General features: G+C 43.4%; 1 non-coding gene across 1 annotated transcript; it reads right to left on the minus strand.

Annotated features, from left to right (window-relative positions):
- Positions 1-133108: 133108 nt before the first annotated feature.
- Positions 133109-133192, minus strand: Trnap-ugg (transfer RNA proline (anticodon UGG)). The gene has a single exon. It is a non-coding gene; the product is annotated as a tRNA-Pro (tRNA).
- Between the last annotated feature and the right edge of the window lie 10987 nt (positions 133193-144179).

The following is a 144179-nucleotide window of genomic DNA, read 5'->3' on the forward strand; positions in this document are numbered from 1 at the left end:
TTTCAGTTTATGTGACAAACTCCTATGTTTTCATCACTTTTTTGGGAGTGATTATTTTTGGGAGTGGGAGTGATAACTTTGCGAAAATGAAGAAATTAAAATTTTCATTCAAGGTAAGAACTGAACCGAGGACCTCTCGTTCCGGAGCGGCTAACGCTAACCACGGGACCACGGCGCTCCTCATCTCACGTTAGCCTTAATGTTGCCTATCATACGGATGGACTACTCAGTTTGTATATTTCGCTTATTTTTTCATAGTTCCACACAACTTCTTCCTGTTTTCTCGACTGATCTGTGTTCCGTTTTTCAAGGCCTATCCACTATGCCAACTTATAACTAAATCTGAGGGGGGTGCGATGGGGAGGTTCCCTTGTGAGTAAGGAGAAGCGAGGGCAGCACGCTAAGTTACGCTGCAATATACTGCGGGAGTAATAACAAAAAGCTACCACCGAGGGTAAAAAACGTCCTCCTGCCGGATATAAATAGTGGAGCGCAGGCAGCAACAGACAGACGCCATTAGGAAGCAGCTGGGGTCTGAGGACGGACGTGGTCCGTGTCCGAATGTTCAATCATCGTAGGTAACGATTCCAGAAGTCTGTTCCAGCTCGCAGGAGTCATCCGTTCACCGCCAGATGTCAACTTCAGCTCTGGGGGTCGGCCCGAGTCCGGTCGGCACCATGGCTGACTAACGACAGCGAGAACTTGCAGCAGGACCGGCCGCGGTCTTGGTCACAGGCGCCGTCGGGGACTGACGGCCGGACTCCACGGCGTCCCGGCCCCACAGCGTGTGGTCCGTCCAGGACGGGACCTCGCGGACATCGCGACTGACGGCTTCCCAGCCGCCGGTTCGGCAGCCGTCGGCAGCTGACCTCACGGCGACGGGTTCATCCTGGCTTCAGCGGAGCACTGGTGGCCTGAGGCTCCCGAGTGCGATCAGCATTGTCAGAGAATCTACACAGCAGCAGGCAGGCAGAGGGATCCGCAGGGCTGGCCAGCGACGACAACGGAAAAATTGTACAGAAAGTTCAATAAATAACTGTAAAACACCACGCTGTCTCAGTCTTTGGCGCAGCCACTGTATCTGCTGCTAACAAGTGGTGCAGAAGTCGTAACAAGTAGCGTGTAACGCCGGAAATGCATATCCTCCTATTTCCATCTATTGTACCATAATTTTTTCCTTATTCTGTCACCTGAAGATATAACATTTCTGTGTCTTTATATATTGTAATTGTTTTAATATTTATATATATATATATATATATATATATATATATATATATATATATATATATATATATGTGTATATATATATATATATATATATATATATATGCATTTATGTCGATGTATAATTGGTTTGTTTTGTAAATATTATTTGTATTTTACGCTGGGTCTTGCCTAGGGAAAACTATGCTATCGAACGAATACATCGATAGGTCGTGTGGAGAACCAAAGTGTTTAGGATCTTTGGTATAGTGTTAACTCTGCCACGTGGAGCGCGGGCAGCGAGGGAGAGTCTGGTTGGAGTAATGCGATTGAGCAGGTGTGTTGTGTGACGCTCCCGCAAGTTGCCGGCCTTTCGGGGTTTGGCAGCATGTAATTGCGATCGACTGGCTATGGTAGTTTCTAGCACGGTGTCGCGGACGGGAGGCATTAGCTGGCACACATCAAGAGCCCGTTTCGGCTGGAGACCGTGTCGAGAAGAAGGCGCGCCAACATCCAGCTTCTGCAACAGCGACGGCCGACAATGAGTGACTGTCGCCACCTCCTCGATCGACGGCTTTAAACCTTCAATCAACCAACAAGGAAGACTGGAAGCACGTAAAGTTTCAGAACTGTATGGCAGACCTCAGCTTTTAAAATTGTTGCATCACAAAATTACAGCAACTTAGCATGAACCTTTGTTGCTCATTGTCCCAATTGCATTGCCAAGCAGGGTTCCTTCCTTTTCCGAAATGAACCCGAGTGTCGTTGAAATTCAAACGCCAGCATTAAAATAATATAATTCAATTTCACTGCTTTAATTTCAAAGTTCAGTTAAAGTATTTATAGCTGGCTACAATAGATTACACGAGCACAAATTAAGAGTGCGAGTTTTGTTAGCATATTTTAGCTTACCTGTGACTGCAGCTCAGCTTGGTACATACTAAATTTTACTATTGTTAATTGTTCAGAATCATTTAATTCAAGTTCGAAATTAAATCTCTTATTTCTAAATTGCGTAGATCCAAGACTAACCGTATTTTACTGAATTTCGATGTGCTTCAGAAAGAAAGCTCACTATTAACTTCAGTCACTAAATTAACTTTCAATTTTCTGGTTTTATTAATTCTTTTGCTAAATTAAGTCAGAGTGTAGCGAAATTTATTAATTCTGACAAACTTTCAGTTTTCACACTACACGTGTCAACCTTCAGTTGCCATGCTTCTAGTGCTAATTATATGTGTAATAACCTTTCTTTTTCAGTTACTATAGTAATTGTCCTTAGCACTGGCGACCGTAATTTCCCCCAAATCTCAAATATCTAATTACCGCTAGTTAATTGTTAACGTAACGGCCGCACATTTACTTTCTTTATTAACTTTACCCCTTTTCAAAATTAATTTCTACCAGTTTCATTTGCATTTTTCCTTTCATTTAGATGTAACCCTTTCCTCCCCCTTTACCGACAGATTAACTTCGGTGACGATTGCTTTCCCAAATTTCCATTAGGTACACGCGGTTTAATTTTTCACTGTCATTAAGGTCGATAAGTGAGGGGGAGATTACAAGCGAACGGCCGTAACACATAAGATTTTTCATATGAATCTCAATCTCGCATATGCCTTTCCTACTACTTGCTTTACGTGGCCATTCCATGGAAGGTTTCTCCAGAAAGATACTCCTAGATAGAGTACGGTAGTTACTGTTTCCAGCAGTTTGTTATCTACAGTGCAGTTGTACATTAGTGGATTTCTTTCGTTATACATATTCCAATTATCTTCGTTGAGGGTCAACTGCTAGAACCTGCACCTTTCATCAATTATCTGCATGTCATTCTGAGATTGTATACTGCTTTCTGCGGTTGCTACTTCCTTACAGACAAACACATTATGCCCAAACACACTTACAGAGCTTCCGATGCTTTCTAATAGATGATTTATACAGATAGTAAACAGTAATGGAAATCAAATCTTATGAGGAACTGCATCCTTAGCCATGCATCTCTTAGACTCATTTCTTATTTTGTCTGCCTACATTACTTCTTCCTGCGTGCACTGTAGTAAATACGAGTAGCGCATTTTTGTAGGTAATCTGTCATCCCACATCCTCTGTACATGACTGTTAATCGGGAACTGGAAAACTAATATACTGTAACATAAATTTGTTGTATGGAAGCTGCAGTGCTATCTTTGTACTGGTGAATTTACGATGTTATCCGACTTGACAAGCTACTTAACATTTGTTAGTTAAAATGTACCTAAACGTTCCGCGCTGCCCTGCTCGATAACGGAAGTTTTATATTATTATTATTATTTCTTTACTTTCTCAGACGTTAAGTCTGGTTGAGAATGGAAAGTGACGCAGACCTTGATCAAGCGTCACTTCCTATTAACTGTACGGTATGTGTTGTATTGCATTTAGGAACTTTCGGGTAATTGAACATGTATCAATAATTACGGATTTCTGTAGTTGTATATATGTGTTTGGATGTAGCTGTATTGCATTGATGTACTGGTGGATATTGTGTGGTATGACTCTTGTAGTTGATACTATCATTGGTATGATGTCAACTTTATCCTGATGCCACATGTCTTTGACTTCCTCAGCCAGTTGGATGTATTTTTCAATTTTTTCTCCTGTTTTCTTTTGTATATTTGTTGTATTGGGTATGGATATTTCGATTAGTTGTGTTAATTTCTTCTTTTTATTGGTGAGTATGATGTCAGGTTTGTTATGTGGCGTTGTTTTATCTGCTATAATGGTTCTGTTCCGGTATAATTTGTATTCATCATTCTCCAGTACATTTTGTGGTGCATACTTGTATGTAGGAACTTGTTGTTTTAAAAGTTTATGTTGTAAGGCAAGCTGTTGATGTATTATTTTTGCGACATTGTCATGTCTTCTGGGGTATTCTGTATTTGCTAGTATTGTACATCCGCTTGTGATGTGATCTACTGTTTCTATTTGTTGTTTACAAAGTCTGCATTTATCTGTTGTGGTATTGGGATCTTTAATAATATGCTTGCTGTAATACCTGGTGTTTATTGTTTGATCCTGTATTGCAATCATGAATCCTTCTGTCTCACTGTATATATTGCCTTTTCTTAGCCATGTGTTGGATGCGTCTTGATCGATGTGTGGCTGTGCTAGATGATACGGGTGCTTGCCATGAAGTGTTTTCTTTTTCCAATTTACTTTCTTCGTATCTGTTGATGTTATGTGGTCTAAAGGGTTGTAGAGGTGGTTATGAAATTGTAGTGGTGTAGCCGATGTATTTATATGAGTGATTGCTTTGTGTATTTTGCTAGTTTCTGCTCGTTCTATAAAGAATTTTCTTAAATTGTCTACCTGTCCATAATGTAGGTTTTTTATATCGATAAATCCCCTTCCTCCTTCCTTTCTGCTTAATGTGAATCTTTCTGTTGCTGAATGTATGTGATGTATTCTATATTTATGGCATTGTGATCGTGTAAGTGTATTGAGTGCTTCTAGGTCAGTGTTACTCCATTTCACTACTCCAAATGAGTAGGTCAATATTGGTATGGCATAAGTATTTATAGCTTTGGTCTTGTTTCTTGCTGTCAATTCTGTTTTCAGTATTTTTGTTAGTCTTTGTCTATATTTTTCTTTTAGTTCTTCTTTAATATTTGTATTATCTATTCCTATTTTTTGTCTGTATCCTAGATATTTATAGGCATCCGTTTTTTCCATCGCTTCTATGCAGTCACTGTGGTTATCCAATATGTAATCTTCTTGTTTAGTGTGTTTTCCCTTGACTATGCTATTTTTCTCACATTTGTCTGTTCCAAAAGCCATACTTATATCATTGCTGAATACTTCTGTTATCTTTAGTAATTGGTTGAGTTGTTGATTTGTTGCTGCCAGTAGTTTTAGATCATCCATGTATAGCAAATGTGTCATTTTGTGTGGGTATGTTCCAGTAATATTGTATCCATAATTTGTATTATTTAGCATGTTGGATAGTGGGTTCAGAGCAAGGCAGAACCAGAAAGGACTTAATGAGTCTCCTTGGTATATTCCACGCTTAATCTGTATTGGCTGTGATGTGATATTATTTGAATTTGTTTGGATATTAAGTGTGGTTTTCCAATTTTTCATTACTATGTTTAGGAACTGTATCAATTTAGGATCTACTTTGTTTATTTCCAATATTTGTAGTAACCATGAGTGGGGTACACTATCAAAAGCTTTTTGGTAATCAATGTATGCGTAGTGTAGCGACCTTTGTTTAGTTTTAGCTTGATATGTCAACTCTGCATCTATTATCAGTTGCTCTTTACATCCTCATGCTCCTTTGCAACAGCCTTTTTGTTCTTCATTTATAATTTTGTTCTGTGTTGTATGTGTCATTAATTTCTGTTTAATGATTGAAGTTAATATTTTGTATATTGTTGGTAGGCATGTTATGGGGCGATATTTAGCTGGGTTCGCTGTGTCTGCTTGATCTTTAGGTTTCAGATAAGTTATTCCATGTGTAAGTGTATCAGGGAATGTGTATGGGTCTGCAATGTAACTGTTAAATAATTTAGTTAGATGTGAATGTGTTGAGGTGAACTTCTTTAACCAGAAATTTGCTATTTTATCATTTCCAGCGGCTTTCCAATTGTGAGTAGAATTAATTGCTTGGGTGACTTCATGTTGCAAAATTATCACTTCAGGCATTTGTGGTATCAACTTGTATGTGTCTGTTTCTGCTTGTATCCACCGTGCATGCCTGTTATGTTGTACCGGGTTAGACCATATGTTGCTCCAGAAGTGTTCCATGTCTGTTATGTTTGGTGGATTGTTTATTTTAATGTGTGTGTTATCTATTGTCTGGTAAAATTTCTTTTGGTTTGTGTTGAATGTTTGGTTTTGTTTCCTTCTATTTTCACTTTTTTTGTATCTTCTGAGTCGTTTGGCTAATGCTTGCAATTTCTGCTTCTTTTCGTCTAATTGCTCTGTCGCTTCTTGTTGTGAGATTTTACCTAACCTTTTTCGTTTTTTTCCGAGATTTCATTTCTTATAAATTGTGTTAGCTGTCCGATGTCTTTTCTCAGTTTTTCTATTCTGATCTGTAGCCTGTGTTGCCATGCTGGTTTTGTGGGTTTCTTCTGTGTGTTGGTTGGTTCTGATCTCTGTCTAGTGTGTATATTTAGTGTAGTGAGTGCTCCTATATAAACCAGTAGTTGTAACTCTTCCATAGTTGTGTTTTCATTTATTTTGTTGTGTATGATTGTGTTGATAGTTTTTATTGTTGTTTCGACTTGTGGGTTATTTGGTGGTCTATGCAAGAATGGTCTTATGTCTATATTTGTGTCTTTGTATTCTATATATGTCAGCTGAAATTTTTCTTCTATATCTAACATGTGTGTCACTTCGTGTTCTATTTGTGCTTGTTCTGGTGGCTGTCTTAAGATTTCGTTTTCCTCTGATTGTTTAATTGGTGCGTGTTGTTCTTTGTTTGTTTGCTCTGGGATGTTTGAGTCCATTACTGTATTTTCTTCTTCTTCTGATTGCACATTATTTTGTTCCAGTATTTGTTGTATTTGTTGTTTGATGTTTTCTAATTCTGACTGGGGTATCCTGTTATTTTTGATTATTACACGGATCTGATCAGCTAGTCGTTGTTCTGTTAAAAAATTTTAATTCTGGGTATCTGGTAATAAATGTTGTGTATACTTGTGATCTGTATTCAGTTGTGTTGGTTCCTAGGTTTGTTGCTTGGTAATAACAGAACATGAGGTGTCAGTTAACTTCATCTGACCATCTCATCCTCTGTCTTTGTTTTCCTTCTAGGGTGGTTGCAGGAAGCATATCCTGCAAAACACCTCTATTTGGATTTAAATCATTTTCCAGTTGGCTAGCAGTGTCGTTACCATTGTGGGCGGGCATAGGGTTCAAGCGTCGTCCCCGACCATGACGGCGCTTGTCCGAGGCTTCTTTAGTTCTGTCCTGAACCAACTAATCACACTAAAGGGGGGTTAGCCCTATTAGTGGTTTGTTCTTTTCGTCGCCTTTTACGACTGGCAGAACATACCGGAGGCCTATTCTTTTCCCGGGCCTCCACAGGTATTATTATTATTATTATTATTATGTGCGTATGGACCGGTCGGATGACGCATTACATTTATGATTCACCTTTCTAATATCCATTATAGCTTTTATTCTTACTTCCTTTCTTCTGACCACATGGACCCTGATCTTTTAGGGACTTCATTTTCTGGGTTTACTAGCCATCTATTTATCTTTTGACGGTACGTCCGATGTTCCCAACTGTGACTTTTCCGAGTCATATTTGACTTCTTCTATCTGTGGAATGCTCTTCAGTTTTTCAATGTATCACAAAATCTTGTGAGTTAGCCTTGAATATGGGAGTCTATGAGTCCATAGAATTTCAGCCTTCGTTTCCTGATATTTTCTGTTGCTTTGCGCGACTTGAGTCTGTACCCCTATTCTGCTTAAGTGGTGCCAGCATTTTCGTCATGATCTTTCTGTCGTCCTTCAAGATGTTCTCCAGATCGCCTTTTCTATTAACTACCAAAGTTTTGGTCACGTACAGCACTTCAGGTTTAATCACTGTAGTATAATGATTGATATTTGTATAAATGGACATACATTTATTGTTGTAGATTTCACGCGTTCTCCCGCATGCTCGTTTGAGCTTTTGTAACCGAACTTTCTGTGCTTCCTTTTCCAACATTGTTGCTTCTATGGTCTCACCGAAATACACTACTGGGCATTAAAATTGCTACACAACGTAGATGACGTGCTACAGACGCGAAATTTAACCGACAGGAAGAAGATGCTGTGATATGCAAATGATTACCTTTTCAGAGCATTCACACAAGGTTGGCGCCGGTGGCGACAGCTACAGCGTCTGACATGAGGAAAGTTTCCAATCGATTTCTCATACACAAACGGCAGTTGACCGGCGTTGCCTGGTGAAACGTTGTTGTTGTGATGCCTCGTGTAAGGAGGAGAAATGCGTACCATCACGTTTCCGACTTTGACAAAGGTCGGATTGTAGCCTATCGCGATTGTGGTTTATCGTATCGCGACATTGCTACTCGCGTTGGTCGAGATCCAATGACTGTTAGCAGAATATGGAATCGGTGGGTTTAGGAGTGTAATACGAAATCCCATTCTGGATCGCAAACCGCCTCGTATCACTAGCAGTCGAGATGACAGGCATCTTATCCGCATGGCAATAACGGATCGTGCCGCCACGTCTCGATCCCTGAGTCAACAGATATGGACATTTGCAAGACAACAACCATCTGCACGAACAGTTCGACGACGTTTGCAGCAGTATGGACTATCAGCTCCGAGACCATGGCTGCGGTTACCCTTGACGCTGCATCACAGACAGGAGCTCTTGCGATGGTGTACTCAACGACTAGCCTGAGTGCACGAATGGCAAAACGTCATTTTTTTTGATGAATCCAGGTTCTGTTTACAGCATCATGAAGGTCGCATCCGTGTTTGGCGATATCGCGATGAACTCATATTTGAAGCGTGTATTCGCCATGGGTATGGCCTATCACACGGCGTGACGGTATGGGGTGCCATTGGTTACACGTCTCGGTCACCTCTTGTTCGCATTGACGGCACTTTGAACAGTGGACGTTACATTTCAGATGTGTTACGGCCCGTGGCTCTGCCCTTTATTCGATCCCTGCGAAACCCTACATTTCAGCAGGATAATGCACGACCGCATGTTGCAGGTCTGTACGGGCCTTTCTGGATACAGAAAATGTTCGACTGCTGCCTGGCCAGCAAATTCTCCAGATCTCTCACCAACTGAAAACGTCTGGTCAATGGTGGCCGAGCAACTGGCTCGTCACAATATGCCAGTCACTACTCTTGATGAACTGTGGTATCGTGTTGAAGCTGCATGGGCAGCTGTACCTGTACACGCCATCCACGCTCTGTTTGACTCTATGCCCAGGCGTATTAAGGCCGTTATTACGGCCAGAGGTTCTGGGTACTGATTTCTCAGAATCTGTGGACCCAAATTGCGTGAAAATGTAATCACATGTCAGTTCTAGTGTAATATATTTGTCCAACGAATACCCGTTTATCATCTGCATTTCTTCTCGGTGTAGCAATATTAATGGCCAGTAGTGTATGTGTACATAATCGTGTTTAAGCGAATAGCACATTCGGAAATTAGTAAAGAGTGAGAAGGCTTGAGGCTAGCGAGAGTTCCTAGATGACTGCGTTTATACAGCAAAAGGCCATTCCAACGCATTTTGCATTTAATTTTAGCATGTTACTCGCCTGTTTCGCGAGAGGTATTGTAAGTAGGCTGTTTAGGTTTTTATGTTGGTAACGTCACGTAGCCCTCTGTATGAAAATCACTGGCTGTGCTGTGTGCAGTCTATGGCTGGCTGGCAATGTTGGAATATTTGCTATTGTAGTTTTGGGCAGTTGGCTGTGAACAGCGCATAGCGGTGCGCAGTTTGAGGTAAGCCGCCAGCAGTGGTGGATGTGTGGAAAGAGATGACAGAATTTTGAGAGCGGATGATCTGGACGTGAGTCCATCAGAAAGAGAAAATTTGTAAAACTGTATATCATGAACTGATATACTTGGAATATTATTAAGGTATATATATATATATATATATATATATATATATATATATTATATGTATAATACATTGTTTGTCCTACCCCATGAACCATGGACCTTGCCGTTGATGGGGAGGCTTGCGTGCCTCAGCGATACAGATGGCCGTACCGTAGGTGCAACCACAACGGAGGGGTATCTGTTGAGAGACCAGACAAACGTGTGCTTCCTGAAGAGGGGCAGCAGCCTTTTCAGTAGTTGCAGGGGAACAGTCTGGATGATTGACTGATTGACTGATCTGGCCTTGCAACACTAACCAAACCGGCCTTACTGTGCTGGTACTGCGAACGGCTGAAAGCAAGGGGAAACTACAGCTGCAATTTTTCCCGAGGGCATGCAGCTTTACTGTATGATTAAATGATGATGGCGTCCTCTTGGGTAAAATAATTTCGGAGGTAAAATAGTCCCCCTACTCAAGGGGACGTCGTTGTCAGGAGAAAGGAAACTGGCGTTCTACGGATCGGAGCGTGGAATGTCAGATCCCTTAATCGGGCAGGTAGGTTAGAAAATTTAAAAAGGGAAATGGATAGGTTGAAGTTATATATAGTGGGAATTAGTGAAGTTCGGTTGCAGAAGGAACAAGACTTTTGGTCAGGTGAATACAGGGCTATAAATACAAACTCAAATAGGGGTAATGCAGGAGTAGGTTTAATAATGAATAAGAAAATAGGAGTGCGGGTTAGCTACTACAAACAGCATAGTGAACGCATTATTGTGGCCAAGATTGACACGAAGCCCATGCCTACTATAGTAGTAAAAGTTTATATGCCAACTAGCTCTGCAGATGATGAAGAAATTGATGAAATGTAAGATGAGATAAAAGAAATTATTCAGGTAGTGACGGGAGACGAAAATTTAATAGTCATGGGTGACTGGAATTCGAGGGTAGGAAAAAGGAGAGAAGGAAACATAGTGGGTGAATAGGGATTGGGGGAGAGAAATGAAAGAGGAAGCTGTCTGGTAGAAGTTTGCACAGAGCATAACTTAATCATAGCTAACACTTGGTTCAAGAATCATAAAAGAAGGTTGTATACATGGAAGAATACTGGAGATACTAGAAGGTATCAGATAGATTATATACTGGTAAGACAGAGATTTAGGAACCAGGTTTTAAATTGTAAGACATTTCCAGGGGCAGATGTCGACTCTGACCACATTCTATTGGTTATGAACTGCAGATTGAAACTGAAGAAACTGCAAAAAGGTGGGAATTTAAGGAGTTGGGACCTGGATAAACTGAAAGAACCAGAGGTTGTAGAGAGTTTCAGGGAGAGCATAAGGGAACAATTGACAGGAATGGGGGAAAGAAATACAGTAGAAGAAGAATGGGTAGCTTCGAGGGATGAAGTAGTGAAGGCAGCAGAGGATCAAGTAGGTTAAAAGACGAGGGCTAGTAGAAATCCTTGGGTAACAGAAGAAATATTGAATTTAATTGATGAAAGGGGAAAATATAAAAACACAGTAAATGAAGCAGGCAAAAGGGAATACAATCGTCTCAAAAGTGAGATCGACAGGAAGTGCAAAATGGCTAAGCAGGGATAGCTAGAGGACAAATTTGAGGATGTAGAGGCTTACCTGACTAGCTGTAAGATAGATACCGTCTACAGGAAAATTAAAGAGACCTTTGGAGAAAAGAGAGCCACTTGTATGAATATCAAGAGCTTAGATGGAAACCCAGTTCTAAGCAAAGAAGGGAAAGCAGGAAGGTGGAAGGATTATATAGAGGGTCTATATAAGGGCGATGTACTTGAGGACAATATTAGGGAAATGGAAGAGGATGTAGATGAAGATGAAATGGGAAATACGATACTGCGTGAAGAGTTTGACAGAGCACTGAAAGACCTGAGTCGAAACAAGGCCCCGGGAGAAGACAACATTCCATTGGAACTACTGACGGTCTTGGGAGAGCCAGTCCTGACAAACCTCTACCATCTGGGAGCGAAAGGATATTTACAATTTGTACAGAAACCAGATGGCAGTTATAAGATTCGAGGAGCATGAAAGGGAAGCAGCGGTTGGGAAGCGAGTGAGACAGGGTTGTAGCCTGTCCCCGATGTTATTCAATCTGTATATTGAGCAAGCAGTAAAGGAAACAAAAGAAAAATTCGGAGTAGGTATTAAAGTCCATGGAGAAGAAAAAAAAAACGTTGAGGTTCGCCGATGATCTTGTAATTCTGTCAGAGACAGCAGAGGACTTGGAAGAGCAGTTGAACGGAATAGACGGTGTCTTGAAAGGAGGATATAAGATGAACATCAACAAAAGCACAATGAGGATAATGTAATGTATTCGAATTAAGTCGGGTGATGCTGAGGGAGAAAGATTAGGAAATGAGACACTTAAAGTAGTAAAGGAGTTTTGCTATTTGGGGAGGAAAATAACTAATGATGGTCGAAGTAGAGAGGATATAAATTGTAGACTGGCAATTGCAAGGAAAGCGTTTCTGAAGAAGAGAAATTTGTTAACATCGAGTATAGATTTGAGTGTCGTGAAGTCGTTTCTGAAAGTATTTGTATGGAGTGTAGCCATGTATGGAAGTGAAACATGGACGATAAATTGTTTGGACGAGAAGAGAATAGAAGCTTTCGAAATGTGGTGCTACAGAAGAATGATGAAGACTAGGTAGGTAGATCACATAGCTAATGAGGAGGTATTGAATAGAATTGGGGAGTAGTTTGTGGCACAACTTGACAAGAAGAAGGGACTGGTTGGTAGGACGTGTTCTGAGGCATCAAGGGATCACAAATTTAGAATTGGAGGGCAGTGTGGACGGTAAAAATCGTAGAGGGAGACCAAGAGATGAATACTCTTAGCAGATTAAGAAGGAAGTAGGTGCAGTATGTACTGGGAGATGAAGAAGCTTGCACAGGATAGAGTAGCATGGAAAGCTGCATCAAACGAGTCTCAGGACTGAAGACAACAACAAGAACAACAACATTTTCTGTTCTCTATCAAAATCTTTCATTTGCTAACTATGCTTATCATTAGTTAGTGCCTTCAGTAGTTAGAATCCTTTATTTAGCTGGCAGTATTGGCGCACGCTGTATTGCAGTAGTTCGAGTAACGAAGATTTTTGTGTGTTAAGTGATTCATGACAAGTATACGTTATTGTTAGTGAGGGCCATTCTTTTGTGGGGATTATTGAAAGTCAGATTGCGTTGCGCAAAAAATATTGTGTGTCAGTTTAGTGTTGATCAGAATACGTAAAGAGAGAAATGACTGAGTACGTCCAGTTTTGCTCAGCTGTTTGAAAATCAAATAACGTGAGAAGTTAACCAGTACAGTAATTGATAAATTTTTCTAAGGGGAGGTTTCAGTATCAACGTGAAATTTCGCAAGCGTTACGTCACTGTCATGACAAGCTCGCCTAGCGGGTAGAGCGCTTGATTCAGCCCCGGATGATAGCAGGAATTTTTCTTCGCTCAAGTCTCTGCGGAACGGTCCCTCGTCCACTTAGCCTGCTGTCAAACGTTAAAAGCCTCTTCTGCTGCAGCGAAGAAAGTCTTCAGTCCACCTGCAGTACAGCCAATACTCCAGTCACGCGAAAGCGCCACAACTTAACATTTGCTCTATTTTATGTCACTGTACTCGTGTTATAACGTGCTGTTAAAAAGTACATCATTCTATTAAAAAATGCTTCCCTCAATATCTCGGTTGACGCAACAGTTAATGTGTAACTATGAAGATATATTAAGGGGAGCCTTGTTTTTAATGTCTGTCGTGTCCACGCAAAAGTTGTTTTAAATAGTAAATATCTCAGTGATTTCGTGAACAGCATAGTTTTTCTGGTCTTAGAGACATATTTGATCCAATAAAAAGGCGCGTTTCGCTTCGTTAATATAACTTTATATTTGAAGCACTTTTCGAATGACCAAGAAGAGAAGTGTGTGATGTGGGAAAGACTGCTTACATAATCCAGTGTTTTCCTTCATTTGGAAAGAAGACACTGATCTTCCTGAAAATTCTGAATACATATTTTGCTAAGTCTGGACAGTTTACAATATTTCCTTTTCACAATCTACAACCAGAGCGATCTTCGAGTTGTACTGACAGCAAATCGTAAGCCAAATCACAGAAATAAAACCACTACAGTAAAACTAGCCATCGCAACTGTAATTCATGTATATAAGTGAAAATATCGCTTAAACTATTCCACTTACCAATCAGACGTGATTCCTTTACACTTTAGATATAATCACGACGACTTGTACAGTTGTAAATGTTGCACGTTGCCGTTTCTTTTTCGGAACATTTCCACCGGAAGCTAATGTTAGAGCTTCTAACATGGCTGCCGTTGGCTTCAAGTTTGAGACGTCATGGCAATTCCCCTTACTATACCTCCATCAGTATAACCATTATAAAAAGTGGAATATCCCTGTGCATATTATCCCTTTCCGATAACTTAGTTTCGATGCCTTGAACCGTTCACAAAGTGAAAGGTGGTGCGATGTTTAGGTAATACACATACACGCTTTATGTAATGAATATAATGAAATATTAAATTTGGAAATTCTCGTTACAAACTGCTACGACTTGTAGAGGGGAATGAGTACGTAATATTCTGAATAGGAACCCATGTCCGGAATCAGATGTTTAACTCATCCAGTTCTGCTTGAACTTAATTAAATGTGATGCAGTACAACTGTTAATTAACAATTCGACAGGAAACATAACGAATGATTTATTTATCACTTAAGCACATTTGTTTGTATTAGCACTTGTAAGACGTCGTGGTCTCCTGACCTTCATTGCTTCTGTAGTGGACTGACAAGGCAGCCAGTCCACAGTGACGGGTAGCCGAAAGGGCACACGTACACACACGCCGACTGGCGCGAAGTCTGGAACAGGATACGTGATGAATGTGATAAAGAAAAGAATGTAGCTACTAGAATACTTAACTTTTATATCGTCCTTTGGTATACAGCATTCTTGATGATACAAGTGAGACTCTTTAGATTCATGAAGTAACTAATGGCGCCTTGCTAGGTCGTAGCCATGGACTTAGCTGAAGGCTATTCTAACTGTCTCTCGGCAAATGAGAGAAAGGCTTCGTCAGTGTAGTCGCTAGCAAAGTCGTCGTATAACTGGGGCGAGTGCTAGTACGTCTCTCGAGACCTGCCTTGTGGTGGCGCTCGGTCTGCGATCCTGACAGTGGCGACACGCGGGTCCGACATGTACTAATGGACCGCGGCCGATTTAAGCTACCACCTAGCAAGTGTGGTGTCTGGCGGTGACACCACAGCTTCCGCCCTCACAATCATATTCCGCACAGCAAGACGCTTCATTCGAACCCAAACTCGATAAGATAAAGTCAATGTTGTATGAATTCATGTAAACGATATGCAAATAACTAATAAATAGCATGTGCGCAACGTGGTTGAAATACTCGAGGCTGGCGTACACACATACATTCCAGACACGACGGTCACAGGAACATTTAGTTCGAGAGGGTCAACCGCACGCCAGGAGGCCGGTCCCAACCCATCTACGTCGGCCGGTGGACGCCCGTGGAGTGGACAGCGTTCGCCCGACGGAAAGGGGGAACGACCCCGTGTTCGGCTTAAAAGCAAATTCCGCTACATTGTGTGGTAGCGGCCAGCCTACGCATTCTTTACACATAGCACGCAGTTTCAGAGATTTTCGCAGGGAGACAGAAAACGCCAAACGCCGATACTACAGATTTCTGGATTGGTCGCCTTAAACGAAACGTCGTTCTCCCGATTTAGAAGAGCAATGCTGATTGGCAGACCATATTTCTGACGCCTTGAGCTGAAGGAATAATGGAAGAGAGCGAAAGTTATACCCCTTCACGTCTGGTGTGGAGAGGCGCCGTTCTGTTGCCGCTCTTGGAACGAGGAACAAGTCTCTCCTCAGTACTTCACTGGGAGAGCACCTCTGTCGAGAGCGAATCGAAGTGCGACTCTCTATATTGAGTCCTTGCAATTTGCGATTAAGCGTTGTTCACTGTGTTGGCCGATGCACTTATTCTGCGGTGTGAACGCACAGAGTTACAGTTAAACGCCTGCGAGCGAATTTTTGAGGGCATTGCGGTGGACTGGTTATCTGACCGGTGTACCACGCCAATAGTTAGACTAGGGGCGAATAGGAATCCTTGACTTCATCAAGGCGTAGAGAGAGTTTGATTGGCGAAGGTCAATCCAGATAGAACGAGAGTTATCTTATTTGTCAGCAGCGAGCGGCGCAGACAGCAGTCATCGCAGCTTACGGTATTGTGCGCTACAGCTATTGCGAGCCCCATTTTTCCTCCACAGCAGTACACTTCACTGCATTTCACACTCGACAGTCTCGACTGTACCTAGCAACATTCTAAAGGATAATTATTCAAGTTGAGTAGGCGCACCTCTCAGCCATTCTGCCAAGTCAACAACAATCTTAAACTTTGTATAGTAATTTCATTAGCGAATACTATCCTTGAGAGGTAACTTTACATTACGAAAAGAACCAGGATATAACTTATCAATTCATAACTAAAAGTGCCATTGTGATTTCTCATAATTTTTGCAAAATAAATAATAACTTTCGTTAATTTCATGTTTTTCTTATACTAACTAGCACTACTCCAGTACCCAAGTATCCCACTAGTTACGTAAGAAATTTTGTGAATTTTTGTGTCATTTCCTTACAGCGAACGACTCCAGAAGATGTTTATTGCTGACAGTTTTTCAGGCATTTCTCTTTAGAACGTTAGGAGCGTCTGTCTGACGTCTGTAGTAGTGTGGGGCGGTGTAAATTGCATCTTGCAGGAGCCACAGGTAAAGGGTACATCTCAGATTTATCCATTGCGCAGAATAACAACATCTCAGATCAATCCTACGCTCACAACTTAAAGCACATGTAATTAGAGCCGGGCGAGGTCGATATGTTGCCATTATATTTTGGCTGAAAAATATTACGTTCTGTACTTCTACATCTACATCTACATCCATACTCCGCAAGCCACCTGACGGTGTGTGGCGGAGGGTACCTTGAGTACCTCTATCGGTTCTCCCTTCTATTCCAGTCTCGTATTGTTCGTGGAAAGAAGGATTGTCGGTATGCTTCTGTGTGGGCTCTAATCTCTCTGATTTTATCCTCATGGTCTCTTCGCGAGATATACGTAGGAGGGAGCAATATACTGCTTGACTCTTCGGTGAAGGTATGTTCTCGAAATTTTAACAAAACCCCGTACCGAGCTACTGAGCGACTCCCATGCAGTGTCTTCCACTGGAGTTTATCTATCATCTCAGTAACGCTTTCGCGATTACTAAATGATCCTGTAACGAAGCGGCTGCTCTCCTTTGGATCTTCTCTATCTCTTCTATCAACCCTATCTAGTATGGATCCCACACTGCTGAGCAGTATTCAAGCAGTGGGCGAACGAGCGTAGTGTAACCTACTTCCTTTGTTTTCGGATTTCATTTCCTTAGGGTTCTTCCAATGAATCTCAGTCAGGCATCTACTTTACCGACGATCAACTTTATATGATAATTCCATTTTAAATCACTCCTAATGCATACTCCCAGATAATTTATGGAATTAACTGCTTCCATTTGCTGACCTGCTATATTGTAGCTAAATGATATGGGATCTTTCTTTCTATGTATTCGCAGCACATTACACTTGTCTACATTGAGATTCAATTGCCCTTCCCTGCACCATGCGTCAATTCGCTGCAGGCCCTCCTGCATTTCAGTACAATTTTGCGTTGTTACAACCTCTCGATACACCACAGCATCATCTGCAAAAGGCCTCAGTGAATTTCCGATGTCATCCACAAGGTCATTTACATATATTGTGAATAGCAACGGTCCTACGACACTCCCCTGCGGCACACCTGAAATCACTCTTACTTCGGAAGACTTCTCTCCATTGAGAATGACATGCTGCGTTCTGTTATCTAGGAACTCTTCAACCCAATCACACAATTGGTCTGATAGTCCATATACTCTTACTTTGTTCTTTAAACGACTGTGGCGAACTGTATTGAACGCCTTGCGGAAGTCAAGAAACACGGCATCTACCTGTGAACCCGTGTCTATGGCCCTCTGAGTCTCGTGGACGAATAGCGCGAGCTGGATTTCACACGACCGTCTTTTTCGAAACCCATGCTGATTCCTACAGAGTAGATTTCTAGTCTCCAGAGAAGTCATTATACTCGAACATAATACGTGTTCCAAAATTCTACAACTGATCGACGTTAGAGATATAGGTCTATAGTTCTGCACATCTGTTCGACGTCCCTGCAAGAAGGGGGCCAAGTTCTTTCGCGTACTCTGTGTAAAATCGAACTGGTATCCCATCAGGTCCCGAAGTAGAAGTGGATGAGCTAGACTTTTGAATAGAAACCCTCGTAGAAGGGAACGTTTAGTTTCCTGACTTGGGGTCCTACTATAATGTTCTTTATTCACTCTCCTCTACAGGTCCTAGAAATTTGTAACAAAAATTTCTGAACACGCTGTATTTAAGAATGTGGTTACCTCAATAATGTTCTAAAATATTTTTAGATGAAAATACTGCTCAGTGAGGCGGATTGTCCTCTCGAGTTTGGCTGTACATTTGCTTAAGCCTAAAACATACCTTTGTATTTGCTGCTGACTCAGAGGTATTTCCATAGGAACGATATGAAATACCGACTTCAGTTATCGAACACAGTTGTCGACCCGTCAGTCTAGCAAAAGACACAAAGTTGTAAAACGAGTAATGGGAGCCCCAGACGTTTAAAATTCTGTTTGCCATACACGGAAAAGCTTTTAAAAGAGTGCTTACGGATTCGTTCGCGAAGTGTCCCTTTAAACCCCCTCCACAAAAGTTGAGTCTATTAAAACTTTTGTCCTGAAACGGCACTCTAAAAATGTACGGCTTCGATCGCTGTGTTAGGCGGTGTAACAGCAGTTTTGCGAGGCTTTATTCTCCGCACGAGGACCCTGCAAAGGCTGCCACGCGCCCTTGTACCGCAGCCACCAGCCCCGACACAAAAGAACGCTCGACTTGTACTGCGCCGTTGTTGCTCGCTTTTCAGACGTTGCTTCTGGGTTATTGAATATGCACTGGGTTCTGGGTTGTGTCTTAAAACGTCCGCGCTAGCTTCGCTGTTGCTAGAGAGATCTACAAAAGACCAGTATTCTTTTCCGTAGGTTTACATGAGAAATGTACCATTTGTTGTAGTCCACTTCAGAATCAAATATTGCTGACTTAAATATTTTTGGAAATTCATTTTGTTCAGCTCCAAGGGACAACTGGAAACTACTCATTGAACCTATCAATGCGTACCCTGCAATTAAAATCGCAACTCTATGACTATGGCCCGCATCAAATGTCAAACTGCTATGAACCGTACTCCACCACTTTTGACATTTTCCCGGCGTAATGAGCATTTCACGAGGTATCGTAATCAGAGCCGGGCGAGGTCGATATGTTGCCGTGATACTTAGGCTGAAAAACATTCAGCCAACTTCTGGTGAGTTTTCCACTGGTGTCTGCTGGTGCAAGTCAGTACGTTTATTCCAGACTGTCAGGGATGCTCATGCGGATAATGTATCGCTGAATGACCGCTGAATGACCGCTGAATGACCGCCCCCGCCCCCGCCCCCGCCCTTTGTCGAATACTGCTGCATCTGCGACTCGTGGGTGCATGGGTAACGGTGATATTACATGCACGTTCTCTGTCAAATGATGGGCTTTGGAGCTAAAATTCAGTGATCAAAATAGTTAAATTAATCCTTGTTAGACGTGTCATTATGTGTAAAATTTTGTCTGCAGATATTAATCACTGGGTCCCGTGTCCTGTCGAGTTCAAGGTTCCATCACGATTAATTAGATCTCCCGCCAATCGTATTTCCATAGATTCATTAATAACTGAGTCCCAGAGAGATCTCGTCCTGACAAAGGTCTCAGTGCATCCTGAGGAAATACAGCGCTGGTCTATGGCTGACTGTAGGCTATATACGAGTCCCTAGAAGATGTCATTCTGGATTTCGGCGAGTTGGAGCTTGGAATGTTACCACTTGCGCGAGTAGCTGGATTAGAGAAATTAAAAAGGAAAATGGATAGTTAAAGTCGGTGGGATTTAGAGAAGTGCAATAGCAGTAAGAACTGAATTTCTTGTCAGGACGGTACAGAGTTCTAAATACAAACTCCAATGTGGGTCAGGTACTATGAACAACACACTGAACCGCCTGCCATAACCAACCAAGGCACACAGCCAGTATCAACAACAGAGTACAAGCTTATTTGTGTAATAGCACAGCTGACATTGAAAGAATGTAACTGTATGCTCTGTAGAGGAAATTATACACTACTGGCCATTAAAATTGCTACACCAAGAAGAAATGCAAATGATAAACGGGTATTCATTGGACAAATATATTATACTAGAACTGACATGCGATTATATTTACACGCAATTTGGGTGTATAGATATCAGTAGCCAGAACAAACACCTCTCGCCGTTTTAACGGCCTTGATACGCCTGGGCATTTAAACCAACAGAGCTTGGATGGCGTGTCCAGGTACAGCTGCCCACGCAGCCTCAACACGATACCACAGTTCATCAAGAGTAGTAATTGGCGTATTGTGAGGAGCCAGTTGCTCGGCCACCATTGACCAGACGTTTTCAATTGGTGACAGATCTGGAGAAAGTGCTGCCCAGGGCAGCAGTCTAACATTTCCTGTACCCAAAAAGGCCCCTAATGGACCTGCAACATACGTTCGTGCATTATCCTGCTGAAATGTTCGGTTTCGGAGGGATCGAATGAAGGGTAGAGCCACGGGTCGTAACACATCCGAAATGTAACGTTCATTGTTCAAAGTGCCGTCAATGCGAATAAGAGGTGACCGAGACGTGCAACCAATGGCACCGCATACCATCACCCCGGGTGATACGCCTGTATGGCGATGACGAATACATGCTTCCAATGTGTGTTCACCGCTACGTCGCCAAACACGGATGCGACCATCATGATGCTGTAAACAGAACCTGGATTCATCCGAAAAATTGTCGTTTTGCCATTCGTGCACCCAGGTTCGTCGTTGAGTACACCATCGCAGGCGCTCCTGTCTGTGATGCAGCGTCGAGGGTAACCGCAGCAATGGTCTCCGAGCTGACAGTCCATCCTGCTGCAAACGTCGTCGAACTGTTCGTGCAGATGGTTGTTGTCTTGCAAACGTCCCCATCTGTTGACTCAGGGATCGAGACGTGGCCACACGATCCGTTACAGCCATGCGGATATGATGCCTGTCATCTCGACTGCTAGTGATACGAGGCCGTTGGGATCCAGCACAGCATTCCGTATTACCCTCCTGAACACACCGATTCCATATTCTGCCAACAGTCATTGGATCTCGACCAACGCGAGCAGCAATGTCGCGATACGATAAACCGCAATCGCGATAGGCTACAATCCGACCTTTATCAAAGTTGGAAACGCGATGGTACTCATTTCTGCTCCTTACACGAGGCATCGCCGGCCAACTGCCGTTTGTGTATGAGAAATCGGTTGGAAACTTTCCTCATGTCAGCACGATGTAGGTGTCGCCACCGGCGCCAACCTTGTGTGAATGCTCTGAAAAGCTAATCATTTGCATATCACAGCATCTTCTTCCTGTCGGTTAAATTTCGCGTCTGTAGCACGTCATCTTCATGGTGTAGCAATTTTAATGGCTAGTAGTGTACATATCGTCACCGGGAATGAAAATTTTATTTTTGTTGGGAGACTGGAATTCAACAGTAGGAAAAGGGAGAGAAGGAAAAGTAATAGGACACTTAGTGAGGAAAGGAATGAAAGAGGAATCCACCTTATGGAACCCGTCAGAGAGCATAGTGTATTAAGAATTTTGAACAAAAAATGTAGACGTGGAATTGACCTTGAGACTTCGGAAGGGTTAAATAATCTGGATTCTGGCGTAACCACAATTGCCGGAACGAAGATGCAGTACGCAGCACCAGACAAGGCGGTGAGTAAACATCGGCCAATGGTGCGCGGAACTGGACCGCACCATGCCGAGAGCGACACCTGGAAGAATAAACGTAAATTCCGCTCCTGCTAGCCTCAGCTGCTCAGATCGGCCCCAGTCTGCAACGGTATTAGTGGTTCAAATGGTTCAAATGGCTCTGAGCACTATGGGGCTTAACGTCTGAGGTCATCAGTCTCCTAGAACTTAGAACTACTTAAACCTAACTAACCTAAGGACATCACACACATCCATGCCCGAGGCAGGATTCGAACCTGCGACCGTAGCGGTCGCGCGGCTCCAGACCTTATCGCCTAGAACCGCTCGGCCACACCGGCCGGCCGGGATTAGTGCTACGCTATCAGATTGGCGTGATCCGTATCAAGTGCTTACTTGGACTTCGTATATAGCGAGAAGTTTACTGTTTTCAGGTCGTTAGCGACATTTGCTGTTTCCAAAGTTAAGTATTGTCCATTGCTTTATAGAAATAAAACTACTAATGTTTGTTTGAATTGTTGTATAGCATTCTGAGAACGCTGCATCCCTTAGGCACCCTATTAGCGACGAGTGAGCAAGATCCCACAAGCTGATATAGTGATAAAACAGAAATGTCAAAATCAGAATTTAAACTGAAACTATTTCCAGAGTCAGATGTCAACACTGTCAGTAACTTAAGGGCTATCAACTTCGAATTAAAACTGAATAAATTGCAGAAAAGTGGGAGATAAGTGTGAGGGACCTTGATTAATCGAAAGAACCCCCTTGCTGTTGAGATTTTAAAACACGTCACTGGGCATTGCTTGACAGAAATACAGGAAAGGAATACATTGGATGAGGAAATCGTAGCTTTAATGTAGCAAGTAGTGAAGGCAGTAGAGCCTGAAATAAGCAAAACGACAAGGGCCAGCCTACATGCTGCCAACGTTGTTGTGAGTCCTTGCACATCCTCCATACAATCTTGATCTCTCCGCAAGCGATTTCCACATTTTTGATGCCTTGAAGAAGGACAATGGTGGCCTCTATTTGGTTTGGACGAACAGATGGGCACTTGTGGACAGTCATGATGACGTAAGTAACTATAAATACAGTATGTTCCATGAAAGTACTGACCGCCTTGTCTCACAGCGCGATAAGTATATTAACAGCTTCGGTGATTCCTTTTGAAATAATTAACAGTTTATTTACTTTCTTCCAGAATGTCTCGTTTTCATTTGACTGCCCCTTGTAATAATGAACACCCAACAAAATAAGATGCATGCTTGCACAAATTAATTACTAATCTAGATGAAAATGAATTAGATTATGGTGTGACAGATCCAATGTTATGAATAATTTAAAGTATTAATTGCAGTATAGAGCCACCATGTTGTCTTAAGAAGTTCAAAATGTTAAGTGTGGATCACATTATATCTTTAAGGAAGAAGTTATTCGAAGCTGAGAGGCGAAGCTTGAATAACAGTGACTCCATCGACAGACCCTCTGAGGTTTTATTGATACTCGTAATTGACCCAATGAATGCTACCCACAAGTATGTAATAGTGTAAAAACTTATTTTGCAACGAAATATAATAAATCACACTACTGTACCCCATATCTGAAAGAACTCAGAAACGAACTTTTTGTGTTGCACACCACTTCAAAAGCCGGCGGTCTTGTTATGATGCAGATATATAGGGCAGCAAAAATATATAGAACGTAAGTGCAAGTAGAAAAGAGGGTAGTCAATGATGTTTTCATTGAAACGTCCCTCAAAGTATTAAATGAAGCCCACATGGTACAGAGAATCAAGCAAGTGACTCCAGTCTCACATGAGGAGCTAAATAGCTTCATCATAAACTGTGCAAATCATGGGAAATCTGCTACCTTAGAAATAGATGAAAATTATTCTGAAGGTACTTCGCACAACATAGGCCTACCTGATTTCCGACTCATTGCCTTCAAGAAGACTCTGGTTAGTTGCGAGATTGTGTGCCGCATTGTAAGAAACTAAGTAACGTACACAGTGAAGATGTCTATGCCTTCTCCAATTACATCCTAAGTTTTATAACTGATATCACAGTATCTCACTCGTCTTAGCTTATCAACTGCATGTTTCAACTCCAAAAATTCCTTAAGTCTTGAAATCTTTAACTGTTGTCCCAATTTATAAGAAGGGAGACAATAACAGTGATCTACCCATCTAATCTTCAGCTTTCTTCTGTAGCACCATATTTCCAAGGCTTGTATTCGCTTCTCGTCTAAACCGTTTATCGTCAGTATTTCACTTTCATACATGTTTCAGACAAATGCCCACAGAAAAGACTTTCTAACACTTACATCGACATTCGACATTAAAAGATCTTTCTTCTTCAGAAACCCTTTTCTAACCACTGCTAGTCTACATTTTATACCCTCTCTACTTTGGCCATCTCAGTTATTTCCGTGCCCGAACAACAAAAATTCATCTACTGTTTTAAGTGTCTCGATTCCTAATCCAATTCCTTCAGCAGCACCTGATTTAATTCGGATACATTTCCTTATCCCCGGTTTGCTTTTGTTGGTATTCATCTTATATCCTCCTTTCAAGACAGTGTCCATTCCGTTCAACAGCTCTTCTAAGTCTTTTGCTGTCTCTGACAGAACTACAATTTTATTTATTCTCCCTGAACTTTAAATTCCCACTCCAAATTTTTGTTGGGTTTCCTTTACTGTTTGCTCAGTGTACAGGCTGAATAATATAGGCAATAGACTGCAGCCCTGTCTCTTTTCAATCACTACTTCCTTCTCATGCCCCTCGACCCTTGTAACTGCCGTCTGCTTTCTGTAAAAGTTGTAAATAGCTACCGTATTGTAGCCCCACTGACTTCATAATTTCAATAATAGTTCTAATCAACAATGTCAAAAGCTTTCGCTAAGTCTTTACGTGTGACTATTTTGCAAACATGACTTATTCAACTAATACTTCGGTAGATCATACAATGTAGGCTTTTCACGGTCGTTATTGTCTTCATTTAAAACTTCTGTGCTGATAAACCGTGGTCGATGCATAAAACTCTCCCCTGACGTTTTGTCTCCGACTGCGGGAGATATCCTTCGAGGTAAGGCAGTTCGTCGCTTTACCTCAGAGGATGTCCCCCGCAATCGGAGTCGAAACGTCAGGGGAGAGCTTCATACATCGACCATCAACCACGACTTATCAGCCCGGAAGTTTTAAGAGAAGATTAATATTTCGGTAGTTTTCACTCTATCAGCAACTGCTTTCTTGGGAATTGGGATTATTACATTTTTCTTGAAGCCTTAGGGTTTTTGCCGGTCTCATACATCTTACACATCGGCTGGAAGACTTGGCCGGCTCTACCAAGGTCATCAATAGTTAGGACGGAATATCGTGTTTTCCCTGGGACTTGTTCGACTTTGAGTTATGTGATGACATTATAATTCTGTAACAGACGGCAAAGGAGTCGGGGGAGCTACACTCCTGGAAATGGAAAAAAGAACACATTGACACCGGTGTGTCAGACCCACCATACTTGCTCCGGACACTGCGAGAGGGCTGTACAAGCAATGATCACACGCACGGCACAGCGGACACACCAGGACCCGCGGTATTGGCCGTCGAATAGCGCTAGCTGCGCAGCATTTGTGCACCGCCGCCGTCAGTGTCAGCCAGTTTGCCGTGGCATACGGAGCTCCATCGCAGTCTTTAACACTGGTAGCATGCCGCGACAGCGTGGACGTGAACCGTATGTGCAGTTGACGGACTTTGAGCGAGGGCGTATAGTGGGCATGCGGGAGGCCGGGTGGACGTACCGCCGAATTGCTCAACACGTGGGGCGTGAGGTCTCCACAGTACATCGATGTTGTCGCCAGTGGTCGGCGGAAGGTACACGTGCCCGTCGACCTGGGACCGGACCGCACGCCGCACGGATGCACGCCAAGACCGTAGGATCCTATGCAGTGCCGTAGGGGACCGCACCGCCACTTCCCAGCAAATTAGGGACACTGTTGCTCCTGGGGTATCGGCGAGGACCATTCGCAACCGTCTCCATGAAGCTGGGCTACGGTCCCGCACACCGTTAGGCCGTCTTCCGCTCACGCCCCAACATCGTGCAGCCCGCCTCCAGTGGTGTCGCGACAGGCGTGAATGGAGGGACGAATGGAGACGTGTCGTCTTCAGCGATGAGAGTCGCTTCTGCCTTGGTGCCAATGATGGTCGTATGCGTGTTTGGCGCCGTGCAGGTGAGCGCCACAATCAGGACTGCATACGACCGAGGCACACAGGGCCAACACCCGGCATCATGGTGTGGGGAGCGATCTCCTACACTGGCCGTACACCACTGGTGATCGTCGAGGGGACACTGAATAGTGCACGGTACATCCAAACCGTCATCGAACCCATCGTTCTACCATTCCTAGACCGGCAAGGGAACTTGCTGTTCCAACAGGACAATGCACGTCCGCATGTATCCCGTGCCACCCAACTTGCTCTAGAAGGTGTAAGTCAACTACCCTGGCCAGCAAGATCTCCGGATCTGTCCCCCATTGAGCATGTTTGGGACTGGATGAAGCGTCGTCTCACGCGGTCTGCACGTCCAGCACGAACGCTGGTCCAACTGAGGCGCCAGGTTGAAATGGCATGGCAAGCCGTTCCACAGAACTACATCCAGCATCTCTACGATCGTCTCCATGGGAGAATAGCAGCCTGCATTGCTGCGAAAGGTGGATATACACTGTACTAGTGCCGACATTGTGCATGCTCTGTTGCCTGTGTCTATGTGCCTGTGGTTCTGTCAGTGTGATCATGTGATGTATCTGACCCCAGGAATGTGTCAATAAAGTTTCCCCTTCCTGGGACAATGAATTCACGGTGTTCTTATTTCAATTTCCAGGAGTGTATTTAATGGAGTGGATAGAGTATTTAAAATGGATTATAATATCAACAGAAATAAAAAAAAGATAACGGAATGTTGTCCAATAACTGCAGACTATGTTGAAGAAATAAAATTAGGGAAGACTTTATAAGTGTGTCGTCATAAACTTAATGTGTCGATTTTAATTTAAAATATGAGTGTAATGGTAACTTTTAATGCAAAATCTTACTATCGCATACATATTAGAACAATTATTATGTCCACAATCAGTCGTTGATGAATAACAAGGGAATTCGATAAGTGTAAGTCCAAAAAAGCAAGTGAAGACACGAATAATTACAGAACCATTATTTTAACATGTTCAAACATGTGTTCAGTTAGGTAATGAACGGAAGTATCGCGGGTAAAAACTGCAGGTGGAGACAGAGACTTGATTACACTAAGCAGATTGAAGTGGTTGTAGGTTGCAGTGGTTATGCAGAGATGAAGAGTCTGGCACCGGCTAGAGTAGTATGGAGAGCTGCTTCACACTATTCGTCGGAATGAAGACCTTAATAATACAAATGAGGGAATTTCAATGTATTTGTCTGGAAACAGTTTATAAAACTGATTCACGAGCTTGGTATGAAACTACCGATCACTGAGACCCAAGCAAAAGGCAAACGACAGCAATTCGCGTAAAAGCTCAATAGGGGAAAGAAGGGTAAAGCGGCCAGGTTGAGAAGAGTGGTCACTGCCTATTTGATGTCTACAGCATTGCTGCTTCCTACCGAGAAATGGTGAAACTATCTGTAATCGACACCGCTAATGTTGTCGGTGACGCTGACAAAGGAAACTTTCCCCATTATCTTTCTGTGAAAACATTTAGGCTTTTCAATCCTTTGATGTAAGGTGAGTCACTAATATTACTTCAGTTGCTTCATTTTTATGTAGAGCAATAGATTTTTGCGATGTCACGGTTCACGAAATGTCATTTGGCTTTCAAACATAAGTCACGATCATTTCCTTCAGTTGTATTGTTTCGCGCGAGAGCCAACGATACACACATGGTCAAGGTGGTAACTTTTCCCGACATGTATCCACTATCCCCGACAGTTAAATGTCAACCTCTTTGTCCGATTGAGAGTTATCTAATTCCGTATTTTATGCATAGTACAACAATTGAAGTGATAACACTAGAAATCGTTTTATTTGCAAAACTAATATCCGTTATACTGCTCTTCTTCAAGCGTTTGGAAACTGGAAATCTGTGGTCCCTAAGCTTACGCACTAGTTAAACTAACTTACGCTAAGGACAACATACACAACAATGCCAGAGGGAGGACTGGAACCTACGTTAGAGGGGGTTGGGGCGGACCGTGACAAGACGCCTTAGACCGAGCGGCTGCAACAGTTTGCAAGAGCTTCGAGGAAAATACATCTTGTAAACAGAGCAACAAATATGGGACCCTGCTGCGATGCTAAAGGTAACTGAAGCACTAAAGAATGGAAAAATGTCTTTTTCTGCAGCAGAAAAACAGTTTAATATTCCAGGTAATGCGCTAAAACGAACATTTGTAGGGAAAAGTAGAGGTGCAGTTGCCAGTAAAATGTTTACTGGCAGCTTAAGGGCAGTGTTCAGTGGAGAACAAGAGCAAGAAACCCTTGTTTACATTTATGAAATAGAAATGCAATTTTATCGAATTACAGTGAATGACCTGCAGCGATTAGCACTCCAGTTGGCAGAGCAGAACAAAATACCTCATAGTTTCAACAAGGAGTCTGAAATGGCTGGAAAAGATTGGATGGATAAGATGTCAGAGCTGTAAAAGCCGCGCTTATGAACTGTGCGCTGGATCTGATCAGGACTATCACAACCTCTCGAGCGAATTTTGTAATTGACTGAATATTGTCTCTGAGCGGATAAACAGTGAATGAATTTCACTGAAACCCATAATTAATCGTTTATTTCTCTATATTAATCGTCAGGGATTGTTGACCTTCTTGTGCCAACAATGTACTGTTCAAATGGTTCAAATGTCTCTGAGCACTATGGGACTTAACTTCTGAGGTCATAAGTCCCCTAGAACTTAGAACTACTTAAACCGAACTAACCTAAGGACATCACACACATCCATGCCCGAGACAGGATTCGAACCTGCGACCGTAGCGGTCGCGCGGTTCCAGACTGTAGCGCCTAGAACCACTCGGCCACCAATGTACTATAACACGCTTCTTTCTTATTTGTATTACTGCTCTCCTAGTAATAACCAGTGATGAAATAAAAACCATAAGACTACACATATTTTAAAACTAAACAATCCCATTGTTTCATGAAAATTCTATTTCATTTAGAGTGGCCACTTTACACCCCCTTCTACTACATAAAAATATAAGAAATTACAAAACCTTGAGAGAGGAACTGTAATAATGTTCAATATTTTTAACAAAATAGAAAAAAGTGATACGAAGAGAAAAATTAACTGTCGTCTGTCTTTATTATACCCTTGTTCATACCCTTAAATGAGACAGATTTGGATAGGATGTTTCTAAAAGTCCAAAAATCCACGCAGGTTAGCAGGTTAGCTACAAGAAAAACGAAGATATGTTTTATTGTCAAACTGTTGACGAGTCTACAATTTTTTTTTTTTTTTTGCGTTAGTGTTGAACATCACAGAGCACACTACAATAAGTTTCTAATTTCACATTAAACATTTTGTGTATTATGGATGTATTGGCAAAAGGTCAAATATATGCGTATTATTCGCAACGTATTTAAGGTTTTACCTTTTTAAAAACATGTATTGGCACTAGAGAGATGGAAAACTTATTATTTGAATATTTTTATCATAGTGCAGCCGAATCAGCAACTGTAAAATGTAATTACATTAAATTTCAGCCTCCAGTTGCATAAGCAAAGAATCTTTACCTAGGTTTCGGCTATAATAATGTAGCCTTCTTCAGAAATATCACAATATAAAATTAAATTAACACGTGCCAAATATTAGCCTTGTCAAACTTAAAATGTTAGTACTACAGTACATAGTCATATGACTGCGTCACTTCTACTAATGTGTTGTCGTTAGGTCACACCAACGGGCCAAACAGTTGGGCCACGGGGGCTGAATCGTACTGTAGTACTAACATTTTAAGTTTGGCAAAGCCAATACCTGGCATGTGTTAATTTAATTTTATATTGTGACATTTCTGAAGAGTGCTACATTAATATAGCCGGAACCTAGGTAAAGTATCTTTGATTATGCAACTGGAGGCTGAAAATTAAACACATATTATATATATATATATATATATATATATATATATATATATATATATATATATATATATATATATATATATATATGTATTGAGTACACAACTAACGTATATTATTACAGTTGGGATGTATGTCGCATTTAATAACATTTTAGCTAGGACGCTAATATCTTCTGCAGGTCATGCTGTAAATATTTATAGTACGGTGATGGTATGGGGTGGATCTCATCATCGTCTTGACGTGTTCCATTCTGCTGCGCTTGACTGGAACACTTCTGTTGTACATTAGATATCAATGTCCTGTTCTTGGCCAACACAGTTCGAAATCGTGGCCCATAATTTCCAGCAATCGAAACAAAGATAGTCGCAATATGTGGATTGTTTGACTCGTATCTGAACTCTGAGTAACTAGCAGGAGTGAATGCTTCGTTTGGTTGATGTTCCACATCTATTTCGGGAGATTATATGAAGATTCTGTCTTTCCGTTAGTAATTCCGTCATCAGCCATTTCTAAAATTTCCTCCATATTCATGATGTAGACTGTAAAGTTGTTGTTCAACACTATTTACGATGATTACCTAGGAGGTCCCTCCTCAAGGGAAAAAGGCCTTTAAGATGTAAGTGAATGTCATGTTGGCTTCCTGTGTCACTCAAAAATACAACTACCCATGGAAAAGCACAAACCCAAATGTAACGCTTTTACCTAAAAAATATGGGAAATTTCAGATGCATTTCCTTCTCTGCGCATATATATATTCTCGTCGTCGTATACGATGCTCATATTGAACAAACTGCGTTAAAGGCGGTTAATATTAAAATGAACACTATACTTTTCACACATGCTAGACGTTTTCTGTCCATATCCCGTCACTAATCTCTTACACGTGGGAACCATTCCTTATCTTTTTCTTGCATTCACAGCAGCAGATTTGAATGTGGTAGCCAAAATTGGAACTACCTTTTTTCTGACATAAACCGATTCCGCTTTAACGCAGTAGTAAATCTACCTAGTTTCGCCACCAATACGATAATTATAGGCCACAAAGCTACTGTCAGTAGCTCCAGCTTAATTACAACCACCGGGTATTTGCCTTGTCACGGAGTCGATAGCTGAATGCTGGCGTTGGTTTCTTTTTCTCAGAGGAATGGATCATCTTTAACAGTACAGTACACCCTCTCTGTGTGGAATACCACTGACATTTTGTTTTTATTTCTTACGAATAGTCATTTAACTTGACTTGGAACCTCACGGCAGCAATTGCCCCTCCTACCCCTGTCAAATGGTTCTGACAGTTGGATTTCAACGGATGATATCGCGAACGAAACCGCCATGGTAGAGTAAATCAGAAATTCTGCTACGAAGGTACAGTAAATTACAGGTTTTACTATTTTTAAACATTTAACATAAATCCTTACACATTGCACTATATTTACCCTTGCTGAACTACAAATCGTGTCCCGAGAAACATTACTCTCACTTCTTGCCGTGTTATTTAATTCTCCTTCTCAAAGCTAAGCGAGAAAAACTAGAATGTCATAAGAGAAAAAAAAAACTTTCTAATTACATGTAGGTGGTGCTTGAAGGACAAATAGTTTTTTTCGTGAATGTTCCACCAGCCTAACGATAATCATTTATTGATTCAGTCTCGTCATATTAAAGTACATTTAACTGCTTATTTCTGAATAAGGCTCTGGTTAACTTGAACATAAAAGATTCGCCGCAAAAGAGTAACAGAATATCAGTGATACTGGTAAGGAAAGCATCTGAACTGCAAGAAACATATTTTCGTCACACGACCGTTACGTGAGTCTGAATGTGCTGGCGAGTGTGTTTTTTCTGCAGGACTCTGTAAACGTGCTCTAGATGTCACTGCAGACAACACTATAGAGACAAATGCTATGCAGCTATCTTAACTACAAAAGCAAGTGAGGACTTTCAGTAAAATGCTTAGAGCAATATGGATGAGAACGAAACGCACAGTGGAGAAATGCAACTTGTTTACACGTCATACCTACATCTTCCATAATATCAGTGTTTAACCCCAAGTCAATCACACTTTTGCAGTTGTCCGCAGGTTCTCCATTATCGGTAGACGGTCTGCCACGGTTAACATTGCACTGGTCTACATACTTCCGGAGATAATTAAGTCTAATAAGGGAACCTCCCCATCGCACCCCCCTCAGATTTAGTTATAAGTTGGCACAGTGGATAGGCCTTGAGAAAGTGAACACAGATCAATCGGGAAAACAGGAAGAAGTTGTGTGGAACTATGAAAAAAATAAGCAAAATATACAAACTGAGTAGTCCATGCGCAAGATAGGCAACATCAAGGATATTCTGAGTTCAATAACGCCGTGGTCCCGTGGTTAGCGTGAGCAGCTGCCGAACGAAAGGTCCTTGGTTCAAGTCCTCCCTCGAGTGAAAATTTTTACTTTCTTTATTTTCGCAGAGTTATGATTTGTCTGTTCGTTGATTGACGTCTCTGTTCAGTGTAATAAGTTTAGTGTCCGTGTTTTGCGACCGCACCGCAAAACCGTGCCATTAGTAGACGAAAGGACGTGCCTGTCCAATGGGAACCGAACACATTTGATCGCCAGGTCATAGGTCAACCGATTCCTCCACAGGAAAACACGTCTGGTATATTCTATACGACACTGGTGACGGCATGTGCGTCACATGACAGGAATATGTTGTCGACCCACCTAACTTGTACACTTGGCGATTGGGTGAAAAGATTCTTCTACCTTGCCCGATTTAGGTTTTCTTGTGGATGTCATAATCACTCCCAAAAAAGTGATGAAAACATAAGAGTTTGTCACATAAACTGCAACAAATGAATGCAACAGTTTCACAGTCGCACAGTTTTCCCTGTGCTCTCTCAAAACATATGTTTTTAACGTTTTCCAATTTTTCCGTGTGTAGACTGTCAAATCCTGGATATGTCCAAGCAAATCTGAACATGTCGTGGAATTTTGGAGAGCGAAGTTGATTATGTGTGAGTACCTGAACTTTGATAATTGTCTGAAAATAAAAAATTAAACTCTTCACGCGAGGGAAGACTTGAACCAAGGACCTTTCGTTCCGCAGCTGCTCACGCTAACCACGGGACCACGGCGCTATTGAGCTCAGATTATCCTTGATGTTGCTTATCTTGTGCATGAACTACTCAGTTTGTATATTTTGCTTATTTTTTTCATAGTTCCACACAACTTCTTCCTGTTTTCTCGATTGATCTGTGTTCAATTTTTCAAGGCCTATCCACTGTGCCAACTTATAACTAAATCTGAGGGGGTGCGATGGGGAGGTTCCCTTGTAAGTGATAGAATGCATTTTCATGGTAAAGAATCTGCTTGCATTTGACTGAGTGTTCCGCGAACGTATTTTAAGGGATTTTTTAAAATACTCTTTGCAGATATTTTATATTATCTGAAGAAATACACGTCCATTGTTTATGCATACTTTTAGTTCTTGGCGGAATGATTTTTAAACACGTTTTGCTCCAGAGGCTTCAAGTAGCACTTTTTCAACTTATGTGCACACCAGGAGTCGCAAAGTACTTGTGACTCTGTTGTCAAATGTGGTTTCAAAATTGACAGAGAAAATATCTTCGGATGTTCTTTCATTGTCTTGCCATTCACACTTCTATTTACGAAGACCTTTGGGGGGTACCGTTTCTCTATTTCCCTTGACACACGACGTCCAAACTTTCCATTTGGTTCTTGGAAGCGTACGATGAGTCTCTCTGCCAGTCGTCCATCCACTGATGCAGAAACATTGATTGTGTACCTCTGCATCGCAATGTTAACTGATTGCATGGTCGATACAGTAGTTTTCTCCCCTTCCATGAACAGCGTTCTTTCGGAAGGGAGCTCATAATTGTACTGATGCTGACCGTCGTTCGAAACCGAACCCGTTTCAAACTTTTCTGTCTTGATATGCGTATTTACCTCAGCAACAAATGTTTCAGGTTTTCGAATCATCTCTTCTTCGTCGTTTTTATCCGTATCTTTTCGTGTTTGGAGTTTAGTGATGCTGTCCTAAGCTCCTTTCCAATTATTAATAAATCCCAGTGATGCTGTAAATTTTGTGTCCCCAAGATTTCTAGTTACATGCAATGCCTACCGTCGTAAATGCCAATAATGAACGGAAGAACACATTATCGCACTTCACTTAACTTCGCCATTATGACACTGAACTGCAGCGTATGATTTACTTTGGGAAATGTATTGCCTGCTCTTGCATTTGCCGCATAGTCCAGTACGCTTTTAATATTGCTATTAGCATCCAGTTTAGGGTATCTCTTCAGAAGCTTAACATATGCATTGAAATATCTGACGTAATAATCATCATATATGCTGTATGTGCGCTGTTACCAAACACCGTGATGGCATTGTCTACTGTAAATTTCTTGTCAGGAGGAGGTTAGAACTCATTTCTACTGCTTACATTACCTCTTCTCGAACCTGCCGCATCACTACCGCTTGCAGTGGCATGTTTGTCATTATCATCTCTAGTGTCATACACGGTCCTGTCACATTAGTGTGACCAATGCCTGCCTCAGGCGTCAACGTGCAAATGCCAGTCACAGACGGCACTGCAGCGCTTTATATGACGGCCAAAAGAGCATGATCATTGACTTTCTGTCCAAGAGTAAGCATATACGGAAATCCTAAGCTTGTAAATTGTTCAGGTGTCTCCGTAGTTCATGGCAAATGTCCCTATCCAAAACCAGCTCTGAGGCAACTGTTATGACATTCCCAGGGTGATTTCGTCATTCTGTAACACACATTGGATCAACACAAATCTGCATGTATCCTTGGCGACCATATTCGGGCTTTTAACAGTTCGCCACATTCGTGTAACTAGACAGAGTAATTATTTGTATATAACAACAGTATCCGTTACTAACCAGTAATAATATTTTTGGATTATAACAGATACCAGAGAACATGCAAGTGAGTCATCTTGTACGCCAATGCCATCTTCACGAAGACGAGGTCGTTGGAACTTCATCTCTACTAATTATAATACATTACCACGGCTGATTACGAATCACAGACCTATCTGACGCTTCACTACATAATAATTGCACAAAAGCAGCTTCACATACACTGAGTACTGACTCTGCTGGTATCGACGGGCGTAGCGGCAGGCAATGGTCGAATTCAGCATGGCACTCTTCGTGGCCTCTGATGGGTGACTGCAGAGGTGTGCAGATGAACAAGTAGCACCGGTGCAATAACTGAACTTTAAAAGATCCCTCACGAGACTGTGGTGCAAATGTTTTGTTCGAGCCCAAATACTTTTGTTGTGAAATAATGTCACTTGTTTGGGCTGTTCCAACAGTCCTTTTGTGTTACGTTTCTTAATGAAATTAACATAGAAGTAGAAGCTCTACTACCACTTCTTACAACAGCAACAGTAAACCAACCGTTACCACGACTTAAAGTACCATTATTAACAACACTAAAGTTAAAATTACAGCCTACATATACGAGGTGTGGCTAGAAAAAAACCGGACTAGTACTGGTGAAACAATAAAACGAATGCAATAAGGCTGAAAGTCGCGTGGCCTGTCACGTGACTCTCGCTCCGCCTACTGCTCGAGTTTCATCTGCCTCCTGCACTCAGTCTGCCCGTGGCGTCTGTTTTAAGTAGTTGACGTTTTGTCTGTGCGTCGGAAAATGTTGAGTGTACAGAAAGAACAGCGTGTTAACATCAAATTTTGTTTCAAACTAGGAAAATCTGCAAGTGAAACGTTTGTAATGTTACAACAAGTGTACGGCGATGATTGTTTATCGCGAACACAAGTGTTTGAGTGGTTTAAACGATTTAAAGATGGCCGCGAAGACACCAGTGATGACACTCGCACTGGCAGACCATTGTCAGCAAAAACTGATGCAAACATTGACAAAATCGGTAAACTTGTTCGACAAGATCGCCGTTTAACAATCAGAGCAGTGTCTGAGTTAACAGGAGTTGACAAGGAAAGTGTTAGGCAGATTCTTCATGAAAGTTTCAACATGAACAAAGTGTGTTCAAAAATGATTCCAGAGTGTCTCACAATTGAACAGAAGGAACGCCGGAGAATGATTTGTTCTGACATCCTGGAAAACATTGAAAGTGATCCCACCTTCTTACAAAATGTTATTACTTACGATGAATCGTGGTTTTTGCTTACGATCCCGAAACTAAACGCCAATCGATGCATTGGAAAACTCCTGGTTCTCCACGACAAAAAAAAAAAGCACGAATGTCAAAATCGAAATTCAAGGCAATGATGATTGCTTTTTTTTGACATCAAAGGGATTGTGCACATTGATTGGGTACCAGAGGGACAAACAGTGAATCAGCATTACTACATTAGCGTCCTGGCTACCCTACGTGAGCGAGTACAGAGAAAACGGAACGATTTGTGGAGAAAAACGTCATGGATCCTTCACTAAGACAATGCCCCAGCTCACAGTGCGTTGTCAGTGAAGACGTTTTTGGCAAAACACAACATTCCCATCTTAGATCATCCACCCTACTCACCTGATTTGGCCCCCTGTGACTTTTTTCTTTTCCCTAAAGTCAAGTCAGCTTTGAAAGGAACTAGATTTGAGACTGTTGAAGCAGTAAAAGAAAAAGCGACGGAAGTAATGTATGGACTTACCGAAAATGATCTGCAGCATTGCTATGAACAGTGGAAAATTCGTATGGAGCGGTGTAGAGACCGAGGCGGAGAGTACATTGAAGGAGATAACATGAAATTGCAAATAATTGTAAATAAATGTTTTTTCCAGCATCAGTCCGGTTTTTTTCTAGCCGCACCTCGTACACATGGAACATCAAGGATTGAGGTAGAGCGAACTTCTTTCAATTTATTCGTTGCGTCATTGCAGCTCTGTGTTGCGCAATCACGCAATCAAGCCGCGCAGATCTACCGAATCACCCTGTGTGTCTACCTCTATCCTTGACGGCCCATGTGTACTTGCAGGCTGTAATTTCAATTTCAATATTGTCAATAATGATACTTTTAGTCATGGTAAAGGTCGGTTTACTATTGCTGTTGTAAGAACTCGTAATAGTGCTCCTTCTGCTGCCAGGCTGGAGAGTTACGATTCTCTTAATGTGATTGGTTACCGCATGTATCGTATTGGCGAGGTAGCAATTAAGATTTCTTCAGATCTTATTACTATCATTTAAGTTCCTGAATACGTGAAGTATTATATTATAAATCTTTTGTTTCGCATCATATTACCTGTTAGGAGAACCAGATGTTAACTGTCTATTAATTCTAAAACCATCGAGGAGGTATAGAATTCGTTTCGTTAGATGTGACCCATACAAACAGCCAGTAAGGATGACCACTGATTTATTTACAAAGCGGTGACACTATGGCTGTTGACTCTTCCTCTTGGCACAGGAGGTGATAAGAATCTACATTTACGGACTTGCCGATAACACGCATTATCAGATATTCGCCCTCGGCCAAGGCTAGTCAACGCTGCCTTCGTTCACCATTCATCAAATATCGCTCATTACCAGAGCTACAGAAAGGACCAGAGGCTGGACAGATACGTTTTTATCTTTGCTGTTCCCGAATATGAAAAAAAAGCCATCCGGCAGATTAATGTAGCGGAATGGAGGGCGATAAAAACGTGACGCAGCGCTGAAGTCTGCAGCCGTAGTGCTCAAATTTGATGCCACCCTTGCATATAAGCAGACTGTCACTGCACTGAATCGTCGAAATTTCTCCACAGTTATGTGGTACGAATCTGCTGATGCTGAAGATCACTATAATACAAGTCACTGCAGTCGCAATGCTGAGATACAGGACGAAAGTAGCTAGTATATAATCATAGGGAAAACAATCACCCACAGAAGTGACAGTTAACTGATCAACATGTATATGCATTTTGTGGTTGCCCACTCTGGATTAATATGTAGGTGGCCAGTTCAAAAATGGTTCAAATGGCTCTGAGCACTATGGGACTTAACAGCTAAGGTCATCAGTCCCCTAGAACTGAGAACTACTTAAACCTAACTAACCTAAGGACATCACACAACATCCAGTCATCACGAGTCAGAGAAAATCCCTGACCCCGCCGGGAATCGAACCCGGGAACCCGGGCGTGGGAAGCGAGAACGCTACCGCACGACCACGAGCTGCGGACAGGTGGCCAGTCTGGTTTATTATACAGTGTAGTCAGAAACATCAGATATTTGTAAGGGTGTTGCAGTGTAGGTTGTGTTGAGAAATACTTGTTAGGCAAAAAAAAAATCGATACGTTACGTCGTTTCCGAGTTAATTAGCATTGCCGTTAGCCAATCCGGCTGTTGTGCGCGCAAATTCAAGCTGCCTGCAAGCTACAGAAACTGCAAGTTGTTCTCATAGCGTGGATGATAGCGCACGAGACTGCTCACCTTGTGGCTCGTGTTTGATACTTATTCTCGTGTCCAATATTTGTATTGCTCTACCGTGTCCAATATTTGTATTGCTCTGTTGTTTGGTCTTAGGAAACCAAACGATGAACACGTTTGGTGGCCCTTTTTTTTGACAGATGGCCTCTATTTGCGCGCACAACAACCTGACTGGCTAATTTCAATGTTAATTAACTCGAAAACGACGCAACGTATCGAATTTTTTTTCGTAACAAATACACTCCTGGAAATTGAAATAAGAACACCGTGAATTCATTGTCCCAGGAAGGGGAAACTTTATTGACACATTCCTGGGGTCAGATACATCACATGATCACACTGACAGAACCACAGGCACATAGACACAGGCAACAGAGCATGCACAATGTCGGCACTAGTACAGTGTATATCCACCTTTCGCAGCAATGCAGGCTGCTATTCTCCCATGGAGACGATCGTAGAGATGCTGGATGTAGTCCTGTGGAACGGCTTGCCATGCCATTTCCACCTGGCGCCTCAGTTGGACCAGCGTTCGTGCTGGACGTGCAGACCGCGTGAGACGACGCTTCATCCAGTCCCAAACATGCTCACTGGGGGACAGATCCGGAGATCCTGCTGGCCAGGGTAGTTGACTTACACCTTCTAGAGCACGTTGGGTGGCACGGGATACATGCGGACGTGCATTGTCCTGTTGGAACAGCAAGTTCCCTTGCCGGTCTAGGAATGGTAGAACGATGGGTTCGATGACGGTTTGGATGTACCGTGCACTATTAAGTGTCCCCTCGACGATCACCAGTGGTGTACGGCCAGTGTAGGAGATCGCTCCCCACACCATGATGCCGGGTGTTGGCCCTGTGTGCCTCGGTCGTATGCAGTCCTGATTGTGGCGCTCACCTGCACGGCGCCAAACATGCATACGACCATCATTGGCACCAAGGCAGAAGCGACTCTCATCGCTGAAGACGACACGTCTCCATTCGTCCCTCCATTCACGCCTGTCGCGACACCACTGGAGGCGGGCTGCACGATGTTGGGGCGTGAGCGGAAGACGGCCTAACGGTGTGCGGGACCGTAGCCCAGTTTCATGGAGACGGTTGCGAATGGTCCTCGCCGATAGCCCAGGAGCAACAGTGTCCCTAATTTGCTGGGAAGTGGTGGTGCGGTCCCCTACGGCACTGCGTAGGATCCTACGGTCTTGGCGTGCATCCGTGCGTCGCTGCGGTCCGGTCCCAGGTCGACGGGCACGTGCACCTTCTGCCGACCACTGGCGACAACATCGATGTACTGTAAAGACCTCACGCCCCACGTGTTGAGCAATTCGGCGGTATGTCCACCCGGCCTCCCGCATGCCCACTATACGCCCTCGCTCAAAGTCCGTCAACTGCACATACGGTTCACGTCCACGCTGTCGCGGCATGCTAACAGTGTTAAAGACTGCGATGGAGCTCCGTATGCCACGGCAAACTGGCTGACACTGACGGCGGCGGTGCACAAATGCTGCGCAGCTAGCGCCATTCGACGGCCAACACCGCGGTTCCTGGTGTGTCCGCTGTGCCGTGCGTGTGATCATTGCTTGTACAGCCCTCTCGCAGTGTCCGGAGCAAGTATGGTGGGTCTGCCACACCGGTGTCAATGTGTTCTTTTTTCCATTTCCAGGAATGTAGTTCTTAGCAGAATGTACCCTGCAACACACTTACAAACTACTCAGATCGTTTCTGATAACCCTGTGTAATCTAAGGTTACAGTAACATATAAATGCAAAGCGTTTCCATTCGGTTGCTCTCACCATCAGTCATTTGACAATCAGGATTGTTAAATTACCTCACACAACTGTTCCACTTGCTTAGTGTTCGATACTGGTACGTATTGTCCAAAGAAGGTTGAGGGTGACAGAGGGGTAACTATAAAATTAATAACTTTTATTGCTGCGAACAAGGCAGTATGTGTCGGTAGTGAATAGGCAGTAATGTAAAGAAAGTCTTTCAGTGGATGCTCTGGTTGCTTTGGCTTCATACAATAACATTTAACACTGCAGTTTACACTTACTTGGTGTTAATTTTGTCGTGACACTGTTTATATATGAATGCATAATGGCAGATTTACATATGGACCTCCTAGGTACGGACCTAAGAGCCGCACCTTAAGGGGGGCGGCATTGTTTGCTCTGTACTCATTTCAACTTTTTACGTTTTAAAATAACTGCTCTTACAAACAAGAATTTTTAATGTTATTAAACAACTTGCTACTTTAAATGAGCCTTAAGAACGAAATTCGACAGTACAAGCTTGGAAATATACGTAGTTCACTTGGTGACTGATGGAAATTTAACACTGTGTTTCTGTCTCGTATCATCTTCATGATTGTTCAAAATATTTTGAAGTAGGCTGTCAGGACGGCAGTCTACAGCGCAATGTTTGAAACGTTATTATTCCGAGAATGTTGTCGACTTCTCCTTAACCATACCATATCTTCCCCTTGAAAATACCTGGATCCCTGAAAAGCTGTGATAAAATAATCAGCAGTTTCTTAAATACTGTAACATGTGTGGGCCTCACTATGTAAAACCCGACTCTACTTGAATTTCTTGTAGAAATTACGAGGAAATATCAAGTTAACCCTCCGTTGCTGTAATTCATGTCAAAGCTCTGTGGTCTTCAATGAAACCCGTTTAACAAAACATATTGGTACTGGGAATGTTGTACACTTTTAACACATATTTATACGAATAGAACATAAGCAGAATATCTAATAATGTGTGACGCACACTTCAACACAGTTTAAAAAATTTATTTATTTACTCAGCCACTTTTTTGGCGAAAAAGGAAGAATAAACCAACTTTCATTCGTCTCATTTATTGTGCTGCAGTCTGCACAATATGAAAGTTCCCACTCTGTGCAATCGAATAGCATGTGGAATTGCAAATTTTATATTAAATTTCTTAACTAAGTGTTTTCTCTTCGGTTATTTTTATTTTATGTGGAACAAAAGGTGCATTTGCATGTAGACATAACAGCAGTGTTAAAACAAATGACAACATACCACATCAACTGCCAAAAGGACTAAAACTTTGTAGTCTGTCTTCTCTGCCCACAGAAACCGCTAAAATGTTATACGAGTAAGTGGGATAAGAGTCGATCCAGCTCACTTCACTGCAAGAAATTGCAAAAACTATTTACTTTTTTTAAATTAGAAAGATAGTGTCAAGAATACTCAGAACTTATTTGTGTCGTCCCGTTTTCTTTACGAGATGAATTCCAGCCGGCAGGTGTGCTTCTACTGTTCACTGACAACAGCGAAACAGGCGACAATGAAATTAAATGATTCTGCATTGTCGTTCTTTCATAGCACAGTTACGTTGAGTAATCCGAGTTGGTCAGTTCATCGCTCCGCGTTTAAAGGAAAAATCTTTATGCTCGTGTGCCGTGTTTATAGTAAAAAGCTTTATGCTCATGTGCGGTGTAGTACTGTTGGAACTGGATACAGTCTTTCTTTCCCTTTACAATTTTTTTTCTTTTGTTTTGGCTGCTGGTTGACAATTTTGTAAGTGCCTTAATATGAATAACAGTAAAAAACGCAAACGTGCAAAATTAAGTGGGGCGGCATTTCTGAAATTATGGAGGGAAAAGCGAGAATAAGAAACCAATGACCGAAACACACTTGGCAGAGTAGATAAATTTTTCGCTAAAAATATTGCTGGTTCGACTTCGAGATCAAGTAGTACGGTTGATATTTCTGACACTGCAGCTGTTGTAAAAGAAGTAAATACAGACGAAACAATAGTTAAAAGTGAAAAAAAGAAAATTGTTCCTGAATTCGAGTTTCACGAGAAGCTAACTGTCGAGTAAGACATTACAAAGAGAAATAACCTCTTCAGTGATGATCCTACATAATGGTGTGTCAATGAATCAACAATCGGCATTGTCTTACAACGTTGCATTAATCAAAATTGTAAGGGTCATTCTTCTAATTCAAGAAGATCAATGGGCGATAAAACCAGATATCTGAACAAAAATTTATTTTACCATCAACCCTTCAATGTTGAATAAAGTTAGCGTGATTTTCTAGTTCACTCCTGTAGCACTGGTGTTGTTTTTGGTGCACCATGTAAATTATTCGGAGGTAAGGACGCGATTGCTATTAATGGTATTGCGGATTGGAAAAATATTTCTAATATTTTATCTTATCATGAGAATTCACTTGAACACCAAAATTCTGCTATCACTCTTAACAAGAAAAAAGGTCATTTGGAACAACAGATAACCATTTCGAGTCATATGTTGAGACAGAAACAATGTACTGGTGTAGTGTGTTGAAAAGGGTGTCTTCAGTAGTGAAGAAGCTAACACGTCGTGGATACGTTGAAAGATTCCATTCATTACCTAACGGTTACTTTATGATGTTTCTTGAACTTATAGCCGAGTTTGTCCTTTTCTCGCAGAGCACATTCAACGATATGGAAATCCCGGGCAGGGACATAAAAGTTATCTTTCTCCAACAATCTGTGATGAAATAATAGAGCATCTTTCTGAACGAATAAAAAGAATTATCATAAGTGAAATAAAACAGGCCAAATATTTCTCTATGATAGCAGATTCTACTGTGGACATTTCACATATTGATCAATTATCTTTCATATTAAGATATGTGAACGAGAGTGTGAACCTTTGAACGTTTCCTTTTGTTTTTATCAAACCCGGGACGCAAGTCCGAAAACTTAGCTGAGACCGTACTAAAAGTCCTGTCTACAGATTCCATTGATATTACTGACTGTAGAAGCCAGTCATATGACAACGCAAGCAATATGTCAGGGACCTACACTGATTTGCAGGCACGCATTAAAGGACGAAATCCGAAAGCGCGTTATGTGCCTTGTGTAGCACATTCTTTGAATGTAATCGGCACTAGTGCTGAAAGCTGTGGTCGGGAAGCATGTTCATATTTCAGTGCAGTGAAAAACCTTTATAATTTTTTCTCTGCTTCTACACAGTGCTGGGATAAACTTCTTTTCATGAAACCAGGAAGGAACGCGGTAAAAGGTTAATAAAAAACATGTTGATTAGCAAGAGAGGAAGTGTGCGTAAGTCTATACGAAAACTCGGAGGGCGTTATCAATTCCCTCACACATATTGCCAATAATACGTTTGAAAAACCACTTGTGCGAAATGAGGCATCAGGTTCATTGAATCAACTCAGCAGACTAGAAACAGCATTCACGATGATAGTTTGGAAGGACATACTCCACAGATTTAATAGTGCAAATCTGAAATTAAGTGTAAATATTGATACAAAAATAGCACGTGAATTATATGAATTATAGGATTTATTGCGTCTATTCGTGGCATGTTCCACTATTATGAAAATAAATCCATGGAGATTGTGATTGGTAATACACTATGAATGCACCTATAAAAGATCACGAAAACGCAAACTTCATGATGACGAAGAAGTGGCCTCTAAAGACGTTTTTCTGACTCTAAGGGAACAATTTAGAGTCGAAACATTTCTCCCAGTACACAACAACTTGTACGTCGAACTACTGAGGAGGAAGGAAAGCTACAAAACACTGTCTGGCTCCTTCACAGTTTTCAGTAACTTTAAGAACAGTTCAGCTGCTGATATTGCTGAACCTGCAGGAAAACTCCAAACGTCATATGACACAGATTTAGAGCTTTCCTTCCCTAGTGAATGTGCACATTTCGGGGAACTTTTGAAATCTTCTGACATCAGTGATAAACCAGCTGAAATGAGTAAATTTTTACGAAAAGAAAGGTTGCAGTCCGTGTTTCCGAATGTTCACATTGCTCTTAGAATATTTCTATGTATGGCACTTACAAATTGTTCAGCAGAACGGTCGCTTTCGGCTCTTAAAAGACTGAAATCGTACCTACGTTCTACGTTTTCTGAGGAGAGATTGAACGCCTTGTCCAGTCTTCGCATCGAAGCCAACCTCATATATGATAACCGTCTGAACTATGAAGATTTGATCAACGAGTTCTCTGTCGTCAAAGCCAGATGCAAACTTTGCTGATTGGTGAGTTTGTTTATTTATTCATATTAGTTTTAAAAATGTCAGATTGTAATGTGATTTTAATTATAACTTAGAGCACATTCATTGGATTTACAAACTACGTATTACCTGTTTACTTTACAATTGCCGATGGCAGAACGCGGAACTAAACCTCGTTTACGTGCAGACGTGACCGAAGGCTATCGACAATACTAAACAGTACCCGAATGACACAGGCCGCTCGGCGCTATACAGTCAAGTTATACTGATACTGCAGTAAATTACAACTCATGCGTATTCTTGGCGTCTGCTGAAATGTGTAGTTATCGCAGAAATATACGTTATCGGAGTGTACATTCAGATGAAAAAGTGTTAATAAATACGTAGTTCAGTTCTGTAGATAAATACGTAAAAGCTTTCCTAATACCATTAGAAAGAGCTATGATGAGAGCAGTAGCAGCAGTACAAAACTGTTGAGCCCTTAAATGTTTTAAAGGTATTGTGTACACTTTTTATGCAGCATCTAGCTAAACAGACCCTAATGCTTTACACGTTAAGTATTAAATTATAAAACAAATTTGATTTTTCCACACTAGTCTGTAAAATCATGTAATAGCAAATCCAGTCCTTTGTTCGTCTTATTTAGCTATTAGTTCGTGCACCGAAATCTCTATTTCATTTTCATTTCTTACGCATTCCTATAGATATACGTATTAATACCGAACGTGTTTTTCTTATCTGCTACACATTCAAGTTATCAGATCGTAAAACGACAGTTTAATTTTAATGGCATCTCTGTAAAAGTACGTATTAATTTCTAATGTATGACATGTTCGCTTCAATTTTTAGATCGTAACAACTTTTTTATTTTCATTGTCGACAGTTTCGTATAAAAGAACATATTAAAAGTGAATGTATAACAAAAATCCGTTGGCTCGTACACGCTCTGCTGAATTTTTAGACCATAAAAGAAAAGTTATTTTCCCTGTGTTCGTTTCTGTTGTGTTTCGACAGAAGAATGTGTTAACACAATGCAATTTTAAATTTGTTTTATCCACTGCCGTACACCAAGTACAGTTCAGGAACCATATTACATTTTGATTGAATGCGACTAGACCGCTGACGGGTCCTTCAGAACAACGAATAGTACAGTACGGAAACAGCTCACAGCGCTCCCGCCCAAAACGGCAATTGTGAATTGATCGGGTAACAATTATTAATTAAAACTTTTTTTTCGGAGGGGGGGATGGAGGGCACATATAATATGGTGTGCCTAGGGGCTAATTTTTAAATCCGCCACTGCGCGCAACACATCACGTGCATGTTTATTTTCATTACATTTACACTGGTGTCACATGTAATGTCGCCTGGGTTCATGTGGCACATTTCTCACGCATTCTCTTTACAGATGTTATCATCATTTTTTTTCTTTTAATGTGATATGACAGAATTGCCAGTGTGCAAGGATTTTTGATGTATAGTGCGCGTAAGTCGCAGTGTCTCACAATTGCCAATGGATATACCGTTCGGAGCAGTCGACTGCCCAGTAATCACAGATTTCTTAAATGTGTATCACCGTTAGTTGCCTAATTGGAGTATTTTTGTGTAAAGTTTGACAAGCTATGGCGGTTTGTTAGCATCAATGTTTGCGCCGTACTTCATGTTTACCCATTTTCATTACGACGAATCCCGGACTTGGAAGGAGGGATCAATAATGCGTTAACGCAGAAGCAGGTACAACTTCGTGAAATAAACGCACGATTATAACTCTAAAGTGGGCAGCATGTACGCTCTAAGTATACTCAAGGTGAGATGAAACTTTCTTGGCGGATTAAAACTGTGTGCCGGACCGAGACGCGTACTCGGGACCTTTGCCTTTCGCGGGCAAGTGCTCTACCACTGAGCTACCAAAGCACGACTCACGGCCCGTCCTCACAGCTTTACTTCCGCCAGTACTTCGTCTCCTACTTTCCAAACTTCACAGAAGCTCTTCCGTGAACCTAAAAGAACTAGCACGCCTGGAAGGACGGATATTTCTGAGACATGGCTTAGCCACAGGTTCGCAGAAGAGCTTCTGTGAAGTTTGTAAAGTAGGAGAAGAGGTACTGGCGGAAGTAAAGCTGTGAGGACGGGGCGTGAGTCATGCTTGGGTAGCTCAGATGGTAGGCAAAGGTCCCGAGTTCGAGTCTCGGTCCGGCACACAGTTTTAATCTGCCAGGAAGTTTTCATAACAGCGTACACTCCGCTGCAGAGTGAAAATCTCATTCGAGGTGAGATGTCTGGAGTATTTGAATCGATTGAAATTGGAAGACATCGATCGGTATTGATTGTTACCTGGTCACCGTTCACAGTAACTGGCAGATGACTCTATATTTAATGTTTTTCGTCACCAAAACTCTCAGAGCTGACAGTCAACGAAATGTTGCGTGCAATAGAGATTGAAATCACGTTATTTCTTGATCTGTTAGACGTCATAATCACTGCCTTGTCAGCTAGCCCAATTTCGTTGTGAACAGAAAGTATTCATTACCTATAAACGTATTCCAGTCCCTGTCGATTCAGGTAATCCCACCAGCCATCTCACCAACAGTCGTCATAGAGTGCGCATGTGCATCATTATGTCTAGTACGCCATTGTCTTGAGCAAAAAGTTGTTGTACACTCGGGCACACTTTAACAGGACGGCTGTAGCCAGCTTACCGTAACCATGTGCTGATAACTTACCTAACAGACTACAGCGAAATGGAGGAATTAGCATCGTGTTTGAGAGGACTAAGGCTCGCGTCGCTGATCAGTCATCGTGCTATATCTTCGCTATAATTTTCATAAATAGACAGAGGCGAAGTGTGGGGCAGTTTCTTTAAATAGCCCAGTCTGTAACAAGCACGTGGTTTCAAAGTAAAAACACGTATAATTTGAATAATTCACACTTAGCCTAACAGATACTCACTGCAGTTTGAAGAAGTATCGAGTATAAAAGGTACATTTGAAACTGACATGGTGGCAGCAGTTACGAGTCATTAGCCGTAATGAGTGCTGAATGACTTTATTGGATGTGAGGTCCGCCAGTTATGCAAAACACCATTTTTTCTCAGTGCCCAAACACTGTGCAATCATCAGTTGGTTTTAGTTTTTATTTATTCCGTAATGTGAACATTTTTGTTCAATGATTATAAAATTATGTGCATCTTTAGTTCAAACAATACATCGGTTCTTTTTGTAAATAGTTTTACATTTTGTGTGCATGAATTTTCTGGATCACTTGTGTCTTAATTATTACAGGTAGCTTGTCATCTGCGTACAAACGATGTTGATGAGAAAGTTTTTTGCTGGGAGTTAACTTATCTTCTCGAATGTAATTTACACTCCTGGAAATGGAAAAAAGAACACATTGACACCGGTGTGTCAGACCCACCATACTTGCTCCGGACACTGCGAGAGGGCTGTACAAACAATGATCACACGCACGGCACAGCGGACACACCAGGAACCGCGGTGTTGGCCGTCGAATGGCGCTAGCTGCGCAGCATTTGTGCACCGCCGCCGTCAGTGTCAGCCAGTTTGCCGTGGCATACGGAGCTCCATCGCAGTCTTTAACACTGGTAGCATGCCGCGACAGCGTGGACGTGAACCGTATGTGCAGTTGACGGACTTTGAGCGAGGGCGTATAGTGGGCATGCGGGAGGCCGGGTGGACGTACCGCCGAATTGCTCAACACGTGGGGCGTGAGGTCTCCACAGTACATCGATGTTGTCGCCAGTGGTCGGCGGAAGGTGCACGTGCCCGTCGACCTGGGACCGGACCGCAGCGACGCACGGATGCACGCCAAGACCGTAGGATCCTACGCAGTGCCGTAGGGGACCGCACCGCCACTTCCCAGCAAATTAGGGACACTGTTGCTCCTGGGGTATCGGCGAGGACCATTCGCAACCGTCTCCATGAAGCTGGGCTACGGTCCCGCACACCGTTAGGCCGTCTTCCGCTCACGCCCCAACATCGTGCAGCCCGCCTCCAGTGGTGTCGCGACAGGCGTGAATGGAGGGACGAATGGAGACGTGTCGTCTTCAGCGATGAGAGTCGCTTCTGCCTTGGTGCCAATGATGGTCGTATGCGTGTTTGGCGCCGTGCAGGTGAGCGCCACAATCAGGACTGCATACGACCGAGGCACACAGGGCCAACACCCGGCATCATGGTGTGGGGAGCGATCTCCTACACTGGCCGTACACCACTGGTGATCGTCGAGGGGACACTGAATAGTGCACGGTACATCCAAACCGTCATCGAACCCATCGTTCTACCATTCCTAGACCGGCAAGGGAACTTGCTGTTCCAACAGGACAATGCACGTCCGCATGTATCCCGTGCCACCCAACGTGCTCCAGAAGGTGTAAGTCAACTACCCTGGCCAGCAAGATCTCCGGATCTGTCCCCCATTGAGCATGTTTGGGACTGGATGAAGCGTCGTCTCACGCGGTCTGCACGTCCAGCACGAACGCTGGTCCAACTGAGGTGCCAGGTGGAAATGGCATGGCAAGCCGTTCCACAGGACTACATCCAGCACCTCTACGATCGTCTCCATGGGAGAATAGCAGCCTGCATTGCTGCGAAAGGTGGATATACACTGTACTAGTGCCGACATTGTGCATGCTCTGTTGCCTGTGTCTATGTGCCTGTGGTTCTGTCAGTGTGATCATGTGATGTATCTGACCCCAGGAATGTGTCAATAAAGTTTCCCCTTCCTGGGACAATGAATTCACGGTGTTCTTATTTCAATTTCCAGGAGTGTAGTTTGCCGCGATGTTTTCGCACCTATATTCGTTTTTAATTACGTTTTCGTGTGCAAGCATTTCCTTTCTCCGCACCATGCTGAGGTGTTGTAATGCACACGTAACTCTAACAAGTATTTTCCACAAGTAACGTAGTAAAACATTTTTCACTTCATCAAAACACGGTGTGATTATGGTTTGTTGTGTGTTCCAGCCCAGTCAGTGTTCATTTGTTCACCAGAGAGTTCAGCGCCAGATTTGATCTTCCATTCTCCGCATTATGCTGAGGTGTTGTGCTTGCCACACGAAAACGTAGGTAAAAACGAATATAGGCGCGAAAACATCTCGACAAACTAAATTACATTCTAGAAGATATGTTAAGTCCCAGAAAAAAATACTTTCACATAAACATCGTTTGGTTGCAGATGACAAGCTACCTGTAGTCATTAACACACACGTGAGCCAGATAATTCATGCACACCAAATGTAAAGGTATTTACAAAAAGAAACGATGTCTTGTTTGAACTAAAGATGCACATAATTTTATAATCATTTAACAAAAGTGTTCACATTACAGAATAAAAAAAACGAAAACCTACTGATGATGGCACAGTGGTGCCGCAACATGTTTGGGTACTGAGAAAAAACGGTGTTTAGCGTAACTGGCGGACCTCACATCCAACAATTTTAACTACAAACACGGTCAACACAAGGAGCTGCAAATCAAAATGATGAATAAACATATTTAGGCTGTGCTGGCCGATTCTCGTGCACGTCAGCGCTCCATAATGCAACTGTCTTGCATGGAGGAGTAGTGCATTCGAGCACTGTTCTAATGGTAGTATTCCTCTTACGTGAGGAATCACAAGTGTTGAAGGCAAGCTGCTTAAACATGTGAGGTTTCTATAAAAAATTCTCTATAAATGAAAATACTGCGTATTTTTTTCCAAAAAAACCTTTTTGGCCTTTCACGTGTGCTGTAGACATCGTATTCAGCTGCTGAGCAGTTCTAGATATTGGGTGGCCCTGTGTTCCACGCCGCGCGGGATTAGCCGAGTGGTCTCAGGCGCTGCAGTCATGGACTGTGCGGCTGATCCCGACGGAGGTTCGAGTCCTCATTAGGGCATGGGTGTGTATGTTTGCCCTTAGGATAATTTAGAGTAAGTAGTGTGTGAGCTTAGGGACTGATGACCTTACCAATTAAGTCCCATAAGATTTCACACACATTTGAACATCTTTTTGTGTTCCGCACTTGAACAGTGTCGTGAAACAAAATTTTAAACTTAGTGAAATACTGAATTGGAAATAATGAAAACTAATGTAATCAAACGCCAAAATTAACTGTGTCCTCACTGAAAACTAATTAACAGAAACTCAATACTGAAGTACATTATCAAAGTTGCGTGACATGAAGTGCAAGTTCTGACTTGAAATGTCCACAAAAAGTAAAACACTGCTCTGCTCAGAAGAAATGCAACTGTTTGATATTACCTGCGCGTTTCAGTGTAAATTAATCTGCTTGCTTAGGACAACACCTGACAATTTTGACTACAAACTGTTTCGTCATAAGAATGCAAAGTGAGATCTGTCCTGAAATAATACTAATTTACCTTGAGCTCAGCATGTTCATTTGTGTCTGATGAACTGACTTTTTTAAATCCAAATAGAGTAATCAGATGCAACAGCTAAGGAAAGAAAAACATAAACGACACACTACAGCATTTGTTCTTTTTGCTTGTCAGAAACAATTTGTGGCTTCGTGTGGCGTAAGGTGTAATGCACACACGACAAAATATTCAAAACTTTACAAAAATTACGGCGTGGCCTTTATTTTACAGAAAACCGTGACTGATAAATTAAACTCTGATTATTGACAAAAAAGACTGTACAGCGTAAGAAGACACTAACAAATACGAAATTCTGTGGGTACAAAAATTGCAGTAAAATTATAGCAATCGCATTATTTGTGACGTAATGAAAACAAATAAATCAAATTAATACTAATAATGAAAATTATTAATTACCTGACGGATAAAAATTTCCTTCAGTTAATAGTACTGACAAACAAACTTTTCATTCTTGAGCATACATTGTTTATCTCGAATTATTTCTTCAAAAATCTTCTCCTTCCATAGAATCAATGACACACTTTTAAAAACAAGTTTTCATCTCCGCAATAAAGTATTTCAGGTAATTTCTCCCGAATTCACAAATATCAAATCTCCTTCTCTAAAAACTCAATTCCTCGCTGCTATGCCTCAGCGCTGCACAACTGACAGGTGAACAAACGAACCACAAATAAACTTAAACACGGAATCAATGAGCGTATTCACTACTCATGCAGCCCACCCATTTATCTTTGTCCCAATACACCAAAGGTGAATTACTCACAATGGCAGAAAACATATGAAAACGTTATACTCGACATGCGAAAGCAGTTATGCTCATTTTCAAATACAACCGTAGCTGATATTCGCAACATTACGAATTGAAACCAACATTCCATTCAGAATTTCTACTTCACGCCCACATTGCTACAGCACACATGGATTCCTAGCTACTCTATACTGAGGCGAAGTGTGGGATCCTCGGCTAACAGCACTCATCGTGAGATGCGTCAAGGTATACAGTGCGTATATAAATGAGAGAGAGAGAGAGAGAGAGAGAGAGAGAGAGAGAGAGAGAGAGACGCAATCAAACGCCAACCGCAACGAAACGCGCTGATTCTGCCAGTAACCAAACGATCGGGACTAAACTTCCTAAACTGAAGATTTTTTTCAATCCTGACCTCTCGTAGAACTTGACATATTTCTGTCTTACCTATCCTAAAAAAGGTGCTGCTCCAACACCTGTAACCACTGGTATTTTACCATTCATGGCAGTGCCTCCCCCCCTTAAATTTCCTGCTATTACCCCAGCCAGTTTCCCCTTCCCTTTCCTGTTGAGATGTAGGCCGTGCCTGGTATAGTCCCACCTACTGAGATGATCAACAGGAACCACACCAATATGAGCCCCCGCACCCGACCCAAGCAGCCGTTCCAACTCCAAATTAACTCTCCCAACAGAAGAGTTCAAATGAGGCCGGTCATGGCGTCTCAGGACAGATACAAATTCAACATTGGTGTGTCTCGATGCCGACGCAATCTTTACCAGATCACACTCTATACTGTACCCAGGATCTCTGTCGATGCTGTTCCCTGGCCCTCCCACAATAACCACGGTGTCTTCCCTGGTAAATCCTTTACAGAGTGAACCTAAATCCTCTGTCACCTGATCCAGACTAGCACTTGGTTTGAAAAAATTTGTGACCTTGTATTCTGGTCCTAATTCCTCCTGCAGAAGTTGGCCTACACCTCTGGCATGAGAACTGCCTAACAACAAAACTTTCTTCCTTTTCGATGACTTTCCTACATTCTTTTTCAATTTCCTATTGAAAGTTTGTTGTGTCCTGTCTACACCTACCTCTGCTTGAGGCTCATCAGTTTCTAACTGAAGCAACAGGTCAAACTTATTTTTTACATTCACCACAAAACTGTCAGACTTAGTTCTAGGCCTGTTCCTTCTGCTACCTGTTGTCACTTCCCACCTCTCTTTGTCCTTCTCCCTCCTTAACCTGTCCAGATCTTCCCTAGCCTGATCTAGCTCAGCCTGAAGGGCAGCAATTTTCCCCTCCTGTTCCACTATCTTCCTATCTCTGCTGCAAATCCTACATAACCACTGATGAGCCTGATCCACTTTCCCAACACCCACGCCACTGCAGTCATCCCAGTGAAAAAAACTACTGCATCCATCACACCAAACCCCGGAACTAACAATTCTACGGCAAGTCAGGCACTTCTCACTCATGGCAAGAATAATACTTTAGCTAGTATAAATCAATTAAATTACCGAAAATCAAAAAAGACGTTACAAGAATTAAGCCTATTCACAGATGTATATAAGCAAGTTTCTGATTTAAAATTCCGCTGTTTTTCTGAGATCTGTATTAAAACAATGAAGGTATACGCTATTTGTTATATATTTCACTCGATGGAATGAAAAAAGGACAATTAAACGAGATACTTTAACTTTGATTCTCCAAAAACGTTACGAGAATTAGGCCTATAAACAAATGTATATAAGCAAGTTTCTGATATAAAGTTACGCTGTTTTTCTGAAATCTGTATTAAAACAATGAAGTTATACGCTATTTACGGTAGTTTACTTATTTGTTACCGAGAAACTAGTTAAATTACCGTGAAACAAGAAACAAACACGTTTACAAAATTTAAGCCTAAGCGCGACTTCGCGAAGTTACGATCTTTTCGTGTTTTCTGAAAAAATACGCAAAGAAAAGTCAAACCTTTAACGGCAAGACTAAACGTTACACTAATGCACGTATTTAATTTGTTGTCGGCGTTAAACTAAATTATATTCCTGTCTAAATCACTTAACTTTCTGGAAATGGTTTCTGGCGTCACTTACTCGGCGGCCATCTTGGAACACGAAAGTCCCTTTTCGTCGATTCTGCTGATACGCCCAAACCACTCCCACCGCTCCACTTACTTCGGTATGCTGATGTGACCGCTTCCTCGCCCACTACCCTATACTCCAGAAATCCCAACGATCTCTCCAAACCCACCTCAACCAGTTTACCTCCTTATGTAACCAATGGCTCCTCGAGATCAACCCCTCCAGTAATTATAGGACAAACCACCTGCGACATTCGCCTCCATGACTTCTACCTTACCATTTACGACCGCTCTATCCGGCTAACTAACATACTAAAATATGATGGACTAACCCTCAACCGGCAACTATCGTGGAAAGCTCACTTACTAACCATCGAACAGATGGCCCACAATAAACTAAAAGTACTAACAAGCCAAACTTGCGGTTCATACCCCTCCACTATTCTCCACAAGTACGAAATCCTGATCTGGCCCGTCCTCTGTTATGCAGATATTGCATGGACCTCTGCTCCAACAAACCTCTGTAAGTCCCTCCAACTCCTCGAACACTGTGCACTCTGTCTCTCGTTCCACATCCATTTAACTCCCCCCACGTAGATCCTCTGCCATCTCATCAAATTCCCACCCTTCCTCACCCACATCGAACACCTACGCATCTCGTATACTGTCCGCAAACTAGATTGCAATCACCCCATTTTTTTCCATTCTGATCACCAACCTTGCTATGCTGCCGTGACTTCACAGCCATATCCCTCTGTCCCCACGTACACACACTACATATCCTATCCCAAGATAACTTCAACCAAAGCCATTTGCCAGACAATAAGATCTGCCCCAATATCTATCCGTCCCACTAACTCTGACCCTTCTTCAACTATCCCATTCCACATCAGGGCTCCTCTCTCCTTTCGCTTTGCATTCATCCCCATTCCTTCCATACTGCAACCACTGCCCTACCCACAAGACACATTACTTCTCACTAAATGTCTTTCCTACCCACTGTATTTCCCACTGTTCACCTTGTAATGCCGGAAATGCGTATCCTCCTGTTTCCATCTATTGTACTATACATTTTTTTCCCTTATTTTGTTACCTGAAGATACGACGTTTCTGTGTCTTTGTATATTGTAATTGTTTTACTATTTGTATATACATGCATTTATGTCGATGTATAATTGGTTTGTTTTGTAAATACTATTTGTATTCTTACGCTGAGTCTGGCCAAGGGGAAACTATGCTGTCGAACGAATACATCGATAGGTCGTGTGGAGAACCAAAGTGTTTAGGATCTTTGGTAGTGTTAACTCTGCCGCGTGGAGCGCGGGCAGAGCAGAGAGAGTCTGGCTGGAGGAGGGCAGTGGAGCGGGTGAGTTGTGTGACGCTCCCGCGAGTTGCCGCGCTTTCAGGGTTTGGCAGCATGTAATTGCGCTCGACTCGCTATAATAGTTTGTGACACGGTGTCGCGGACGGGAAGCATTAGCTGGCGCACATCAACAGCCCGTTTCGCCTGGTGACCGTGTCGAGAAGAAGGCGCGCCAACATCCAGCTTCTGCAACAGCGACGGCCGACAATGAGTGACTGTCGCCACCTTCTCGATCGACGACTTCAAACCTTCAATCAACCAGCAAGGAAGACTGGTAGCACGTAAAGTTTTAGAACTGTATGGCAGACCTCAGCTTTTGAAACTACGATTCACCTGCGTGAGTAATTTCTCGAAAGCCTTGTTTAGAACTTCTGCCTTCTTTTTGCTGTGGTCTATTGTGACATCAGACTCGTCGATGAGTAACTGAATAGAAGCCTCCGACTCTCTTAGTGATATTACGTAGTACCAGGATTTTGTTGGCTTCTCACCACTATATTTTGCCAAAGTAGGATGGCTGAAGTTATTGTATTCTACGAGCATCGACCTTTTTACAGATTTTTTACTTTATTGTTTTTTATTTTTTACTTAGAGTTCAATATTCTCTGCTTCCTCAGCATTTTCCCCAAATATGTTATTAACCATGGTGGATTTTTTCTGTTCCTAATCTCACACACTTCTCCAGAGCGCGATTCAGACTCACTTTAAGCTTTACCAATAATTTCTCTACGTCCATTATACCATTATACTGGAACTAAAGGAGGCTAACCTCAGCTTGCCTGCTCTTTCTTGCATAAATCCTCTCCCAGCCTTCTTGATGGATTTGTTAACGTTATAACCACCGTCGCTATGATGATGACTAATCCATGTCTGTATACTGACACTGACGAAGAGGTAGGCGTGTTTCTGGCTACGACGTCTGAAATATTTCCATTGCGTAAGGATTGTCGAACCATCTCGCAAGACAGTTTGCGGAAAACGTGTTCAGAACCACTTCACAGGACTGTCTGCCTTACCACCTACAATAAAACCGTAGACGGCCCAGTCTGTACTCGGCAGGCTATGTACTTGCGTCTCTTACTTGCAAATTGAAGTGGCCAACGTTATTAGTAGGGGAAAAATTATCCTGCAAATTGGAAATTTGCGGTAAGGTCTTATGGGACCAAACTGTTGAAGTAATCGGTCCCTAAGCCTACACACTACTTAAATTAAAACGGGGGGAGCAGCACGGACCGTGATAAGACGCCTAAGACCGCGCGGCTACGCCGCGCCGCAATTATCCTACATGTTTCTATCTTTCTATATCACTAAAGGAAAGAGAAACTATTTGCTCTTTGACACTGTGCTGTGCATGTATTGACTATTATCTGAGTACCTGGGGCCGTCCGGGTACGTATCTTTTTTTTTTTTTTTCTTAAATCATCAGTTCTCTGTCTGGTTGGACGCTGCCCGTGACGAATTCCTCTCCTGTAACGATCACTTCGTTTCAGTCGAGCACTTGCAACCTACGTCCTCAATTATTTGCTGGATGCATACCAGTCTCTGTCGTCCTCTACAGTTTTTGCCCTCTTCAGCTCGCACTACTACCATGGAAGTCGTTCCCTAATGTCTTAACAGGTGCCCTATCAGCCTGCCACTTCTCCTTGTCAGTACTTTCCACATATTCATTTCATCTCCCATTCTGCGCAGAACCTCCCCATTTCTTACCTTATCAGTCCATCTAATTATCAACATTCGTCTGTAGCACCACATCTGAAATGCTTCGATTCACTTCTGCTCCGGTCTTCCCACAGTTCATGTTTCACTACTACACAGTACTATGCCCCAAATGCACATTCTCAGAAATTTCTTTCTCAAGTTAAGGCGTGTGTTAGACACTGGCAAACTTCTCTCGGCCAGAAATGTCCTTTTTGCGAGTGCTAGTCTGCTTTTGATGTCCTCCTTACTCCATCAATCGTTTGTTATTTTTCTGCCTAGGTAGCAGAATTCCTTAACTCCGTCTACTTCGTGACCACCAATTCCGGTATTAAATTTCTCGCAGTTCGCATTTCTGCTACTTCTCATTGCTTTTTCTTTTTTCGATACTCTCAATCCATATTCTGTACTCATTATATTGTTCATTCTATTCAGCAGATCATGTAATTATTCTTCACTTTCACTCACGATAGAAATGTCATCAGCGAGTCACATCACTGATATCCTTTCACCTTCAATTTCAATTCCACTCCTGAACCTTTATTTTGTTTTAGGTAAGTTCCAATGGGACCAAACTGCTGAGTTCATCGGTCACTAGGCTTACACACTCCTTCATCCAACTTAAACTAACTTACGCTAAGGCCAACACACAGACCCATGCCCGAGTGAGAACTCGAACCACCGACAAGGGAAAGCCGCGCGAACCGTGGGAAGGCGCCATAGACCACGCGGCTATAACGAGCCGCTCCTTTATTTCCATCACTGCTTCTTCGATGTACAGATTGAACAGTAGATGCCAAAGGCTTCATCCCTGTCTTCCACCGTCTTTAATCCGAGCACTTCGTTCTTAGTCGCTCATTTTCATTATTCCTTCTTGGCTCTTGTATATATTGTACATAATCCCGTCTCTCCCTATAGCTTACCCCTATTTTTCTCAGAATTTCGAACATTTTGCAACATTTTACATTGTCGACGCTTCTTCCAGTTCGACAGATCCTATGAAGGTTTCATGATTTTTCTTTAGCCTTGCTTCCTTCATCAACCGCAACGTCAGAGCTGCCTCTCTGGAGCCTTTACCTTTCCTAAAGCCATACAGTTCGTCATCTAACTCATCCTTAATTTTCTTTCCCATTCTTCTGTGTATTATTCTTGTCAGCAAATTGGATGCGTGAGCTGTTAAGCTGATTGTGCGATAATTCTCGCACTTGTTAACTCTTACTTTCTTCGGAATTGTGCGGATGATATTTTTCTGAAGGTCAGATGGTATGTCACTAGACTCATACATTCTACAGACCAACGTAAATGTTGCCACTTCCACCAATGATTTTAGAAATCCTGATGGAATGTTATCTACCCCTTCGCCGTATTTGGCCATAAGTCCTTCAAAGCTCTCTTAAATTCTGCTTCTAATACTGGATTTGCCATCTCTTTTACGTAAATCAACTCCTGTTTTTTCTTTTATCGCATCATACAGATCTTCCCCCACATAGAGGCGTTCAGTGTACTATTTTCACCTATCTGCTCTCTCCTCTGCTATTAACAGTGGAATTCCCTTTTCACTCTTAATGTTACCACCTTGGTTATAAATTCACCGGGGATTGTTTTGACTTTCCTATATGCTGAGTCAGTCCTTCCGACAACCATTTTTTTTTTTTCGATTTCTTCACACTTTTCTTGCAGCCATTTCGTCTTAGCTTCCCTGCATATCCTGTTTATTTCGTTCCTCAGCAACTTGTATTTCTATAGTCCTGAATTCCCCTGAACATTTTTGTACTTCTTTCTTTCGTCGATCAACTAAGGAATTTCTTCTGTTATCCGTGGTTTCTTCGCAGATACCTACTTTGTACCTACGTTTTTATTTCAATTTTTTGTGATTGCCCTTTTTAGAAAGGTCCATTCCTAGTCAACTGTACTGCCTACTGAGCTATTCCTTACTGCTGTCTCTATAGCCTCAGAGAACTTCAAGAGTATCTCGTCATTCCTAAGTACTTCGATGTACCTTTTTTTTTCGTATTGAGCCTTGCTGAGCAATCTCTTAAACTTGAGCCTGCTCTTCATCACTACTACATTGTCATCTGAGACTATAACTGCTCCTGTGTACACCTTACACTCCAGTACTGATGCGTCGGTGGTCTAAGGTGGTTTATTACAGGCTTCTATTACTCCATCTCCTGCTCTCCTCTCTCTCTGTCCATCTGCTCCGCCACTTATCTCTGTCCTCTTCCTGCACACCCCTCTCCCTGCCTATTTCCTCCTCGTTCTTCCCACGGTTCATCTCCTGCTTCATCCTCCATTTGTCCATCACGTCCTCTCTACTTTCTCAGTACATCTCTGCTTTCCTTTCCCTGGCCATCCTATTCTCCCTCTTTCACTGCCCATCTGTTCACCCCCCCCCCCCCCAACTCCCACACACGCACAAATGAAAGAGGGCGGAGGAGCGGATAGAGGTTCAGGGCACTCTCTTGCCCTAGGGGTGGGAAATTGCCCCTAAAGGCGGAACAATCAGCGATGATCAACGACATGAGGATGCAGAAGGCAATGGAAACCACTGCATTAAAGACACGTAACGTGTATCCACAGGACATGTGGCCTGTAATTGAAGAAGTGTCATGATGATCTCTCCATTGGCAAAAGATTCCGGAATAGTCCCCCATTCGGATCTCCGGGAGGGGACTGCCAAGGGGGAGGTTACCGTGAGAAAAAGATTGAATAATCAGCGAAAGGATAACGTTCTACGAGTCGGGGCGTGGAATGTCAGAAGCTTGAACGCGGTAGGGATACTAGAAAATCTGAAAAGGGAAATGCAGAAGCTCAATCTAGATATAGTAGGGGTCAGTGAAGTGAAGTGGAAGGAAGACAAGGATTTCTGGTCAGATGAGTATCGGGTAATATCAACAGCAGCAGAAAATGGTAAAACAGGTGTAGGATTTGTTATGAATAGGAAGGTAGCGCAGAGGGTGTGTTACTGTGAACAGTTCAGTGACTGGGTTGTTCTAATCAGAATCGACAGCAGACCAACACCGACAACGATAGTTCAGGTATACATGCCGACATCGCAAGCTGAAGATGAACAGATAGAGAAAGTGTATGAGGATATTGAAAGGGTAATGCAGTATGTAAAGGGGGACGAAAATCTAATAGTCATGGGCGACAGGAATGCAGTTGTAGGGGAAGGAGTAGAAGAAAAGGTTACGGTAGAATTTGGGCTTGGGACAAGGAATGAAAGAGGAGAAAGACTAATTGAGTTCTGTAACATGTTTCAGCTATTAATAGCGAATACCCTGTTCCAGAATCACAAGAGGAGAAGGTATACTTGGAATAGGTCAGCAAATACGGGAAGATTTCAATTAGATTACATCATGGTCAGACAGAGATTCCGAAATCAGATATTGGATTGTAAGGGGTAGCCAGGAGCAGATATAGACTCAGATCACAATATAGTAGTGATGAAGAGTAGGCTGAAGTTCAAGACATTAGTCAGGAAGAATCAATACACAAAGAAGTGGGATACGGAAGTACTAAGGAATGACGAGATACGTTTGAAGTTATCTAACGCTATAGATACAGCAATAAGGAATAGCGCAGTAGGCAGTACAGTTGAAGAGGAATGGACATCTGTAAAAAGGGCCATCACAGAAGTTGGGAAGGAAAACATAGGTACAAAGAAGGTAGCTGCGAAGAAACCATGGGTAACAGAAGAAATACTTCAGTTGATTGATGAAAGGAGGAAGTACAAACATGTTCCGGGAAAATCAGGAATACAGAAATACAAGTCGCTGAGGAATGAAATAAATAGGAAGTGCAGGGAACCTAAGACGAAATGGCTGCAGGAAAAATGTGAAGACATCGAAAAAGACTTGATTGTCGGAAAGACAGACTCAGCATACAGGAAAGTCAAAACAACCTTTGGTAACATTAAAAGCAACGGTGGTAAGATTAAAAGTGCAACGGGAATTCCACTGTTAAATGCAGAGGAGAGAACAGATAGGTGGAAAGAATACACTGAAAGCCTCTATGAGGGTGAAGATTTGTCTGATGTGATAGAAGAAGAAACAGGAGTCGTTTTAGAAGAGATAGGGGATCCAGTATTAGAATCGGAATTTAAAAGAGCTTTGGAGGACTTACGGTCAAATAAGGCAGAAGGGATAGATAACATTCCACCAGAATTTCTAAAATCATTGGGGGAAGTGGCAACAAAACGACTATTCACGTTGGTGTGTAGAATATATGAGTCTGGCGATATACCATCTGACTTTCGGAAAAGCATCATCCACACAATTCCGAGGACGGCAAGAGCTGACAAGTGCGAGAATTATCGCACAATCAGCTTAACAGCTCATGCATCGAAGCTGCTTACAAGAATAATATACAGAAGAATGGAAAAGAAAATTGAGAATGCGCTAGGTGACGATCAGTTTGGCTTTAGGAAAAGTAAAGGGGCGAGAGAGGCAATTCTGACGTTACGGCTAATAATGGAAGCAAGGCTAAAGAAATATCAAGACACTTTCATAGGATTTGTCGACCTGGAAAAAGCGTCGACAATATAAAATGGTGCAAGCTGTTCGAGATTATGAAAAAAGTAGGGGTAAGCTATAGGGAGAGACGGGTCATATACAATATGTACAAAAACCAAGAGGGAATAATAAGAGTGGACGATCAAGAACGAAGTGCTCGTATTAAGAAGGGTGTAAGACAAGGCTGTAGCCTTTCGCCCCTACTCTTCAATCTGTACATCGAGGAAGCCTTGATGGAAATAAAAGAAAGGTTCAGGAGTGGAATTAAAATACAAGGTGAAAGGATATCAATGATACGATTCGCTGATGACATTGCTATCCTGAGTGAAAGTGAAGAAGAATTAAATGATCTGCTGAACGGAATGAACAGTCTAATGAGTACAAAGTATGGTTCGAGAGTTAATCGGAGAAAGACGAAGGTAATGAGAAGTAGTAGAAATGAGATCAGCGAGAAACTTAACATCAGGATTGATGGTCACGAAGTCAATGAAGTTAAGGAATTCTGCTACCTAGGCAGTAAAATAACCAATGACGGACGGAGCAAGGAGGACATCAAAAGCAGACTCGCTATGGCAAAAAAGGCATTTCTGGCCAGGAGAAATCTACTAATATCAAATACCGGCCTTAATTTGAGGAAGAAATTTCTGAGGATGTACGTCTGGAGTACAGCAATGTATGGTAGTGAATCATGGACTGTGGGAAAACCGGAACAGAAGAGAATCGAAGCATTTGAGATGTGGTGCTATAGACGAATGTTGAAAATTAGGTGGACTGATAAGGTAAGGAATGAGGAGGTTCTACGCAGAATCGGAGAGGAAAGGAATATGTGGAAAACACTGATAAGGAGAAGGGACAGGATGATAGTACATATGCTAAGACATGAGGGAATGATTCCATGGTACTAGAGGGAGCTGTAGAGGGCAAAAACTGTAGAGGAAGACAGAGATTGGAATACGTCAAGCAAATAATTGAGGACATTGGTTGCAAGTGCTACTCTGAGTTGAAGAGGTTAGCACAGGAAAGGAATTCGTGGCGGGCCGCATACTGATGACCAAAAAAAAAAAAAAAAAAAAGGGTCTATAACGTTACGATTTCACCTGTATCCCTATAGAATTCGCCTAGCAGTCTCGTTTTCAGGCCAGTCAATGTTTATGGCGTCATATCGTGTTAATTTTTTGTCAGACAGTGTTATAATTTTTCTGGTACATACAGAGGCACATGTGAATGCCGTCTTCAGAATTTGTCTTGTATACAAGTAGCAATATGGAAGCAATAAATTAAAAAGGTAACCCTGATGCAGTAGTTTTACTGCATTAACAGCGGATATGGCAACCGATGAACTTTTTTGCTTTCAACATTTTGTGGGTGTTGCCATTGAGAAAATGTTTCGTTAAGGTTTGAAATTATGTGTGAAGTTTATTGCAAGTGACGAAGTGCGCTAATTCTCAAATACTGGGTGAACATAATCCGTGTAGTCGGGCGTTGTAGGTTACGCTTCCTTTTCATCCACACCCTCTTGAGAGGTAGCGATTGTTTCCAGAAAGTAAGCGATATACGAGGGCGGTTCAGAAAGTAACCTCCGATTGGTCACAGTGCGGGTTGTGGGGGGAGTAGCGACGCCACCTGTGCGTTCACGCACTCAACAGGTCAGTCGGCATCAAGCCGTGGTCGAGTGAACGTCGTACCTGCGCTAGTTTAGTTTTTGTGGCAGTTTGAAATGTGTGCTGCAATAGAAAACCCCGCCAAATGTGAAGTGCGTGCTGTCATAAGGTTTTTTACAGCCAAAGGATATTCTGGATTAAGTACGTGAACCCTGAGACAAAAGAACAATCAAAGATGTGGGCACATTCAAATTCGCCTACCAAACCAAGGAAAGCCTCGCAAGATTTTTCTGCCAGAAAACTGATGGCAACGGTGTTTTGGGATGCCAAAGGGGTGTTGTTGGTTGAATTCATGGAACGTGGTACGACCATTAATCAAGACGTGTACTGTGAAACAATAAAAAAGTTACGACGGGCTATACAGAACAAACGTCGTGGTACGCTGACTTCCGGTATCGTTTTTTTGCACGATAACGCCCGTCCTCACTCTGCTCGCAGAACAACGGCCCTTCTTGAGTCCTTCAAGTGGGACGTTATCAACTATCCACCTTACAGCCCAGACCTGGCGCCAAGTGATTTATCACCTCTTCATGCATTTGAAGAAAGGGCTCGGGTCACAGCGGTTTGATGACGACGAAGAGCTCAAAGATGCGGTCACAGGCTGGCTCCAGGCACAAGCGGGTGATTTTTATGCAGAAGGAATTTCAAAGCTTGTGAAGAGGTACGATAAGTGCCTCAATCGCTATGGAGACTATGTAGAAAAATAGTGCAAAGATGTAGTTGTAAGATGTATATATTAAAATATTTTTATTTAACTTGGTGTATTTTTTTAAATCAACCGGAGGTTACTTTCTGAACGGCCCTCGTATATAACACGTTTTGTTTGAAATCGGTCCAGCACTTTAGTAGGAGATATGGAACATAGTACAACCATTTTAATATGTTTGGATTCTTAAAATCATCTGTGCTTACTCTTCTTTTAAACTGACGGCAACGTATTACAGTAGTCTCTGTTACTAGATATTGTTTGTTCACCGAAGCTGCAACACTGCAGATAACAAGGTGAAACATCTCTCATACAGTTAAATATACCGCCCAATTTGCGACAGTCTGAGTTTGCAGATTTGAGCGTAGCACAGCACCGCAACCTCGTCTACAGAAAATATGTTCAGGTAGAGTAGCCATGTATGGAAGTGAAATATGGACGATAAACAGTTTGGACAAGAAGAGAATAGAAGCTTTCGAAATGTGGTGCTACAGAAGAATGCTGAAGATTAGATGGGTAGATCACATTACTAATGAGGAGGTATTGAATAGAATTGGGGAGAAGAGGAGTTCGTGGCACGACTAGAAGAAGGGAACGGTTGGTAGGACATGTTCTGAGGCATCAAGGAATCACCAGTTTAGTATTGGAGGGCAGCATGGAGGGTAAAAATCGTAGAGGGAGACCAAGAGATGAATACACTAAGCAGATTCAGAAGGATGTAGTTTGCAGTAAGTACTGGGAGATAAAGAAGCTTGCACAGGATAGAGTAGCATGGAGAGCTGCATCAAACCAGTCTGTGGACTGAAGAGCACAACAACAACAGAGTAGAAAACAGACATGAAATTGCTTTCAGCTATAAAAATCATTTTGGCATTACATACAGGGCTACTTGAGACCTACAGTATTGTAAAGAAGTATTCATACACTATAGCGTGGAAAAGTAAACTGCCTTTATTGACAATACCAAACCAAAAACACCAGTTGGATATGCTATACACATTGGCCAGTCGCCAATGCAGCTACGCTGGTATATAGAACGAGAATGGACCCGCCTTTACAAAACAAAATACAAAAACGTCTGCCAAATTCTCTACTGCGCTGGGAATTAAGTATTCATACACCAACCCTTCTAACAAAGCCAGAACATGTTTAATAGTTCGTATGCATACCATTCCAATGTATTACTTCTCGCAACGTCCGTGGCATTGCTCACTCCATTTTCTTGTAGTTTCCGACGTGATACCTTCCGATTCTCGAAGGAGAGCCTCTTTCAAAGAAGCCTTACTACGGATGTCGTGTTTTCTCTCTCGTGTTTCCAGCTCACGTCACAAGTATTCGATGGGATTCAGGTCCGGACTCTGAGCTGATGTTTTAAGAGTGTGTGGAGTGTTGTAGAGCAACCACAGTCGAACAATTTGCGCCGTATGTTTGGGATCATTGTCCTGTTGGAAGTAATAATATCTAGGATGAGCCAAGGCGTCAACATTCTGTTGTAAGTTCTGTTTGAGAATGTTCATATACACAAATCTGTCCATGGTACCTTCCACAAACACTAATTTTCCGACTCCGGAGGCTGACATATAGCTCCATACCATCCCTCCACCACCTCCGTGGTTCACCGTGGGTTGAATGTTGTTTCGGTCGAGGTCTGTATTCGGTCTTCTCCGGACCAAGATCATACCATCACTGTGCACGATATTAAATTTGCTTTCATCGCTAAACAATACACTATCCCTGAAGTCTGCTGTCTTGGATACATGCTGTTTCGCGAATTCCATCCACCACTTCCTGTTCTTTTTGCTGATGTAGGGCTTTCGTCTCGGGACCCTGGCTCTGTAGCCCGAACGATTGAGAATGGTAAGAACTGCCCTCGGAGTGATGTCCTCTGGGAAGTGGTCACGTACATATGCGGATAGTGCCGACGCTGTCGTTTTGAGGTTTTTCTTGATGATTCTTAGTAGCGTTCTGGTCTGTCTTGTTGTAAGCTTCTGTGGACGACCGTGTCGTTCACTGTTTGTTACTACATGTCTGTCCTTATATCGCTTGCCGGCCAGGGTGGCCGTGCGGTTCTAGGCGCTTCAGTCCGGAACCGCGAGACTGCTACGGTCGCAGGTTCAAATACTGCCTCTGGCATGGATGTGTGTGATGTCCTTAGGTAAGTTAGGTTTAAGGGGCTCCGGAACGCCCTATACTTGCAATGTTAAAATAACGCTTATAAATTATATCTTTCCTCACAAAGTATTTGAGGTAGGAAGTTGAACTTTTTACAGATTATTTATTGGACTATGGGCTACAACTTAACACAGGGATTTTACAAAATTTTAGTTCAGTTATTAAAGATGATTTTTTTTCAATTGTAATGAAAATTCACAACATTTTTTTGCAATTTTTTATTTATATATTCAAAAATATACAGTTTTTTGGAAAAAGGCTGTGTTAAATTATGCAGAAGGTACTGTGTAACATTTACTGAAAGTTTGAAACAAATATGTTTGGAAGATCCTTAGAAAACATGTAATTAGTATGAGAAAATAAAAGTTTTGGGAATCGAGCGACAAAGATTGGATTAACTTTTTAGTGCATTCCAGGTCCATAGGATGGATTATCTTCATCCTCTGCAAACTCCTCCTCCAGCTTCCTCTTGTTCCTCCTCCTGTTTACTCTTGCTTGTATTTCTAGACTCTTTACAGCCCTGTCTGCAGCCCGAAGGCGTTCCTTGTCTAAAGCAAGCATCGCTCGTACCATGTTAGAACCTATCTTCATTCCCATATTTCTAAATACCTAGCACCTTACAATGTTGCCATCATTGAAAGTCGCAACAGCATCATCCACACCAAAGTGAAGTGTTTCTTTTCCAACAAATACAGTCTTGGGGATTCTCGACCATATAACACTATTTACACTTTCATTGGGGTTTTGAGTTTTTCCGTGAATACACTTTTTCAACAGTTCAGGTGCTGCTAAGTCTCTGAAAATAGGTTTTATCGCCTCCATTATTGCATGAGGCAGACTATGCTTATGAGTGTACACTTCACCAATTAGCAATCCTTTGTTATATTTACACCAACTGTCTTCTTCTTTGGGACACGAGCTATGTTGGGGATTTTCATCGTCTTTATTGTTTACAGTAATAACACATACCTTTGGCTTTCCAACATTTCTCCTGTTCTTAAAAGCCTTCAGAGGATTTCTAATAACTTTACTTTTACTCATTATTATACTTCAACGAAACAGAGACTCAAGAAACAGAATTAATTACGAATATTTTCGAGATAACGACAGAGTAAATAAACATGAAACAATCGACAATCACACCAGCGATATATATTGAACCATCACAGGTTAGCCACAACACATGCTTTATCTCACATCACTAAAATGTACCTGATGAACACGGACGTTAATAATAACACCATTTGACAGCAGTTTAACAGCAACACAGTGGGTCACGCCCATGTAGAACACATTTCAAAAAAAATTTAAAAATAGTTGTAGTCTTCGGAATTGAATAAATTATATATCTATTAAAAGGTAATAGTCTGCAGATTCAGAAAACGCAAAAAAGTAAAAATTGAACTTTTTATGATTTTGAGCCTTTCCGGAGCCCCTTAAGTAGTTCTAAGTCCTAGGGGACTGATGACCTCAGATGTTAAGTCCCATAGTGCTCAGAGCCATTTGAATTTGAACCTTACATCGCTTAATGACAGATTGCACAGTCGCTCGGATTCATCCTGTGATGTTCGAAATTTAGGTTCAAATGGTTCAAATGGCTCTGAGCACTATGGGACTCAACTGCTGTGGTCATCAGTCCTCTAGAACTTAGAACTACTGAAACCTAACTAACCTAAGGACAACACACAACACCCAGCCATCACGAGGCAGAGAAAATCCCTGACCCCGCCGGGAATCGAACCCGGGAACCCGGGCGTGGGAAGCGAGAACGCTACCGCACGACCACGAGATGCGGGGTGTCGTAGATCGTGCGGAGTGTAACATATTTTATTTTCCCAGAATAGATTCATGGCATACGGGAAGCTTCGTTACCAAGAACATGGTTATCTGACGCTACATCATCGTACTTATTCGTATCGGCGCTGTGGGTGTTTTACTATCCCAACACACCATCGTAGTTCGTCACCACCTACTGTATGAATACTTATTTACATGACTGTAAGTGCATCAGCTGCAATGCTAGCACTTTATTTTTCAACGTAAAATGAGTTACTTAAATTTGAAATATGATAGTAACTGTGATCAATAACAAATAAAGAGAACTTGCTTAGTTGGCAGGTACAGATGTGTTACTACAAGATGTGGAACTTATTTATTTATTATTACGGGACGCAGTCCTTCTGCATTCCTTTACAAAGAATTTATTTCCTCTGTGGCACTTCATGAACACACGCGGCGAGCAGGGAATCAGCGAGGGTGCTGCGCAGTTGCGCTGAGGAGATAGCGGCGGGCAGCGAAAGGGCTGCGCTGCAGTGCAAAACGCTGCCTCGCGTGGCGGACAATCGCCCCTTCGCGCGCTGCCTCATCAGACGGCCCTTGTCGCAAGAAAAGAGCTGCGGTTTTATCCGCTGCGGCAGTAGCGGCGTTGGTTCTGCCGCGACACTCTGGGAAAGTTCTATTCTGGAAGCACTACTGCACAGGACAGCTTGCAGACGTATAGTTCTGGGGAGCTTATGTAATTTTTTTTTTCTTTTATTACTTTGTTGTGCAGAGAGCATAACTTAATCATAGTTAACACTTGGTTCAAGAATCATAAAAGAAGGTTGTATACATGGAAGAAGTCTGGAGGTACTGGAAGGTCTCAGACAGATTATATAATGGTAAGACAGAGCTCCATGAACCAGGTTTTAAATTGTAAGACATTTCCAGCCCCCTCGTTGGAGAGACACTGAAGCCATTTCAGTGATTAGGTGAATAAACGGCGCCTGATCGAGGCTGGAAGTGAAGTGAGAGGTGTTTGTGTAAGGAGACTCACGGAGACTTCGCCATGGGTGCTACTCTCAGGACTGAAGCTATTGTGATGAACTGAATTGGACTTCGACCTTACGCCGAGTCGTGAGAGTTTGATTTAGCAGTTCACGCGATTTACAAGAAGAGGCCAACACGATTGGTTCACAGATTTACTTCAGATTTTGTACACCTTCAGTAGGCCATTATATATATATATATATATATATATATATATATATATATATATATTGTGCAGGTAGTAAAGTGCTCTACTCTGGAAATCCCGAGGAAATCGCAACAGACGTTTTACTGTCTATTATGCATTGTGTGCGAGCCGGCCGAGGTGGCCGAGCGGCTCTAGGCGCTACAGTCTGGATACGCGCGACCGCTACGGTCGCAGGTTCGAATCCTGCCTCGGGCATGGATGTGTGTGATGTCCTTAGGTTAGTTAGGTTTAATTAGTTCTAAGTTATAGGGGACTGATGACCTCACAAGTTAAGTCCCATAGTGCTCAGAGCCATTTGAACCATTTTTTATGTGTGAAAAAGGCGATAGCCGTAAGAAATCATTATGATCAAGTGATCAGCGTTTGCCCTCGCCACACGACATTTCATTTCAATAAATGTATGCTATCTGCAGACCAAACTCTGTGATTCATGTATCTATTCCACCGTTAAACTGCCAACGTCCTCTAACCGTAAACACAAAAGTCAGGCCAGTTGTTGACATCAGGATATAAATTAACAAAAAAAAAAAAGTTCAAATGTGTGTCAAATCTTAAGGGAGTTAACTGCTAAGGTCATCAGTCCCTAAGCTTACACACTACTTAGCCTAAATTATCCTAAGGACAAACACACACACCTATGCCCGAGGGAGGACTCGAACCTCCGCCGGGACCAGCCGCACAGTCCATGAATGCAGCGCCCTAGACCACTCGGCTAATCCCGCGCGGCTATAAATTAACGATTCCTGTAAACATCACAGCCATATTGATAATCACTCTTAGTAACTCACGGGGATATGTTACCGCTTTCAGACCTGCGAGGCTAGTACTGGGGATAAGATATATTTGCCTATCCACGGAGGTTTGTAGCTAATCAACCGAGCGATGTGTGGCAGCGGTTATCACACTGGACTCGTATTCGGGAGGACGACAGTTCAAATCCACGTCCGGCCATCCTGATTTAGGATTCCCGTGATTTCCCTAAATCACTTCGGGCAAATGCCGAGATGGTTCCTTTGAAAGGGCACAACCGATTTGCTTCTCCATCTCTCCCTTATCCGAACTTGTGCTCCGTCTCTAATGATCTTGTTGTCGACGGGACGTTAAACACTAATGTTCTCCTACTCCTTGTAACTAGCTTTTGGTTGTATTTCCAGACAACATCCGACCTCTGACAGTACCGCAGAAGAGCATGTGGAATGATTTCAAAGAGATAGTATCGAACACAGTTGAGAGATTCATACCACATAAATTAATAAGCTATGGTACTGATCCCCCATGGTAGAGAAAACGGATCAGATCACTGTTGCAGAAGCAACGAAAAAAGCATGCGAAATATAGAAGACAGCAAAAGCCACAAGACTGGCAAAGTTTTGGAGAAGTTCGAAATATAAAGCGTGCTTCAGTGAGAGATGCCTTTAATAATTTCTACAACGAAACATTGTCTCGGAATCTGGCAGAAAACCCAAAGAGATTCTGGTCATATACACTCCTGGAAATTGAAATAAGAACACCGTGAATTCATTGTCCCAGGAAGGGGAAACTTTATTGACACATTCCTGGGGTCAGATACATCACATGATCACACTGACAGAACCACAGGCACATAGACACAGGCAACAGAGCATGCACAATGTCGGCACTAGTACAGTGTATATCCACCTTTCGCAGCAATGCAGGCTGCTATTCTCCCATGGAGACGATCGTAGAGATGCTGGATGTAGTCCTGTGGAACGGCTTGCCATGCCATTTCCACCTGGCGCCTCAGTTGGACCAGCGTTCGTGCTGGACGTGCAGACCGCGTGAGACGACGCTTCATCCAGTCCCAAACATGCTCAATGGGGGACAGATCCGGAGATCTTGCTGGCCAGGGTAGTTGACTTACACCTTCTAGAGCACGTTGGGTGGCACGGGATACATGCGGACGTGCATTGTCCTGTTGGAACAGCAAGTTCCCTTGCCGGTCTAGGAATGGTAGAACGATGGGTTCGATGACGGTTTGGATGTACCGTGCACTATTCAGTGTCCCCTCGACGATCACCAGTGGTGTACGGCCAGTGTAGGAGATCGCTCCCCACACCATGATGCCGGGTGTTGGCCCTGTGTGCCTCGGTCGTATGCAGTCCTGATTGTGGCGCTCACCTGCACGGCGCCAAACACGCATACGACCATCATTGGCACCAAGGCAGAAGCGACTCTCATCGCTGAAGACGACACGTCTCCATTCGTCCCTCCATTCACGCCTGTCGCGACACCACTGGAGGCGGGCTGCACGATGTTGGGGCGTGAGCGGAAGACGGCCTAACGGTGTGCGGGACCGTAGCCCAGCTTCATGGAGACGGTTGCGAATGGTCCTCGCCGATACCACAGGAGCAACAGTGTCCCTAATTTGCTGGGAAGTGGCGGTGCGGACCCCTACGGCACTGCGTAGGATCCTACGGTCTTGGCGTGCATCCGTGCGTCGCTGCGGTCCGGTCCCAGGTCGACGGGCACGTGCACCTTCCGCCGACCACTGGCGACAACATCGATGTACTGTGGAGACCTCACGCCCCACGTGTTGAGCAATTCGGCGGTACGTCCACCCGGCCTCCCGCATGCCCACTATACGCCCTCGCTCAAAGTCCGTCAACTGCACATACGGTTCACGTCCACGCTGTCGCGGCATGCTACCAGTGTTAAAGACTGCGATGGAGCTCCGTATGCCACGGCAAACTGGCTGACACTGACGGCGGCGGTGCACAAATGCTGCGCAGCTAGCGCCATTCGACGGCCAACACCGCGGTTCCTGGTGTGTCCGCTGTGCCGTGCGTGTGATCATTGCTTGTACAGCCCTCTCGCAGTGTCCGGAGCAAGTATGGTGGGTCTGACACACCGGTGTCAATGTGTTCTTTTTTCCATTTCCAGGAGTGTATAAAGCAAGACGCAGTCAGTACCTTCACTGCGCGATAACAACGGTAAAGTCACTGATGACAGTGCCACTAAAGCAGAGTCATTAAACACGGTTTTCCGAAACTCCTTCGCCAAAGAAGACGAAGTAAATATTCCTGAATTCCAATCAAGAACAACTGCCAAAATGAGAAACATGGAAGGAGATATCCTCGGTGTAGCAAAGGAGCTTAAATCACTTAGTAAAGGCAAGGCCTCCGTCCAGATTGTATTGTATACTATTCAGGTTCCTGTCAGAGTTTGATGATACAATAGCTCCATATTTAGCAGTTACATACAACCACTTGCTCACAGAAAGTTCCTTACCTAAAGACTAGAAAATTTCTCAAGTCACACCAATACACAGAAAGGGAAGTAGGAGTAATCCACCGAATTAAAGGCCAATATCACTAACGTCGATTTGCAGTAGGGTTTTGGAACATATTCTGTGTTCGAATATTATGAAGTACCTCGAAGAAATCGATTTATTGACACATAGTCCGTACGGATTCAGAAAATATCTTTCTTGTGAAACACAACTAGCTGTTTATACTCGAAAAGTAATGAGTGATATCGACAGGGGATGTCAAATTGATTCCATATTTTTAGATTTCCAGAAGTCTTTCGGCACCCTTCCTCACAAGCGCCTTCTAACCAAACTGCGTGATTATGAAATATCGCCTCAGTTGTGCATCTGGATTCGTGATTTCCTGTCAGAAAGGTCACAGTTCCTAGTAATAGACGGAAAGTCACCGACTAAAACAGAGGTAATATCCGGTGTTCCCCAAGGAAGTGTTATAGGCACTCTGTTGTTCCTGATCTACATTGACGACGTAGGAGACAATCTGTGAAGCTGTCTTAGATTGTTTGCAGATGATGCTGACATTTACCTTCTTTCAGAGTCATCAGATGACCAAAAAGAATTGCAAACCGATTTGGATAAGATATCTGTATGGTGCGAAAAGTGGCAATTGACGCTGAATAAAGAAAATTGTGAAGTTATTCACATGTGTACTAAAAGAAATCGGCTAAATTTCGGTTACGCGATAAGACTATAAATTCAACCCCCCATGAACCATGGACCTTGTCGTTGGTGGGGAGGCTTGCGTGCCTCAGCGATACAGATAGCGGTACCGTAGGTGCAACCACAACGGAGGGGTATCTGTTGAGAGGCCGGACAAACGTGTGGTTCCTGAAGAGGGGCAGCAACATTTTCAGTTGTTGCAAGAGCAGCATTCTAGATGATTGACTGATCTGGCCTTGTAACAATAACCAAAACGGCCTTGCTGTGCTGGTACTGCGAACGGCTGAAGGCAAGAGGAAACTACGGCCGTAATTTTTTCCGAGGGCATGCAGCTTTACTGTATGGTTAAATGATGATGGCGTCCTCTTGGGTAAAATATTACGGAGGTAAAATAGTCCCCCATTCGGATCTCCGGGCGGGGACTACTCAAGCGGATGTCGTTATCAGGGGAAAGAAAAATGGCGTTCTACGGATCGGAGCGTGGAATGTCAGATCCCTTAATCGGGCAGGTAGGTTAGAAAATTTAAAAAGGGAAATGGATAGGTTAAAGTTAGATACAGTGGGAATTAGTTAAGTTCGGTGGAAGGAGGAACAAGACTTCTGGTCAGGTGACTACAGGGTTATAAACACAAAATCAAATAGGGGTAATGAAGGAGTAGGTTTAATAATGAATGGGGAAATAGGAATGCGGGTAAGCTACTACAAACAGCATAGTGAACGCATTATTGTGGCCAAGATAGACACAAAGCCCATGCCTACTACAGTAGTACAAGTTTATATGCCAACTAGCTCTGCAGATGATGAAGAAATTGAAGAAATGTATGATGAAATAAAACAAATTATTCAGATTGTGAAGGGAGACGAAAATTTAATAGTCATAGGTGACTGGAATTCGGCAGTAGGAAAAGGGAGAGAAGGAAACATAGTAGGTGAATATGGATTGGGGGTAAGAAATGAAAGAGGAAGTCGCCTGGTAGAATTTTGCACAGAGCACAACTTAATCATAGTTAACACTTGGTTCAAGAATCATGAAAGAAGGCTGTACACATGGAAGAAGCCTGGAGATACTGACAGGTTTCAGATAGATTATATAATGGTAAGACAGAGATTTAGGAAATAGGTTTTCAATTGTAAGACATTTCCAGGGGCAGATGTGGACTCTGACCACAATCTATTGGTTATGAACTGTAGATTACAACTGAAGAAATTGCAAAAAAAGGTGGGAATTTAAGGAGATGGGACCTGGATAAACTGAAAGAACCAGAGGTTGTACAGAGTTTCAGAGAGAGCGTAAGGGAACAATTGACAGGAATGGGGGAAAGGAATACAGTAGAAGAAGAATGGGTAGCTCTGAGGGATGAAGTAGTGAAGGCAGCAGATGATCAAGTTGGTAAAAAGACGAGGGCTAGTAGAAATCCTTGGGCAACGGAAGAAATATTGAATTTAATTGATGAAAGGAGAAAATATAAAATTGCAGTAAATGAAGTAGGCAAAGATGAATACAAACGTCTCGAAAATGAGATCGACAGGTAGTGCAAAATGGCTAAGCAGGCATGGCTAGAGGACAAATGTAAGGATTTAGAGGCTTATCTCACTAGGGGTAAGATAGATACTGCCTACAGAAAAATTAAAGAGACCTTTGGAGCAAAGAGAGCCACCTGTATGAATATCAAGAGCTCAGATGGAAACCCAGTTCTAAGCAAAGAGGGGAAAGCAGAAACGTGGAATGAGTATATAGAGGGTCTATACAAGGGCGATGTACTTGAGGACAATATTATGGAAATGGAAGAGGATGTAGATGAAGATGAAATGGGAGATACGATACTGCGTGAAGAGATTGACAGTGCACTGAAAGACCTGAGTCGAAACAAGGCCCCGCGAGAAGACAACATTCAATTAGAACTACTGACGTCCTTGGGAGAGCCAGTCCTGACAAAACTGGTGAGCAAGGTGTACGAGACAGGCGAAATAGCCCCAGACTTCAAGAAAAATGTAATAGTTCCAATCCCAAAGAAAGGAGGTGTTGACAGATGTGAAAATTACCGAACTATCAGTTTAATAAGTCACAGCTGCAAAATACTAAGGTGGATTCTTTACAGACGAATGGAAAAACTGGTAGAAGCCGACCTCGGGGAAGATCAGTTTGGATTCCGTAGAAATGTTGGAACACGTGAGGCAATACTGATCCTACGACTTACCTTAGTAGAGAGATTAAGGAAAGGCAAACCTACATTTCTAGCATTTGTAGACTTAGAGAAAGTGTTTGACAATGTTGACTGGAATACGCTCTTTTAAATTCTGAAGGTGGCAGGGGTAAAATACAGGGAGCCAAAGGCTATTTACAATTTGTATAGAAACCAGATGGCAGTTATAAGAGTTGAGGGACATGAAAGGGAAGCAGTGGTTGGGAAGGGAGTGAGACAGGGTTGTAGTCTCTCCCCGATGTTATTCAATCTGTATATTGAGCAAGCAGTGAAGGAGACAAAAGAAAAATTCGGAGTAGGTATTAAAATCCATGGAGAAGAAATAAAAACTATGAGGTTCACCGATGACATTGTAGTTCTGTCAGAGACAGCAAAGGACTTGGAAGAGCAGTTGAATGGAATGGATAGTGTCTTGAAAGGAGGGTGTAAGATGAACATCAACAAAAGCAAAACGAGGATAATGGAATATAGTCATATTAAGTAGGATGATGCTGAGGGAATTACATTACGAAATAGACACTTAAAGTAGTAAAGGAATTTTGCTATTTGGGAAGCAAAATAACTGATGATGGTCGATGTAGAGAGGATATAAAATGTAGACTGGCAATGGCAAGGAAAGCGTTTCTGAAGAAGAGAAATTTGTTAACATCGAGTATAGATTTAAGTGTCAGGAAGTCGTTTCTGAAAGTATTCAAATGGTTCAAATGGCTCTGAGCACAATGGGACTCAACTGCTGTGGTCATCAGTCCCCTAGAACTTAGAACGTCTTAAACCTAACTAACCTAAGGACATCACACACAGCCATGCCCGAGGCAGGTTTCGAACCTGCGACCGTAGCAGTCGCACGGTTCCGGACTGCGCGCCTAGAACCGCGAGACCACCGCGGCCGGCCTCTGAAAGTATTTGTATGGAGTGTAGTCATGTATGGTAGTGAAACATGGACGATAAATAGTTTGGACAAGAAGAGAATAGAAGCTTTCGAAATGTGGTGCTACAGAAGAATGCTGAAGATTAGATGGGTGGATCACATAACTAATGCGGAAGTATTGAATAGGATTGGGGAGAAGAGAAGTTTGTGACACAACTTGACTAGAAGAAGGGATCAGTTGGCAGGGCAGGTGTTGAGGCATCAAGGGATCACCAATTTAGTATTGGTGGGCAGCGTGGAGGGTAAAAATCGTAGAGGGAGACCAAGAGATGAATACACTATGCAGATTCCGAAGGATGTAGGTTGCAGTAGGTACTGGGAGATGAAGAAGCTTGCACAGGATAGAGTAGCATGGAGAGCTGCATCAAACCAGTCTCAGGACTGAAGACCAAAACAATAACAACTTGAGGATTTCAATTACAAATAACCTAAACTGGAACGATCACATAGTTAATGTTGTGGGTAGAGCACGCCAAAGACTGTGCGATTCATTGCAGAACACCGGAAGGTGCAACAGGTCTTCCACAAGAGACTGCTTACACCACTCTTTTCCGCCATATTTTGAAGTATTGGTGTGTGGTGTGGCATCCGCATCAGGTGGGACCGACGGATGAAATCAAAGAAGTTCAAAGAAGGGCGGCTCGTTTTGTACTATCGCGAATCAGGGGAGATAGTGCCACAGATATGATACGTGAATTGGAGTGGCAATCATTAAAACAAAGGCGTTTTTCGTTCCGACGTGGTCTTCTCATGAAATTTTAATCACCAGTTTTCTCCTCTGATTGCGAAAAAATTCTGTTGGCACCCACATATATAGGGAGAAATGATCATCACGATAAAATAAGAGAAATCAGGGCCCACTCGCCCAGAAGGAGTGCTCGTCTTTCCCGCTGCCATTAGAGAGTGGAACGGTAGAGAGCTTGAAGGTGGTTCATTGAATCCTTTGCCAGGCTCTTTATTGTGAATAGCAGAGTAATCACGTAAATGTGGAAGTTCTTCTGCAGGAACGCCGGACCGTATCTTATCTTCAGGAAATACGCCACTGTTGTTGCACTATGTCCTAACGTGGATCACTTTTTGAAGTTCCAAAGTACTATTGAGAAATTTAACTTCAGAGAACGATGATTGCTTATTTTTCTGGGATCTGCTCAAGTGTGACTGACTAAAGGTACAGGGCCAGTAAAGGGGTATTACTTTACTGATTTCTAATTCAACAGTAAACTTAATCCCATTTTTTGTACCTCAGTATCTCACACCTAGAATTAATCATTCTCCACTAACATATTCAAGTTCATTCAGTGTGAAATAACGACATTATGTCAGCACTTGATTAAACGCCATTTGAAGGTAAGAAGATTTATTATTTTCATATCGCTAGAATATCATCAAGTCAGTCACATTTATAATACTGACGTAATAGGAGTCATGAAAAAGTTTTTAGAATGGCACGTACTATTCTGCTGAACAGCACCTAACCAAGCGTACGGCGAGTAGCTACCACATTCCCGCTTTGCGGTGGACGGTAAGCGCATCAGTTCATTCCCACTAGCGTACATTTCGCTGAGTGTTACATTACCATTCACCTAATTCCATAGATCAGCCTTGAATATTTGGCTGCCTCTCAGAGTTCTTATGGTTCTGGACAGATGATCACAAAGTTTTGTTGATGCAGTTTGAACCTTTTTCTAAGCCACTGACAACAGCATTAACAGTGAGTAATAAACTTCATTTTTCCTCTAGTATTGTAGGTATTGACATCACTATTCATCTGAACTTATGATGGATTTCTTATGACGAATTTCATTAGCGAATATATATAGGGAGATTGTAATTAAAGTTAAACTTTAAAAACGCTGTAGAAATAACATCACTGGTCAGAATGGCGTCAATTTGCAACGGAATATTATGAGAGAAGGGGGAAACCGTATAGCAGAAGAAAAAAAAGTAGTGTGAAAATTGCTCAATAGATGGCACTGTATGTGTCAGAACGCGTAAACGAAAACACCTTGTAAGCGTATTGTCTATGTGTATCTTTGCGGGCAGCCCTGTCTGTAGTGAGTCGAGCGTGGGACACAGTACTGTTATGTTGTGTAGTGTGTAGCTCTGCATGTGAGAGGTTTTTTTTTTTAGTAATCATGTTGAAGTGTTGCTACAAGTGCTGTTACAGTAAAGTGATGAAATTTGGAAGTGATTCGGAGGAAAGTGCGTCAAGAAGTAATGAAAAATGAGCAGTGCCGCCGATAACGTGTTTATGTTTCCTCTCATTGCGTGTCGCACAGCATCGATCATCCGCGGCGTGTTCGGTCTCCCAGAATGAACTGATGTGAATCAGTAGAAATTAGTTACCATAAAAGAGCGCAGTCAAGAGCCAGTGTCTTGTAGCGAGCGTGAGGACGTGCGTCCGATCACCGCGTTTCCGCATTATCAACAATCAGCCGCGCCGCGACGGTTTCGCGCACGCTCGTACAAGCGAGAACTGAGAACTGAAAAATTAACTTTACGAACAGTGTTATATCATTACTAGTGACAGGGAGGACTATTCCAGATATCTCTATGTGTGCCGGCCGTAGTGGCCGAGCGGTTCTAGGCGCTAGAGTCTGGAACCACGCGACCGCTACGGTCGCAGGTTCGAATCCTGCCTCGGGCATGAGTGTGTGTGATGTCCTTAGGTTAGTTAGGTTTAAGTAGTTCTAAGTTCTAGGGGACTGATCACCTCAGAAGTTAAGTCCCATAGTGCTCAGAGCCATTTGAACCTCTATGTGTGACGAGCGTAAGAACTTTCGTTCGATCATTCGGCTTCCGCATCATCAACAATCACCCGCGTCGTATCGGTTACGCGTACGGTCGTCTGAATTATATTTTGTACTGTTAATCAGCAAGGTTGTTAATTGGGATAAACATTTACGATTTAGAGTGTAAACAGTGCAACCTGTGCTTTCCATATCGTCTCAGAATATAGATGTTCATATCAGACATAGGACAGTGTTGTGTTTTAACGTTGAGTGACTCCCCTAAACCCGGTTGCATATTTCGATAGATAATTTCAGGCAAGCCAACAGCAATGTGGGTCAGAATAATACGACCGCCGCGGGATTACCAGGTACGTGGTGTGGACAGGGCGCACGGTTGCGAAAAGCAACGGTCACGAAACGACAACCAGTTAAAGGTCCCCCACCCCCAATTGTATTCCCGGGCGTCTTACAACCTGTCAGGCGCACAGCCCATTGAATTTGGTATAAACACGGCGGGGCACACGGCTCTTCCTCCTTTCGCGCCTGCACCGTGCGCCATGATTGTCTCAGTGCAGGATCGCGCTCTACTTGTAAATCTGAATGACAAGAATGATGACTGTGCACACGTCGCTCTGCAGAAGTTCCAGACACTGAAGGGTTTGAAAAAAGGCGTTTGCTGGTGACTGCCGTGGGTCTGGAGGAAATGATTTGGAAATTCGAAAAGAAGGGTTCTTCTGGTGTGCAACCTGGTAGAGAAAGGAGTGGCCACAGCAGACGGATGGTGGTGTGCAAACGTGTAGTGCACGAAGAATTGCCAGAACATTGGACATAACCATGAGCTCGGAGTGTAAAATCCTACGAAACATCTCTCTATGCTATGGATTCAAACTTACCCATGTGCACTTGTTGGTTCCTGTTGAGCGGCCAGCAAGAGATACCTTTGATTTAGAATTTCTTGCTCACGTCTAAGTGAACAATGATTGAACGTGGAAGATTTTGTGGACAGATGAAGCCCACTTCCATCTGACAGGATACGTCAATACACAGAATTGTCGAATAGGTGCAACAAAAATTCACACGCAAATCAACCAGTACCACTTCTTCCTGAAAAGGTCTCTGTGTGGTGCGGATGTACAGCATCATTTATCATAGGGCCACATTTTTTTTGAAGGGACAGGTGCTTCCGGTCCTGTTACCTGTACCGTCACTGGTAAGCGCTATGAGTGTCTTTTCCGCAACCACGTCATTCCAGCTCTCCAACAGCGTGGATGTGTGGATGGGATCATTTTTATGCAAGATGGCGCTCTTCCGCACATTGCAAATCCAGTTAAGCAGCTGCTGAAGCGCCATTTCGGAAATGCTAGCATTCCCCTACAGCCTGGCCGTCCCCATCACCTGATCTTAATTCGTGTGACTTCTGGCTAACGGGCTATCTGCAAGATCCTGTGTTCAGTGTTGCGATTGCAAAGTTAGCTGCATTGAATGCCCGCATTGGCAACACATTCTGAACGTCAGCCCGGAAACACCTCGATCAGTTGTGAAAAATGCTATTTCTCGATTTCAGCTTGTTGCAGAAAACGATGGACAGCATTTTGAACTTGTTTTGCGCCGGTCACACGGAAATTAATAATGAGATCCGATTTTTATTTATGCTTTTTATGCAATTTTTGGCGACAGGACAATTAAAAACCGATGTGATTGATGCTTTTTATGTCACTGTTGTCCTCAGGAGAATTGAAAACGATTTTTCCCATGCGATGTGATATGTTCCTGCTGTGGTGGATAGGCTTACGTAATTAACAGTATCACACCTGTACACCCATGCACGCTGAGTAGTACAGTTTGTTTACTGTCAAACATACACCTTAGGCATTGTTGTGCGATTCACTTGTCATTTGTAGTCCACCACTATTAAATTATGTAGAGAGCCTCTAGAGGGAGAGGGTGGCCAACCGGACGATACGGCGGCCATTTTTCTGCCAAACTGCTGGCGGGACTTTTGAATGGCCAGTAGTGGAGTAGTGGAGTACACACTCACCGAATCAAAAGCACAAAACAATATGGCGAAATCATTCTTTAAATGCCTTTCTTTACAGCTGTAGTATACTCATAGTAGCCTACTACGTACAGAACAGGAAAATTTGGTACAGTGGCTGTAAAAATTATTCGTTACTTACATTTATCTCCTTTAAAGTTCGTTTACTAGACATATTGCAATGAAAGTAACGTAAATAAAAAAAGATAGTGTATAGCATTTGTTTTGTATCGGAAGTGCATAACGCTAAAGATTTAACGTACCTGTATTACATCAGATGAATGAAAGTCGTAAGCAGTTGTTTACTTGTGAGATGCAGAAAGTGTGAGACGTATTAGTACTTCTTATCAAGTCTTCAAACTTTTTGCATGTCACAAGTAAACAACTGCTTACGACTGAATACCTCTCGCAGATAACAAACGAAAAAGATTACAAAAATCAGGTAATGTTAAATGTAGGCTACTGTAATAACGACCAAATATAACAAGAAAACTAACGTATACCTTCTACCTCACAGTACGTAGGCCTATTAAAAACTGTCTTCAAGAGCACCTACAATTATTTACTACGAATAATGTTTCAGCAACCACAACAACTGCGGAAAACGTGCTTACAACTTGCCTGCGTCAACTGTCAGGCAATAATACTGAAACCAAAATAATGCCTAGTGTTCTGATTTGGAGCGAAATAAAGTTTGACGCTATAAAGTCGAATGAGCATGGCATAACAATTACAGGAACTTTGCGTTTCCCGCAAGGACTGTCAGATTTTGGCTTCAGAAAAGCTTGTGATGCTACCAGTATGCACGAACTGTTAAAGAAATAAGAGCTTAAAAATGAAGTAAATTGTAAGAGGCCTACCTGTTTTGCGTGATTAAGATATTAAAAAAAACTGACACCTTAAAATAAACTCACACTTAAGATCGCAAACGCTAATTACGTTCAAAAAACTATATAAAACTAAATCGAACGTGCATGCACAACGCATAACAAGTCTCTCAATAATTCAAATACCTTTTCATCGTTTCCAAAAGTCCTCTGAACTTCAATTCAACTCAAAAGCACGGCGAACATAGGAAGCGGGAGAGACGTTTGACAGAAAAATGGCGCCGAAGCTAATCAACCAATCACGGACAACTTCACCCATGGCCACTCTCTCTGTATACAGGCTCTCTAAAATTATGATGCTTACAGCGCCATCTATTGCTAAATTTTGTAACTATTTATTTTTCTTCTGCAATACGTTTTCCCCCTTTTCCGATAATATTCCGTTACAATTTGACGTCATTCTGACTAGTGGTGTTATTTCTACAGCGATTTGAAAGTTTAAGTTTAATCACCCTGCATATTAAGATAGTGCCGTTAAAACGTCCAACTCATTGAAGGAGTGTCTACATGACTACAGGTGAACAGCACATATTATTGTTATAGCTCGCTTTTGTGTGATCATTAATTACTTTCTAAATGATGATCTAATCCAGAAAATTATTCCATAACACACTGTCAAGTGGAAATATGCAAAATACACTCCTGGAAATGGAAAAAAGAACACATTGACACCGGTGTGTCAGACCCACCATACTTGCTCCGGACACTGCGAGAGGGCTGTACAAGCAATGATCACACGCACGGCACAGCGGACACACCAGGAACCGCGGTGTTGGCCGTCGAATGGCGCTAGCTGCGCAGCATTTGTGCACCGCCGCCGTCAGTGTCAGCCAGTTTGCCGTGGCATACGGAGCTCCAACGCAGTCTTTAACACTGGTAGCATGCCGCGACAGCGTGGACGTGAACCGTATGTGCAGTTGACGGACTTTGAGCGAGGGCGTATAGTGGGCATGCGGGAGGCAGGGTGGACGTACCGCCGAATTGCTCAACACGTGGGGCGTGAGGTCTCTACAGTACATCGATGTTGTCGCCAGTGGTCGGCGGAAGGTGCACGTGCCCGTCGACCTGGGACCGGACCGCAGCGACGCACGGATGCACGCCAAGACCGTAGGATCCTACGCAGTGCCGTAGGGGACCGCACCGCCACTTCCCAGCAAATTAGGGACACTGTTGCTCCTGGGGTATCGGCGAGGACCATTCGCAACCGTCTCCATGAAGCTGGGCTACGGTCCCGCACACCGTTAGGCCGTCTTCCGCTCACGCCCCAACATCGTGCGGCCCGCCTCCAGTGGTGTCGCGACAGGCGTGAATGGAGGGACGAATGGAGACGTGTCGTCTTCAGCGATGAGAGTCGCTTCTGCCTTGGTGCCAATGTTGGTCGTATGCGTGTTTGGCGCCGTGCAGGTGAGCGCCACAATCAGGACTGCATACGACCGAGGCACACAGGGCCAACATCCGGCATCATGGTGTGGGGAGCGATCTCCTACACTGGCCGTACACCACTGGTGATCGTCGAGGGGACACTGAATAGTGCACGGTACATCCAAACCGTCATCGAACCCATCGTTCTACCATTCCTAGACCGGCAAGGGAACTTGCTGTTCCAACAGGACAATGCACGTCCGCATGTATCCCGTGCCACCCAACGTGCTCTAGAAGGTGTAAGTCAACTACTCTGGCCAGCAAGATCTCCGGATCTGTCCCCCATTGAGCATGTTTGGGACGGGATGAAGCGTCGTCTCACGCGGTCTGCAGGTCCAGCACGAACGCTGGTCCAACTGAGGCGCCAGGTGGAAATGGCATGGCAAGCCGTTCCACAGGACTACATCCAGCATCTCTACGATCGTCTCCATGGGAGAATAGCAGCCTGCATTGCTGCGAAAGGTGGATATACACTGTACTAGTGCCGACATTGTGCATGCTCTGTTGCCTGTGTCTATGTGCCTGTGGTTCTGTCAGTGTGATCATGTGATGCATCTGACCCCAGGAATGTGTCAATAAAGTTTCCCCTTCCTGGGACAATGATTTCACGGTGTTCTTATTTCAATTTCCAGGAGTGTATGTCACGGAGATGATTCGTTTGTTTCCAAGACTAGCAAATTATACAGCAAAGATAGTTCAACATAATTGGTAGAACAACTCAGTAACATGTTTATTATAAGTCAAGTTTCCATCAATATGTACATTAAAAAATTTAGAGCATTCTACCGTGTTTACTGATTCCTGTTCATGTGCTACATCAATTGTTGATATGTCTTCAGCTGTTGTACAGAACAGAATATAGTGTGTTTTCTAAAAATTAAGAATTCATTTTTAGAGACTCACATAATAATTACTTGAAACACTTCGTTAACTATCTCTTCCTTTGCTTACTCTGGAATGCGGCTTGTTATGACACAACTACGGTCTGCAGAAAGGACCAATTGTGCTTGATGAATGATACATGGAAGGTTATTCACGTGCGTAGGGAATAGGAATGGACCTACATTTGAATAAGTTTCTGTTCATGAAATTAAATAGTGTCGGACTAGGCGGGAAAAAATACAGCTTATCTTACGAGGAGATCACAGCGAGTGCCATAACCCCATTTTCCAGAAACTTCGCTCAGTTGAAACTTTGACGGGTCTTTTCTCAGAAACGGTCGAGTATTTACTCGCTTATATTTGCTCCTCTTCCACTGAGCGACGAGTCTGGAAAATCGGGTTGTGGAACTTGCATACTCTCCTTGTCACTTGCACCAGCCAACGACGAAAGGACTTGCGTATTTGCTAGCCGGACGTTACTGTGAGACTGGTCGAAGGATTAAAGCCGAAACTCCCCCAAACGTCTGTGACGCTTGTAATGGCTCTTTATTTGCGAAACCATTACCACCCGCCAACCTTATTTTTCGATACCGTAGATTAATTAATATTTTTCTACGTAGTGCCTCAAATTTTTCACATTATTCGAATTTGGTTTCATTTTTATATGTTTTGTTGTTGTGGTCTTCAGTCCAGAGACTGGTTTGATGCAGCTCTCCATGTTACTCTGTCCTCTGCAAGCTTCTTCATCTCCCAGTACCTACTGCAACATACATCCTTCTGAATCTGTTTAGTGTATTCATCCCGTGGGCTCCCTCTACGATTTTTACCCTCCACGCTGCCCTCCAATACTAAATTGGTGATCCCTTGATGCCTCAGAATATGCCCTACCAACCGATCCCTTCCTCTAGTCAAGTTATGCCAAAAATTTCTCTTCTCTCCAATTCTATTCAATACCTCCTCATTACTTATGTGATCTACCCATCTAATCTTCAGCGTTCTTCTGTAGCACCACATTTCGAAAGCTTCTATTATCTTCTTGTCTAAACTATTTATCGTCCTCGTTTCACTTCCATACGCGGCCACACTCCATACAAATACTTTCAGAAACGACTTCCTGACGTGTAAATCTATACTCGATGTTAACAAATGTCTCTTCTTCAGAAACGCTTTGCTTGCCATTGCCAATCTACATTTTATATCCTCTCTACTTCGACCATCATCAGTTATTTTGCTCTCCAAATAGCAAAACTCCTTTACTACTTTAAGTGTCTCATTTCCTAATCTAATTCCCTCAGCATCGCCCGATTTAATTCGACTACATTCCATTATCCTCGTTTTGCTTTTATTGTTGTTCATCTTATATACTCCTTTCAAGACATTGTCCATTCCGTTCAACTGCTCTTCCAGGTCCTTTGCTGTCTCTGACAGAATTACAATGTACGTCGTTATTTTGAGATGTTGAAATCGATATAATATGTAGTGTGAATATCTTTGTACTTATTGTTATCTTTGATGCCGGTTTGTGACTTTTTGTCGCGGAAAGGTACAGAGTAGTCAAGTTTTTGTGTTGAATATGAACAGTCTTGACTTTGTGCTGGAAATGAAAAGATGAATCTGAGTTATGGACAATGAAAAATGTTGTGAGTTTTATTATGAGCAGCAGCAACAAAAAAAATGTTCAAATGTGTGTGAAATCTTATGGGACTTAACTGATAAGGTCATCAGCCCCGAAGCTTACACACTACTTAATCTAAATTATCCTACGGACAAACACACACACCCATTCCCGAGGGAGGACTCGAACCTCCGCCAGGACCAGTGGCACAGTCCATGACTGCAGCGCTTTAGACCGTTTTTTTTTTTTTTAATCTCATTTTGTTCTATGTTGTTCGTTGAATTTGTTTGTGGCGGACGTCCGATGACATTCGTTCAGGTTGTTCGTTGATCCGTTTACTCAGTTGTTTGTTACAGAGGGTCGCTAAACCCTCTGACCGAACACACTGAGCTACCGTGCTGGCGACCGCTCGGCTAATCCCGAAAGCTAAGAGCAGTAACGGCTGCGAAATTGTATTATGAAGTAATGTTTTGAACATACGGAAGTATAAAAAGTTCAATAAATGTGAATTTTTTGAAAAGTGAGTTTCCAGAATAATTTTCTAGTGACCATTATTTAAAAGAAGTATGAACCACATTGCAGTGAAAAACATAAATCGTCAAATTAAACCTGAAAGACTGTCTCTGTAAGTTCTTCAAGTCGGCGTAGTTAACATCCGACTGCCTTTCGCACCAGCAGCGACTGTCATGCTACGTAGACTGTGGTGTACGGGAAGGTGTCGTCGGTGAGTGATTGTAGGAGGATACAAGATGACATGGACAGGATTTGTGATTGGTGTAAAGAATGGCAGCTAACTCTAAATATAGATAAATGTAAATTAATGCAGATGAATAGGTAAAAGAATCCCGTAATGTTTGAATACTCCATTATTAGTGTAGCGCTTGACACAGTCACGTCGATTAAATATTTGAACGTAACGTTGCAGAGCGATATGAAGTGGGACAGTTGTGGGGAAGGCGGATAGTCGTCTTCGGTTCATTGGTAGAATTTCGGGAAGATGTGGTTCATCTGTAAAGGAGACCGCTTATAACACACTAATATGACCTTTTCTTGAGTACTGCTCGAGCGTTTGGGATCCCTATCAGGTCGTATGGAGGGAGGACATAGAAGTAATTCAGAGGCGGGCTGCTAGATTGGTTACTGGTAGGTTTGATTATCACGCGAGTGTTACGGAAAGCTTCAGGAACTCGGGTGTGAGTCTCTAGAGGAAAGGAGGCGTTCTTCTAGTGAATCGCTACTGAGAAAATTTAGAGAGCCAGCATCTGACGCTGACTGCAGTGCAGTTTCACTGCCACCAACTTATATTTCGCGCAAACACCACAAAGATGAGAGAGATTGGGGCTCGTACAGAGGCATATAGGCAGTAACTTTCCTTCATTCTGTTTGTGGAACAGGGAGAGAAGATGCTAATTGTGGTACGAGGTAGCCTCCACCACGTACCGTATGGTGGATTGCGGAGTAAGTATGTAGATGTAGATGTAGACAACATTTCTTCATTACGAGCCAAAGCCAGAGCGAGATCGTCGTTGGATTGCAAATACAAGGTAAGTGATATTATTGTAAATTTTCATCAGTGACTGTAATCTTTTGATGTAGCAATACCCGCCACATTAAAGACCTTTTAGTTGCGCAATAAAAAGATCATACTTTGAGTGCGCGACGTGATAATTTTTGAACCAATTAACTGTTAGTGGAGGTATTGTTAGGGCAGTGTCGCGGCCTCCTCGTGCACATTAGCCGTGTTGCGTGGCAGGCACGGCAAGGCAGGCAGCGTGTGCCGTCCGGGCAGACCGCACTGCACACTGTTGTCCCCCGAGCGGCATTCCGCAGGCCGGTCGCCGTAATGAAGCCGCTGCCAGCACTGTGCGTGACGTCACGGGTGCTCGCCGCGCGCGGTTTTGCCGGCCGCTGGCTGCTTTATGTACAGGCAGCGGGCCGCGGCGTCGCCCCTGCACGCCCCGCCGTGCTTCCATACCGCACACGCGCATGTGCACACACACACACACACACCTGCGCGCGTATACACAGACGCACACACGTACACTGTGAAACACATCACGATAGGTGGACTTGGAGGAGTTCGATGCTTCTTCTCCACACATATACGATATTCCATCCCACAGCTACTAAATTTATTTAGTGAAGTTTGCTCGATTAATTCAGCTTATCATTAACTGAATTACTGAAAAACATTAGAAATAACAGCCAGCACTGGTAGCAGAGCGTGGTTAGCGTTCGTGCTACTACTCTTTGAGTAACTGATGGAATTATAGTTGTACTCATTTTTTTAAATTTAGTAATATTTCGCTTTCGCCAAGTGACTGCTTAGCTGCATGTTTCAGGTTGTCATGGCGGCCAGAGAATGTCCAGGATTCGGCCTGTTGCGCTGCTTGTTCGTAATATAAACAAAGAAGGCACTTCCTGAGTTGCTTGCCGATTTAAAAGATGCCTTGCTCAATCCGGTCCAAATTTCACGGGAAGTTATTGGTTCCTTTCCGACAGCCATGGTAGCGGCGGCAGGAGAGGTCTGTGAGTTCCAACAACATTTAGGCTGGTTTGGTGTTGATTAACCGCGTCCGTTAGGTTCAGGCATTATCCTCTGGTCTTAAACTTCTGGTAGCTCATTGGTTGTCAGCTTCGAATAGTCCCTTCAACTTTGGTCATCTTGTGAGGCTTAGCTCGGTGCCTTCTACTGTGTAGAGATGTCGGATTGCCTGGGGCATGGTTGAAGTCCGAGCGGTTATCTCGCTATTTTCGTTGCAGGCTTAGCAGTGCCTGTGAACTGGTCGTCTTGTCGGTCATAGGTCGGTCTCTTCCCGGGGCAGAGATGTTGAGGTAGCCTGAGGGCATGTTTCCTCTGAAGCGAGGGTCCGACCAAGTGTATCGCTTGCGGCCATTCGTGGCCATTGTCTTGTGCCTTTTAGAAGCTGCTAGTTAGTTCATTTCGAGATAACACCCCCCGGGTTCTAGTTTCAGGGGATGAGGTTGAGCCGTGGTAAAAAAATTTGCTGTTTTGAAGAGCTCGCCGCAGCGCGTAGTGTAAAGCAGCGGTGGAGCCGCTGTGGCAATCGCAGCTTTGGTGTCTCCCTCTGGTAGGAAAGGGGAAACGTTGCCGTTTCACGTGCATTTAAGGGGCGCTATGAGCTCGGCGAGTTTCCGAGGTCTTCTCCATCCCCGATGATCCCCACTTTGATTATTCTCTTTTCCCCACGGTCATGGAACGTGCCGATACCTCGGTCGCTCCACTTGCTCCTAGTCTCCAGTACTTGGGGCAGTTGCCCCTCTCCGACGTAAACACTCCCATCACAGCACGAGACATTAAACTTATCCTCCGGTCCAAACGCAACACGGCCCCTGGTCACGACTGTGTCACCTACCGTCACCTTCGCGAAAGCCCCTATTCCTTCCTGACTGTCCTCGCCCATCTCTATAATGTCGTCCTCTCTACTGGCTTCTACCCTGACCTGTGGAAGACCTCCCGCGTCCTCTTATTCCTCAAACCCAACAAACACCCTTCTGCCGCCTCTTCCTATCGTCCCATCTGCCTCACCTCCGTCTTCAGTAAGGTCTTTGAATCCATCCTCTCCCGCCGTATCCATCAGCACCTTGCTCAACACCACCTCCTCCCACTTACCCAGTGTGGCTTCCGACCCTCCTTCTCTGCTGACGACCAACTCCTCAACCTTGTTCACCTTCTGTCCCTCCAGCTCAACTCCCGTCGCTCCGCCATTTTTGTTTCCCTTGACCTCCAAAATGCCTATGACCGTGTATGGCATCCCGGTCTCCTCTTTAAACTCCAAACCTATCGATTTGTCCGTCTGGTCGCTTCCTTCCTCTCGCACCGTCCTTCCTATGTCACCCTCCACAACACCAACTCCCGTATCTTTTATCCCACGGCTGGCGTCCCTCAGGGTTCTGTCCTCTCCCCTCTCCTTTATCTCTTGTATACAGCTGATATGCCCAAGCCACCCCCACCAGTCCACCTTCTCCAGTATGCTGATGACACCGCCTTCCTGGCTCTCTATCCTACCCTTCAACGGTCTCAATGTACCCTCCAAACCCACCTTAACCAGTTCACCACTTGGTGTAACCAGTGGTTCCTCCGTCTCAACCCCTCCAAAACCCAGGCAATCATCATAGGCCGCACCACTCGCTCCTTTCGCCTCCATGATTTCTACCTCACCATTTATGGTCGTCCTATCCACCTCACCCCCACCCTGAAATACCTTGGCCTCACCCTTGACCGACACCTCACCTGGACCCCTCATCTCCTGACCATCCAGCAGAAAGCCCATTCCCGCCTCCACCTTCTGAAACTCCTGTCTGGCCGGACATGGGGATTGCATCCTTCTACCATCCTTCACACCTACAAATCCCTCATCCGTCCTATCCTCTGTTATGCCAGCGTTGCCTGGATCTCCGCCCCCACCCGCTTTTACAAGGCCCTCCAAATCCTTGAACGCCATGCGCTCCGCCTTGTCTTCCGTATCCACCTTCCTTCCCCCACATGGCTCCTGTATGAACTGATCCCCTTCCCCCACCTCCTCCTGTTCCTCCAACATCTCCGCATCCTTTACATTGTTCGCAGGCTTGATCCCCCCCACCCTCTGGTTTCCTCCTTCCTCTCCACCCCCCGCCCGTTGCCGCGCCTCTATCGCTGTATCCCTCCCTCTCTCCACCTCCACACTCTCCATCTCCTTCATCAGGGCAATTTCCAACGCCTCCCCCTCCCGGATGACGAACTTCGCCGTGACATCTACCCTTCCTTCCAACTATAACCTGGCCTTGTTCCCCCCCCCCCTCTCCCCAGGGCCCCCTTTTCGCCTTTCCTCCTTCTCCCAGAGCGGATTTTCCTCCGTCCCCCCCTCCCCTGAGACCCTGCACCCCATACTTGCCTCTCTCCTTCCCACATCCCTCCCTCCCTGGCCCTCCTCCACGCGCCCCCCGGTCACCTCCCCCATCTCTTCCCCTCCCTCCCTTCTTCAGGTCTCCCTCATCTCCTAGCGCCTGGCAGATCCTCTGTGTTGCTCTTCATCAGTGTGCCACATCAGTGTTGTTTAGTGCTGTTTCTCATGTGCGTCAAGAGGTGTGCTTTTAATTGTGTCCTGCCTTGAGGTTCGCCGTCAGTGTTACGTTATGTGCTATGCCATCCGTCGCTACCTTTATGCTCCAGTCATACTGTGCCTTGTGTTCTTTTAACCGTCGCAGTGTGTGGCTTTTTGTGTGTGCTACTTTTAAACAGTTTTTTTAATTTCCATTTTACAGTCACCCCGTTTTTTGTCTATTGTCTTCCATTATGTTCCCCTTTTTTATATCTATGTTCACCTTATTCTCTCCTTTGCTGTTTTTAAATGTCTTCTATTGTTTTGTTCTATGTCTTTCGGCTGAAGAGCAGCGCCTATGCTGCTGCCAACCTGCCCCGATGGGGAATTGAAATACAATAAAGGAAAAAAAAAACTCGGCGAGTCGGTCAGTTGGTCAGCAGGGTCAGTGTGGTGCAGTCAGTGTCTGTCTGTCGTCCGGAGTGCTAGTATGTGTTAGGCCGCCAGCCTGTTCGAGTTTGTTCAGGCACTGGACATCGGCGATTGGATCGATCGGTTGTTCGGTCTCTTCCCGGGGCAGGGATGTCGGGTAGCCTGAGGGCATGTTTCCTCTGCAGTGGCGGGTCAGACCGAATGTATCGCTGAGCCAATGTCGGTGTGCCGTCTGGAGTGCCAGGATGTCTGTCGTTCAGATCGACCGTTAAGACCGGTTGGATCGATCGGTTGGTCGGTCGTGCATTGAGACACAAGATGCCTTGTCCGTCTTGAGCGTCGGTTCATGCGCCGTATAGCGAGGAGTAGTGGCTTCGCGGCCGACACGAGAGCAATAGGACTCAACCTACGACATCGGTCTGGCCGGTGCGAGCTGCGACGCCGTGAGACGGGAGATCGGCGCGCCTTCCTGCGTCCGTAGAAGCGGCTGGCAGCAGACGGTTCGGGAGAGCGTTCGACTGTTTCTCGTCCGAATTTGTTAGGCAGTTAATGTTTGTCTGTCTGCCTGTCAGTCTGCCGTACGTTAATAGCTGCCTCTGTTATGTTTGTCGGATTCGGTGTTAACGAATTTATTGCTTAAAGGCCGAATTCTTGAAATATGTTTTTATCTTGCCTATCTTCTTGCGAGGTGGTATATTTGTAATGTAGAGCATGTTGTACATTTCACGGAAGTCTGCATTTTATAGGTTTTATTTAAATAGTCATTTTAGGTTATAAGGTTGGCACCCTTCCACCGTAAGAAATGGTTCAAATGGCTCTGAGCACTATGGGACTCAACTGCTGAGGTCATTAGTCCCCTAGAACTTAGAACTAGTTAAACCTAACTAACCTAAGGACATCACAAACATCCATGCCCGAGGCAGGATTCGAACCTGCGACCGTAGCGGTCTTGCGGTTCCAGACTGCAGCGCCTTTAACCGCACGGCCACTTCGGCCGGCTTCCACCGTAAGAGTTCTTTAAAAGAAAAACTAAATTGCACTTTCGGTGGCAAATAATTTGAGTATTGTACCATTTCCATCCCTCTTACGGGGTGCATAGTTTACGTGTTTGTGTAAGTTGTTAAAATTTTTTAGTTTAAAGTAATCTGGTGTGTTGCACATTTGCACCAGTGTACTCTTTCGGAGGTTATAACTTGATATTTCGAGGGTGCTTTTCTGCTTATAATTTTAAATCTGTTTTTGAAAAGGCTTTTAGGAATAAAATTCACATTTGTTAAAAGTGATTTCATTTTCCATCAGTTACTTCCTGGCAACTACTTCCACGCTCACCTAGTGTGATTAAATGTGTTAATGTTCTTGAGGAATCGCTAGTAAATAAAGTAAATTCTTTAAGAAAATATTTTGAAAGTATAAATTCACGGTTCATTACACTACCAGACGCAGCACAAGTCCTCTTACATAGGAGACAGCAAGTGAAATATTAGGGAACGCCAGTAGACGGTTCAAGGGAGGTGGATTACCACTGAGAGTCTACAAGACTGAGTGCACGCAATTCGATACTACTCATATAACATACAAAGCTGTTAAAGTAGTGTGCTCAAACACTGAAACGTACTAAGAAGAAAACGTAAAGTTTCTTGAACAAAATAATCGCAAACAATATTGGGAAAATCACTGTCTGGAATTAATGATATGCATTGCTTCAGAAACATTTTCTATATGTATCCGTTGTTGGTGATTTCAACACACAATGATTTATTCCATTCACTTATAAAATGCAGAATAATACACTCCTGGAAATTGAAATAAGAACACCGTGAATTCATTGTCCCAGGAAGGGGAAACTTTATTGACACATTCCTGGGGTCAGATACATCACATGATCACACTGACAGAACCACAGGCACATAGACACAGGCAACAGAGCATGCACAATGTCGGCTCTACTACAGTGTATATCCACCTTTCGCAGAAATGCAGGCTGCTATTCTCCCATGGAGACGATCGTAGAGATGCTGGATGTAGTCCTGTGGAACGGCTTGCCATGCCATTTCCACCTGGCGCCTCAGTTGGACCAGCGTTCGTGCTGGACGTGCAGACCGCGTGAGACGACGCTTCATCCAGTCCCAAACATGCTCAATGGGGGACAGATCCGGAGATCTTGCTGGCCAGGGTAGTTGACTTACGCCTTCTAGAGCACGTTGGGTGGCACGGGATACATGCGGACGTGCATTGTCCTGTTGGAACAGCAAGTTCCCTTGTCGGTCTAGGAATGGTAGAACGATGGGTTCGATGACGGTTTGGATGTACCGTGCACTATTCAGTGTCCCCTCGACGATCACCAGCGGTGTACGGCCAGTGTAGGAGATCGCTCCCCACACCATGATGCCGGGTGTTGGCCCTGTGTGCCTCGGTCGTATGCAGTCCTGATTGTGGCGCTCACCTGCACGGCGCCAAACACGCATACGACCATCATTGGCACCAAGGCAGAAGCGACTCTCATCGCTGAAGACGACACGTCTCCATTCGTCCCTCCATTCACGCCTGTCGCGACACCACTGGAGGCGGGCTGCACGATGTTGGGGCGTGAGCGGAAGACGGCCTAACGGTGTGCGGGACCGTAGCCCAGCTTCATGGAGACGGTTGCGAATGGTCCTCGCCGATACCCCAGGAGCAACAGTGTCCCTAATTTGCTGGGAAGTGGCGGTGCGGTCCCCTACGGCACTGCGTAGGATCCTACGGTCTTGGCGTGCATCCGTGCGTCGCTGCGGTCCGGTCCCAGGTCGACGGGCACGTGCACCTTCCGCCGACCACTGGCGACAACATCGATGTACTGTGGAGACCTCACGCCCCACGTGTTGAGCAATTCGGCGGTACGTCCATCCGGCCTCCCGCATGCCCACTATACGCCCTCGCTCAAAGTCCGTCAACTGCACATACGGTTCACGTCCACGCTGTCGCGGCATGCTACCAGTGTTAAAGACTGCGATGGAGCTCCGTATGCCACGGCAAACTGGCTGACACTGACGGCGGCGGTGCACAAATGCTGCGCAGCTAGCGCCATTCGACGGCCAACACCGCGGTTCCTGGTGTGTCCGCTGTGCCGTGCGTGTGATCATTGCTTGTACAGCCCTCTCGCAGTGTCCGGAGCAAGTATGGTGGGTCTGACACACCGGTGTCAATGTGTTCTTTTTTCCATTTCCAGGAGTGTATTATGAAGAAACCCAACTTAGACGGATAATATTTTCAGAAGACAGAAGTATGTAAGAATATTTGTGTCGCGTTAGTTCTACATTTCACAGTGATCTCTTCAAAAACATTTTTATCTTTGAATCTTTTCCATGTCCTTTGTCGTTAGGAAGACTGCTGTTTCCCAAATAAACAGTGAAACCAATAAATATAAATCGAAGACCAAAAACAAACTCTAGAAAGACATTAGTACACAAAGAAATTAAATACATGGGTACACACGTATTCAACAGTATGGAGAAGCATATTAAACAGATTGTTGGTAACGTGAGGAGTTTACCACTGTATTTATCGTTCTGTTAGTTAACTGTGCTACATTCAAATCGTCTTCGCACTATCGATTAAAATTAATGATTTAGCTGATTTTGTAATCAGTATTAGCACTGCAGTATAATAAGATTTCATAATGTTTAAGTCATTTCATTGCATAGAATGCATGCCCTTGTTTCCTTCTTCCATGAGAGACCTCTCTCTTTGCAGGATCTGTGAAATATTTAAAAGAATGTAACGAGAAAAAAGCAAAAATTTTGATTGTTTGGATCTAGGAGTAGCAGCATCTCTGACTAATAATCAGAACGTGCTCGCTCCTAGGTTAGAACTACGCAAACATTCAAATTTTGAGTAAAAATCATCACCAATAGTGCCCGAAGACTTCCTGTGTAAGGAGTAACATCCCCCTGCACACGGCTTTGTCAGAGATGGTGGAGGAGCCGACAGAGGTTCAGATCACTCTCTTGCCCTTGTGGTGGGAAACTGCCCCCGAAAGGAGGAAAAATCAGCAGTTACTAACAACATGAGGATGCAGAAAGCAATGGAAACCACTGCATTAAAGACATATAATGCGTATCCACAGGACATGTGGCCTGAAACTGATTTCTCTATCGGCAAAAGATTCCAGACTAGCCCCTCTTCGGGTCTCAGCGGGTAGACTGCCTATAGGATGTGACCATGAGCAAGAGATTGAATAACTGATGAGAGAGTAATGTTGTACGAGTCGGAACGTGGAATGTCAGAAGTTTGAACTACGTAGGGGAGCTAAAAAACCTGAAAAGGAAAATGTAGATGCTCAATCTATAGTGGTGGGTCAGTGAACTGAAATGGAAAGAAAACAAGGATATCTGGTCAGACAAGAATAGGATAATATGAAGAACAGGAAAAAGTGGCATAACGGGAGTAGGAGTTGTGAATGGGAAGGTAGGGCAGAGAGTTAGTGCGAACAGTTCAGTGATTGGGTTGTTGTCATCAAAATCGACAGCAAACCAACACCAACAGGAATAGTTCAGGTACTCATGCCAAGTGCAAGCAGAGGGCTAAGAGAAAGTCGAAGTATAACAGGATATTGGATGGCTATTTCAGTACAGAAAAAAAAGCACTCCGTCTTCAGGCCACAAGTGTCATCCTCAGCTGAGGATGTGATAGGAGGGGCGCATGGTCAGCGCACCACTCTCCCGCTCGTTATGATGGTCTTCTGTGACCGGAACCGCTACTGTTCGGTCGAGGCCGTCACGAGGCTGAGTGCACCCCAAAAAATGGCAACAGCGCATGCCGGCTCAGATGGTCACCCATCCAAGTGGCGGCCACGCCCGATGGCGCTTAACTTCATTGATCGGACGGGAACCGGTGTATCCACTGCGGCAAAGCAGTTGTCTCATTAGAGTAAGCGAGTAGAAAAATAAGTAGTCATGAAACTGAAAGATATTTGATTCTCAGTCTACGACAAAAAATGTACACGCGCTGTTGAGTCAACTGGCCATCAGCGGATTTAAGCTATTGATATATCGATAGCACTATCAGTTATTGCCCACCCACACTTAATCCAGTACCAACATCTGCATATTGTTGGCCTCACTTGAGTTTAGCAGTCGTTTTGCTAAGCAGTTTAGTTTTTGCTTTCAGTTGAAGTTAATGTAAGTGCTGCTGTTTATTACATTTGTGCTGTGTGCTGTTGCGATAGTTGCTAATTATGGGTAAGTTTGTAACAAGAAACAAGAGGAAAACAGATTCTGATTCGAGCACTATCGTTATGCTAAGTTAGCTGTATGTACGGGCAACCATATAGCCTAATTACCCGTCTGCAACAGTTTAATGTTTGCACTGAAGTCGTTATTTGGAGACTTCTAGAACTTTTGGGTTGCAATATTTCAATATGCACATGGCAGTGGAACCGTAAACATGATCACAAATAACATTAAATAAAAATATAAATAAGCAAACTTGAATTTACCTGGGTCACCCAAAAATCGCGATGGTCAAAAAATATCACCCAAACGGTGGTCGGTGCATTTCCTTTAACAATTTCCTCAAAGTTCTCTCATTAATAGCCCAAATGACAAAATATTGCCAAATTTCGTCGCTCAAGCAGTACACAGATATGAAAACGAGTTTCGATATGGAACGATGGGGAGTGATTTGTGGAAAGCGGAAGGGGTGTGGTTCACCCAATTCTAAAAGATTTGTTCGAGGGATTGCTATAATTAGTTCGAGGCTACTGTGCCCTGCATCAACCTCCCTCCCGCCACCATTTTAGTCAAAAATGGCTCTGAGCACTATGGGACTAAACATCTATGGTCATCAGTCCCCTAGAACTTAGAACTACTTAAACCTAACTAACCTAAGGACATCACACAACACCCAGCCATCACGAGGCAGCGAAAATCCCTGACCCCGCCGGGAATCGAACCCGGGAACCCGAGCGTGGGAAGCGAGAACGCTACCGCACGACCACGAGATGCGGGCTAAAGCCATTTTAGTCCAGTATCTATTTACACTCTTGTAATACTACAATAACTGAGGCTTTTTTAAAAATTTCTATGTTTATCTTCAAACTATAATGTTTTTAAATTGTAGAAAAAATTACTTAAAAATAATTTTTTTGTAACAGTACTTATTTTTATGGACTGGGGTGCACTCAACCTCATAATGCTAATTGAGGAGCTACCTTACAGAGTGCTAGAGGCTCCAAAGTCCGAACTCCAAAACGGCCAGGAATACTGCGTGCTGACATGATACGCGTCCATACTGCATGCGATACTCAATGACCGAAGATGACACAGCAGTCGCTCGATTATCACGTGGTCTTCAGGGCTTGGTCTCGGGTTTCCTCTTCCTTTGTTAATAAATTGGTTGCCATAGTTTCAACGTGACTTCAAATATTGGTCGAAAAGGAAGCTGTTGACCACTTAAGAAAACTCAAGAATAAGAGGAAATGCAAGATACTTTAATAAAATTTGACGCTGAATGGACTAACTTGGGGTGCCTTGACGTGCTGAAGGAATCCTGCCTTGGTTTCAGATATGTATTAAATTTAAATACAAGATTGTCAAAAGAAGTCTAAGCCTGTTTAAGCTTGTAAGTTACTCAACCTAATGCTAAGATTCTCCTGCTTTGCAATAGGGAACCTGATATAATAAGACCGACCTGTGTTTTGCTACCAAAGACGCAGTGTGGTGATTCAGCTGCCCATGGCTATGGGTTTCATGCAACCTGCAATGCCTTCAAACAGCTTTGTGTGTAGTTGAAAAACCATATTATCTATTTATATATATATATATATATATATATATATATATATATATATATATATATATATATATATATATATATATATATATATATATATATATATACACTACTGGCCATTAAAACTGCGACACCAAGAAGAAATGCAAATGATAAACGGGTATTCATTGGGCAAATATATTATACTGGAACTGATATGTGATTACATTTCCACGCAATCTGGGTTCATAGATCCTGCGAAATCAGTACCCAGAACAACCACCTCTGCCCGTAATAACTGCCTTGATACGCCTGGGCATTGAGTCAAACAGAGCTTGGATGGCGTGTACAGGTACAGCTGCCCATGCAGCTTCAACACGATACCACAGTTCATTAAGAGTAGTATTGTGACGAGCCAGGTGCTCGGCCACCATTGACCAGGCGTTTTCAATTGGTGAGAGATTTGGAGAATGTGCTGGCCAGGGCAGCAGTCGAACATTTTCTGCATCCAGGACCTGCAACATGCGGTCGTGCATTATCCTGCTGAAATGTAGGGTTTCGCAGGGATCGAATGGTATAGCCACGGGTCGTAACATTTGAAATGTAACGTCCACTGTTCAAAGTGCGTCAACGCGAACAAGAGGTGACCGAGACGTGTAACCAATGGCACCCCATACCCTCACGCCGCGTGATACGCCAGTATGCCGATGACGAATACACACTTCCAAAGTGCGTTCACCACGAAGTCGCCAAACACGGATGCGACCACCATGATGGTGTAAACAGAACCTGGATTCATCCGAAAAAAATGACGTTTTGCATGCGTGCACCAAGGTTCGTTGTTGAGTACACCATCGCAGCCGCTCGTGTCTGTGATGCAGCGTCAGGGAGAACCGCAACCATGGTCTCCGAGCTGATAGTCCATGCTGCTGCAGACGTCGTCGAACAGTTCGTGCAGATGGTTGTTGTCTAGCAAACGTCCCCATCTGTTGACTCAGGGATCGAGACGTGGCTGCACAATCCGTTACAGCCATGCCGGTAAGATGCCTGTCGTCTCGACTGCTAGTGATACGAGGCCGTTGAGATCCAGCATGACGTTCCGTGTTACCCTGCTGAACCCACCGATTCCATATTCTGCTAACAGTCATTGGATCTCGACCAACGCGAGCAGCAATGTCGCGATACGATAAACCGCAATCGTTATAGGCTGCAAACTGACCTTTATCAAAGTCGGAAACGTGATGGTACGGATTTCTCCTCCTTACACGAGGCATCACAAACACGTTTCACCAGACAACGCCGGTCAACTGCCGTTTGTGTATGAGTAATCGGTTGGAAACTTTCCTCATGTAAGCACGTTGTAGGTGTCGCCACCGGCGCCAGCCTTGTGTGAATGCTCTGAGAAGCTAATCATTTGCATATCACAGCACCTTCTTCCTGTCGATTAAATTTGGCGTCTGTAGCACGTCATCTTCGTGGTGTAGCAATTTTATTGGCCAGTAGTGTATTAAGAAAAGCTTTGCTGACACTTAATTTTATATACCATATACTGTTTGTATGAAGGCCGTGGAAATGCAAATTATGCACATAAGATTGAATAATAATTAAATGTGTTTTCAGAATAAATTAAAAACATGAGCCTGTTTAAAGTGCTGTTTAACGAATCGGACTACCTCTCCTCTTGACAAAATCCTGGCTGCGACCTTTCCCTGTTACATCATCTCTCTCTTTTGAGGGTATACAACCAGACTGCTTCATCTGCAGAACTTCCACTGAGCGTGTGCAACACCTTGGCAGAGGTATCGAGACAGACGCAGATGGCAGCGCTCGGGCCCATGAATCAGGGCTGGTAAGCTGCCGTGCGACCGATAAGACGCGAGGGGTGTGGGGTGTGGTGGGGTAAAGCGCGGGGTCGCACAGCACAGCGCAGGATCCAGCCGTAAGCCGCGGACGCCTCCGGGCGGTAACTCACGCCAGCTGTGGGTTTGGCAGCGGGTGAAGAAGCGCCGCATTGCGCTACGCCACGATGCTATCGTCTCACCGATACAGCGGACATCGATTCATAGCCACATCCATGATGGTCTAGTGCGCCTCCGTCGTATCCGGTTACAATTCTGGTGATGCTCCTATTTGTATCGCCGGCTTGTGCAACGGAGATGGTGCCACGTACTTCGATACTGTTGTTTTTGTTTTGGTGGTTGTCTTTCTAGTCTTTGGCCCAAAGACTGCTTTGATGCAGATCTCCTCGCTAATCTATCCTGTGGAACCCTCTTCGCCTTTGTATAATGATTGCAACCAACATCCACGTAAACCTGCTTACCGTAAGCAAACGGAGGTCTCGCTCTACAATTTTTAACCCCCTACAATCCTCTCCATTAAGAAGGAGATTACTTCTTGAAGCCTCAGGACGCTTATTGTGAACCAATCCCTTCTTTTAGTCAAGCTGTGTCACAAATTCATTTTTTTTCACGATTTCGTTTCAGTACCTCCCTACTACTCATTAGATCTGCCCATCTAATTTCCTGCTTTCATCTTTGTACGAGGGCTATCCACAAAGTACATTACGTTTTGGAATTAAAAATAAATAAAGTATTCGAATTTTTTTTTATTATATACAGATGAAAGCCACACTTAAATACTACTATTCCACATAGTTGCCCTTTAAATTAAGGCACTTATCGTAGCGATGGACGAGCTTGGAAATTCCTTCGACGTAAAATTCGGCCGCCTGCGCCTTCAACCACGTGGCGACTGTCTTTTGGGACAGAAAAGGTGTGATTTTTGTGGATTTCCTGGAAAGAGGCACTACAATAAACTCTCAAATGTATTGCCAAACTCTGCACAAACTCAGAAGAGCAATACAAAACAAGCGCAGGGGGAAGTTGGGCTCAAAGATCTTGTTGATTCACGACAACGCCAGGGCCCACACGGCAAATGCCACTCGTGAAGTTCTCGAATCTTTTAAGTGGGAGTTGTTTCCTCATCCGCCGTACAGTCCTGACCTGGCACCGAGCGACTTCCACTTATTCCCAGCAATGAAGAAGTGGTTGGCTATGCAGCGTTTTGATGACGACGCACAGCTTCAAGAAGAGGTAACCACGTGGTTGAAGGCGCAGGCGGCCGAATTTTACGACGAAGGAATTTCCAAGGTCGTCCATCGCTACGATAAGTGCCTTAATTTAAATGGCAACCATGTAGAAAAGTAGTATTTAAGTGTGGCTTTCATCTGTATATAATAAAAAAAATTTCCAATACTTTATTTATTTTTAATTCCAAAACGTAATGTACTTTGTGGATAGCCCTCGTAGTTCACGTCTCACTTTCGTAGGGTAGACCAGAGCACATTAACGCTGATTCATTTTCGGAAGTTTTAAAAATTTTCGCCTGGATACGTCGTGTTCAAAACTGACCTGCCAGGGTAGCTGAGAGCACTAATGCACTGCTTCCTGGACTTGGGTAGGAGCGCCGGCCCCGGTTAGAAGCCGCCCGGCAGATTAACGACGAGGGCTGGTGTGCCGGCCGCCTGGATGTGGTTTTTAGGCGGTTTTCCACATCCCGATAGGTGAATACCAGGGTGGTCCCCACGTTCCGCCTCAGATACACGCGTCGCAGACATCTGAAACACGTTCGCACTATTTAACGATTTACACTAGATGCAGACAGCTGGGGGTACACTGATTCCATCCCTTGGGGTATGGGGTGGTGGCAGGAAGGGCATCTGGCCACCCATAAAACTAACCTTGCCAAATCCGTTCTAACCCCGCCGACCCTGCGATCGCTGTGGGACTATGGCGTAAGCACAAGCAAGCATCCATCGTGTTCAAAACTGCTCAGTCTTATAATATGGTTATTAGATCATAGCTTGTTGTATATACTTGTAGCTCACCGTTACATTTTAGGAGTGCAAAAATTTGTATATGCTCAAGACAAGTTCGTAAGCATGTACGAGGTAAGGGGCCAGTTTGGGTACCTACAGAGGAACATTCATGCATATCATAGAACACGATAATAAGTAAAGAAAACACAGTAAAATATAAAATTTTCTAAGTAGGTTTTATTGGCAGTAAATAAAATGACAGGATTACTTATACCAATTAACATGATAAAGCACAACAATTTTATTGGCAGTGAGAAACTTTCAGCTGCTAGAAGAAGTTTGAATCCGATGTATATTATAAACGCGCAAGTTTATGTGTATGTTTGTTACGGCATCACACTGAAACGGCTGGATAGATTGGATGAAATTTGACTTGGACGTAGCTTATAACCTGGATTAACACATAGTCTACTTTTAAACGTTTGTAGTACACGATATTCTATTAGAACAAATAAGCCCTCGGTCACAAATATTAGGTCAAAATTGACCAGGTTTCGACGCTACTATGAGCGTCGTCTTCAGTATTAAACTAACTGTTCTGAAACATATTAGGTATATAGTACATTAATAAAATTAAAGTTTGTACTGACTGGAAAGAGATGCAGTACTTACAAGTCACATTTTGAAAAAATCTAAGCCGGAAAGGCGACGTCATGAATAGTTGTAAATAAGATGGCGAGCCGCTAAGGGCTGCTCGTACTTGAGTGAACAAGGGTTGCGTTCACTCAAGTACGAGCAGCCCTTAGCGGCTAGCCATCTTATTTACAACAATTCTTGATGTCGCCTTTCCGGCTTAGATTTTTTTCAAAATGTGACTTGTAAGTACAGCATCTCTTTCCAGTCAGTACAAACTTTAATTTTATTAATGTACTATATACCTAATATGTTTCAGAACAGTTAGTTTAATTCTGAAGACGACGCTCATAGTGGCGTCGAAACCTGGTCAATTTTGACCTAATATTTGTGACCGAGGGCTTATTTGTTCTAATATAATTCTGACACTGTCACTGAACCTTAGCAGTTATGTTCAAAGTTTTACATGATGTTCATTTATTTGGAGGATAAACGTGAAACAGGGAACAGTAATTGAGCTGTAAGTAACGACCAATAAGAAGTCACAACAGAAAGGCCAAACAAAAGGAGCATTGCATAAAACGCTAATTTCCAAATTGGAAACTGTATTATGACAGCATTGCGTTTCAAGGAACAGGGCACTGAAGAATAATCACAAAGCCAACATTCTTGTTATGATTTCCTCTAATTAAACTTCATTTAAAGCCATATTGGCAGTAACAACCTTAGCGAGCTACTAACAGGCGAGACAAAATAGAAATATTAGAACATCCCGCGTAGTCGCGCGGGGAAACATCAAGTTACGAAACTGAATTGTGTAGTACCCTGATTCACGTCCCGCTGCAGTCTCTCTTTCCGCGTTTGTAAAAGGTTATAGGAGCTTCTTGTTAGGAACTGATATGATTACAATATTGCTTCCTACTAATATTTGCTTTTTATACGTGCGTTCTTTTACGAGGTTGCTCACACCAGCTGTTACCAACATCAGAAAGCTCACAAGTTCCTTTACTCCTGGTCATCTGTGGATTCGCCTTTAAGACTCACAACGGTGATGTTATTTAAATGCTGCGTCACAAACACAGAGACATACTTTACGTGCAAATTTTTTTGGATTTTACTGTAGCTGTGTTCTGGTATGCGAGCTTATCTGATGGTAACAGGCACACACGTGAGGACAGATGACGTTGCTTCGCATGAAAATGTTATAAAATATGTGATGCACCGAACCAGAAATTGCTTATTTTCGTTCTCTTGTTACCCGATCATGCTGACGCGGCTGGACGGAATTAGACGAACTTTGGAATGTAAATAGCCTACACCCTGAATTAACACACAGACTGCTTTTTATTTCGTAACAAATAACTGTTACAGTGGGATGGTAAACGTGACTACTGTTCCCATGGGATGAGTAACGTGACTAAAAAGTCATACATGAGAATAACTATCAGTTGAATGCATTAAGTTTAGCTAGAGACTAGTTCTTAACTGTTTTAACTAAGGAAGAAAGTTCGTACATAAACCTAAGACAGCAGAAATATTACTATAGGGTACAACCTCGGAATTAAAGACACACGTAGTAAATACGAAATATTTGTGACTTGCAATGTGGTAAATGATTAAGTTGCAGCAATTTAAATGGTATTACTTTATGGTTCCTGCCTAACCACAAACTCGGAAATCAACGAATTCGAAGTAGAAAACTAAATATTTGCGAGTTGCAATGTAATAACTATTTCAGTTTTAAGCAAGAAACTCTCAAAATCTTCTACAAACGCGAATGAAAAAAAAGTATCTGCAGTAGGAGGCGAACTATCTTCACGCATAATTCACGTTCGTAACATGTTTTTAACCGCGTAGCTACGTCGAACACACAACAATAATAATTTCATATATTGTATTGGCATTTCATGATGGCTATTACTGTCAATATGGTTTAAAATTACATTTAATTGCAACAAATTCTACCAAGGATATTGAGTTTATGATGAATCTTCAATGAGCTGTCGCCTTGAAACGCAATAGTGTCATAACACAGTTTCAATTGTGGAAATTAGCGTTTAACTAGCGCCAATTTTGATTTTTTAAACAAATGAAGGAAGTACATATATATATTTACGAAAGCAGAAATATTACTTCACAATAAAATCACGACTTAACAATGTAATGTGTGTGCGGTCATGAATATAGTTCATAGAATGTAGAATTTGTATTTGCTTGTGATATTATTGGGATCCTTAAATATTCTTTTTTCCGATTTCACTGAAATGTATTGGACTGTAATCTTTGACCATAGATGATCGAAGATTGTGATATTATCGCATGGCGTAAAAAAACAAGGAAGTCAGCATTACGTCAAAAACTTGAAACCCACTTCCGCCATCTTAAGAGGCCCAAAACATTAGGTTCACCGCAGTCATACCTTCGCGGTGCACCGTGCTGACACTTCACCGTAACGTCAGTCTGACGTGTTCATGCCCTTAGTTTCCACCATGTTGTGTGCTTTGATTGTGTAGAGACGAAGTTATTTCATCAAAAATGCCAGCTATCGTTGTTTGCGGATGTACTAATCAATCCGATCGTAGTCTACTGTTTAAAGGATTCACATTTCATTCGTAAGTGGACCCGTTCAAGCAATATTTTCTTTTGTACACATTAATTACGGTTGCGCTGTTTACTTTTATTTTAAGCTTGGTTTCCATTGATCCAAATCGCAAACACTCCAACTTTGGAGCCATACTGCATTAACGGTTTAGTCCCCTCACAACACGTTGCTACCTAATAGTGCTGATCGTTGGGGCAGCATCTCATGTCCTAAATTAGTCCGGCCGATAATTATTCACTATTCATGTTTCTTCCCCTTTAAAAAATAATGTGGTTAGAACAGCCGGAAACAGCGGCCATGTCTCTGTGAATTTTATTTTATGATTGTATGAATGTGTATGTGTGCTTCGCTTCCGTTCTGAAGAAAGCTGTGGCTGAAAGCTTATGTGAACACTCTCTTCATGATGCCTGCCTGCTGTTTGGCGTGCGAGTAGCAATCTACCAGTATCACCGTGTATTTATTCCCTCATGAAGTTTGTTATGAATAGTGCACTGCACTTCAACAGGAACAATGTTGTACATAATTACAATACCAGAAGAAAAAATGACATTAATTACGCCACATTAAGGTAGCCTATTGCACAAGCAGTGGTTCACAGTGCTACAACCAAAAGTTTTGATCATTTACCCATTGATATAAAATGCCTGACAAACAGCAAAGTAAAGTTTGAAACTCGTCTGAAAAGTTTCTCTACGATAACTCTTCCAATTCTGCAGAAGATCATCTGTTCCTCGTAGGTGTAAATACGAGGTGGATTCAAGTTCTAAGGCCTCCGATTTTTTTTCTCCGGACTGGAAAGAGATAGGAACATGCACATTGTTTTAAAATGAGGCCGCGTTCATTGTCAATACGTCCCAGAGATGGCAGCACCGTACGGCAGATGGAATTTTACCGCCAGCGGCTAGAATGAGAACTGTTTTAAATACTTAAAATGGCGACGTTTTCCTTACTTGAACAGCGTGCAGTCATTCGTTTTCTGAATTTGCGTGGTGTGAAACCAATTGAAATTCATCGACAGTTGAAGGAGACATGTGGTGATGGAGTTATGGATGTGTTGAAAGTGCGTTCGTGGGTGCGACAGTTTAATGAAGGCAGAACATCGTGTGACAACAAACCGAAACAACCTCGGGCTCGCACAAGCCGGTCTGACGACATGATCGAGAAAATGGAGAGAATTGTTTTGGGGGATCGCCGAATGACTGTTGCACAGATCGCCTCCAGAGTTGGCATTTCTGTGGGTTCTGTGCACACAATCCTGCATGACGACCTGAAAATGCGAAAAGTGTCATCCAGGTGGGTGCCACGAATGCTGACGGACGACCACATGGCTGCCGTGTGGCATGTTGCCAAGCAATGTTGACGTGCAACGACAGCATGAATGGGACTTTCTTTTCGTCAGTTGTGACAATGGATGAGACTTGGATGCCATTTTTCAATCCACAAACAAAGCGCCAGTCTGCTCAATGGAAGTACACAGATTCACCGCCACCAAAAAAATTTCGGGTAACCGCCAGTGCTGAAAAAATGATGGTGTCCATGTTCTGGGACTGCGAGGGCGTAATCCTTGCCCATTGCGTTCCAAAGGGCACTACGGTAACAGGTGCATCCTACGAAAATGTTTTGAAGAACAAATTCCTTCCTGCACTGCAACAAAAACGTCTGGGAAGGGCTGCGCGTGTGCTGTTTCACCAAGACAACGCACCCGCACATCGAGCTAACGTTACGCAACAGTTTCTTCGTGATAACAACTTTGAAGTGATTCCTCATGCTCCCTATTTACCTGACCTGGCTCCTAGTGACTTTTGGCTTTTTCCAACAATGAATGACACTCTCCGTGGCCGCACATTCACCAGCCGTGCTGCTATTGCCTGAGCCATTTTCCAGTGGTCAAAACAGACTCCTAAAGAATCCTTCGCCGCTGCCATGGAATCATGGCGTCAGCGTTTTGAAAAATGTGTACGTCTGCAGGGCAATTACGTCGAGAAGTAACGCCAGTTTCATCGATTTCGGGTGAGTAGTTAATTAGAAAAAAAATCGGAGGCCTTAGAACTTGAATGCACCTCGTAGTGATTTGTAGGATGTACTGATTAAAATGTATCTATCTTTAGATATAAAACGCAAAAAACTAATAAATTATCAGCATTGAGGCATATTTATAAAGGAAATTGATGTCAACATATGACGATTCGTTCCACATCATTACGATTTATCATGAAAATGATACATGGGCCAACTGCGCTATGTTTGGTTATTCCTGAAAAACTGACAGAGTTACTGGCGAGAAATATTCTGGGGAAAGAAGCAAGCACGTTACTGTTGGAAAGGTAGGCCTATATGTTATACAGGTATTGTGCTGGAGTGAGATGTAACCAGCACACCTGCCAGCAAAGATGTAGCAAGGAGATCGACAGTAGACGCTGGATCAAGCGGTCCTGTCAGGAGAGAGGCCAAAGATAGACTGGCAAGCAACGTGCCGCCAGCGCCCTTTCGACTGCAAGTGTTCAGATCGCCGCCACTGACGGGAGGTTTCAGTCTCAGGCACTAGTGGAGTTGCTAAGTCACCAGCTGCACCACTGACACAGCAACTCGCACTACAATTTGACGTCTGTCATTTACCGCATAGCGGGGCTTGTACTTCAACAGCAGTGAAGCTAACGTGCACTCTTACAGAAGAGCTTGTACCACAGCACATGGACTCTGTCATAGATAAGCAGCTTCCTGGTCACGTAATTAAAGAACCATGTTAATCCACATTTGCTGTTGTGTTGTAGAAAGAGGATATTGGCCACCCATAACCACATACTCTTCCTTGCTTCTACAGTACAAGACTTTATAGGTTAAGCTATCGTTACAAAAGAGGAAAAAGACTTACAGACACGTTAAAGCAAAATATCCGTTTTATGTGATATTAAGCGTTTGAGATCATTCCCTTAATCACATTTATAGCATTCGGCAATGCTGAAAGATGTTGCAAAAATTATATATTCCTTTTCCCTGTAAATTGCTATTACTGGCAAATGAATGACCCATCATAGGCAAGACTTCAAACTGAGAAGACTTTAAAACTATAGTGGCAGTAATGCACTGACAATCTAATAAAACAAGAACTTTATATATCTTTATAGACACTACTGGCAATTAAAATTGCTATACCAAGAAGAAATGCAGATGACAAACGGGTATTCATTGGACAAATATATTATACTAGAACTGACATGTGATTACATTTTCACACAATTTGGGTGCATAGATACTGAGAAATCAAAACCAAGACCAACCACCTCTGGCAGTAATAACAGCCTTCATACGCCTGGGCATTGAGTCAAACACAGCTTGGATGGCGTGTACAGATACAGCTGCCCATGCAGCTCCAACACGATACCACAGTTCATCAAGAGTAGTAACTGGCGTATTGTGACGAGCCAGTTGCTCGGCCACCATTGACCAGACGTTTTCAATTGGTGAGAGATCTGGAGACTGTGCTGGCCAGGGCAGCAGTCGAACATTTCCTGTATCCAGAAAGGTCCATACAGGACCTGCAACGTGCGGTCGTGTATTATCCTGCTGAAATGTATGGTTTTGCAGGGATAGAATGAAGGGTAGAACTGAAATATAACGTCCACTGTTCAAAGTGCCGTCAATGCGAACAAGAGGTGACTGAGACGTGTAACCAATGGCACCTCATACCATCACGCCAGATGATACGCCAGTATGGTGATGACGAATACACGCTTCCAATGTGTGTTCACCGTGATGTCGCCAAACATGGATGCGACCACCATGATGCTGTAAACAGATAAACAGAACCTGGATTCATCCGAAAAAATGATGTTTTGCCTTTCATGCACCCAGGGTCGTCGTTGAGTACACCATCGCAGGTGCTCCTGTCTGTGATGCAGCGTCAAGGGTAACCGCAGCCATGGTCTCCGAGCTGATAGTCTAAGCTGCTGCAAACGTCTTCGAACTGTTCGTGCAGATGGTTGTTGTATTGCAAACGTCCCCATCTGTTGACTCAGGGATCGAGACGTGGCTGCACGATCCGTTACAGCCATGCGGATAAGATGCCTGTCATCACGACTGCTAGTGATACGAGGCCGTTGGGATTCAGCACGGCGTTCCGTATTACCCTGCTGAACCCATCGATTCCATATTCTGCTAACAGTCATGGGATCTCGACCAACGCGAGCAGCAATGTCGCTTTACGATGAACTGCAATCGCGATAGGCTACAATCCAACCTTTATCAAAGTCGGAAAGGTGATGGTACGCATTGCTCCTCCTTACACGAGGCATCACAACAACGTCTCTCTAGGCAACGCCGGTCAACTGCTGTTTGTGTATGAGAAATCGATTGGAAACTTTCCTCATGTCAGCACGTTGTAGGTGTCGCCACCGGCGCCAACCTTGTGTGAATGCTCTGAAAAGCTAATCATTTGCATATCACAGCATTTTCTTCCTGTCGGTTAAATTTCGCGTCTGTAACACGTCATCTTCGTGGTGTAGCAATTTTAATGGCCAGTAGTGTATTATCACCCCTAAGCAGTCCTGTTTTTTTGGCATTTCAATAATCGTTCACTTTGTTGACATGCACAAGATACGGTAGCATGCGTTACTTTTTTATTATTGTACACGTTTATGGGTTAAAAAAGAATATTAGTTAAGTGTTTTTGCAAACGTGAATATTAAAAATATTGTGCATAGGAATTGAAAGCTGAAAATGTGAGTAATAAGAAGCAATACCAGAAAGCAGACAAGCATCAATTTCGGAGTTCCAGCTTCATTTGATATCGATATAAGCACAGTAAAAGCGGAATTAAATAGGTTACGAAGGCATCATTTTCACATCACTTTCTTATTAGAAATAAGTCAGCAAAAGAGAGGTTGCATTAACGAGGCGAAATTTGTCGTATTACTAGAGCAAACACGCACTCAAGAACACAAACATGTTCGAAATTGCCTTCCGGGTCCTACGTTATTCGTGTATTCACCGTAGTTTTTAGCATTTAAAACAGTTGTTGCATGTACACCACAGAAATAATGAGCAAGAAGCAATAGTAAACGGTATTTTGCTAATGTTTTGGGCTACTTAAAATGATGGCGGGCCCTGCCGACGCTGGCTTCTAAACAATGTACAGCGCAAGTCTTCAGTTCCATCTCCCTTCCACCTACATGTATCATCAGGATCTTTAAACTTTCTATCCTAGGATTTCATTGAATATCGATTGTTTCTTGCATTCGAATGATTGCTTGTAGGGCACCGACATGGCTTTACTTGGACTCGACTGATTCATTGTTTCTTTGATGATTTCGTTGGTTTGTGGGATCCGGATAGTTGATTTTCCTGTTAGGTTTGTTGTTTCTTTCGTTCGGTAACTTCATATTTGTAGGATATCGATAGCTTGTTTATTGGTTGGATATGTTGTTACTTTCATTCGTTTGCTTCGCATTAGAAGGGTCTCGAGCGTTCGTTTCTCCATTAGGTTTGCAGTTCATTTCGTTCGTTAACTTGCCATATGTTTCGGATTACTGTATTGTTGTCATTGTAGTTAGTTATCAGGTTTAATGTGAGTCTGTCTGTTTTAATTATTCGGGAGTTGACCGTCTGGCTTTAAACTTTCTTTGCTTTTTGCGTTTAATTTGATTGGGAAATCGTTGAGATTGAACTTAACATACACTCCTGGAAATGGAAAAAAGAACACATTGACACCGGTGTGTCAGACCCACCATACTTGCTCCGGACACTGCGAGAGGGCTGTACAAGCAATGATCACACGCACGGCACAGCAGACACACCAGGAACCGCGGTGTTGGCCGTCGAATGGCGCTAGCTGCGCAGTATTTGTGCACCGCCGCCGTCAGTGTCAGCCAGTTTGCCGTGGCATACGGAGCTCCATCGCAGTCTTTAACACTGGTAGCATGCCGCGACAGCGTGGACGTGAACCGTATGTGCAGTTGACGGACTTTGAGCGAGGGCGTATAGTGGGCATGCGGGAGGCCGGGTGGACGTACCGCCGAATTGCTCAACACGTGGGGCGTGAGGTCTCCACAGTACATCGATGTTGTCGCCAGTGGTCGGCGGAAGGTGCACGTGCCCGTCGACCTGGGACCGGACCGCAGCGACGCACGGATGCACGCCAAGACCGTAGGATCCTACGCAGTGCCGTAGGGGACCGCACCGCCACTTCCCAGAAAATTAGGGACACTGTTGCTCCTGGGGTATCGGCGAGGACCATTCGCAACCGTCTCCATGAAGCTGGGCTACGGTCCCGCACACCGTTAGGCCGTCTTCCGCTCAAGCCCCAACATCGTGCAGCCCGCCTCCAGTGGTGTCGCGACAGGCGTGAATGGAGGGACGAATGGTGCCAATGATGGTCGTATGCGTGTTTGGCGCCGTGCAGGTGAGCGCCACAATCAGGACTGCATACGACCGAGGCACACAGGGCCAACACCCGGCATCATGGTGTGGGGAGCGATCTCCTACACTGGCCGTACACCACTGGTGATCGTCGAGGGGACACTGAATAGTGCACGGTACATCCAAACCGTCATCGAACCCATCGTTCTACCATTCCTAGACCGGCAAGGGAACGTGCTGTTCCATCAGGACAATGCACGTCCGCATGTATCCCGTGCCACCCAACGTGCTCTAGAAGGTGTAAGTAAACTACCCTGGCCAGCAAGATCTCCGGATCTGTCCCCCATTGAGCATGTTTGGGACTGGATGAAGCGTCGTCTCACGCGGTCTGCACGTCCAGCACGAACGCTGGTCCAACTGAGGCGCCAGGTGGAAATGGCATGGCAAGCAGTTCCACAGGACTACATCCAGCATCTCTACGATCGTCTCCATGGGAGAATAGCAGCCTGCATTGCTGCGAAAGGTGGATATACACTGTACTAGTGCCGACATTGTGCATGCTCTGTTGCCTGTGTCTATGTGCCTGTGGTTCTGTCAGTGTGATCATGTGATGTATCTGACCCCAGGAATGTGTCAATAAAGTTTCCCCTTCCTGGGACAATGAATTCACGGTGTTCTTATTTCAATTTCCAGGAGTGTATACTTGGATGGAAATGAGAAATGAAAGGTTGCTGTAAATTTTTCATCTGTGATTACTACTTTACGTATGATGTATTCTGTTGTAGATTAATAAAAATGAATTTCTTTGAATATTCCAAAATAATGATTCAAGTTTTAGTTTTATTCAGGTACTAAAGCTGTTTGCGCAAGAATGAAAATATTATTGTCCATCGAACTTAGCAAACATTTTCTCGTTGCAGTGGATTTTTGTTTAACCGGATGTACCCCGACTAGCTTTGAAGCATAAGACTTTTACCACATGAAAATGTTTTCTTTTTTTTTATATTGCTAAGCTCTCATGAAAATTATCCACTTTTAAATACAGTTTACTATATGTTCAGAATTTATCACTTTTTTGAATGAAAATTTACAAAAGCTGCAGCTTGTATCCACCTGTGAATGCACAAGATAAAATCTACTGTCTCTTTTTATTCTGCGTCTAGAATGCTATCAAAGGAAACACTATTATTTTCGTTCACCTCTACCTGTACCGTTTTTAGCATGTGGTCGTTATTGCGATCGTATATTTAAATCTGCCGCTGCTGCAGACTGCTCGCTCTCGGCGCAGCTCCGCACCGCCAGCGATATCCAATAAAATGCTGAAATTTCTTAAATAAAATGCGTAATGTCCGATGCGAACTTTGCAGTAATTGTGACAATCAGATTTTACTAGATAAATATATTTTAACAGAAACAATTAAAATCCTTACACACCTTTTACAATCCCAGCTACAAATGGCGTCGATCATCGACATGTGACAAATGAAGACTACCTAAGAGCCTAATGCAACGTCACGGGTTCCTCTCCCATTCAGTCCGTGCAGAAGACAAGCAATTCTATTACAATATATTGCCTATTTATATCTTAACTAATTCCTAATTACATATCGTTTCTTCTGTGGCGGTTGTCACATCCTTCGTCACAGATAGTATTTCACACTCTTTGAATAATCATTTACAGTAGCAAAATTCATACGTATCTTTTTCCTCACAAAATTAAGTGTCCCTTTGAAATTTAATTCAGAGAAATAAATATAAATTATTTGTTACAGTGAGCATTATACATCGAAATGTCCTTTTAACTTTCACTTTGGATGCGTGCTGCCAGAGAACGTTACACAGGTTGGGTTGTTTAGGTCGGATATCTTACGACATCAGTTCCTCAGTTTAGGTATTGCTGTTTAAATTTTTAATGCCTGGGAAGCGCAAGTCGAATCTGTCACAAAGCTGATAAGGAGCTCGAGCTGTGAAGATAACTAGACAGCAACAATCGTTTGCACACGCTGAAGAGCGGAGATTTGGGCAGGTGGTGCGTCAGGCAAATGCTCGAACAAGTCAATCCGCTGCGCAGGCTGATGCTCGACGTCAGCAGAAAGTAAACGCGTTGCATCTCAGGGTGTTTCTGTGACAGCCGAAGATGCGGCTTCTCGACACCAGACAAACGCAGCGCTCATGGAATCTCTGAGTGCCTCTGAAACAGTTGAAGATGCAGACACAAGCCGACGCGCTGTTGCTCAGTGACAAGCTGAGCGAGGGCAAATATCTGCAATGAACACAACTGAGGTTTTGTAAAAAAATGTGCTTTAATGATTTAAGTTTGGATTGCAGTAACCACGGGCTCGTCAAACTTGACCTTACTAACAAGGCACGCAGATTTTGTGGAGCACTGAAGTGGATGGAGGAAAAGGCGGGAATGTGTAGCTCTGTGGGCGCAGTATAAGGCTCTACATTAGAAGAGTCGGTGGGTCCATTAAAGGAATTATATTCTGGAGAGACTGACGAGTTACAATAGTTCCTTGACCGTACAAAAAGAATCATGAAACTTCCTGGCAGATTAAAACTGTGTGCCCGACCGAGACTCGAACTCAGGACCTTTGCCTTTCACGGGCAAGTGCTCTACCATCTGAGCTACTGAAGCACGACTCACGCCCGGTCCTCACAGCTTTACTTCTGCTTTACTACTGGCAGAAGTAAAGCTGTGAGGACCGGGCGTGAGTCGTGCTTCAGTAGCTCAGATGGTAGAGCACTTGCCCGTGAAAGGCAAAGGTCCTGAGTTCGAGTCTCGGTCGGGCACACAGTTTTAATCTGCCAGGACGTTTCTTATCAGCGCACACTCCGCTGCAGAGTGAAAATCTCATTCTGAAAAAGAATCATGTTTTCACGTGACCTCCTTTGGGGCAGAAAGAAATCCCACTATGCCTGGCTTTTCACTTACCTTTTCGGTGCAGGAGCAAGTGCGCCGTAAAATCAGGTGCCTTTCATCGCCGTCCATTGGTGGAGCACAATTTTTACAAGTTTATGAGAGACGACGAGGGGGAGACTGACAGACAGTGTCAAATTATTCAGGGTATCGAACGGGCGACTGCACTGAAAATTCAAAAAGGTTCTGCACTATCACAACGTATTGGTGCATGAGTTTAAATCAGCTCTGGAGAACATGCCCAGTGAGGGCAGCAAGGTGGTGATCCACACAGATCATGTGGCGAGCGGGGAGCACACACGGCGCCACAACTCACCAGCCGTGGCTGAGGTCGTGGCTGTGGTCGCGGGCTCCGATCCCACCAGCCTGAGGGCCACTGACCTGCGCAGGCACGACCATTATGTCACCAGGATCGCGAACACGCGCTGCTACTGGCCAACCTAACCCATACAAGAAAGTGGCGTCCACGGTGTAGACATGTACGTGAAGACGGAGAGTGTGCATCGAAGGCTCACAGTGCTAAACCAAAGCAAGATGTTGAAACCTTCCCGTCTCCTCTATACCTCTTTTGTTAATGATAACCTTCCCTTTTACAATAAACTATGAAACATTTCCTTAGGATTTCTATCTCTTGCTTAATAATAACAAATGAAAGCTTCTCTTTGGAATTTATTCTCTTTCTCAATCTTCACATACAAATTTAATTGCTGGTTATTAAACAGTTCCTTACCTTTTTTTACTGTTACTTTATCGCCATCTGACTGCTACATCGAACTGCGACATGAATATACTTACTCTGGTTTACTATACTCTATTAACTGATGGTGGGCTGTCATAATAAGTGGTTGTATTTATTACCAAAGCTGACGTTATTCATTATTAGCAAAGCTGACGTTATTCTTTAATTAATTTTACTGAAGTTACGTAATTCATAGCTACACTTTTTCTTGACAACAATAAAATTTTTGCAAAGTTTTATGTTGATGGTTTTTGGGATGGATTATAATCAGCAATGCAACATTGCTGGCAAAAATTAATTATAGTCTCAAAACGCTACAAATATTTATTGTTGGTAATGAAATGGTTTTACAAACGTTCAAATGGGATTTACTTTTTACAATAATCTTACAACTAGCAATACGCAAACATACCGTCAGCAGTCTTGAGTTTCTCAAAAAATTAATTCAATAATATTAGTTCCTCTGATGATAATAGTTAGCTGATGTCTCTGTACATCCGTTTATAATATCTTGTAAAACATAGCTAGTGGCTGGCAGGCACACCGCTCCTCTCAACCTCTCGCTTCACACCTGCTACCGACTCGCTTCACATCTCGCTTACTACTGACTTCCTACGAACGCTTAAGTGCGGTCTCTCCTACCAACAATGCTTTCTGGTGCAGACAATCCCTGCTACCATTACAAAATGTATCAATGCGCGGCCTTCCCCGCTCTTTTCTTAAAATGTATCCATACACGAGCTCTCCTGCCCTTTTAAAAATTGGCAATGGCAAGGAAATCGTTTCTGAAGAAGAGAAATTTGCTAACATCGAGTATAGATTTAAGTGTCAGGAAGTCGTTTCTGAAAGTATTTGTATGGAGTGTAGCCATGTATGGAAGTGAAACATGGACGATAACCAGTTTGGACAAGAAGAGAATAGAAGCTTTCGAAATGTGGTGCTACAGAAGAATGCTGAAGATTAGAGGGGTACTCACATAACTAATGAGGAGGTATTGAATAGGATTGGGGAGAAGAGAAGTTGGTGGCACAACTTGACTAGAAGAAGGGATCGGTTGGTAGGACATGTTTTGAGGCATCAAGGGATCAGAAATTTAGCATTGGAGGGCAGCGTGGAGGGTAAAAATCGTAGATGGCAATGTAATTCCGAAACGAATTAGGTCAGACGGTGATCATACTGTCTTCATTCGTGAACTGTCTGAGGTACCCCACGAATAAACGTGCTCTATGTCTGGAACCATAGCCCGCATCTCATGGTCGTGTGGTAGCGTTCTCGCTTCCCACGCCCGGGTTCCCGGGTTCGATTCCCGGCGGGGTCAGGGATTTTCTCTGCCTCGTGATGGCTGGGTGTTGTGTGTGCTGTCCTTAGGTTAGTTAGGTTTAAGTAGTTCTAAGTTCTAGGGGACTGATGACCATAGATGTTAAGTCCCATAGTGCTCAGAGCCATTTGAACCATTTTATCTGGAACCATGGCCGGCCATACACTTGTTCTTCGCGTGCGACCCAGCCTTGACCGAAATCAGGGAAGAACTGACGGTCGGGCAGTAACCAACAGAGCACCACGATACTGCAGCGCGAGTTTTTAAGATTAAAGTGCGAAAGCTGGTGGCTCAGCTTACGAAAGGTCAAGTTTTTCGGTGAAGCGCAGAGCTTCATGTATGTCAGTGAGTGTCAAGCGTGTAGCTTGCCCGAAGTGCATTTGCTGCTCTGGGTGAAACAGGAACTGCGGCTGAACCAAATCGACGAAGCGATATCAGCAGAGCTGCCTGTTCCCCAACGTGGACGAACTGCTATATAACAGTCACTAACGGTCTACTCCACGGTCCTGGCGGAACGCTGAACCCTATGTGTCCCAGCATGAAGGGCAGGGAAGGCACCAAAAGTATCATCGGCCACAGTTACAAGAAACCCAAACGAACGGGAATGGATATCCATTGTACAGACCGTCCGAGGACGGAGGATGTATGGTAAAAATGAAAGTGAAAGGTATGGCGCCAGAAGCCGCACTGGACAACGGCTGGGTCGTTCAGTACTCACCACAACTTTCCCAAATACAAAAAAGTCAATATTATTTTGAAAACTGAATAAATCACGGAATAATGTAGATAGAGAGGTACAAATTGACACACATGCTTGGAATGACATGGGGTTTTATTAGAACCAAAAAAAAATACAAAAGTTCAAAAAATGTCCGACAGATGGCCCTTCATCTGATCAGAATAGCAATAATTGGCATAAGAAAGTAAGATAAAGCAAAGATGGTGTTCTTTACAGGAAATGCTCAATATGTCCACCATCATTCCTCAACAATAGCCGTAGTCGAGGGATAATGTTGTGAACAGCACTGTAAAGCATGTCCGGAGTAATGGTGAGGCTTTGGCGTCGGATGTTGCCTTTCAGCATCCCTAGAGATGTCGGTCGGTCACGATACACTTGCGACTTCAAGTAACCCCAAAGCCAATAATCGCACGGACTGAGGGCTGGGGACCTGGGAGGCCAAGCACGAAAGTGGCGGCTGAGCACACGATCATCACCAAACGACGCGCGCAAGAGATCTATCACGCATCTAGCAATGTGGGGTGGAGCGCCATCCTACATAAATATCGTACGTCCCAGCGGGTGTTTATTAGCCAGGCTGGGGATGATGCGATTCTGTAACATATCGGCGTACCTCTCACCTGCAACTGCAACTGCATTGAACGCTGCCAAGATGCGCTACCGACGACAACGGCGACGTGCAAGACAGACAATATACAAAACGATAGAAGACGTCGAAATGACAACATCCGCTGCCGACAAGAAGAAGAACACAATGAAATCTGTCGCTGCACACGCCCTTCTAGATGGACCTGCAGTATTCTGTGGATGTAAACTGAACTTCAGCATCGACATCAACGATACATTTACCCATGGCAATGGATGGTTGACAGTGGCCATCGTTCGAGGTGGTACAGGTGTTTCAAGCGTGTCTGCACTGGAATCTTTCGTGGACAAAACCAGAATCACGCATTTCCTCGAAGAAAAAAGGCCCGATAACGGTAGATGTGGTAAATCCAACCCATACCATGACTTTCTCGTCATGCAGTGGAGTTTCCACGACAGTCCTAGGATTTTCGGTAGCCCAAATTCTGCAGTTGTGGGCGTTGACAGACTCTCGGAGCGTGAAATGAGCTTCGTCGGTCCACAACACGTTACTCAACCAATCGTCATCTTCCGCCATCTTTTGAAAAGCCCACACCGCATGTGCCTTCCGCTTCACTAAATCGACAGGCAACAGTTCATGATGCCGATGGATTTTGCACGGGTAGCATCGAAGGGTACGCCTAAGTGCCAACCAAACAAAAGTGTATAGAATGCCGGTGCGACGTGCGGCTGCACGAGCGCTGACTTTCCCGTGCATAGACGAACCCGCTACAGTCTGCATTTGTTCCTGAACTGTCTCAGCAGCATTATGCCTTGTTTTCGCTCGGCAACTACGGGGTCTATCGTCTAAACAACCCGTGGCTTCGAACTTCGAAATCATTCTCGCCACAGCTGCATTTACCCGTTCGAATCTCCCTCCTATGGCGATAGGATCGTAACGCTGAACTAGCACATTCCCCATTCTGATAATACAATTCACTAAAAGCGCCTTTTCATGTTACGTCAACATGCTGCGACTGCTGGCACATCTCATTCTCTCTCTCATTAGAGCTCCTTTTATACACGATTGTCATGCGCAGTCACTGACGTTTTGCTGTCCAGCGCCATCTGTCGGACATTTTGTGAACTTTTTTTTGTTCTAATAAAACCCCATGTCATTCCAAGCATGTGTGTCAATTTTTACCTCTCTATCTACATTATTCCGTGGTTTATTAAGTTTCCAAATTTATACTGACTTTTTGACCACCCGGTATTTAATGCCCACAGTAAAGTGGAGTTTTGCAACGCGTTTAAGGCTGCTAAATACATTTGCAAATGCATGAACAAAGGCACTGACCAGGCGATATTTATTGTGCCACAGAAGGGCTGTATGGTAATACTGATCCAAGAGACGAAGTGCTGCATGGCGGATATTGGGCTTGGCGCTTCACCCCACCTTGGCAGATTACTGGTGCACCTTCCCAGCTGCGAGCGAATGCACTTCACGCAGGTCACCGCCCACTAACACCCTCACCGAGTTTTTCCGTCTGTGCCAATGCGCGACTTTGCCAGAACTTTGCCGATGTGCCAAAATGTTCCACACGGAACGCGTCACGGAGAGAATGGGAACGTTTGTGTGCAGGGCACACCGGTCGAAGGCTGGCAAAGTGTGAAGGAGACAGGTGGCCCGGGTGGAACTTACATCACGCATGTAACACGCTTTGACTGTTACTGTGTACAGTTGCTCCTGTCCAGAGTCCTGAGCAGCATCAGTTTTCAGGCCCTGGAGAAGAAAAAGCAATGTTCCAGGAAGCATGTGAGGCGATTGAACTTTTGGAAGATGATTGCCGCTGGGTCGCTGCAGGAGAGGACGCCGTATTGTGCCGGTCATTAGCCAAATTGACAGAGCTCTTTGCTACCATGTTAAACATCTGCGGACTGTCGAACCCTATGGTACTTTGCAATAAGTATAAAACAACATTATCCGAAAAAATCGCGTACCAGTTCAAAAGGACAGGACAGGCTATCGATGACATATACAGGGTTATTACAAATGATTGAAGCGATTTCACAGCTCTACAATAACTTTATTATCTGAGATATTTTCACAATGCTTTGCACACACATACAAAAACTCAAAAAGTTTTTTTAGGCATTCACAAATGTTCGATATGTGCCCCTTTAGTGATTCGGTAGACATCAAGCCGATAATCAAGTTCCTCCCACACTCGGCACAGCATGTCCCCATCAATGAGTTCGAAAGCATCGTTGTTGCGAGCTCGCAGTTCTGGCACATTTCTTGGTAGAGGAGGTTTAAACACTGAATCTTTCACATAACCCCACAGAAAGAAATTGCATGGGGTTAAGTCGGGAGAGCGTGGGGCCCATGACATGAATTGCTGATCATGATCTCCACCACGACCGATCCATCGGTTTTCCAATCTCCTGATTAAGAAATGCCGAACATCATGATGGAAGTGCGGTGGAGCACCATCCTGTTGAAAGATGAAGTCGGCGCTGTCGGTCTCCAGTTGCGGCATGAGCCAATTTTCCAGCATGTCCAGATACACGTGTCCTGTAACGTTTTTTTCGCAGAAGAAAACGGGGCCGTAAACTTTAAACCGTGAGATTGCACAAAACACGTTAACTTTTGGTGAATTGCGAATTTGCTGCACGAATGCGTGAGGATTCTCTATCGCCCAGATTCGCACATTGTGTCTGTTCACTTCACCATTAAGAAAAAATGTTGCTTCATCACTGAAAACAAGTTTCGCACTGAACGCATCCTCTTCCATGAGCTGTTGCAACCGCGCCGAAAATTCAAAGCGTTTGACTTTGTCATCGGGTGTCAGGGCTTGTAGCAATTGTAAACGGTAAGGCTTCTGCTTTAGCCTTTTCTGTAAGATTTTCCAAACCGTCGGCTGTGGTACGTTTAGCTCCCTGCTTGCTTTATTCGTCGACTTCCGCGGGCTACGCGTGAAACTTGCCCGCACGCGTTCAACCGTTTCTTCGCTCACTGCAGGCCGACCCGTTGATTTCCCCTTACAGAGCCATCCAGAAGCTTTAAACTGCGCATACCATCGCCGAATGGAGTTAGCAGTTGGTGGATCTTTGTTGAACTTGGTCCTGAAGTGTCGTTTCACTGTTATGACTGACTGATGTAAGTGCATTTCAAGCACGACATACGCTTTCTCGGCTCCTGTCGCCATTTTGTCTCACTGCGCTCTCGAGCGCTCTGGCGTCAGAAACCTGAAGTGCGGCTTCAGCCGAACATAACTTTATGAGTTTTTCTACGTATCTGTAGTGTGTCCTGACCATATGTCAATGAATGGAGCTACAGTGAATTTATGAAATCGCTTCAATCCTTTGTAATAGCCCTGTATTTTAACGAAGCGCTGAAGCACATTCAGAACAGAGTTTTCTCAGTGGTGAGAAACGGGTGTCTGATTTCGGCGTGTCCACCCCACAACAACCGGGAGAGTTATCCACTCAGTAGCGATGCGGCAGCCTTGGAGGCCCAAATTGCCCAAACTGAGCCGCTGCTATTACCGGAACAAAGGAATATTTTCAGTAAATATTTTAGTCACGTGGAGAACGGAGAAGGGGTCTTCATTTCCTGAACCCACCTGAGGGCACTGGCAAGACATCCCTGTTGAATTTCCTGCTGGCGCAGTTGCGCCAGTACAAGAATGTCGCGCTAGCTGTTCCGTTCTCTGTGATAGCCGCGACCTTTCTCAGCGGAGGAAGAACTGCGCACTCGTTGATCAAGCTTCCTCTGAAGCTTGCTAGTAAGGAAACACTTACTTGTGATATAACCAAGAGTCGTGGTAGCGCCGCTCCGTTGCAGCAGTGCAAACTGAAATGATGGATCTCACACAAACGTGCGATCGAGGCGTTCACCGAAGCGCGCAGCACATAGGTGGTTGTTGTTGTTGTTGTGGTCTTCAGTCCTGAGACTGGTTTGATGCAGCTCTCCATGCTACTCTATCCTGTGCAAGCTTCTTCATCTCCCAGTACCTACTGCAACCTACATCCTTCTGAATCTGCTTAGTGTATTGATCTCTTGGTCTCCCTCTACGATTTTTACCCTCCACGCTGCCCTCCAATGCTAAATTTGTGATCCCTTGATGCCTCAAAACATGTCCTACCAACCGATCCCTTCTTCTAGTCAAGTTGTGCCACAAACTGCTCTTCTCCCCAATCCTATTCAACACCTCCTCATTAGTTATGTGATCTACCCATCTAATCTTCAGCATTATTCTGTAGCACCACATTTCGAAAGCTTCTATTCTCTTCTTGTCCAAACTAGTTATCGTCCATGTTTCACTTCCATACATGGCTACACTCCATACAAATAATTTCAGAAACGACTTCCTGACACTTAAATCTATACTCGACGTTAACAAATTTCTGTTCTTCAGAAACGATTTCCTTGCCATTGCCAGTCTACATTTTATATCCTCTCTACTTCGACCATCATCAGTTATTTTACTCCCTACATAGCAAAACTCCTTTCCTACTTTAAGTGTCTCATTTCTTAATCTAATTCCCTCAGCATCACCCGATTTAATTTGACTACATTCCATTATCCTCGATTTGCTTTTGTTGATGTTCATCTTATATCCTCCTTTCAAGACACTGTCCATTCCGTTCAACTGCTCTTCCAAGTCCTTTGCTGTCTCTGACAGAATTACAATGTCATCGGCGAACCTCAAAGTTTTTACTTCTTCTCCATGAATTTTAATACCTACTCCGAATTTTTCTTTTGCTTCCTTTACTGCTTACTCAATATACAGAATGAATAACATCGGGGAGACGCTACAACCATGTCTCACTCCTTTCCCAACCACTGCTTCCCTTTCATGCCCCTCGACTCTTATAACTCCCATGTGGTTTCTGTACAAATTGTAAATAGCCTTTCGCTCTCTGTATTTTACCCCTACCACCTTCAGAATTTGAAAGAGAGTATTCCAGTTAACATTGTCAAAAGCTTTCTCTAAGTCTACAAATGCTAGAAACGTAGGTTTGCCTTTCCTTAATCTTTCTTCTAAGATAAGTCGTAAGGTTAGTATTGCCTCACGTGTTCCAACATTTCTATGGAATCCAAACTGATCTTCCGCGAGGTCCGCTTCTACCAGTTTTTCCATTCGTCTGTAAAGAATTCGCGTTAGTATTTTGCAGCTGTGACTTATTAAACTGATAGTTCGGTAATTTTCACATCTGTCAACACCTGCTTTCTTTGGGATTGGAATTATTATATTCTTCTTGAAGTCTGAGGGTATTTCGCCTGTCTCATACATCGTGCTCACCAGATGGTAGAGTTTTGTCATGACTGGCTCTCCCAAGGCCGTCAGTAGTTCCAATGGAATGTTGTCTACTCCCGGGGCCTTGTTTCGACTCGGGTCTTTCAGTGGTCTGTCAAACTCTTCACGCAGTATCGTATCTCCCATTTCGTCTTCATCTACATCCTCTTCCACTTCCATAATATTGTCCTCAGTTCAGTTTGCAACCCAAATAACAAGACCAATTTACTATCCTTAGTGCCTCGTTTCCCAGTCTAATTTCCTCACTATCACATTATTAAACCTTCTACATTCCATTACCTTGTGTTTCTTTCATTGATATTCATCTTATAACTACTTTTCTAGACACTATCCTTTCCTATAATAATAGACGATATATTGTCATTAGAGTCGCTGCAAACATGCAGTTTTTAACATAGTTATTGTAAGAATCCTAGCAGCAATTTTTCACGCATGACAACTACTTCGATCACCTAACGCTCATCTTCAGATCTGTTTTATCACGAGTTGAAAAAAGACAAAAATAGTCATAGGAGAAGTCGGAATTTCTGCTGTGTCTGCGTGCACTAGAGCAGATTTATGACAATATTCAGAATTATCCAGCGTTTCCCAGCACCTTCTGTTATCGATGTGTCACCTCGTCCAACTATCCACAAGTTTCTACATACCTTATTGGGAAAGAACTTGATTTTTCGAACGTCTTCAAGAAAATATTTTGCAAATTTTTTGTGTTAAATCTTTTTTGGCAAAAAGGTAATCGATGCTTTTGCATCTCTCTTTTGCACAACATACGTAGTGGGTACATTATACCAAGGCCAATATTTTTGTGAAGAGAAATTAATTTTATGAGAGAGAACCAGCGTTTCGCTAGTAGTGCCTAATTAAAGATTCTTTAAATATTTAATTTTATAAAATGTTAGTCTCTGGCTGATAGATCTTCCAACTACACCGAAAACGGTGACAAGAAAACAATAGCAATTATCAAAAACTGATATAAAACAGTCGATATCGCTTTTCATTTGTACCGGATTGCTGTTACCGGTTACACAACCATTTTCAGACTGAAGTGTCCTAGGTCAGGTTCCAGAGTTGGCATCACGCCTACTACGTACCAAGCAATTGTGTAAACTAGCCTGAAATAGGCTGTGTAACCGAAATTCAACACCAAGCATCAACAAAAAGAGATGTGGACTGCTTTGAGATCAGTCTAATTACTGATATCTGCCACATGTGTGGGAAAGATGAAATACATAAGCTAAGATCATCATCATCATCATCATCATCATCATCAGCCAATTCAATCATTACATGATGTGGCCTCTGCGAGTCGTGGATTCAGGTAGGCTTTCAGAAGCCTTCTCCAAGTGGGACGGTCTTGGGCAGTTCTCTGCCAGGTGTTACCAGCGATCTTCTTGATGTATTTCTCCCGTCTGTCTGGTGGTCTTCCTCTAGGCCTCCGGTGCTCTCTCGGACTCCACTCCAGTACTAGCTTCGTCCATCTGTTGTCTTTTCTTCTTGCGACGTGGCCAGCCCACTGCCATTTCAAGGAACCTACTCTCTCTAAGATGTCATTAACCTTCGTCACAGACCTGCTAAGATATATCCTTTTAATTCAAAATTAAGAAAAGAGAAACGTTTTGCTCTTTTCTTTCAGAAAGAAAAGTGTGAAAGTGATAAATACCAGTGATAGAAGACCATGCTGTTGTTCTGCGTATTTTACACGGCACCTCCGTGGACATTTGCGTCACTCATTACACACTATGTACTAGACAGTGCGAGAATAATGCTTCTTTGCAGCTATAATGGCAGATTATATGAAGCATACCGTCTTAGAAATATGATACAGCTCGCGGTGCCAAGGAAATGTTTGTCGTGGAATATAAGAGTGCGACAGGTTTCCAATTCTGAACTTAAAAGTTTCTTGAAAATCTAACAGTCAAATGATAGTGGACAAATAGCTTTCTATTGCTCTTGCACACTGCTGGAAAAATGTCGTGTTCCGGGCCTGACGCAAAATAAACGGTAGTGATGCTCAATTTTGTGCACTTACCAAACATGTCTAACCATAGGCGTACGTGTGTTGTAAAATGCTCATCCAACGCTAATGAGGTGACCGGTTTTTAAGGAATTGATCGTACCTTAATGACACAACTCACAGTCGGAGTATGCCAAAATACGTACCACTAATTAAAGTATTGACAACGTGTATATTCCTTCCATACTTTAATTTAAAAATTTTTTTTTTGCATTATATGTATCCTGAGTTCTTGGCACCTTGCATAATGTTTTCGTAAGTGATAGACTCAAACTGATTTTGATTTTCCGGTGTGTTGTACCAGGTACCGTATGGGTCTCATTCGCAATGCTGTACGTGTCACTTTGATCACTTTTGCTGATTGTTAATTTGTTGACGGCCACGAACCGGTAGAGTTTCGTGATGAGTAACAGTGTATTGCATCAAATAATAGCAACTTGTTGTAGTCATCTCCGTCATTTAATCAATAATGTATGTTTTGTGATACTACCCGAAACGCTATTTTTCAACATTACTTGAAGGTATACCACAGCAGCGTTAAAATATTTTTGGTATACAGACTATCACATTGACGTTCCTGAGAGTGATGAATGACAGAGACGGAGGATCACTGAAGAGGAATGTTTTGAAAGTTAAGATCACCACAGCTGAAAAAGTCACTGCAGAACACAATGTCGCAGTTGCCAGCCCTATCAGCACCAAAACAATAACCAGAGAGCTCCATAAGAGGGGAATTGTAAAGCAAACTGCAACTTCAGAACCACTCACCAACGATTCAAATGGTCACAACAGGGAAACGTGGCACCGAATACATAAAACATGAATGATGCTAGAATGGAATAGTCCCATCTGGTAGGACGTCCCAAGAGGGAAACATGGCCATGATTCGGTGATGATTTGGGCAACCATATCGCGATATTCCATGGGCCCCATGGTTACTCTGCAAGATCGCATTCCTGCCAGGGATTACGTGGTCGTTTTGGATGATGAGGTCCACCCAACGGTACAAAGTTTGTGCCCAAAGTCTGACGCTGTGTTCCAACACGATACGGCCCGTTTCACACAGCTCGCACCTTCCACGACTGGTTTGGTGAGAACATGGGTAAATTGTCCATCTCCTCTGGCCGCCGCACTCACTAGATCTCAACACTAATGAACCTTTGTGGTCTACTTTGTAGAAAAATATTTGTGATCGCTATCCAGCTCCATAATCGTCACCTGAACATGGCAAAATTTTGCAGGGAGAGTGATACACGATTCGATCGAATATATCACAGGTCATTTATTCGACCAATCCGAGTCGACTGGATACCGTTTTTAAAGCCAGCGATTTTCCTGCACCGTATTAAGCATGGTAATGTGTTGCGTGTACGCTGATTCAATATTTTTGTCCTCCCCTTCTAATGGGACACCCTTTTCTAACATGAGTTTTTTTATAGAAGTAGCCGATAACAGGATTAATCCTGATCTAGTATAGATGAAGATTCTCACCTCTTTCACTGACAGAATTTCATTTGATTTTGCATGCGATGTATTATATTTCAGGGTAAAATGTATTAAAAAATTAATTTGGTAGTACTGTGTACATACATTCAAAATTACTGTTCTTTTAGAAATATTTGAAATCACGAAATTTCTGGCATACTTAAAAATTCCTATTATTAGTTTTGCAGAATCTAACGATAGTTATTAAATTTATTTCTGGACTCATTTACAAAATAATGATATAAGTTTGTAAACTCTTTTGTTTGTAAACTCTTTGGAAGACTGTGAGTACCGCGGAATGTAGACAGTAAAGGCATGCCTCTGATGCAAATGGATGTGTTTTTTCAACTTTGTCTAAATAATGTAATCGGTGGTTTCATGAAAATGAAGATTGTGAAGTCAGTGTGATATAGAATAATGGAATAAAATGAAAGGAAGTCATACTAACAGAAAGAATTTCATGAGTTGTTCAGGTCAACAGGAACCCACAAAGTCATAAGAATTACAGCCTCAAGAATGTTCCCGTAGACGCAAGAACTGTACTCAACAACAACGATATAATGAAAATAAGTAAAAAGTTTATCTTTTTTATGTCTTACGCCTCTCGCAGCTTTCAGAACTTGTGCAGAGACAGAAAATTTTAATAGTGATGTGTGGGAGGTTAAGATTACACCCTGCAGTTCGCGCTACGTTGACAAAACTAATAAAAAATGAGAAATCGAATATTTTTGTGCTAAGGCGGATAGACATAGGATTTTAACTATCACTTCGAAGAAATTGTGGTACTTAATATATTTTATCTTTATTTTATCTATATTTTATCTTTACAGGTACACGACTGCAGCCTAAGGGCACATGGAAATCCTCTCGCCACAGAATTATATCATGGTGCTAAAGGGTCCAAAACAATGTGGCGCAGGCCAATGATGAAGTGCAATATCATATATACGAATTATGAATCTGTAAAACCGTCATGTCCCTCTGTTTATCTTTGAGCGCGGATTTTTATGGGGTTTTCACTGCTAACTTCAGCGTACCGGAGGGCACCGTATACGCTATACTTAATCAAAGTCGAAACAATAAGAAAAGGATGTTCATACATATTACAAAAATGTATATATTTGTGTATAGTCGATTTTATTTATTTATTTAGATATGGTATTACGTATGAATGGCGACTAGCAATTGTTGATTACACGGTCTTACAATATTTTACAAAAATATATTAATTTCATAATTTATAATTTAAAAAATTAGTCTCTAAACTAATGTCTAATTTGTCGATCCATTCAGGGGCTGCCTCTGCCACTGCAAAGAAATCTTCCAAGTACCGATGGGAGGCTCTTCTGCTACGGCTTGTTACAATGTGGTGGATCGTCTGGTATTTATTTCCACAGTCACACTGAGACGATGAAAACCTGCCCCATCGGTAGAGGTTTCCAGCACAGATGCCGTGGCCTGTGCGGATCTGATTAATTCTTTTCCAGACACGTCGTGTTAGTTCCATCCCGGATGGTATTGTGTCAGGTCTTTGGAGGGTCTGATGTTCCTCATGGGTAGTAGTATATTCAATATCTCCTCCAAAATCACTGGTTCTATTTCAGCCACACGTATCATTTACTGTCCGGAAATAATCGTTGTGTGGTTAACAGCAACCCGCCTGTCAAAGGCAAAAGAAGTGTAGGACATGACGAACGGATACTCAGCTTTTGTTGATCCAGTATTTGAGAACGAGAGCACATGGTGGCACATTTTACACATAATTTAAAACCTTTATTAAACTTTATCTCGCTGACGCCCCTCCCCCACTTCCCGCCCCATAATGATGAAATAAAGACGTTTATCGCTTACTACATTTTCGCTGTTCGTTTTCGCACCAGGCATAACGTTGTAGTTCATTACTCCTTCACTACTAACTGAATTGACAACATTTTTGCAGACAGTGTTGACATATCGCACTGAATATACGTGCCAGATTATATCATTTTACGGCACTTAGTTCAGATGTGGTGTCATGAACAATGAGATACGTGGAAAACTGCCACATAGTGCATGACCTTTGAATATTACTTCTTTGACACTACATTTATTGGCAACACATTGAGGACACAATGTCCACAAATGTTGAATGTACCTACAAAATGTTGTACGGCACAGAGAGAGAGGGCGAGAAGGAGATGGACACAGAAAGTAGATGGATTGGGAGAAGGGGAAGAGAAAGTGGACTTAGAATGGTAAGAGGAACGAAATGAATAGAGAGAGGGAGACGAGGAAATGGACAGAGAGAGGGAGTAGTAGTACATGCACAGAGAGAGAGCCAGAATGAGATGAACAGAAAATGGGGGTGGTGGAGGTGAATAGTGGACACAGAGAAGGGGAGAAGGAGACAGACACAGGGGAGCGGAACATAGAAGATGGGCAGAGATACAGGGAAGAAGAAGACTGACCAAAAATTTCAGTGAATAAATATTCGGGCAACGCCGGATAGTCAATTGGTTCATAATAATTTATTGCATTTTAGGAGAAACAACGCTGCAGCAGTCCATGCTGAATTGGTGGACTGTGTTGCAATAATGTACCATCTTATGGCACAGTGGTTAGATGGCGAAGACGCTATCAGCGTAGTCTAACAAGTCTGGCGGACGAAGAACGAAGTGCGAAGAAGTGGAATCTCTTGAGACGTCAAGGTTCTCGTATTGGATGATCGGCGTGTCACAAACATGGCGTCAGTGGGAAAAACTGAAATGAACCTCGGATCAGGTTTCAAGGTGTTGCACGAAAGTGGGGAGACGACAAAAGGTTGCCGACCGCCAGATCGAGGAACTGCTCACAGCCATCCAGAAAGCTTGCCGAGCCGAGGCAACAACTGAAATGTTGCAGTTGTCTTGGGTCACTGCATGTGACTTGGTCGATTGTCATAACACCCTTGACAAAGAAGCAAAGAAAACAATAGAAATAAGCTGTCCACTCACGTTAATGTGAGCACCGATCACCTTTGGCAGCACGGACCGCCAAGAGATGTGCAGAAGAGAGTCAGCGAGGTTCTGAAAGGTACAGACTGGGACGTGGAGCCAGGCCATCTCCTGTTCCGTGGGCAGCTGCACAAGGTTTCTCGGTTGAGGATTCATGACACGTTGCTCCCTCTGATTCTCGATTGGGTTTAAACCCGGGGCGTTTCGTTGCCAGAGGAGGACGGTAAGCTCACCCTCCTGCTCGTACAACCTCACGTCTCCACTACGAGCTGTGTGACACATTGCATTTTGCTGCTGGTAAGTGTGTAACGCTGGAAATGCATATCCTCCTATTTCCATCTATTCTACTATAGATTTTTTCCTTATTTTGTTACCTGAAGATATGACATTTCTGTGTCTTTATGTATTGTAATTGTTTTACGATTTGTATAAATACACTCCTGGAAATTGAAATAAGAACACCGTGAATTCATTGTCCCAGGAAGGGGAAACTTTATTGACACATTCCTGGGGTCAGATACATCACATGATCACACTGACAGAACCACAGGCACATAGACACAGGCAACAGAGCATGCACAATGTCGGCACTAGTACAGTGTATATCCACCTTTCGCAGCAATGCAGGCTGCTATTCTCCCATGGAGACGATCGTAGAGATGCTGGATGTAGTCCTGTGGAACGGCTTGCCATGCCATTTCCACCTGGCGCCTCAGTTGGTCCAGCGTTCGTGCTGGACGTGCAGACCGCGTGAGACGACGCTTCATCCAGTCCCAAACATGCTCAATGGGGGACAGATCCGGAGATCTTGCTGGCTAGGGTAGTTGACTTACACCTTCTAGAGCACATTGGGTGGCACGGGATACATGCGGACGTGCATTGTCCTGTTGGAACAGCAAGTTCCCTTGCCGGTCTAGGAATGGTAGAACGATGGGTTCGATGACGGTTTGCATGTACCGTGCACTATTCAGTGTCCCCTCGACGATCACCAGTGGTGTACGGCCAGTGTAGGAGATCGCTCCCCATACCATGATGCCGGGTGTTGGCCCTGTGTGCCTCGGTCGTATGCAGTCCTGATTGTGGCGCTCACCTGCACGGCGCCAAACACGCATACGACCATCATTGGCACCAAGGCAGAAGCGACTCTCATCGCTGAAGACGACACGTCTCCATTCGTCCCTCCATTCACGCCTGTCGCGACACCACTGGAGACGGGCTGCACGATGTTGGGGCGTGAGCGGAAGACGGCCTAACGGTGTGCGGGACCGTAGCCCAGCTTCATGGAGACGGTTGCGAATGGTGCTCGCCGATACCCCAGGAGCAACAGTGTCCCTAATTTGCTGGGAAGTGGCGGTGCGGTCCCCTACGGCACTGCGTAGGATCCTACGGTCTTGGCGTGCATCCGTGCGTCGCTGCGGTCCGGTCCCAGGTCGACGGGCACGTGCACCTTCCGCCGACCACTGGCGACAACATCGATGTACTGTGGAGACCTCACGCCCCACGTGTTGAGCAATTCGGCGGTACGTCCACCCGGCCTCCCGCATGCCCACTATACGCCCTCGCTCAAAGTCCGTCAACTGCACATACGGTTCACGTCCACGCTGTCGCGGCATGCTACCAGTGTTAAAGACTGCGATGGAGCTCCGTATGCCACGGCAAACTGGCTGACACTGACGGCGGCGGTGCACAAATGCTGCGCAGCTAGCGCCATTCGACGGCCAACACCGCGGTTCCTGGTGTGTCCGCTGTGCCGTGCGTGTGATCATTCCTTGTACAGCCCTCTCGCAGTGTCCGGAGCAAGTATGGTGGGTCTGACACATCGGTGTCAATGTGTTCTTTTTTCCATTTCCAGGAGTGTATATTTATGCATTTATGTCGACGTATAATTGCTTTGTTTTATAAATATTATTTGTATTTTTACACTGGGTCTTGCCTAGGAAAAACTATGCTATCGATAGGTCGTGTGGAGAACCAAAGTGTTTAGGTTCTTTGGTAGTGTTAACTCTGCCGCGTGGAGCGCGGGCAGAGCAGAGTCTGGCTGGAGTAGGGCGGTGGAGCAGGTGTGTTGAGTGATGCTCCCGCGAGTTGCCGCGCTTCCGGGGTTTGGCAGCATGTGGTAGTTTCTGGCACGGTGTCGCGGACGGGAAACATTAGCTAGCACACATCAAGAGCCCGATTCGCCTGGTGACCGCGTCTAGAAGAAGGCGCGCCAACATCCTGCTTCTGCAACAGCAACGGCCGACAATAAGCGATTGACACCACCTCCTCGATCGACGACTTCAAATCTTCAATCAACCAACAAGGAAGACTGAAAGCACATAAAGTTTTAGAACTGTATGGCAGACCTCAGATTTTCAAACTGTTCTATTTGCATCACTAAAATCCAGCAACTTAGTATGAACCTTTGTTGTTCATAGTCCCTATTGCACTACCAATCAGCGTCCCTTCCTTTTCTGAAATGAACCCGAGTGTCGTTGAAATTCAAACGCCAGCATTAAAGCAATATCATTCCATTTCACTGCTTTAATTTCAAAGTTCAGTTAAAGTATTCATAGCTGGCTACAATAAACAAACAGAACTATATTTAGATTACACAAGCACAAATTAAGAGTGCGAGTTTTGTTACCATATTTTAGCTTACCTGTGACTGCAGCTCAGCTTGGTACGTACTAAATTTTACAATTGTTAATTGTTCAAAATAATTTAATTCAAGTTCAAAGTTAAATCTCTTATTTCTAAATTGCGTAGATTCAAATTGCTCTTGAGATGATTGTTGAGGGAGCCCAAGACTAAACTCATACTATTTAATTTCCTATTAAATTCAGTCACTAAATTAACTTTCAATTTTCCAGTTTCATTAATTATTTTACTAAATTAAGTCAGAGTGTAGCGAAATTTATTAATTCTGGCAAACATTCAGTTTTCACACAACTCTTGTCAACCTTCAGTTACCACGCTTCTAGTGCTAATTATATGTGCATTAACCTTTTTTTTCATATTGTAACAAATAAGCCCTCGGTCACAAATATTAAGTCAAAAATTGACCTGGTTTCGACGCTACTATGAGCCTCGTCTTCAGAATTAGACCAACTGTACTAAAACATTAGGTATATAGTACACTAATAAAATTAAAGTTTGTACTGACTCGAAAATATGCAGTACTTACAAGTCACATATTAAAAAAGGTCTCAGCCGGAAAGGCGACGTCATGAACACCTGTCAGATGGCGAGCCGCTAAGGGCTGCTTGTACTGTGGACAAGGGTTGCAACAAGACTGAGGTGCCCACTTTAGAAAGTGTGGGCAAGTAAACATGGTGTTGCTACGAGCGCCATCCAGTAGCCGCAGAAACAACTAGGCTACTGTACATTCAAAATTAGACACATGAAATTGTGATGCAGCTGATTCAGGCATAACGTAAGCATTAATAATAACAGGAAGAATTTACAACATGTTGTTTTCCTGTCACATCTTTGCTGTTTTCTTCTATGTCATAACTAACGTTTTTAGGTTACAAAATGTATCTCTATTTAAAGCAGGTAAATATGTAACTTCATCTTGTTATTATTAAGGCGTTTTTGAAACGATAACTAAATCGACATCCTAGCTGCAAACAGGCGTTGATATACATCATTTGGGACATGTTGAAAATGTGTGCTACGACCGGGACACGAACCCGGGATCTCCTGCTTACATGGCACACATTTTCAACATGTCCTCAATGATGTATATCAACCCCTGTTTGCAGCTAGGGTGTCGATTTAATTATCATTTCATTCTAGAGAAGCTGCACGGTCGTTGAAGATATCTGTTCTTTTGGGAACAGATACTACCTTCATATAAAGGCGTTTTTCGTTGCGGCGGAATCTTCTCACGAAATTCCAGTCACCAATTTTCTCCTGCGAATGCGAAAATATTTGGCTGACACCGACCTACATAGGGAGGAACGATCACCACTATAAAATAAGGGAAATCAGAGCTCGTGCGGAAAGACATAGGTGTTCGTTTTGGCTCAAATGGCTCTGAGCACTATGCGACTTAACTTCTGAGGTCGTCAGTCGCCTAGAACTTAGAACGAATTAAACCTAACTAACCTAAGGACATCACACACATCCATGCCGGAGGCAGGATTCGAACCTGCGACCGTAGCGGTCGCTCGGTTCCAGACCGTAGCGCCTAGAACCGCTCGGCCACTCCGGCCGGCAGGTGTTCTTTTTTTCCGCGCGCTATACGAGATCGGAATAATAGAGAATTGTGAAGGTGGTTCGATGAACCCTCTGCCAGGCAGTTAAATGTGATTTGCATAGTATCCATGTAGATGTCGAAGTAGATACGTCCTGTGACTTCCCCCTTTTACATCTACATCTACATTTATACTCCGCAAGCCACCCAACGGTGGGTGGCGGAGGGCACTTTACGTGCCACTGTCATTACCTCCCTTTCCTGTTCGCGGGAAGAACGACTGTCTGAAAGCCTCCGTGCGCGCTCGAATCTCTGTAATTTTACATTCATGATCTCCTCGGGAGGTATAAGTAGGGGGAAGCAATATATTCGATACCTCATCCAGAAACGCACCCTCTCGAAACCTGGCGAACAAGCTACACCGCGATGCAGAGTGCCTCTCTTGTAGAGTCTGCCGCTTGAGTTTGCTAAACATATTTGTTTGCTAAACATCTTCCATCGGATTTAGAAATCATTGTGTGTCAGGCAGTTCTCTAATGACGGCCAACTGATTTGCGACTTGGAAAGTTTCCCGAACAGCTAAAATACTGACTTCATTAACCAAGATCTCCGCCACGAAGTCATCCAGCCTCCAGTAGTCTCGGAATGGATAAATACAGGCCCCGTATGGCTCACAAGGGAATCTTATACCACTCTTCCCGGAAAAACCTGGCCACTTCAGGTAACAATGTTGGAGAAGGTCAGCGTTCATACACCCTTATTTTTAAAGTAGGTCACGCTGGCTCAATACTATGGAGAGCTGATGAGTATTTTGGCCAGCTGGACGATGCGGGCTGTGTGAACAGGGAGCGCTATCGCCTTGGAACATAGCATCATCATATGGGAACATACATTTCACCTTGGGATGAACCTGAGCTGGCAAAATGGGCACACAATCCTCGACAGTAATGCGATCTAGCAAAGTAACCTTGATATACCTGGATCTAGTTGCGGAAATAATCACCAAGCACTCGCCATGTGGGAAGTAAACTCGGCGAGGAGTTACTCCGTACTCTACGTCTTATGGCTTCGATACAGCTTTTTCCTGCTACAGCCATTTGAATCACAGCTGACTGGTCTGAGAATTCCAGCTCACCATGCAGTAATCTCCTTCTGGAGCACCCTTCCTATTGTTTTGATGCTGACATGGTTCGCGAGTATGACATCCACTTCTACCGTGATTTTTGCAGTTATCGCCCACTTCTTTTTCGTCCAGTCCTCCTCAATGACCGTCTGTCACGTTCGTTAACACACTCTTAGCAGATGGCATTTTGCCACATTCACCGTATGCGGTATAAATCTTCGATACGCTGCGACATGAAACACCAAATACTTCGGCTATCATACAATCACCAATACATTTCCTACATTCGAATTCACTTGGCTCTTACATAATGGACTCACAACCAAACAGAAAACTTTTCTGACAATGACTGACACTTGTAACATACTGAGGACAGTTGTCGTCTGTGGTCAAATAACAGTGCAACCTGCAGGCTGGGCTAACATTTGCATTTATGTCGTACACTTTTCGCGGTGTTGCCATATTTTTGTCCATCCCTGTTTGTCTCACCACGAAATTCCATGGTCGTAGCGGCTCTCGAGGTGGTAATTAAACTTTATGATTAAATCTCAGTTGCAGAATATATATGAACTTTCTAATACAGATTTTAACATAAAAATTTCCTTTCCGCTGAGTTGTTTCGTAGTGAAATGCAAAATCTTCATTATTCTCCGATGGCCTCAGCGCTGTGTAGGCGAGTTGAACATTTGTGAGGGGTGTAGGGGAGGCGCTGTAACTAAGTGTGCTGCTCGCGAACGTCATCAAGCGTTGCTGCAGACCCGGGGTTAAAGTCCGTAGCGACTTCCCGCGGGGGCGTGTAGGCTGACAAGGGCAACCCACGCAGCTCGCTGAAGCACGTGCTGTGCCGCTCATATCGAGAGTCACGGCTGTTCGTTACCTTACGCCGCCCACGAAGTTCCGGACAGTTCATTCCATACACTACTGCATCAACCAACAAGACACATCTGCCTGGTTGGGTCTGTGTTGAACTGAATGCGCCCTATTTATTAGTACTCACTTCAGCCGATGTTTTACTACCTTATTCCTCATATGACGCATGTTAAACATTCGGGGTTAATGAACTGCATTAGGCGTTTCTAACGCCTACGGTCGCTAGTGGTGCCTTGGAGTAATTTGTGTAACAGTCATAAAAACCTTGTCAAATCGACCGGAAGAAACAACAAAACAGTCATTGAAAATGGAAATAAAGCTCAAAAAGGAGTAGGATCGCAGTTACAAAATAAAACTAAAATATTGTGAATGAGGACGGAAAACTATTAATAAGATATATCTCTAACCTACAAGTTACAGTCATAGACTGTCCGCAGCTTAATTTCTTTCACTGGTATAATGTCTATTAACAACGTAACAATAAACAATCAAATAATCTATGTAAATCATGAAGCTTCCTCCAGACATTCACATGGCAACTGTCCGATTCAGGATCAATTATTTCTACGTATACAAACTAGAGATGGGCAAAACTGTTCTTTTCAGAGATTGGATCAGAACTGTTCACTCCCTGAAATGAATTAGCTGTTTTTCATGACTCACCACTCATTTACAAAAGAAAATAAATGAAAGGCACATTGCCCTTTAAACTTGGTTTACTCCAGTACTATACCTGTATTTTGATCTTATTTGATCCTATTTTGAAGTAACATAGATAATGAGTAAGAATTTTGTATTGTTTATTGAAATTTCCACGATATGACAAAGTTTTTGATTATTGATTTATTTTGCACTAGCGTGGTTTTTTGGGTGATCGGAAAATGTTGTAACTTGAGATTTACATTAACAATATATTTGGCTATAATGTATTAAAATTTCATTAACCTCATACAAATACATCGCAAGCCATATATTTTTCCTTTCGAAGACGCCTAAAATCGCAAAATCCGTACCAGAATAAGAAAAAAAAATATAAATTTGACTGTAAAACGAAAGTGCTGCATATAGCCTTACGCAGAATAAAACAAGGAAAATATTGGTGTATCACATTTTGCGATACGTTTATCGGTTCGCTCGAAATTAAAGCGTAAATTCGAGTGTCCATAATAAAAATCCTATAGTAAGAGTAGTCATCAGGAACCTAATCTAATCAGTTTAAACAAATAAAAATAAAATAAAAACAATTGATGTATACATAACATAATAATGTAATATACATAGCGCTATTACTATGAAGAACAATATCCAGTGGGGACAAACTCCGATGCAGAGGCGCTGAGTCGAGCAGGTCGAGCTGCGAGCTGTATTACTGCGTGAGTTGAGACCGCAGAGACCAGAGTGACACCAGAGTCGCTTTGCTCGACGCTCTGGCTAGAGTCGAGACGGTGGGGTGAGCGTTGAGCGGGTGAGTTCCGAGGGTGGGGGGAGCTCACCCGCTCCGAGACAAATCGTCCGCTCCCTTGCGAGCAGGTTTTTGCAAGTAGTTCCTATGTTATCCGCTAGGTGGCTCTCTGTCCTGTTGCTGGCATCAACTGCCCAGAGGGCAGGACGTACGACTGAAACGATCGCCGACAGAGTGCGATGCGATGTTAAGCTGCGCCAGACACTGCACAGTGCACACTGCAGACGACGCACAGAGACGGCCCGGCATATGTGAAACACAAAATCCAATGGGGCACTGCACAATGCAGGCAGCCAAGGTAGAAGCAGGGCAGAGGCCGGCGCTGGCTGTGTTGTGTGGCGTGCACTGTGCTCTGACCAGCAGAGGCGCTGCTGATATGCTCCGTCTCTCTCTCTCTCTCTCTCTCTCTGCCTGGGAAACGTTTGGAGCTACCGTTCTTTTTTTCTGAATCACTGATTGTTCACTCCTTTGAAAGATTGAACTCTATGAATTAGTTCAAGAGCGGATCCCCCATCTCTAATACAAACTTTCTTGGATCCATCCTCAGATGCTCTGTCAATTCTTTTCCGTTAATTACTGCTTCCCTGCCGAGCCTGCCATTGTCACGCGAACCAGACACAGCAAAAATGGCTCTGAGCACTATGGGACTTAACACCTGAAGTCATAAGTCCCCTAGAACTTAAAACTACTTAAACCTAACTAACCTAAGGACATCACACATATCCATGGCCGAGACAGGATTCGAACCTGCGACCCTAGCGGTCGCGTGGTTCCAGACTGATACGAAAGCGTTACGGAGATGATAGAAAAACTCCAGTGGAAGACTTTGCAGGAGACACGCTCAGGAGCTCCGTACGGGCTTTTGTTGAAGTTTCGAGAAGATACCTTCACCGTAGAGTCAAGCAGTATATTTCTCCCTCCTAACTCGCGAAGAGACCATGAGGATTAAATCAGAGAGATTAGAGTCTACCGACAATACGAGACTGGAATAGAAGGGAGAACCGATAGGGGTACTCAAAGTACCCTCCGCCACACACCGTCAGGTGTCTTGCGGAATATGGATGTAGATGTAGATGTAGAAGCGCACAGAACCGCTCGGCCACACCGGCCGGCCCAGATATAGCAGACTGCAAATGGTATCAGTCTTGATCGCAATCCAGTGCAATAGCAACAAGATAACCGATTCCTGTTGATCAGCAAGCATCTTCAAATCCAGAAGAGTAACAGAAATGATGGCTTCCAATTTTGATGACAGTATGTAAAGAACGTCCTTCAAACTTTTAAAACATATAATATTTTGAGAAATAATACAACATTACTTGCAGTTAATGACCCTACCAAAGCTGCATTCTAACTGCTGACTGACTCGTCATACCGTGTTAATCACCAGAAAACGGTTATTATGAATAACTCATCAAAAAATCCTATATCTGTCTAGAGCATACCCTTCGGTGTATACGAATACGTCCAGTAAGAGATTCATGGCAGCATGCGCCTGGCGCCTGAAGCATTACTTGAAGAATGTCAAAAATTTTTATGTATACATTATTTCGAAGCAATTTTCTTGCACTAATGTGCGCTCTTTTATCAAAGAAATATTTCAAGTTGTCTCTGAAAAAGTGTAATAAGACGTATATGAACTGCAAATTCAAATCAACAGTATCACATAAATAAGACTGTGGCAGAAACGAATGGGAGAATTTTCATATGTTAGGAAAATAAAATAAACAAAAGAGAAAGCGGCGAAAGTTCTCTCAGAAATCTCAGGGTTCTCCACTTTTGTTGCCTCCATCGAACTGAGCAGACGTATTTTGTGTAAGTGTCTCTGTAGCAGATATGCTCTGAAACGCCAAAGAAACCGGTACAGGCATGCGCATTCAAATACAGATATGCGTAAACAGGCAGAGCACGGCGCTGCGGTCGGCAGCACCTATATAAGACAACAAGACAATAAGACATATATATGTTGTTGTTGTTGTTGTTGTTGTGGTCTTCAGTCCTGAGACTGGTTTGATGCAGCTCTCCATGATCTATCGTGTGCAAGCTCCTTCATCTCCCAGTACTTACTGCAACCTACATCCTTCTGAATCTGCTTAGTGTATTCATCTCTTGGTCTCCCTCTACGATTTTTACCCTCCATGCTGCCCTCCAATGCTAAATTTGTGATCCCTTGATGCCTCAGGACATGTCCTACCAACCGATCCCTTCTTCTAGTCAAGTTGTGCCACAAACTTCTCTTCTCCCCAATCCTATTCATACCTCCTCATTAGTTATGTGATCTACCCACCTAATCTTCAACATTCTTCTGTAGCACCACATTTCGAAAGCTTCTATTCTCTTCTTGTCCAAACTATTTATCGTCCATGTTTCACTTCCATACATGGCTACACTCCATACAAATACTTTCAGAAACGACTTCCTGACACTTAAATCTATACTCAGTGTTTACAAATTTCTCTTCTTCAGAAACTCTTTCCTTGCCATTGCCAGTCTACATTTTATATCCTCTCTACTTCGACCATCATCAGTTATTTTACTCCCTAAATAGCAAAACTCCTTTACTACTTTATGTGTCTCATTTCCTAATCTAATTCCCTCAGCATCACCAGATTTAATTTGACTACATTCCATTATCCTCGTTTTGCTTTTGTTGATTTTCATCTTATATCCTCCTTTCAAGACACTGTCCATTCCATTCAACTGCTCTTCCAGGTCCTTTGTTGTCTCTGACAAAATTACAATGTCATCGGCGACTTTCAAAGATTTTATTTCTTCTCCGTGGATTTTAATACCTACTTCAAATTTTTCTTTTGTTTCCTTTACTGCTTGCTCAATATAGAGATTTAATAACATAGGGGAGAGGCTACAACCCTGTCTCACTCCCTTCCCAACCACTGCTTCCCTTTCATGCCCCTCGACTCTTATAACTGCCATCTGATTTCTGTACAAATTGTAAGTAGCCTTTCGCTCCCTGTATTTTACCCCTACCACCTTTAGAATTTGAAAGGGAGTATTCCAGTCAACATTGTCAAAAGCTTTCTCTAAGTCTACAAATGCTAGAAACGTAGGTTTGCCTTTCCTTAATCTTCCTTCTAAGATAAGTCGTAAGGTCAGTATTGCCTCACGTGTTCCAACATTTCTACGGAATCCAAACTGATCTTCCCCGAGGTCGGCTTCTACCAGCTTTTCCATTCGTCTGTAAATAATTCGTGATAGTATTTTGCAGCTGAGACTTATTAAACTGATAGTTCGGTAATTTTCACATCTGTCAACACCTGCTTTCTTTGGGATTGGAACTATTATATTCTTCTTGAAGTCTGAGGGTATTTCGCCCGTCTCGTACATCTTGCTCACCAGATGGTAGAGTTTTGTCAGGACTGGCTCTCCAAAGGCCGTCAGTAGTAATAATTGAATGTTGTCTACTACCGGGGCCTTGTTTCGACATATATATAACCTCACGATATCTGGATCTTCTCGTAGCTCCCGCCCTCTCCCTGCTAGCGATATTCCGTTCCACAGGTTTAGTTTGCGGAGAGCACGACAGGTTTCGCGACGTACTTCTTCTGCTGATTGCAGGTGAAAGCCGGACAACTGCATGTTTCACTGGACTGATGATATCCGTGATAGGTGCGGGTTTAGGACTTGGCGCAAAGTTGAGTCTTCTCTTAAGGACTGAGATCGCGTCCTCATCCAGTTGACTAGCCATTAGATTGATACCGTTGATTCCATCATCAGGTGCGCTGACGAAATAACCGGCGAGGAGCCGGCGCCGGGATTTTATCTCTTACCTCTCCCCCCCCCCCCCCCCCCACGCCCCCTCCAGGTATTCCGAACGCGGTTCGCGCCGGTGGCAGCTTCTTAAAATCTCTGCCTGTTCTCCAAGTTAGTTCGTGGTTGGGATGCTTTCTTTCTCCTTTTAATCAAGTTCAAAGCGGGTTCCCAGGCCTTACTAAGGATGTAACCGCTATCTCGATTGATCAGCGGTTCCTGTACTCGAATCGTGATACAGATGCTTTTGCTGAACATTGCCTTTCGGAATTACACAGAATGAATTACGACCTGACTGAGGTTCCGACACAGACGTCCAAATACTGGGACTGTCTCATTAAAGAATCCATCGACATTCGAGTAAGGGAACTGTTGATCAATCGAGATAGCGGTTACTTCCTTAGTAAGGCCTGGGAACCCGCTTTGAAACTGATGAAAAGGAGAAAAGAAGACATCCTACCACGAACTGACTTCGAGGACACACAGAGATACAAGAAGACGCCACCAGCATGCACCCCTGGGCGTGGACGACGAACGGAAAGCACGCCGGACGCTCCGCGTCTGGACGTGGACCGCGTTTGCAACACGTTGTGGCGGGGGGGGGGGGGAGGGGGGGAGAGGGGAGGAAGAGCCCGCCGCCGGCTCCTCGGTGGTCAGTTCATCAGCGCACCTGATGATGGCAACGTGGTCACCTGCCGAAATATTGTGACCGTTGCACACTAACACCAGGCTGTTCACCCGTGAACTGCTTCGTCACGTCAGAAATAGGTTGTGCTCTTATTAGAATTTATAACTAATATTTCTCCACAGTAATTATGTATTTTTTTTAAAAAAACTGTAGGAAACAATGAGCCGAACGCAACTCGCTTTCACCTATTGATTTCATCATGCTATAGGCAAAGTTCGGCACTGAGACTATTTGTGGATTATTTAAGTGAATTGCGATCATTCTGAGCAAGCCTAAATTACGTGTCATCTCGCCATTGTTCAGAAATACGAATCTGCTGCTCTCGCTTCTGTCAGATAGAGGCCCCACAGAAGTGATGATGGTTTTAAATTGTTACAGTTCAGTTCGTAAATGGTAAACACTTCAGGAGTCAATTTTACTTTGAAATCACTGCAGTCTGTTTAGATGCATATGAGATGCTGTAGGACGAATGCGCGCCACCATCAGCTATGACCGTCGTTCCACTGCCCATTGAGAAAGAAACTAAATTCATTTGGCACGTTGATGTTTTTACAAATTTTGCTAAGTTCATTAAAATATCTGAGCAAAACGCGTCACGCTACTGTCGTGATTTGACAATTAAAACCAACAGACGGTGATCATGGTCACAGCTCCGAATTTAAGAACCAAACACAAAGAACTATCTTTAGGATAATATTTATAAAGGTATGGAACAACTTACGAAAACAAATATCGAAATTACTGTATAGGTATGTGGTTTGTTCTGTCAGAGATGTCTGACAGAACAGACAGCACACATACATGTACAGCGTACCTGCAGGCGTGACTGCCTTGACATCTTCAGTGCAGATGCACGCAAGGTCGGAGTCTCCAGCGGGAATACAGGACTGGCTGTGGGCATGTAGGTGTATGGACAGTGCATGCTGCTAGATCGTGAGAAATTCAGAATTTTGGTCGGACGTCAGGCGTGTCTGGATGGCAGAGGTGGTTAAGGCAGCTTCTTGCGCTTAGTGGATGATCCGGGTTCGAGTGCCAGACGAGAACAAATTTTCAACTTTCAAGATTGGATTGTATCACTACCCGATTGCGGTTGGCATCTTTCTTTCCTTCGGAATTAGTATATTGATTTGATAATTGCAATTTAAACTTAAATATGATATAAACAGTGTCAACAAAATACTGGGACAAAAATAATTCTCATCCAAAAGCCACATAAGATATGTGAAAGGCAAAACCAAATAGAGTGAAATACGAAGAAATGTAATTGCTGTGGTTGAGTGAATACAAATTAAACTCATGCCCCACTCTAATACTAAAATGAATGCTAATTGCCACAGGTCGTCCACCGTGACTGAGCGCCATCTTCCTGCGAGGAGAGAGGATGCCAGATTTCATGTATTCATTTGTGTTGTCAATTCTATATAGGTTTTTGTAATTGGATCCATAACTTTATAAGTGTCTCTAAACCAGGTAGGTATAAAAGAGAATTTAAAAAGTGAGAGGTATAGGTTGCAGTTAGATATTTGGATATAGTGGGAGATAAGGATTTGCGGTGGCAGGAAGGACTTCCGGCGGGTCAATACAGGGTTGCCAACATAAAATCTAATGCAGGAGTAAGTCTATTAATGAAATGGAAACTACTATGAACAGCTTAGTGAACGTATTATCATATTAAAGACAGACACGAAGCTAACCCCCATTACAACAATAGAATATCATATGCCAACCATCTTCGCAGATTATGAAGAGACTGAAAGTATGTACAATGCGATAAAGGAAATTCTTGAGACAGTTAAGGGAGACGAAAATGTAAGTGTGATGGGATGCTGACCGCAACAGTAGGAAAAGGAGGAGAAATAAATATAACAGTTGAATGTGGACTGGCGGACAGGAATGAAAGAGGAAGTCGCATGCTAGAATTTTGCACAGAGCATCATTTAATCATCGCTAATACTGTTTTTAAGAATCACGAAAGAGTATTGCATACGTCGAACGGAAAACAATAGAAGATTTCAGATTGGTTATGATATGCTAAGACAGAGATTTTGAAACCAGACATTAATCTGTAAAACATTTCCAGCAGCAGATGTGAATTCTGACTATAGTTTATTGGTTATGCACTGCAGACTTAAACTGAGGAAACTGCAAACATGTAGGAAATTAAGGAGATAGTATGTGGATAAATTGGAGGAACCAGAGGTTACTGAGAGTTTCGGAGGGGGCATCAGGTGACATTGGACTGAATCGGTGAAAAGCAATGGAATGGAAGACGAACGGATAGCTCTGAGAGATAATATAGGGTAGGCAGCAGAGGACCAAATAGGTAAAAAGACAAGACCTAGTAGAAACCCCTAGGCTACACAAGAGATCTGGCGGAAGGGGAAGACATAAATATGTAGTAAATGAAGCAGGCGGAAGGGGAAGACATAAATATGCAGCAAATGAAGCAGGAGGGAGGGAACACAGTAGTATAAAAATGAGATTGAAAGCAAGTGCAAAGTGGTTAAGTGTGAATGGTTAGGCCCGCATCTCGTGGTCGTGCGGTAGCGTTCTCGCTTCCCACGCCCGGGTTCCCGGGTTCGATTCCCGGCGGGGTCAGGGATTTTCTCTGCCTCGTGATGGCTGGGTGTTGTGTGCTGTCCTTAGGTTAGTTAGGTTTAAGTAGTTCTTAGTTCTAGGGGACTTATGACCACAGCAGTTGAGTCCCATAGTGCTCAGAGCCATTTGAACCATTTTTGTGAATGGTTAGAACACAAATACAAGGCTGTAGAAACTTTTTTCACAAAGGGAAATCTAGATGATGCCTATGTGAAAATTAATGAGGCCTTTGTAAGAAAGAGAAGCAAATTTATTCATATCATGAACTCAGATGGTGGACGATACGACAGAAGGAGAAGGGGAAGTAACTGGTGAGATGGGAGGTATTACACTGAGTGAAGAATTTGTCAGACGACTGGCAGACCTATGTGGAAACAAGGCCCCTGAAATAAACGGCATTCTTTCAGAATTATTTTGATGCTTGGAAGGGACAATCATGACAAAACTATTCCAGCTGATGTGCAGACGAAATATTCTCAGACTTCACGAAGAATGT

The sequence above is a fragment of the Schistocerca nitens genome, chromosome 9 (assembly GCF_023898315.1).
Source record: "Schistocerca nitens isolate TAMUIC-IGC-003100 chromosome 9, iqSchNite1.1, whole genome shotgun sequence".
Taxonomy (NCBI): Eukaryota; Metazoa; Arthropoda; class Insecta; order Orthoptera; family Acrididae; genus Schistocerca; species Schistocerca nitens.